This window comes from Neolamprologus brichardi, chromosome 3 (genome assembly GCF_056152115.1).
Source record: "Neolamprologus brichardi isolate AB-2024 chromosome 3, ASM5615211v1, whole genome shotgun sequence".
NCBI classification, from domain to species: Eukaryota; Metazoa; Chordata; class Actinopteri; order Cichliformes; family Cichlidae; genus Neolamprologus; species Neolamprologus brichardi.
Window position 1 is genome coordinate 16187841 of NC_142106.1, and position 144179 is coordinate 16332019.

General features: G+C 39.5%; 1 protein-coding gene across 2 annotated transcripts; it reads left to right on the plus strand.

Annotated features, from left to right (window-relative positions):
• Positions 1-9483: 9483 nt before the first annotated feature.
• Positions 9484-108824, plus strand: npy2rl (neuropeptide Y receptor Y2, like). Of its 2 annotated transcripts, none has more exons than XM_087832666.1 (6): positions 9484-10139; positions 53279-53521; positions 64428-64560; positions 92640-92805; positions 100248-100401; positions 100994-108824. In XM_087832666.1, the coding sequence occupies exons 2-6, from the start codon at positions 53342-53344 to the stop codon at positions 101576-101578; spliced, it is 1218 nt and encodes a 405-aa protein (XP_087688792.1). In that variant the 5' UTR covers positions 9484-10139; positions 53279-53341; the 3' UTR covers positions 101579-108824. The 2 variants fall into 2 exon arrangements, with proteins under 2 accessions (XP_087688792.1, XP_087688793.1); XM_087832667.1 differs by lacking the exon at positions 9484-10139 and adding an exon at positions 51119-51204.
• The last annotated feature ends 35355 nt before the right edge of the window (positions 108825-144179 follow it).

Sequence of the window (144179 nt, forward strand, 5' to 3'; positions counted from 1 at the left end):
TTCTAATCTATCAAGATACACATGGCCACTGATTTTGAGAAGAGTAACCCATGCTTAACTGCCTTAGACTTCATTCCTTGTACTGGCCAATAGGGGGCAACTTGTCTGGTTGCAAATGGCGAGACAGAAACTGAGAACATTATCCTTCTAACCTTTTGACAGTGTTGGGAAGGATACTTTTAAAATGTATTCCACTACAGATTACAGAATACATGCCCCAAGATGTATTCTGTAACGTATTCTGAATACTTTGGATTACTTAATATATTATCATGCTGTTTACAACTACATGAATGTACTATTGCTGTGATTTATTACTATTACTGAAGGTCCGCGGCTCCGAACCATAGTAAAGGGACCTCTGGCTAATACGTCGGTTCTGTGTCGGCTCGTAGCCGAAAACTAGCTTTACTTTGTTGTCTGGGTCAAATTTTAGACAGAGAGAGGCGTTGAAACGGAACTTATTGTTTTTGGAGGAAAACACGAACAAAGCATACAGTCGAGTCTTATTAGCTTACTTACAACTGGGCTCGTCAGGCTCTCTTCTTGGCTGCAGTGGTTATTATTATATTTACATGCTTCCAGCTCCCGTTTTTGCTTGGTGACAGCTCGTACTTTTCCACTCTCCTTTTTCTCCCTCCTCGCGCTCACAGACACATCACGTGTATGGCAGTCCATTCTCCCTGCAGCACGGACTACACTGCCTATGATGCTACATTCTTTAGAGCTATACCGGTAGCATTCTGCCTATTAGCTTAGCACAACAACAACAAAAAGGCCTCTCTCACCCAGGAAACACGCAGAGAGAGAGCGGCACCCTGTAACCATAGCAACCGTAACGCTGCCGCCTGGAACAACAGAACGTAGCTGTCAAACAAAACCCAAACAGGCCTGACCCGCCACAATATGAAACAGGGAAGTACTGCCGTGTAATCCATTTATTTCAACAAAGTAACTGTATTCTAAATACCACCTTTTTAAACGGTAACTGTAACGGAATACAGTTACTCATATTTTGTATTTTAAATACGTAACGGCGGTACATGTATTCCGTTACTCCCCAACCCTGCCTTTTGATATATGAACTCAGTAACACTTCAATAATGAATTTACTGTCTCAGCACTAGTTAAACATCATATTAACTGTAAAATCATATTTTATATTTGCAATGTAATATAATATAGTCTTAATTTCAGCAGAAAGGTGAAAAACATCACATGAGCATGAAATAGCCCTTGGCTTTCCAGTCACTTGCTTCTTATTTTGTGTTTCATGACAACAACAAAAAAAAATTATAAGCTTAAGGCTTCAGAACGTGACTACACCAACCAATGGAAACATCACAGTAGCTATTAGCTTACAGTCTAAAGTGTTTTCCACAGTATAGATTTAATTTGTGTTAGTCACAGTAGCACGCACCTAAGCTTTCTTAAATACATAAATGAAATATACAACTGTTTACATTTTGTTGACAATTAAAGACAGACGCCATAATTGGTCTTCGCTGACTTATTCGTCATGTAGATTCTTGGACTACAAATAGCAGTAGACGAACTAGGCCAGGCACTGCACGCTCTGCTTGGAGTGGCCCTCCAGCTAACCCTCCAGCTCACAGAGCATGTGGCTGGATAAACAAAAAGTCCAAAATACATAGTCCATAAAATGTAACATTGGAGTACATGAAGGTAAACAGATGCTAAAACAAAGACTGGGGTGAAGGACAGGACTATTTATACACAAGGTGATCAGGAAACTCAAAAGAGGACGATAATGGGACATAGCTGAAACAAATCTAGACAGCAACGGAGAAACTGAACGGAAAAAGGAAAAACTAAATGCACGAAACGTGATAATTATCAAAATAAACCAGGAAATTAATGAGAACCACATTTGAAATTAGGAAACCCAGAAACACAAAGGAATTTAATGGTGGGAAAACACAAGAGGATGACAGAAAAAAAAATCAGCAGACTAACTAAACTTCCAAAAAAATGGACAGCAACTAGAATGAATTAATAGCTGACTATCAGAGGGTTTTCGAACCTCCCAGCACACATTTTGCCTTCCAAAGACAGAAAAACTGTTTCTTAAAACAGAGATTTCTATCACAACTTCAGCTAATTCCAATGAAGTGCATTGGTCAAGTAATAAAGCTGTTCTTTATAGCACAATAGATCATATTTTCTTCATTTTGTTAAAAAATCGTTCCAAAATCAAAATTTTTTAACATTACTTAGAGATCGTTGTTTCACTTTCTAACCAAGTAAATGTAGTCTCAAGAATTGATTCTCTTATACGTTTATCAATAAAAAAAACCTCCTGGCCTGCTGTTGTGAGGACCACTTCTTATCCTGCTGAGTTATTGGGTAGTTAAGCAGTCACATGACAGGATTTATGGGTTCAGAATTTACATATAGATGAACATAAATGACTTACAAGCGCTGTTAAACAATCGCGCTCTGTTTATAATACTCATCTGTCTACATGGAGAAGATCTAGTGTGACTATCTCTTGACAACAATTTAGTGACCAAATTAGCTGTCAATCAAATCTCATTGAATAAAAAAGAAAAACACAAGCGAATAACTTCTGTTATACATGTTAACAACATCAACACCCGCATACAGACAAGCTTTGATCCAGAACACAATGCTGCTGATCTACTATGGGTTTCTTTTTTTTTTGTGGGACTAGCAGTGAGGAGATTAGGGTGTTCTTGCAGGTGAATTAAAAATTCAAATATATAAATCACAAACCGAAGGCCAAGTGAGCTCTGTGTGCAGTCTGTCATCTCCTCCTGTGGCATGATGGGGATCTGAAGTCCATAAATGCTGGTCTGTGATAATTTTGCACGCTCAGCTGACTCCATTTTCAGATTTGCTTCTTCAAACTGATAGTGTCACACACACGCTGACGTGCTGACACCGAACTTCACACTTCATTTTGCTTTAGATTTGCACTCTGCCAACACACATCAGAGCCTCACAAGACACACACACACACACACGAGCTTCTTCAGCGTCAATGAACAGCACACTAAAAGCCAGCACGTGATATCCTCCTCACAACACATTTGCAGCACAAGCTCTGACACACACACACTTTGCTACACACACACACACACGACAGCAGCAGATATGAAGCGGGCTTTGTTGCAACACTCACACATGACTGGTTGATGTAAACTGTCGCCCTCAGCAGCTGGTGGACACCAGATTCCCCAAATTTGTGTCGCTTTGACTTTAATCAGCAGGCTGTTGTGACAGTGAGCGAGCTGCACAGAGAACCTCAATCTGACTCATTAATTTACATAAGTGTTCCTGTACAGAGGCTTTTCTTCCTTTTATGGATTATGTATTTAGGCATGTATTATGCATTTGAAGAGTGTTGCTGCATGTTACATTCCCCAGGAGGTCCAGGGGAAAAGAAAGACGGTCAAGAAATACATTTCACCCATTTTCCTGTAAGTAAAACTGTACTTTTGTTCTCGTTTACGTGCCCCACCCTCCCTCCTCTTCTTCACTTCTGTTTAGTACAAGGGGGTCTGGCAGGCCTGGGAGCTGCCGCCAGTCTCCTTTGAGGCCTTCTCCAAACTGCAGCTCAATTCATGTCCAAGCCATTCACCTTTATCAACTAAAATGCTGTCAAACCTCAAATGAGGACGTGGGCCCAGTGAGTGATCTAGAATATAACTAGAGTAAAGACTGAGTCTTTGATATCATAACAGTCAAATTAAAAAGTCCCAAACTTTTGTTCTCATATGTCAGTGAAAAATCCATAAGTGGTTCCACCACATATGTGAAGGTTTCTCATTTATACCATAAAAAATAAGTAATTTTGCCCAGTGGCAGGTTTCATAGCATGTTGTTTTGTGTAATGTTTGATATTTTTCTTTTCCTCTATAACAGTTCTATAGCCAGTGTTGGAAAGGTTACTTTTAAAATGTATTCCATTACAGAATACAGAATACATGCCCCAAAATGTATTCTGTAACGTATTCCGTTACGTTACTCAATGAGAGTAACGTATTCTGAATACTTTGGATTACTTAATATATTATCATGCTGTTTACAACTACATGAATGTACTATTGCTGTGATTTATTACTGTTACTGAAGGTCCGCGGCTCCGAACCGTAGTAAAGGGACCTCTGGCTAATACGGTGGGTTCGTGTCGGGCTCGTAGCTGAAAACTAGCTTTACTTTGTTGTCTGGGTCAACTTTGCTAGCAGAGACAGAGAGAGGCGTTGAAAGGCTGCTCCAACGGAACTTATTGTTTTTGGAGGAAAACAGGAACACGGTGTACAGTCGAGTCTTAATAGCTTACTTACAGCTGGGCTTGTCAGGCACTCTTCTTGGCTGCAGTGGTTATTATTATATTTACATGCTTCCAGCTCCCGTTTTTGCTCGATGACAGCTCGTACTTTTCCTTCTTCTCCCTCCCTCACTCACAGACACATAACGTGTATGGCAGTCCATTCTCCCTGCAGCACGGACTACACTGCCTATGATGCTACATTCTTTAGAGCTATACCTGTAGCATTCTGCCTGTTAGCTTAGCACAACAACAACAGGCGCTCTCTCACCCAGGAAACACGCAGAGAGAGAGTGTCACCCTGTAACCATGGCAACCATAACGCTGCCGCCTGGAACAACAGAACGTAGCTGTCAAACAAAACCCAAACAGTCCTGACCCGCCACAATATGAAACAGGAAAGTACCGCTGTGTAATCCATTTATTTCAACAAAGTAACTGTATTCTAAATACCACCTTTTTAAACGGTAACTGTAACGGAATACAGTTACTCATATTTTGTATTTTAAATACGTAACGGCAGTACATGTATTCCGTTACTCCCCAACACTGTCTTGAATATAACTAGAGTAAAGACTGAGTCTTTGATATCAGATGAAAAACAGTCAAATTAAAAACTCCCAAACTTTTGTTCTCATATGTCAGTGAAAAATCCATAAGTGGTTCCACCACATATGTGAAGGTTTCTCATTTATGCCATAAAAAATAAGTAATTTTGCCCAGTGGCAGGTTTCATAGCATGTTGTTTTGTGTAATGTTTGATATTTTTCTTTTCCTCTATAACAGTTCTATAGCTCTAGTTTCATTTAGTAGTCTCTTTCCCGTGGAAGACTTTCCTTGTCACAGTCCTCCCAAACTGATTATCTTTTCTTTACTCCAGAGTTCCTTTCACTTCATTACAATCCATTCAAACATCTGGAAGATCTGAGCATTTTTTAGTTTTTTCTGGTGTTACATACTGTCAGCGGCCACTTTATTAGGTACATCTGTTCAACTGGCTTTGAATGCAATGATCTAAACAGCCAATCACATGGCACCAACTCACTGCATTTAAGAATGTCAACACAGTCAAGTTCAAACCAAGTATCAGAATGGAGCAGAAAAGCTGATTAAAATGACCTTGACTGTCTAGTTCATTGGTTGCAGGTGCAAAAACATTGCAGTTCCTCTAATGTCCATTGGAGGGTGGCTGACAGATGGATGGCAAGACAGGCAGCGGTAAGTGCCAGCTGTATGCTGAGCTTCATCTCCGTGAATCAGAGCCACTGGACTTGTCTGCTGGACTGTGTGTGTGCTCTTGGTCAGCGGTCCCCAACCTTTTTTGTGCCACGGACCGGTTTATGCCCGACAATATTTTCACGGACCGGCCTTTAAGGTGTCGCGGATAAATACAACAAAATAAAACTAGTACCGGTACCGAAAAAAGAAGATTTATTCATAACACACGTGAAAAGACCAAGGAAAACCGAGTTAACGATAAAAAAACGATAACAAAATAACCCTGAAAACCATACATTTCACACCTGAGCCTCAACTCTCGCGGCCCGGTACCAAACGACTCACAGACCGCTACCGGTCCGAGGCCCGGGGGTTGGGGACCGCTGCTCTTGGTGACTTTTTGAGCTTTTTAATGTAACTATCTAAGGAAAACGTGGCTTGCTGTGTGGGTAATTGTCTGATTAGAGCAGTGGTGTCAAACTCAAATACACACTGGGCCAAAATTCAAAACTGGAACAAGGTCGCGGGCTAACGTTAAAAAATCTTCCTCCAGATTTAAGAATGAATCTCTTCTTATGGACTCAAACAAGTTTTGCTGAAAAACTGAATATGGAACAAGCAAAGCTTAACACTAAACAATATATATATTAGCTGTATAATACCAGCAGGCCAGCTCTAATAGTAATTTGGTATGGCTTCGCGGGCCAAATGTAATTAGGTTGCGGGCCAAATGTGGCCCGCGGGCCAGAGTTTGACACCTATGGATTAGAGTATCCAAGAAGTCTGCACTTCAGTTTTGCTGAGTGAAACTCTAGGAATTTGTTTTTGTTTTATTTAGCACTAATTAATGGGAATCTGTAACTATGCTATGCAGGTATATACTTTATGAATGCAGCAGAAACCAGTGGGTGACATCATAGAGCCCACAATTATTTGCCATAAAGTGTATCTGTGTGCCTGAAATGTTAATTAAGGTCTACTTCAAAACATATGCAGACTATACATGGATATTAGACACACACAAGTAACATAAACATACACTTACTGCCTTGGACAGATGCTAATTTATGGGTATTTATAGATTTGGACTGTAGCTGCAGATATATATAATGCAGATAAAAACAGCCACACAGTTATATAACCTGAACAATAATCAGTTTTTGGTGGACACTGATTATTTTTACTTATTTAAGTTATTATGCTCTGGACCTGGGCCCAGGCTTCTGGATTAAATCTCGTAGAAACCCTGAGATGACAGCCATGACGCCTCTCTCATCCTGTACAAAACAAATTGTTTAACCTCCACTTGGACTCCGTGTTGTTCGTCTTTGACAGATACAGATTCTGAATATAAGATCAATTTGAAATAAGGTTTGGGTTGCAAACAGCACAAGTGGCCTGCAGTCCTTTAGAATAACATGTGGAGAAAAACATTTCCAGCACGATTATTATGACTGACAGCTTGTTCATGAGGTCGATTCAGTCTGTCTGTTTGTAAAAAGACTTTGTCAGCGAGATGGCTTCATCCGTTGTTTTCTGTGGGATTAATTGAGATGTATTACCTCACTGGATGGTCAGCAGTTATTTTACCACTCAGAGGAACCAGTCAGGCTGAAAATCATTTGTTTCAGTGAGCTGAATTAACCGGGCTGCACTGTAATATGATCCTACTGCTGAAGTACACACAGGTACAAGGATTAATGAGGACATCAAGGTTTGTGTGTGTTGTGTGTATGTGTTTGCGCAAATATGTGGCTCCATATTTGTATTCTTGGACTCTGCTAGAATAGCTTTGTATGATTCCCAGTTATCAACTGAAACAAGCTCCTCACCCTTTTAGCAGCGGCATCCTGTCAGGGCAAGTAAGGCAAGCAGTGTTTGCCAAGCAAAATCTAAAAACAGACATCATTAAAATCTACCAAAGTGGAAGCGATCTCTCTCTTTTCATCTTAACTAGCTTTCTGTCATAACATTTTTAATTCATCCTTAAGTTACTGTAATTTTGGAAGCAAGGTTAAAGAAACAATAATATTGTTAACTTCTTTATGATCCAAACAACCTAAAAACTAGAAATACTTTCTCTTTTCACATACTGTAATTTACCGGCAGTGCTGGGATCCCGACAGCAGGAATTTCAGTGCATTTTAATGATAAAAGTGGACTAATTACATATTCAACACCCTTGCAGCCTTTGACTCACAGGGATTACTTGTACAAATACTGATCTCATAATTTTAAACTTTGGCATGTTAAATGTGAACATCTGTCATTGAAATGAGATTTATATATATATATATAACAGGAAACAAGGTTCCTCATTGTTTTGTATTATATTAAATACAACCCACAATTTGTTAGTGGCAGCTCAGCTGTGTTAATGTTAGAGCTATCACCTCACAACTCACAAAAAGGTCCCTGGTTTGAGTCTCTTCATCACCTGTGATCTTCTTGTGTGGACTTTGCGTGTTCTCAGGGACTGGTCGAGTCTAAGCTAAAAAAATCAAACCATACATTTAAGTGTAAAAGCAGGAATTTGGCCTCAAAAAGATAGAAACCTTCCCATCGTGAAGCCACAAACACACACTCACACATATGGTTTTCATCTTTCAACACTTTCGTCACTCACCGATATTATAAATGAGGAGTGAAGAGCAGCCTGAATGCTGATGGGTTAAAATCTGAAATTGGTTCTGGCTCCTCTTTCTGTTCTCTCCTCCCTCCTCCTCCTTGTCTTCTACCCACTTTTCCTCCTCTGCAGCCTTTATCAAAACACATTTCTCCTCCTCTTCCTCTTCTCATTCTCTAATTTTCCTTCCCTGGTGTCCCTCCTTTTCTCTTCCCTCTATCTCCTCCGTTTACCCCTCTTGCCTTTGTCTTCCTTATCCTTTAAATTCCCTTTAAATCTCATTCCCTCCCCTCATCATTCTTCATCCCGTTTCTTTGGTCTTCTTTTGTTTCTGCCTCTCTCACTCCTCTGTCCTCATCAGAGAAACACAATTAAGTCTAAAATAAAAAATAAGATCATTACAACAAATTATAAAGTAAAATAAAAGAATATGAAAAATAAAGATAAGAAAATGAATTAATGAAGAAGTCTATTAATCTAACCCTTTTAAATGATTAACTAAAATGTGAATAATTAAAAAAAAAAAATACATTTAGTTTAAATGATTTAAAATTGCTATAAAAAATTGGCAAAATAAAATTTGTAAAGTATTTCTTCTTGAATCTGAACCCTTTGTGGTCTGATTGTGGAACTGAAACTGAAATGTTATCTCTCTAGTGGGGAGGGAGCCTGAGCTGGTGTGTGAGGTCAACAGTTATGTGGTGGAGATATCACTCAAAAAACGCTAATTGTATTACACATTACTGTTACTTTTCTTTATAGTAATGCAGGTGAAGTTGATCTACATTCCTACACTCACCTGTGGCAGACATGTGCTTGCCCTGAAGGGGGCTCAGCCTTTGCAGTTACAGCAAGGAACTCAGTTATTCTCAGTCATAAGAGCCTCAGAGTGACCACAGGTCCTCATTAATAAAAGAAGATAAGGCAGTTCAGAATGCCACCTGGATACTTTTTTGGCATATGCTGCAGTGAGAAAACCCTTGAGCCCAGGCCACAGTGGAGCAGCTATGATTTGGGATCACCTTTTTCTGTGCCCACGTTTGAACTGGAAGTGGAGGGTGAGGAAAGGGAGATCTAAGCATCTAAGCCGCAGAAATTCAATGGATGGATGAATAAAATGAAAATTAACTCCTCCCTCACATAGCTTCCAGTACCTCCATACGCCCCCCCCCCTCCACACACACGCCCCGTTGTCTCTTCCCCCCTCCCCCAGTCTTCACCACCTTGTCTATCCTCCCTCCCCACGTTCCTCTCTCGCCTCCCCTCTTATAAACGAGAAGCCCTCCTCCCATGACCCTCCAGTCCTTTTTACGCGCCGTGCGTAAAGCTTTTCAGTCCGTGTCCAGAGCGCACAGACCAGCAGAAGAGAGAGCAGGAGGAGAACATATGTGCATGTTTTAAACACCGATGTAGAGTGTGTACGTTTACATTTTGCTCTCCGTGCAGGAGGTGACTCCGTCTTTAAAAGTGTCCTCGGCTCCTTGGAGGCTCGTTTGGGGCCGAACTTACCGGCGGGTTCCGTTGATCCAAAGTGACAGAGGCGCGGATGTCAGCGCTGCCTCAGACAGCAGCCGAGTGATTGTTTCCTAAAATAGGGCAAAGGACAACCGAGACCTAGCTTCCCGCTCCAGGTTGGGTAAATTCAAAAAGACATTGGAGAGAGAAAGAAGCGGGCAGAGGAGAGAGACTTGTAAGCGGGACTTACACACGAGGATCCAGAGGATGGGGATTTAAACTCTCAACCAACGTCAGACACCCGCCCCCTTTCTTCCTTTCTTTTTGTTATTTTTTTCCCTTTTAAATTAGATTTCAAGTTTTTGTTTTATTTATTTATGTTGATGGCAGCCGGGAGCCGCGTGAATCTTCCCGGGGTTTTCCGCTCGGGCTGCCAGGGAAAGAGAGAGGAGAGAGCCGAGATCAGAGAGCGGTACCGGGACCCGAGCTAAGCGCTGAGCGCCTGAGAGGAGAGACTCGGAGCAGGTCAGTGTGTCAGGAACGCACGCGCACCACGCGCTCACACATGCACCTGCTGTGTCAGTACAGGAAGCACGCTTGTACTGTAAGCGAGCACACGTGCACTTATGGACGCACGCGCACGCTGATTTACAGTGAATACAAAATGCTTCAGATGTGGGGCTAATTGAAACTTTTCGCACTTTTATTTTTTTATTAATAGGACGGCCTTATTTTCTTTTCACGGTTCATTTCCGTCAATCCAATTTCACATTGTTATTTAATTTATTTGATTTTCACGTAAAAATAAATACAAGTAATTTAATACTTATTTTTAATATTTTAGTTCATCCTAATTAATTTCATGAATTTAATTTTTATTTTTTTCTAATATTTTTATTTTCCTTTTCCTTTTTTTGATTTTAAATAAATTTATTTTATTTTATTAATTTACATTTTATGTACTTTTTCACTTCATTATACATACATATACATACATATACATATATATACACACATATATATATATATATATATATATATATATATATATATATATATATATATATATATATATATATATATATGTGTGTGTATATATATATATATATATATATATATATATATATATATATATATATATGTGTATATATATGTATTTCATTTAAAATTATCTTGGAATTGTTACGTATACAGTATTGTGTGTGTCTCACTGGTCTCAGTTAGACTCTGGTGATTATAAAGAAGACACCCAAGAGTATGTCTTCTTTGTAACTGTGAATGTACACACCAGAAGTAGGTACTGTGTTCAGAAAGTTTGGGCTCTAAAAGTTCTAGTACAAGCTTTAGTTTTAGTGTTATTTTGGTCTCAATGGTCTCCACGTTGAAAATGTGTCCTTTAAAAGCAAATGTTGGTTTCGCACGCAGCGCTGATATGCTGTTAAATGAGAGAGAAACAACAGCGCCGTGATTGCACATGTTCACTGCTTGTCTTATCCTCGCTGCGATAAGGAGCGCAGCTGTTTAAATATTAAACCATCATTTCCAGCAGAAATCTGTCCTGCACACTTCTCCTCCAACGATTCGCCCACAAACACTCACTTTAATGTGTGCCTCTGAGTGTCAGTGTGGCTTCTGAGACGACAGAAAGGCGCAGGCTTAAGAAAAGTCCTAATGTTGGTTGTTTCTGTCTGAGGTCTTAAAAAGAATCAGAGGCTTAGTGAGGTTTCCTCTCTGAGCTGACAGCTGGTGACTAGGGATGGGTACCGGTATCCGGTGCCATGACATAAACGGTAGTAACCAGACCGAAAAGCAGCGCACATTTCGGTGCTTTATTTCGGTGCTTTCTGAATGATGTCATACACTTTGGATTCCAGCCAATCATTTTACCTTTGCAAGTGTAGTAGGCGGGCCCAGGTACGTACGTTCTTTTAGAGCAGAGCTACAGATTAAAAATGCCCAAGGCGAAGCGGTCAAAGTCTGGCTGTACTTCACAGCAAAAGATGCAAACTCAGCAGCTGCAACAAGTGCTTTAAGCTGATACTGTGATACTGTCAAAGGAGGTAACACCTCAAATCTGATGAAACACCTGGCGACGCATAGGGTTTTTTTAAAAGCCGAGAGATGCACCGTATTTGATAGCTTGCTGCGAGACCTCACACCGAGCACATCTACTGCGGGTGTGATGCCTGTTATTGGACCCGGAGTTTGCAACATCCCCCAAAAACCCGAAGAGGAGAGTCCTGGCCCCTAGCCCTGCCAGTGTAGCAGAAATGATGACAGATGATGATGGCAGCAGCAGTCGTTCTTCTCTGCGTGAGTAGCTTAATGTTGTTCGTGTGTAATTTACATTGAGTAGGCTAATCACATTATTACATTAATGCATGTAAGGTGAACTAGCAAACACAGTCGTAGTTACATGCTGTCTTCTTGTTTGATGGCAGATACTCCCTTCACCCTGGCCAAAAAGGCTAAAATGACCAAAGAAAAAGTGGAAAACAACTAAACATGAGAGGTTTTTGGACAAAGTTTGTGTTTTTTTCCCCCATTGTTTAAGCACTGCTTCCAGCCAAGAGTGATACCATAAATAGCTGCAGAAAAGGCTAACATTGTTATCTTTTTACAAAAAAACAGCTGAACATGAGAGGTTTTTGGACAAATTGTGTGTTCTCCATTCTTTAAGCACCGGTTTGAGCACCGTTTAAGCACCGGCACAGTTTCAAAAGTACCGGTTTGATACTGGTATCGGATAAAACCTAAACGCTACCCATCCCTACTGGTGACCTGCTTCCAATAATTCATCTGCCTGACCACATTTTAATGTGGCCACCTTTTAAATGGTACACACTGTTCCTGGATGTTGAAATTCTAACATAGATGTTGTTCATCAGATGAACAGATAGTAAATCCAGCTTGAGAAAAACAAGCTTTTCATTTCTGTGTACCATCTGATTCAGAAGTCAGCAAATTACTTAATATACTTTAAAGTCCTATGTGACAACATTTAGTCCCATTGACATACAACCTGAGACCAGCTCACAATATCAAAATATCAGCTGTGGGAAATTAATTATTAGCTATCGATGACTAAATTGGTGCTCCGCTCGGCATGTGTGTCCAGCGGCCTTAATCAAACACGCCTACGCTGCCGCTTGGTCCAGAGATGCACACTGGATCCTGAATCATGTGCAGCTCCTTCCTGTTTGCCATTTGTGAGTCTGTAGAGCAGCAACAGCTCTCTGAAAGCTCTTAGTGGAATGGAAGCTGAGCGATCAGGGAGGGTTTGTGCTGCACAGGTGAGTTCACCAGCACCTTGCTGCTCCTGGAGGAGCTCCTGTTGAGCTTTACAGTATCCATGCTACAGGTGCTTGTTGACGCCAATATATCTGGTTAATGTTTACTGTTAGAACGCCTGGGTGTCAAGTATATTCAGGTGCGTATTAATGTTTGGAATGACCGCTGAGTCAATTTTACATTGTGTTTGGTCAGTTTTGTCCTGCTTTCTGATACTAGGAAGGCAACAGTGTGACAGTTTGAATTGAGGCATTAGTGCTTTGAGCACATTGTTTGGAAGCATTGCCAGCAGAGACGCAACTCTTCTGTTCTGTTCATAGAGTTCTTTAGATAAGTGTACTTTTTCAACCCAGTCTCGTGCCAAACAGGAAGGTGTCATTTCCCAAACTTAACCAAGAAGCTTTTTGTGCATAGTGCTACAGTCACGTTAGGGAAAACAGTGGCTGGAACAGCAAAGGTTATTGTGAATATATGCAATGAACTTGCAACCTAGATGCATTTAGAATGGCTTTGATGATGGAGATCTGGGTATAATTGATCTATATGAGTTGCTGTTTCAGAACAACTTTGATGCATCAAGTTGGCAATAAAACAGCAATAGGATAATGATTCTGCAATTGAATGAGGTCAAGTTGGCAATTACATGCAATTGCTATCCATTTTTTTTCTCTTGCTTATCAGGGTTACAGAGCTGGAGTCTATCTCAGCTCCTGCAGGGTGAGATGCAGGGTAAACCCCTGGATAAGTAGCCTATTTATTGCAGAAAGAGTTATAACTATTCATAGTCAATTTAAAACCACCAATTAACCTAGCATACATGCTTTTAGGATGTGGGAGGAGTCCGGTGTACCTGAGAGAACCCACATAGAGATGGGGGGAAATTAGCAAAGTCCACCTAGAAGGGTGCTAGCCAAACAGTAGATTCAAACTGAGGACTTTCTTCCTGTAAGGGGATGGCGCTAACCACCACATCACCATGCCACTCCTACATGATTATCTGTTTGTGATAATACAGCAATTAAGTTAGACGTCCAAGTTAGACTGCATAACAGTGATAGCAGCCAGTCCGAGTTGGGTTTGGAGACAAACTGCCGCCCACAAGAAGACCTATGCAATGACCTTGTGAAGTTGAACGTGCAACACCTTCAACATCTGGGGGACTATTTGGTCTCAACAAGTATTTGCAAAAAAACCCCAACCCAAAATCAAAATTCAATTAGTACAGGTTGTTGTACTGTATTTAGTCCAGTTTTTACTCTCGACTGAGCAATGGACATAAATCAGTAGCTTTCACTACCTCAAGGTTCTTTTCAAGAAGGAAATTCACAAAAAGCTTTTCAATACAGAATAAGATGCATCAATTGAAACAGTATAAAGATATAAAACTGAATACAGGGAAGTCTGCACAAGTGGGTCTTGAGTTAGTTTTTAAAGGTATCAGTAGTATTCACAGTCCTTAGGTCCAGTGGAAAGGAGTTTCTGTCCAGTCTTAAAGACGAGTTTTCAGTGGCTAAACCTAACCAAGTAGCTTTTGAGAAAATGTCCAGAATCACAAATTAATAGATTAAATGATGCAAGTGTTTTAGTGTTTGATGAACTGACAAGAAAATGTGTTCCTTTTGCAACCAGAGTCGCCCCCTGCTGGTCATTTGAGAGAATGGTTTAAAGAACATCTGTATCAGCTTCAACTTTTAGACCAGTGGTTCTTAACCTGGGTTCGATGGAACCCTAGGGGTTCGGTGAGTTGGTCTCAGGGGTTCGGCAGAGCCTCCGCCATGACTTGCATGGTTTATTTTGTGCACCAGTAAAAAACATATCTATGTCTTGAATTTGAAAAAAATCATATTTTATTTTTCACTAAAGAGGGGTTCAGTGAATGCGCATATGAAACTGGTGGGGTTCGGTACCTCCAACAAGGTTAAGAACCACTGTTTTAGACCCATGTTCTTCATACATATGTGGTCTATAGTTGCAGTTCTACACTTTCACGGATACTTTCATGTGCACTGAACTTTATGTTTGGCAGCTTTACGGTGAACTTTGAGCTTTCTGAGTCCAACACAGTCATAACGGGTGTATTCAGAATTTGTTTTGAATGTCATTTTTTTTACTGTGCAGGTATATTAACAAGGAGAGGAAGACTTACTTCACATACACTCACTCCATCTTGACTGCAGTAGCAGATTGTGACTGACAGAGCTGGTTTACAGTCACTCGATGTTCCAGGCTCTTTAATCTCCTCCTCTGTTGGATATGCCACTTTTGATTGATTACAGTGAATCAGACTTTGATGTGTCAGTCTGACCGGTCAATCGATCAGTCACTGTCACTCACCGAGCTTGTTCTGACAGTGGCATCACTCATACTGCTAGTTTCCTCCAGCTGCTTGCGCCTTCTCGGGCTCATTTAATCTCACTGAGTCTTGTCAAGAAGTAACGGTGTCTGCTTGGATTGACCGTTATGAACTGAGACTGATATATGTTTTGAAAGAGTGCTAATGGACATATCAGAAAAATCAAAACATGAATACTGAATAGAAATTGATTCACACCTGAATGATATAGCACTTTAAATATGTCAAACTGCAGCTCTGAGTTGAAGTTTTGTCTGCTTTTGCTTGCAGGGTCTAAATCGCTGTCTGTGAAATACAGTTGTTGGGCTTTCAGATCTGTTGTTCAGGTTATTTAGCTTCGGTGTTAAAGGGAGATTAATGTTGAGATGTCTTCTGAATGGGAGCATATATCGTTCTAAACCTGCATATACGTTTAAGCATTGACGTGCAAGCTGCTGATTCCATATAAGACACTGAAGCACGTCCATACCATCAGTGATGCAGGTATTTGAACTGAACACTGATAAAAAGCCTGGGTGGTCCCTCGCCTCTTTACTCTGGGGACACAGCATCTGTGGTTTCCATGTTACTTCATTCCACTTTAAATGAGCTCTGGTCTAGAGGCGACAGCAGTGTTTCTGGATCATGGCCATTCAGGTTGTCTTTTTTGCATGATAGAGCTTTAACCTGCATTTGTGGATGGCATGTTCCTCCAGTGCTGTAAATTCCAGTGAGTCATTCCTGTTTTTAATGTGCCTGAAGACCACCAGATGAGCATCCAGTACTAATTTTTGTCCTTGTCCCTTGTGCAGAGATATTTCTCTTTCTTGATTTTATTATGTGCAGGAGATGATATTAAAAGTCTTTAGATTTTGACCCCCAGGAACATTATTTTGAATATGCTTCACTTTTTTTTGTGAACCACTGCCTGTCTTTACTTCTGAGAAACTGCCTCTGTAAGATCCCCTTTTTGTACCCAGTCCAGCTGTTTCTTTTTAGCACCAGTTATTTTTCTAGCTTTTTGTTTTGTTTTGTTTCCTCACAACATTTTTGAGCAACACGTTCTCACTCCCAAAGCGTAACATTTTACGCTAGGTGACAAATCGTCAACAAATTATGTTTTGGGCTACCCACCACGTTCCTGAATGACGACCTCGGAAAAATGAGGAAATATGAGAACCGTATGGACTCAATCTACACATGTTCGCTCTTTTTCTTCAAATCGCTTAGAAACACGCTATTTAACATCATTAAAGTCCTGGTTAACCTCAGGAAAAAGGTTATGGTTAGGGCTGGAATACATGGCTGGAACGTCTATTACCGTGGGAGTGTCATTGCACTGGATTTCAGCCATAACCCGCTGCGTACCATAAGAACGCCGAAGGTCTCCTTTCGCGTTCCTCAGGAACGCCGCGGGACGTGACAAAACGTCGGCATGTTACGCCTCGGGAGTGAGAATGGGCTGTTTTGAGATGCATTCGTCCCATCAAACTCAAACTAATAATAGTTTTCTCATGTATTTAATATCTGATATGTTTTCTATTTGCTGTTGTGAATAAAAAAAGGTGTTTATGATATTTTCAGTAACTGCATTCTATTTTTATTTGCATTTTGCACAACATCCCAACTTTTTTTGTCATTGTTGTTGTACTTAATAAAAAAAACGCAGTAGCTAATTCACCTTCGACGCAGTTGCCATGGTGTCAGCACCATCATTTGAGCTGCATATGTGCCACCACAATGCTTAACCTGAATGAAAGGGCCTAATATTGTGGTATCTATCTTTTCTGCAGGGGACTGCATCCATACCATTCAACCAAATATTGGTCCTAATTGACTCTCCTTTATCAGTGTTACCATGGCGCTGGCATCTAATAGGAACCCACCATGTGCCACCACAGTGCACTCGCAAATGTGACCAACAGAAAATGGGAATAATCCCGGCATGTACAACCGGCGCTTCTCTCAGTGTGTCTGTTCACATGGTTACATAATCACAAAAAGCCCCACACTCGCGTGCTCAGGCCTCAGCGCCAATCACCCTGCTGCTCGTGTGTGTTGTCTGAATTCAGGGCACACGCATAACACACACCAGGACTGAGGTTGTCGAGGCGCGATTCCCTCAGTGTGTTTTCCCCATTGTTTCACTGTTTCTCCTGTCTAATGAGCACACCATGGCTACAGATGTTGGGCAATTAAAGTTACAGGAAGCTGTGTGAGAGATTATCAACAGCCACACACACACACACACACACACACACACACACACAGAGGGAGGGTGATCTAATGGCTGCTGGCAGCTGAGCTTCAACACGCAGCTTTGCAGCTTTTCCCCCTGAGGCAGCAGACGTTCTGTTTTAGCCCCGCCCTCCATCTCGCTGTATCACCTTTCAATCATTCTGATGGTCAGCCTCCTATCCTGAAGGTTATAACCCACCATCATCTCCTGAAATATATTTTCTCTCTTGTCTACTAGAGATGGAAGTGACTTCTGTCTTACAAGGTCAAACATCCAAAAAGTTGATTGATGGAAAACTGTAACAGAGTCTCAAGCTGTGGCTCCTAGTGTGAGTGGTGTAATAACTCGCTCCACCACCAACCCCTCCAGCCTCTAGCGTAGGACTTTGAAGAGGAAAGGTCATGATGTTGTGATTTAAAAACAAGAAAATAATGGTGGGAAATCCAACAGCCACTTTATTTGGTATGTCTTGCTAGTACCAGGTCAAGACACCCTTTGACCTTCAGAACTGCTTTAATTCTTCATGGCATCGATTCAACAACGTGCTGGAAACATTTCTTTGAGATTTTTGTCCTTATCTACACAAACAAATCTGCAGCAAATTTGTCAGCGGCATATCCATGATGAGAATCTGCTGTTCCACCACATCTCAGAGGTGCTCTACTGGTTTGAGATCTGCTGACTACTGAGGCCATTGGGATACAGTGAACTCTTTTTCATATTCAACAAACAAGTTTGTGATGATCCAAGTTTTGTGACATGGTGTGTTATTCTGCTGGAAGCAGCCATCAGAAGATGAATACAGATTGGTCACAAAGGGATGCACGTAGTCAGCAACAACACTCAGGTACACCGAGGGCTGTAAATAAAAAGTGTTTCATCCGAGCAGGATGAATCTGTGCTTTCATGCCACGTTCTGACGCTACCATCCAAATGTAGCAGCAGAGATTGAGACTCATCAGACCGGCCAACCTTTGTCTAAGCGTCTGTTGTGCAGTTTTAGTGAGTCAGTGTGAATTGTAGTTTTGGTTTTCTGTTCTTCCTGCCACCTGGTGTGATCTTCTGCTGGTTTTACTTTAGCCCATCTGCTTTAAGGTTTGACGTGTCATGCCTTCAGAGATGCTCTTCTGTATTCCTCGGTTGAGTTGTTATTCGAGTTACTGTTGCCTTTCTATAAGCATGAATCAGTCTGGCCGTGTCCTCTGGGATCAACAAGGCATTTTCACTGGATATTTTCTCTTTATTTGGAACATTCTCAGTAAACCCAAGAGATGGCTGTGTGGGAAGATCCCAGTAAATACTGGCCTGTCTGGTATCAACAACCATGTTGTGTTCAAAGTCAGTTAAATCACCTTTCTCCCCCATTCTGATTCTCAGTTTTAAAATGCAGCATGATGTTGACCACACCTACATGGATGCATGCACAGTGTTAATGCAATGTGACCATATATAACAGGTGTACCTAATAAAGTGTCTGGTGAGTGTCTATAAGTGATCCATTTGTTTTTAAACGGTTAGTAATTGTTGAATTTGCTGCTGTAACATGAACTTTTGGGTTGAATCAAATCTATCTTTTTAATCTGAAAGATAGCTGTGGCCTCTTTTCTAATTTTTAATTTTGCCTTTTGCAAAGTGTTAACCATGAATCGTATCATATCTGTGCACGTAACTCTGTTGTGGGATGAGTTAAATACGATGCTTGATGTGCAGCTCTGATCATTTGCATCTCATTTGCATTATTACAGAACGTTCAATATGATTTGTGCTCTCAGACATTATTTCCTGATGATGTGCTCGTGCCCGTCGGAGCATCTTGTCAGTCTGAATGAGCAGAGAAAACAAAATGAGCCAGACGGGTTAATTAAGAGGTCTCATTTAAAACTGTACATGTCAGCAATCAGATAATCAAAGAGCATGGCTGCACATGGCTTCATTTGTTCATTTCTCTAATATTCTGTCTTCCTCACCCCTTATTGTCTTTTTTTTTTCATTCTTCTGTATGCAACACATAGCTCAAAGTATGTGAACGATATAAAAGAGCAGCAAGCCATTTACATTGGAGGATTTCCAACTCGGAGTTGGAAGTTGGAGTTGATTCAATTATTGTTTTTAGCACACCAGATTGCTTCATTCATTGTTCAGAGTTGTAAAAATGTTTGTGTAGCTGAACAACTTCTCCGAACCACTCTAGCTTGTTTGCCCGCAGTGGCCGCCCTTATCTTGTCCCGTTTCTGATTGATGTTAATCCTCTACCGTGTGCCCGTCTTCATCTTTCTCAGATGAGTTAATTAAACCTGACATTATTACTGAGCTTACAGCTGACTGTGTTTCAGCATTCAACCATAAAACCACGTGTTTATCTCCTTATCAACAGACGATTACCACCCACACTCGCAGGGGCTGTTAGTGTTCCATTAGTCGTACGACCACCGACTTCACTCTTCTAATAAGTCCACATATATTGACTCAGTTTATGTGTGTTTGTTTTTGTGTGCTTATATCTTTATGGCTTGAAAACATGTTGTAAACATGGCTTTGAACTTTACATCTCATTTTTACTACCTTTAAAATCACTCACTGATACCAGAAGGTTTATGACTTCAGCTGACCCATTTCTTTCAGTCTGTCCTTGTATGTTTTCTTTTTCCTGACTGTCTTTTTATGTAAATGGGATTTTGTGCATCTGTGTAGTTCTTGTTTACTGCTTAGCTCCTACCTTAGCAATACAAGCAAAAGGTCGAATGCAAATTAGGCGAATCATAATAACAAACTTTTGTAGCTTTTTTTTTACATTGCAAAACTATCTTACAAAGTGGTTTTTAAAGAATACACAGAAGCAGTGTTGGTCAAGTTACTTGAAAAAAGTAATCAGTAATTAATTACTGATTACTTTCCCAAAAAAGTAATCCCGTTACTTTACTGATTACTTATTTTCAAAAGTAATTAATTACTTAGTTACTTAGTTACTTTTTAAAAACATGATTTACAACCTGAATAGGTGATAAAGCGATAGATCTTTCAGCCCAATTCTACTTTTTCTACATAATCCATCATACAAAATGTAATCAAATGGAAAAGTCTCTTTTTAAAACTTGTTTTGTTAGTTTTAATCTTTTAACTTTATGCATGAAGCAAAATTTTAATTATATGCACCATTCTCTGACTGGAAGAAATTAGTTTAACATTTAAACCTATTTTCTGCACATTCCAGCACATAAAATAAATAAATAAATATATATATATATATATATATATATATATATATATATATATATATATATATATATATATATATATATATATATATATATATTTGTGTTTACACTCACTCTTTCAGATGCAAGTAAAACACAGCAGAAAATAAATAAAGTCAAAGACTAGCGGTCCTTTTGCTCTATTTTCACCTGTAAAGCAGGAGTAGAGTAGGCGGAGGGTTACCCTGGTGCAGGTGTGCCGCAGCGGTCAGTGGAAGGATACCGCAGTTTCTCTGTGAGTTTCTCATTACGTCGTAGCTACTCGGTGCTTGCTTGGAAGTTTAGAGGTTTTTTTCGCTGTAAAAAGAAGTTTTCTTCCCACGCACAACGGACACTAATGTTTTTGTCACTTTTTACGGAATCAAACTCAAAATAAGGTCAGTACTTCCACGCTTTAAACGCTGCACGCTCATACTCTCTCCCGCACTCGATATATGATCCATTGTTGATCTGCACACAGCTGTTGTCGCCAACGTGGCACTCCTTACTTCACTGTCATGAGACATTCTCGCAAGAAAATCACGGTTTTAGTAACGCAGTAACGCAGCGTTCCTACGGGAAAGTAACGGTAATCTAATTACCGTTTTTGCAATAGTAATCCCTTACTTTACTCGTTACTTGAAAAAAGTAATCGGATTACAGTAACGCGTTACAAGTAACGCGTTACTGCCCATCTCTGCACAGAAGGAAAACAAATACAAAATAAAAGTATAATAGAAATGAGAGAAAACACCCCCACATTTGAATGTGTTATTTAATAGGCCATGGGGCAGGCCATGATTTCGGCATGCAGAAAATACAATGGAAATGCAAAATGAGCAGAAAGGGACATAAAGTAACCATAAAGACTGCAAACAATGAATAAAAATTGTCAGAATTAGATTTTTAATGACCAAAAAAGAATGCACAATGCCCACAAATGGATGGAAAATGACAAAAGATCTAAAATGACCAGAATGGCACACAGAAATAAGACACATACTACCAAAACAAGACAATGCCCTCCCAGACCAAACTGAGACCTAAAAAGAGCAAAATGACCATGAAACAATCACACTGACAAACAAAAGAATCAGCATTAAACACAAAACATGCAAAATAAAACACAACTTCCTTAAATAAGAAAGAAAACCCTCACAAATGGCTGCTATAGTAGGGTCTACCTTACAATATAAAAAGGGGCTTCAGGCAGCTGTTGTTGTGATTTAGTGCTTTACAAATAAAACTGAAATGAATTGAAAGGTTAACGCTAAAATGACCAAAATGGTGAAAAGAAGACTGAAAATACTAACCAATATCAATCATAAAATGTGTGCAATAATTACAAAAGCAAGATACAAACCCCCACATTTTACAAATTACAAAACTGAGTTAAAATGGGCAAAAGACATACAAAATAACCAAAATAACATAAAACAATTAATGTTACTGTGAATATTATGCAAAATAACTCAAAAATCACAAAATATTGCTGTAAACTTAGCAAAATACGCAAAAACATATACAATATGGAAAAATTGGAGAATTAGAGAAAATTAATATAAATGGGCAAAATGACAACAAAATCAGACATAAACCTAACAAATTATGAATAACAGATACAAAAGGACATAATTTCCATGAAATAATAAGAAAATGAGACAAAATTAGATGTTAAGGAAGCACAAATCACCAAAATCAGACATGAAACCACCTAAACATAATTTGAAATCCCATATGGCCATAAAGACATTAAAAATTGAGAAATCAAACACGCAGAAAGATGGAAAACAAGACATAAAGAAAATTAGATGAGAAATGATATATAAAATGATATTTTAGCTATCTAGAACTTTGGAGGACTTACTTTGACCAAATGCCAGCAAAATGTGCATGTTTTAACTGAGAATCCAGAAGGAATTATCATGGAAGGCATTATATAGAGAAAGACAGGGGACCAAAGGTAGAGCCTTGAGGAACACCATGAATAAATCTAATATGGGTCTGAGATGTCACCATTCTGGTCTAATGCATTAACTTTGTTTTGTTGTTAGAAGCATTTCCATTTTCTCTAAATAGGAGAAGAGTCTATTGAAAGAGGTGGATGTTAACCTAAAACCCTAACATAGGGTGATTGATGGTGACCTGGATCATGTTAATAGATGAACCATTATTTGAGTTTGTGTCCACTTCCTAAGTTGTCATTGTTTCTAAAATTGAAAGATCTGTATTTTTATCCACTTTATACCTTAATAAACTTCTTGAATTAAACTGTACATTTTTAAAATGCATTTTACATAATGTAATAATTCCTCATACCTTCAATAGAAAAAACCACCCCCACAGTACTGTTTGAGGGTTGTGAATCACTTTTTATTAGACCAACAGATAAGGTCCCACTGGGTACAGAGGAGGATTAAGAACTCCCCAGCAGAAATGGACTTTTCTGCGTAAACAGCAGCTGTGCAGATGTTATAAAAACCATAAATCTTAAACACTTTAGTTTAGCAGAAAATACACAAAGCACCAAAATGGTTGTTAGTGTAAAAGTAAATAGACGTCTTTTCCTTTTTACCTCCCGTCTCAACTGAGTTCGAAAGATTTTTCCCGGTGGATAGAGTTGACATTTACATCCTGCAGCTAGACTTTTCCCTCCCCTCCCTCCTTCCGTCGTTTAATTTCACTTCAGTCCATCTCGGCTTTATTGCTTTGATAAATCCTAGACTGTCAGACAGGTGGCCTGCAGGTGAGGAGCATGTGAGCAGCTGCACAAATCCAGCAGTGTAGCTTCAAATCTGCTCATACACGCCATCTCCAGTCACTTTGTATTATTCACACTTCAGTCCTTTTTTTTGTTTCTCATACTCCTCTCTCTTGTGTTTTGTCTTTACCTTCTTTGTCTCTTTGTTCTTTGATTCCCTCCCATCATTCCTCCTCGCCTTTCTTTCTTGTCATCTTCTGTTAATGTTTGTCTCATTTTTTTCCTTCATTTCTTTCTGCCTGACTTCATCTGCTTCTCCTCTTCCCACATGTATCTCCTGTTTCAAAACCTCTTACCTGATAAGAGGTTTGTGTGGGTGTATGCACACCTTCTGACTGCTACATCTGATATGTCGCAGTTCTGAACCCTCTCCAGATAAATAAATAAATAAATTAATAAATAAATTAAAATTAAAAACAGAAGTAGAAGTAGAATAAGTAAATGCATTTGTCCTATACACCTGTGTAGGTGACATTCACAGCATAATAACAACACAGAGGCACTTTTTAGAACTAGTATTAATAAAATACATAAAATTCATTTTTATCAATAAATAAATAAATACAATTAAATTGAGACTGGTATTGTCTTGAATTCCTCAAAATTCATAAATCAGGAAAAAAATATGGGACTGAGACATTAAATTAAAATCCCAACAATCAGATAACCCCATATGTTGCAATGCTGCTTTCTTGGAGCCAGAAGTGACCATATTTGTAGAATAACGTGACCACACCCCTAACTTTAAGCCTCAATATGATCCAAATGGTTGAATTATACCCACATTTTAAAGTTGCTTTGTCTCACCAGGAAAGATCTTTTTTCCTTTGGTCTTTCATTGGTAAATATGCGTTTTGGGACGTGTAGCTGGAGTCAGGATAATCTTTAACATCACCAATTAGCCCATCCTCATCTATTGTTCCCCAATCATGAGCAGCAGGATAGCAAATAAGGAACAGGAGTTGAACAAGAAGCAGAGGCAGCCAGACTGGAAACAGGGCGGTGTCCCGAAGTGTTGGTGTGCCTAACTATTGCCTGTACGGTTGTTGTGCGCTGAAAATAATAGGGACAGCATTTTTTGTTCCTCGGACCTTCAGTTTGACTCCAATTATTTTTGTCTGCTGTTTATCTGAAGTGTCAAAGAGTCTCCGAGAAAGGCTGTGAAAGTTATACTATACTGTGCATAACTACAACTTTGTCCCAGAAGGTTCGGTCTCTCACTCTGTTTGGATAACAATATACAGTAAATACTGAACAGATAACTGATTCAGACTGATGACTGATATATTAAAATTAGTATTATTTGCAGATGACACAAATATTTTTTGTACTGGGGGGAATCTAAAGGAGCTGCTGGATACAATTACTTCAGAAATGTGCAAAATTAAAAAATGGTTTAACAGGAACAAACTATCGCTAAATCTAAGTAAAACTAAAATAATCTTATTTGGGAATTCCCTTAGAAATGCACAAGTGCAGATTCATATAGATGGTGTGGAAATTGAAAGAGTACTTGAACATAAGTTTCTTGGTGTGATTATAGATGATAAATTAAACTGGAAGTCTCATATAAATCATATACATAACAAAATTTCAAGAAGTGTCTCAATCTTGAGTAAAGTAAAACACATTCTGGACCACAAATCACTCCACATTCTCTACTGTTCCCTGATTGCACCGTATTTGAATTACTGTGCAGAGGTGTGGGGCAATACTTACAAATGTTCGCTATCATCAATCTTTATATTACAAAAAAGGGCCATAAGGATAATCCATAAAACTGGTTACAGAGATCATACAAATCCACTATTCTTAAAATCAAAAATTCTAAAATTCACAGATCTGGTTCATTTTCTCACTGCACAAATTATATATAAAGCAATAAATAACCTGCTTCCTGACAATATTCTAAAAATGTTTTCTAAAAGGGAACGGGGATACAATTTGAGGGGGGAATTAAATTTAAAACATCCTCGTATCCGTGCAACATTAAAAAGTTTTGGCATCTCTGTGTGTGGAGTGAAGCTGTGGAACAGACTAAGTAAAGATATAAAGCAATGTCCGAGCATGGCACAGTTTAAAAAGCAGTTTAAGGAGATGGTTTTTACAGGGTACAGGGAAGAGGTAGAGATTTGATAGGGTGTTCTTGTCTAATATTTTCATGTGTGTGCGGGTGCACGGGTATGTTGGTATGGGTATATATATATCTGTAGGTTGTGTATCCTTTGAGGTGTTAATGGGGTTATTGAAAATGTGTATATGTGCGTATGTGTATATACGTATGTATGGATAGATAGAAACATATATGTATATATATATAAAAAAATGAATAATAAAAAAAAAATACACATGACATATAATGTAATTGCAAGGAGGTATTTCTGTAGTCTATTGATTACTAGATAGTGGAAAAGGGGTGGGATTAAATAAGCTTATGCTTCTTCCTGCTCCTTTTTGAACATGGAGTTATTTGTAGTTGTGGTTGCTCGTTTTCTTTTTGTTTTGCTTTGTTTATTTGTCTCTTTTAATTCTATGTTGTTGTACTTTTTTAACATGTTCAAAATAAAGATTCAATCAATCAATCAATCAGACTGAGGAGATGGCTGCATTTTAAAAGGTTGAGTATTCGTGCAGCTTACATTTAGCCAACATCCCCCCCCCCCCCCCCCCCCCCAAAAAAAAAAAAAAAAAAACAGCCTAAGAGTTGTTCTGTCAGTTCTGCTCAGTGTTGACAAAATCCCCCAAATGTTAAACATCCTTTTGTATTTTCTGCCCTCCACTCGTACATAGATACTCATCCTCTCAGTCTGACGCTCTCTCTGATGCTTTCTCGCTGTCTCCATTTAGCTGCACATCACCATTCCGCTGATTTATTCATCTCTCCTCGTTTTTAATTCTCTGTCACATGCAGCACCTCTATTTTTGTCCTCGTCCCAGAGAGCATGAGCAGAAAAAGCATAAAGTATAAATGTGCATCACTGTACTGAGTGTTTGGCAGTAACAAGCCTTCACATATGTTCAGATGCTTCACTTAGTTCACAATTACTTTAGTGGTCTTTAGTTTCCTGATGAAATTAAGTGTTTTCCCTCAAATTATACATGATTATCATATTCAGCTACATTTTGAATTAGACTTAATCAATTTCAGAGGAAATCAATGCTGAATTTTAACAGTCCATCTTTCTCCAACACTGCACTGGCGTGGCCTGGAGTCAACTTGGTGACCACCCGTCACTAGGTACATACATGCATATTCCCAGACTGGTTAGTGAGTGGTTGTTGAATGTTGCCAGCTGTGGGTAGATGTATTTGCAGGAGTCCACTCTGCAGGTGGGGGAGAGTCATAGGAGAGGTAGAGAATAAACTTAACCTGGGTGTCTACTATCTTGTGTAGTCTGGGAGATGATTGAATGTTAGGGTGGGTACAGTTTCCTCTGCGGTGGGGTTGGGTGGGCTGTCCTGCTGCCGTAGGCCCTGATCTGGATGGGCCTGGGCTCCCTTGCCTTGGTGGGTGCCGAAGGACGGGGGTGCTTACTGGGGTCAGTGGGGGAGCTGGCCCCAGGGAGGGGCATCTTGCTCCTCCCTTCTTTTCCTCCCCATCCCCGGCTGCCTCCCTCTTTCCACTCCAACACACCCACCCGCACAAGTAGGGCCTTGGGGTGCGGGTGTGTCACCAGGGTGCAGGGGAGTTTGTTTGGGGAGTGTGTTTGTGTGTACAGTGTCCATGTATGTCTATCCCTACGTTGGGTGAGTGCTGAGTATTTGTATATGTGTGCATGAGGGTGGGAATGCATGTTTGTGTCTGTGTCTATATGTCAGGTCGGGTCTTACACTCCACCTCTCTGGGAACTCCCCTCACCACACTCCCTGCCGGTGACTGATGCCCTCAGGGGTCGGTGCGTTGGTGGTTCTTGGTGTCCGGGGCTGGGCGCTCAGGTATGTACCAGCTCACTCCCGGTGGCTACTTGGCGGGGCCTGGCGCCTGTTGCTCGGTCAGGCCTCTTCCGGGCCAAAGGGGGCCCTCCGGCCTCTGGGCCTGCGGCTTGGTTCACTCTGGCACAGCTGGCTGTCGGCAGAGCCGGCGATCACGGCACTGCAGCCCCCTCTGGCTTCTGCTCCGTGGCTACTGGGTGACCCCTCATCTGGGGCTCTCCTCAGCTCTCCCCATGAGGGTGGCACGGACGCCCCTCCGGTGGTCCTCCTTGGGCTCTTGCACTCTGGGGCCTCTGGATGTCTGGGGCCTGGATCTCCTCCATGCCTGCTTCATGCCCTGGGGGACGGGGCTGTGGCTCTCTACATCCTCTTGCAGACCATTACATGGGGAAACCATTTGAATACAAGCGTGCTGATCCACACAGGTGTGCACACGGGTGTTCACTGTTCATAGACATAAACTACACCTTTATTGGCTGCTATTTCCAAGCACATTGTGCGCTGTCTGTCCTGTTTGCTACACAACAACAATATGTTGCTCTGGTTTTTTTTGCTTGTTTTCTCTTCTTTTTCTCTCAACAGGTGATCCAGGAGATGTTTTTTTCTTCTTTCTCTTTTTAAGTGCCCTCTCTCACTGTCCCTCTTCCCTTCTGTTTTTCTTTTCCTTCATCTTTCTTTCTCCCTTTCCTATCGCTCAGTCATGTCTGTCCCATCTGTAACAACTGAAAATAAAATAAAATAAATAATAACAACAAAGGTCGATCAAAAAAAAAAAAAAAGAAAGAAAGATGTATTTGGTTTCAAACAGCTATGCAGTGCTGCACTTAAAACCTCCCTGTTACTGCTTTGATCCCAGTAACCCACATTTTTCATGGAAGACGTCACTAGTCTGCAAATGCTCAGCAACACTTAGTGTGATACAAACTACAAATGTTAGTTTCTTGCACCATTTGAAATGTGTTGGAATAGCAGGGCATAACTTTTAGTCTGAAGGCAAAAGGTCTTTTCTTCTGGAGCAATCACAAAGAGGGTTTTGGTGCATTACCCTCTCCAGATCCTCCAGAATCCTGGACAAAATCAAATCAAACCAAGACCCCATTTGTGCAATATGCAGTCTTTGTATTTTCATTGGAAATTCTTTCAGAGGAACCATTTGAAACACTTGATGTGTTATACGTGATGGGTATAAATTTGTAGTTTTTGTGTTGCTCTTGGACATATATTTTGGAAAAACACTGTGGGAGTCTGATACCATTTTCCTACTAGCATTAATCAGGAGAACAAGGCTTGAAAAGGTTTTGCCTTCAACTTCACATAACAACAGAAGCAGGAGGTGCTAATGATAAACAGCTGCTTGAATCTCACTAACCACACAGGGAAGGTATATTTTTAACAGTCAGGCTCATTTTCAACAGTTGATTTTTGCTGAAATGGGTTTTCGTGCTTGGGCGAGAAAGATAGAAGAGGCTCGTGTGTGCCAGAGAGCAGCTTGTCTCTCCATCTGTAATCAACAGTGTGACACTAATCCTCAGACTGTGTGTCGAGCAGGGAATCTCAGTCCCAAAAACTGAAGAGTACGAGCCACAGGCTCTCATTCGGCCCATCCAATCAGGCAGTGATTTATACCTGAATACGATGGGACAACTGCTGAACTGAAGATGTTGTTCAGGCGGTGACTTCTCAGGGTATTAAGCAACATATTGTTTATTTCATTTCTGTTTGTTTGTGTTTTTGTAGCTCAGCTCTCATTTTTGGATTGTCAGTCACATTTCTTATTTATACATTATTCATTGTTTTGTTTCTGTCATATAAGCTGTCACCAATAACAAACAACAACAAAAAACAAATTATGGTACAAAACAGGAAGAAAAATACACAACTAAACTAACTATTGATTTTCATGACTTGATAAATCGTTGGTTTGTTTCCCTCGCAGCTTGTGATTTACCATCCTTGCTACTCTAGAGTTACTAGTGGATTTGTTTGGGTGTTTGTATGTTTGACACTTGTGCAAACAAAATATAACAAGAAGATTAAAATTGGATTTCACATCTGCAAATATTTCTTCTCTCTGTAGAGACCAAAACCATTCACAAATGCTCAGATGTCAGCATCCTGCTAAGCCAAGACAATTTTTATGTTTTTATGCCTTTAAAAAAGTAAATCAATAAAGGCCATGGGCTGGGTTAAAATGACTTGGTTTTGTCAGATTTAAGTTGCAGTTATAAGTTGGGTGAAGAAAGATAGCAGATGAAGCGTGAATGGTGGAGACCAAATCAGATCTTCAAAAATTAGGAAAAAAAAAGAGAAAAAATGTATGCAATGATACACGGAATACCCTCACTTGAATTAAAACCTTTACAATTAAAAAATAAATTAAAATAAATATATAAGGTCTTATTAAAATGAATCATGACCTCTGCAAATACAAATGTATAATTTTTCACTTCCTAATTCCTTTTGTTCTGGAAGACTGCATGCCAAAAACTCTACAATTAAAAACAGGATAATAATAATGGATTGGATTTATATAGCGCTTTTCAAGGCACCCAAAGCGCTTTACAATGCCACTATTCATTCACTCTCCCATTCACACACTGGTGGAGGCAAGCTACAGGCTGCCATATCGCGCCATCGGCCCCTCTGGCCAATACCAGTGGGCGGTAGGGTAAAGTGTCTTGCCCAAGGACACAACGACCAGGACAGAGTCCGGGAATCGAACAGGCGACCTTCCGGTTACAGATACGCTTCCCAACTCCCTGAGCCATGGTCGTTTTACAACATTTGCTAAAATATATCATGCTTATAGTTTTTCTTCTGTGATCTAACATTTAATACATGTTCATAAATGCAAAACTTTGGACACAAGGAAGCTATTTTTAACCATAACCATTCAGGTTTACTAACAGTCTGTTTTCTGTTAACCCACCAAACAACTGGTCTAATAGTTTAAACAGCATATCATAATCTCTAATACTACAAACAGAAAAGTAAATTATGAATAACTTAATAAAAAAAATCAATAAAAATCCAACTATAACTATGGCGACTCCTTTAGTCCTTGATATATAATTCATACCTCCCATGTTTTATTGCAGTTTCCTTTCCTTAATTCATTCCAAACAAATGACTGTTGAAAAAATAAATAAAAATAAAAGCTGACATTCAGTGAACATTACAAATACCAAAAGGGAAAACTGTAAGATCTGTGAAAGAAGGTTATTTATTCATTGGCATGTAAATGTCACAGATAATTTCTTTAATTTCACCTGCGGCTTTATTCTGGCATTTAGACAATGGTGGCATTTGGAATCACTGATACTGAGTGGGTGACTGAAATGTTAATTATATTCAAGCTAAGCTGCTGTTCAGTTTGCGAGGAAAACATTTCAGTTACAAATCAAAATTAGAAGAAACAGTTATTGGTTATTAGCTGCGTAGTGTTTTCCACATCCAAACATTATGTTACTGAGAGACTTCCAGCCACACAGTGCTATTACTCCGCTTCTTAATATTAGACATCAAAGTTTAATGAACTGCTGGGATTTTGTGCAAAAGCTGCCGGCTGCTGTTTCACTTCTCACCAATTTGGGAATATATTTCTTTGTCTTGTTGGTTTAATTCCCCTACTTCGCTTTTTATTTTTGTGTTGCCCATTTCCCCCTATTTTAAATCATTTTTTCAGGTTTCAGGGTCTTTTTAACATAGAAATGACTCAGCAGTTTTAGTAATTGTATACTCACTTCAGGAATTTTTGATTAGCACACACATCACATCACAGTCATGACTTTCTTTGCCCAACTTCAGTTTCTATCAACCATTGAAAGCCTTTCTCTAAAATTCTACTCCATGTTACATGATCAGTCACAACATTGCTGCAGTTAGCAACAGAGATGGGCAGTAACGCGTTACTTGTGACGCCTTACTGTAATCTGATTACTTTTTTAAAGTAACGAGTAAAGTAAGGGATTACTATCGCAAAAACGGTAATTAGATTACCGTTACTTTCCCGTAGGAACGCTGCGTTACTGCGTTACTAAAACCGTGATTTTTTTGCAAGAATGTCTCATGACAGTGACGTAAGCGAGTGTGATGTTCGTGACAACAGCTGTGTGCAGATCAACAGTGGATAATATATCAAGTGCGAGAGAGAGTATGAGCGTGCAGCGTTTAAAGCGTGGAAGTACTGACCTTACTTTAAGTTTGATTCCATAAAAAGTGACAAAAACATTAGTGTCCTTTGTGCGTGGGAAGAAAACTTCTTTTTACAGTGAAAAAAAACCCCTAAACAAGCTCAGAGTGCGCTACGACGTAATGGGAAACTCACAGAGAAACTCGCGGATTCTTCCACTGACCGCTGCGGCACACCTGCACCAGGGTAACCCTCCGCCTACCCTACTCCTGTTTTACAGGTGAAAATAGAGCAACAGGACCGCTGAGTCTTTGATTTTATTTATTTTCTGCTGTGTTTTACTTGCATCTATTTGAAAGACTGAGTGTAAACACAAAAAATATTTTATTTTATGTGCTGAAATGTGCAGAAAATAGGTTTAAATGTTAAACTAATTTCTTCAAGTCAGAGAATGGTGCATATAATTTAATTTTTGCTTGATACATAAAGTTAAAAGATTAAAACTAATAAAACAAGTTTAAAAAAAGAGACTTTTCCATTTGATTACATTTTGTATGATGGATCATGCAGAAAAAGTAGAATTGGGCGGCAAGATCTATCGCTTTATCACCTATTCAGGTTGTAAATCGTGTTTTTAAAAAGTAACTAAGTAATTAATTACTTTTGAAAATAAGTAATCAGTAAAGTAATGGATTACTTTTTTGGGGAAGTAATCAGTAATTAGTTACTGATTACTTTTTTTAAGTAACTTGACCAACACTGGTTAGCAACACATTCATCCTGTCCGTCTCCAAATCTGCCACACCACAGAGATGCTCTGATGAATTCAGGTGCTAACTGGGTGAAGGCCTCTGAAGTACACTAAATGCACGGCCATGTTCAGATTGGCTTTGTGCCATAGTCTATTTTCTTGCTGGAGAAAGCCAAGAAATCTGAGGCCATATGTGGATGTACATCTGAGCAGCAGGAGCAAGACCCAGCTAGATTGTGGCATTCAAAGTGATTACTGATTGCAATTACAAAGTGGCCCTTCAAAACCATCCCCCACACCATTACAGCAGAAGCAGCAAGTCTGCATTATTGATACCAATCAGGTTGGGACCAGATATTGGCTGCTGATTCTGGCCAATAATCTACACCCTCCAGAGATGTGCAGGATTATCAGACTTATCATATTTTTCTTTTAGTCTTTAATGTTTTTGGGTGTTTGTCTTTTATGGACTTTGCAACCTACATCTCTGTTCTCAGCTGACATCAGAGGAACTGAAGTATTTGTGTTGTTGTTAGCCAATCAACTCAACGCACTTGTGGTGTGTTGTGAAGAGTGAAAAATGAGGTGCCACATTGCTGATTGATTGGATGTTGCTTATCAGGTGAATGTCTGTGTCAGGACTCTCCTTCCTCACATTTGAACTCCTGGAATCACATTTAATTGAGACCACCATATTTTCTTTAACCTAACAAACAAAAAGGAATTTCTGAGTACATTTTCTGAGCAAAACCCAAGTAAATCAAAGTGCAAAACACAGAGATTTCAACTGGATTCCAACCACAGTTTCCTAACAAATATCTAACACTGCCATTCCTGGAGCCTTCTGATGAACACTTAGCAGCTGTTTGAAATGCGAGCATTACCTCACAGCTCAGTAAGTGTAAAGATGAAAGCTTGAAAAAGCTGCCAATTGCTAAATTCCCAAGGATTTCCAAGCCATATTCCAAAGGAAAAATATGTATTTGCATTTGATGCGGGTTTCAAAATACTTAACAGTCAAATCTAATGAAGATTTTTTTTTATTAAAGTAAGTGGACACTTGTTAAATCCAGTGTTGGGGAGTAACGGAATACATGTACTGCCGTTACGTATTTAAAATACAAAATATGAGTAACTGTATTCCGTTACAGTTACCGTTTAAAAGGGTGGTATTTAGAATACAGTTACTTTGTTGAAATAAATGGATTACACGGCGGTACTTCCCTGTTTCATATTGTGGCGAGTCAGGACTGTTTGGGTTTTGTTTGACAGCTACGTTCTGTTGTTCCAGGCGGCAGCGTTACAGTTGCCATGGTTACAGGGTGCCGCTCTCTCTCTCTGTGTTTCCTGGGTGAGAGAGCGCCTGTTGTTGTTGTGCTAAGCTAATAGGCAGAATGCTATAGCTCTAAAGAATGTAGCCTCATAGGCAGTGTAGTCCGTGCTGCAGGGAGAATGGACTGCCATACTCGTTATGTGTCTGTGAGCGAGGGAGGGAGAAAAAGGAAAAGTACGAGCTGTCATCGAGCAAAAACGGGAGCTGGAAGCCAAGAAGAGAGCCTGACGAGCCCAGTTGTAAGTAAGCTATTAAGACTCGACTGTACACTGTGTTCGTGTTTTCCTCCAAAAACAATAAGTTCCGTTGGAGCAGCCTTTCAACGCCTCTCTCTGTCTCTGCTAGCAAAGTTGACCCAGACAACAAAGTAAAGCTAGTTTTCGGCTACGAGCCGACACAGAACCCACCGTATTAGCCAGAGGTCCCTTTACTACGGTTCGGAGCCGCGGACCTTCAGTTACAGTAATAAATCACAGCAATAATACATTCACGTAGTTGTAAACAGCATGATAATATATTAAGTAATCCAAAGTATTAAGAATATGTTACTCTCATTGAGTAACGTAACGGAATACGTTACAGAATACATTTTGGGGCATGTATTGGAAATGTAATGGAATACATTTTAAAAGTAACCTTCCCAACACTGGTTAAATCTGATGTGGGTAATCAGTCGATTATCACATTCTGTTTTTTGCTCTTGTTTTTTAAGGTCTATTCTTTATGTGTTAAGGCAAAGAACATTTGTGATTGTTTCTGTTATTTCAGAGCACCTATTTCACTTTTTAAGCAGTGCCAGTTGGAATATTATATCATAAGGACATATAACTCCTAGCATTTTGACTGACAGCTGGTTCATTAGATTAGGTGGCCTCATCGCGGCTTATCATCTCACCAGAGGATGAACTCCGAGCAGTGTTTTAAATATTTTATCTCGTGCATTTTCTTTATTCTCTGATTTGTCTTAATAATTTAAATGCTGAAGGTGTGGGAGCAGCTTTGGAAAGGCTCCCCAGTGGGATGTTTTTAGGTTATGTTCTCCAGTTTGGTTGTTGTGTACCAGTAACATAAAAAAATCACATTAATTTCTGACAGTTTAGTTCATAAGTTTGTTCACAGTTTGTTTTTTTGGCTTGATTCCCCGTCATTAGCACTTCCTGCTCCTGTTATTACAGCTTAAAAGTAATTCATGGTTCTCCCGGCATGCTGTCTTCAGGGTCTCCTTTCTGATTAAATTTACAGGACCTTGTGCTGCTCAGCTCTTTCCCTGATGCACTTCTTATGTAGGTCAGCAAAGATCAATGCAAATTAGAATTTACCAACTTTTAGTACAGAGCGGACGTCGTGTTTAATATTCTACTTTTTGATTTTTGCCATTCTTGAGGGTCAAAGAGATCACCTTCTTCCTCAGGATGACAGTGATGTGATCACATTTTCCTACATGTCACTGCTGATTTGCACAGGATTTACCATTTGTCAGTGCACACCGTAAAACGTTTTTATCATCTATAGAAATCTACAGATTTTAGCCAGATATTTGTCTTTAAAACATTTAAATTTACAGATTTGTCAAAAGGTACGACAATGATGAGGTTAATTTTCTCTTTTTGCTCAAGCATAACTACTAAAAGACTGGGGTTTCTGAAGGTTTTTCTGGTAATAGGAATATTTCATTTACATTAATATGTTGATAAAACAGCGTTTAGCTGAAATGTGTTCCTGATAACTGATTGTTCTCTGAGGATTGATCGTGTTTTTTAGCAACACGTTCTCACTCCCAAAGCGTAACATTTTACGCTAGGTGACAAATCGTCAACATATTACGTTTTCTGCTACCCACCACGTTCCTAAATGACGACCTCGGAAAAATGAGGAAATATGAGAACCGTATGGACTCAATCTACACATGTTCGCTCTTTTTCTTCAAATCGCTTAGAAACACGCTATTTAACATCATTAAAGTCCTGGTTAACCTCAGGAAAAAGGTTATGGTTAGGGCTAGGGATAAGGTTAGGTTTAGGGCTGGAATACAGGGCTGGAACGTCTATTACCGCGGGAGCATCATTGCACTGGATTTCGGCCATAACCCGCCGCGTACCATAAGAACGCCGAAGGTCTCCTTTCGCGTTCCTCGGGAATGCCGCGGGACGTGACAAAACGTCAGCATGTTACGCCTCGGGAGTGAGAACGGGCTGTTTTTAGAGGGGTTCACGGTTTCTTAAAGATTCCTGTTTTGATCAAATAGTAGGACCACATTTTTGAACTGTTGACTTGGTCGACTGACACATACATACACACATAATAATGGATTGCATTTATATAGCGCTTTTCAAGGCACCCAAAGCGCTTTACAATTCCACTATTCATTCACTCTCACATTCACACACACTGGTGGAGCTGCCCAGCTCAGCACAGCTGCCCTGGGGCAGACTGACAGAAGCGAGGCTGCCATATCGCGCCATCGGCCCCTCTGGCCAACACCAGTAGGCAGTAGGTGAAGTGTCTTGCCCAAGGACAACGACCGACACTGTCCGAGCCGGGGCTCGAACCGGCAACCTTCCGGTTACAAGACGAACTGCCAACTCTTGAGCCACGATTGCCCCAGCCTTCATGGTTTTGCAGAAGAAGCACACTAATGACTGTGGTGCTCCAATATGTTTGCATGTATGGAGTGACGGTAAAACAACTGTTGGACTGCCTGTGATGAAATTTGGTTCTGATTTTGTTTCCAGAGGATTAAAACCTTAGTGCTGGTAATGATAGTTGTCTTGATGAATTTTACTGAATTTTGTGCTTCAGTTCCATCAACATTTTGACTTATTTACTTGATGGTCTGGCTCACAGGTGAGTCTAGATATTCATGGTTTCAGGAAGATTGACCATTCTCCATTAGGTTTCCTGTTGTGGCCATCATTTTTGTTTTTATTGAAATAAACTACTACTGAATGGGATCAGACAGTCATTGTACCCAGAGGATTCAATATCACAAGTTTTGTAATTCTTTGACTCCTACAGCTAGATCAAAATTCTGACTGGTCACTTAAAACCACTGGAACAAGTTCATGGTGTCCAGATAAAGCATCTTAATGATACGGGTACTCTGTATGTTTAACCACTCTGAGGCTGGCATGTTGTGCTTAGCCTTACAGTTAAATTTTGTTTCAGTACTCTTTGTCTCCCGTGGTTCTTTTTAACCGACTTTTCAACTGAAACGATACAAATGTAAAGTACAGAGATCCCTTACATGTCCCAGGACATGTATTCTAAAATCACGTTTCGAGGAGTCACTAAGATCTTTGGCCTTTTGTTCTGAAACATGTTGTAAAATAAGCATGAACTATAAGGACTTTGACTATTCTCAAGTGTGGACTTGATCACTTGATGTATTGTAACATAGTCCAGACAGTCATGATTTCTAGACGAACCTCATTGGCGTTTGTTCTCCACTATTTCCTATAGTGGTCGATATTCCTGGTTTTTTTTTCTGAAACATCTACTAGATGGGTGGTAAAATAATGTTTAGATCAGAAATTCATTGTTACCATGAATTCTGATAACCTCTATAACTCTTAGAGTCTCTCTATAGTGCTGCTGTGAGGTCAAAGTTTTGACTCATGTACTTGGGCTCAAAATGTAATCCTCATTCCCCAATGCAGTAAGCAGTAGGGATGCACCGATACCGATACCGGTATCGGGTATCGGCCTCGATACCACATTTTCTAAAGTACTCGTACTCGTTAAAAGTCCCCCGATACCGGGGACCGATACCACGGTCTGAGACCTGTCTATGTTTGAGCGGCATGTAAGGGGTTAATCACAATTTTGTTTTTTATAATTATTTATTCTGTAATATGTTGCATACAACATGCTTTTCATTTTAAATAAATGTTCTTAATTCCAAACCAGTCCCTTGTTTGTTTGTTTTTTGTTAAATTATAGGCCTAAAGCTGTTACCTGCAAATTTAAATCACGTTTTTATTAAGTACTCGGTATCGGCGAGTACTGAAATGCAAGTACTCGTACTCGTACTCGTTTCCAAAAAAGTGGTATCGGTGCATCCCTAGTAAGCAGTGTTTATTTTGGGGTCCTAATTTGTGTTTGCTTTTGGTGAGACTCAAACACTGATGTTAGTGGACGCATTTATGGAAGGCATTCCTCAAATCATTACAAAAGAGATACAAAAGGTGTACTGGTAACCTGTCCACATCTCTTTGGTGATTTTTGTATCCGAGTGGTTAACATTTTGTTTAAATAGGATTTCTTACTTAAAAGTACTTCACACTTTTTTATGTTTTAGTCCAACATTAAAGAAAAGAGTCTGTGTTTCTAGTCTTAGATCTTTAATCTCTTTCATCTCTGTCGTCAGACTGCTTTGCTGGACTGATGTGGATTGAAGTGGACATCTGGCCTTATGTCCAGCGGCACGATTGTGATTTCACAGTGATGCGATCCCATCAAATCCTCCCTAATGAGCAGCACTCTAAAGGCTCAGTGATTGATTCTCATTTGAAACTGGGGTCGGGGGAAAAAGGGAATTAGAAACACTCCCTTGTGCTCTGTTTCTGAACGCTCCTTGCTGTCTTTTTCTTTGACCTTAGCTGTGACTCAGACCGTGTCATTTCCTGCTCGGCAGCAAAAAGAAATGGTGTGACTTCCTGTGTTAAAGTGCCACAGCCTGCCGGGTGACTGTTGTTTCCTTTGTCTAAATCTTTTCTCTTTGCATTTGATGGGAGTTGTGAGCTTGTTGTGACTCTTGTAACTTTTGTTTTTATTGCATTTTTAAAGCTATGTCACGTTAGAAAGGGATCCTTTTGAAGAAAAAAATGAAAAGCAGAAACACCCACAAGCAACATTCTTGACTTTTAACAAGTGTTTCAACTTAGTATGTTTGTCCCAAAAAACCTGGCACTTGTTGGAGTTCTTGAAAGGTGGTGACGACTTCTGCCTCTGTATGGACTATTTTGCATTTAAAACCTTTTTTGGTGGAGGAGTATCCATGCTGGCCCCTGAGGGCCAGCTTCAACAAATTGTTTTCAAATATGTACAAGTTTGCTGAAGTAATTCTCCCCATGAATTTTCAAATTTTGGAAGATGCACAAACTGTCCATCAGAAAGGTCAGAGGGCCCGGTGGCGCCAGTGTCCGGCAGCCTCGCCTCTGTCAGTGCGCCCCAGGGCAGCTGTGGCTACAATGTAGCTTGGCATCACCAGTGTGTGAATGTGTGGATGACTGAATGTAGTGTAAAGCGCTTTGGGGTCCTTAGGGACTAAGTAAAGTGCTAAACAAATACAGGCCATTTACCGTCATATAAGCACTTAACCCTTTAACTTATTTACAGTCCTTTTTTTGCAGGTAGACTTGATTAGACAGTGGTCTAGGCTATGAACTGGTTTCAGGAGAGTCCAACATTTAGCCATATTTTCCACATGTTTTGCCCTGTCTGCTGTTGAGGCTACTTGCAATACCTTTTACGGTAACGAAAGGAGCATATAATATCAAGTTAGATGAAAGTAGGGGTGCTGAGAGTGCCGCAGCACCCCATCACAACAAATAGATAACACAGCACCTCCTGCCAAATGGAAAACATAGATAAAGGTGTTAAAACATTTTATATGCTATTCACGTTATCAGTTATCACAGAAGTGTGTAACGTTTTAATTTATCTTCAAATCAAGCCTAGCATCATGGTCAAATGACACAGGCTATCATAATAGCAAGGAAATTAAATATAGGTCAAACATCTGGTTAAATCTCCTCTGCAATGAGAAATTAATGAAGCCACTGAATCAGAAGAGCTTCCGTTTCATATGAACAGGATTTTAATATTTTTGATGCTCTGCTGGTGTGTAGTGGTGCATGTTTTATTTCATAATAATTAGTCCTTATGAGGTATCTGGCAAGTCTCCTGCCCACTGTTGTAAATTGGCTTATTATTAACTCCCCTGGTTGAACAATGCTGAAACGACTGAGTCATAACCAGCTCAAATGCAGTCAATTAAAACGATCTTCTCTAGATATCAATAGAAACTTTTTTTCTCTTTTGCTTTACCACATTTAGTCATCAGCATTTAAATCACTGATATGATCTGTGCTTGTTTGATCTGAATATGTTGAGGCCTAAAGCTTAGTCATTTGGCTTTATACCTCATTTTTTACCACTGACACGAGGGCTGTGTGTAGGCTTAATGAGCCAGTCATTTAGGGGCTTGATTAATGACTGAATGTGAAGTTCAGTCACCCAACTAATTTGTCATTACACCAAAGTTTATCTGGAACTGTCCTGCCATTTAGGCACAGCGGTTTACTAATGGTGAAATATATTTCCCCGGAGGGAACTGTGGGCTAGTTAAACAGAGAGGCATCAGGTAAAAGTGACAGAAAGTTTGTTACTGCAGTTTGGCTCATTGATTTGTCCCCATTACCAAAAGGCCAGAAGTTCAGACAACAGCAGCAAAGACAAGGTTAAAAAAAAGTTTTTTGCATTAAAAAAGAAAAAGAAAACAAAATAAAACATCAGTTCTCAAATTTACAGCTTATTCACAGGTAACAATACAGATAAATGTTATTTTATATTCACTGTTACCTCTGGGAGATATCACATCGCAGAAAACCCTCCCCAATTTGGAGCGAATATTCCACCCTTTTCTGACTGACAACCATGGCCTCATATGTGGCAGTGGTTGTTCCCATACTAGTTATAACCATGTGTAACTGTCGGACAATCTGAAGCCTGCAAATAATAACAGAGCACACAGTCTGATGCCAAAAACAGAGCTAAAGCCACACACCTTTGAGATTGTGAGACCAAATCTTGGTCTTACTTGTCCACATATAAATCCAGGAACACATTTTTTCAAAAGCTCAATGCCATTTACATGTATACGGAGCCCCGCAGGGGACATGGGACAAAAAAAAATTAAGACGGACTTTTGCGAGATCTCGCAAAAGTTTTAGCCGCATTCTTTGGAGGCCGCCAGCTCGAAGCCGACCGGGAGGTCGAGGCACGATGTGCCGGGAGAGCGGTGTTCCTCCCAGCTGTAGTAGGTCTCGACCTCCCGTTAGCTTCGAGCTAGTGGGTGTCAGATCTCCGAAAACATCTGAGCACTTTTGCAAAAATGTGATGTCTTGTAAACCGAGCAGATATCTGACGTTTACACAACTACATTCACACCTCAAAATATCTTAAAAGTGTATTTTGTGACCCAGAAAGAGTAATATTACAACTAAGTAGCTGCCGCCATTGTTGGAATTCAACTTTTGCGAGATCTCGCAAAAGTTTTGCGAGATCCTGAGTTAGTTTTGCGAGATCTCGCAAAAGTCCGTCTTAATTTTTTTTTCTACTATGTCCTCTGCAGGGCTCCGTACATGTAGACGAGAGGGCAAAATGCACAAAAAAGCCCGGAGAATAGAGGCATCCCGATCCCATGACATGATAAAGACTTACAACACCAAGCCTCGAGCTCCAAAATATAGTGATATCCTTCATCTATCCAGAGGTCTCCATTAGGCCAGGTTGCATCCTTTGGCCAGCTGCGTCTGGCTCCTGAACTTTAAATTTGACATCTCTGATATGTAAGAACTTTAGAAGGTACTTGCAGGGATGAATGGATAATCATGCAATTTTTAAATAATGCCAATGTTACTCAGAGTACAAAAGGATTTACTCTTATCACCTTCACGCTCAGCTCCACGCGGCTGTTTTGCTCTGAAAAACCTTCAACCAGCAGTACTGCCCGATCTTAGGAAGCCAGGCTGTGTGTAGGTTCTCAGACAGACAGAGAAGTCAGCAGAGCTTTATTAACCCTCGTTTCTCTTTGGATCACTGAGTTTTATGTAAACTCCCCCAAGAACCCCTGTATGATTAAACTGGTTGGTTTACAGCACCGTGCTGGCTTCTGGAACAGATGCATCCTCTTGATGTTTTCCTTCTCTTTGATTTGACTCAGCTTGTACAAATAAATGAGGGGCAGTCATCCGCAGAGAGATGCACCAAGATCTGAGGCATCTGTTGAATGTCAAGGAAGCAGTTTGACAAAAATGAAATAAAATCAAAGTGTTTGACTCCGTGCAGCCAATATGTAATGATAGAGACAGAGAGCGTGTTAAATTGAGAGTTTAGTCAGGAGTGATAGATTTACAATGTAAACAGTTGTTTAAGGTGTAAGGAGAAGATTAGCAGGAGAAACACATGAAGGGGATTTGCTCTGTTTCTGTCAGAGCTTGCAAGAAAACAAAGGACAAATAACAGTGAGAAGAGGCGTGCAGCCGTCACACTATTTAGATTATATTAAACGCACCTGCTTAGTGAAAACATGGACACTGGCAATCAAGTGTTTGAAGGAGTGCATTTTCAGCCCATCATTTAAAATAAAAGGAGCCTGTTCTTAAGCCATAAACACTCTTTGAGACATTTCTTTCCAAGATGCTGTGTTTTCAACTCAAATGGCAACAGAAGCTCAGACACCATTGGTTTATTCGGGATTTGAAATACAGTTCATTTAGTTTTACAAACCAGTTTTTCCAGTTGGCCTACGTTCTAACAGAGTTAAGCTTAATTGCAATTTGTAGCCAGAGTGGGTGTTAATAATTCTAAAGTTAGACATTTTGTTTTTATTGGAAATGTATTTGCTAAATATATTTAGAACAAAAACTTTAGTTTTGAAAATGTAGCAGTATTGAGAGGTTGGATACTATTTATGAAAGTTAATACATTATGAAATACAATTATTTTAATCAAGCTTACGAGAAAATCGTAATGGCAGCATTATCGTAGGGCTATTTCACACAGGCCTTAGAGACCAGTCAGCTTCAGGTGATAAGGGAAATGTGTATATATGGACATGGCTGGCTCACTTAGTGAAATCAGTTGCAAAGAGGCTGCTACACCAAAAAAACCCTGCTTTTAATTGCTTTAGTTGTGAGCACTTTGCCTCCACTGCCCATAGTTTGCACTGACTAAAATAGTGGATGAACGTCAGTGAAACTCATTAACTATGAGTCAGACCAACAATGGAGAAAGTTTGCCTGGTAAAAGCTGTGCCTTACTGCTGCACCCATTACTCTTTAAAGGTGTGGAATTCTCATGATTTAAAACCACATTAGCATTAAAACATCCCGCTTTTACAGGGGTAGAGGATGAGGAGTAAATGTATCCACACCACCTCCTCTTGTACTGATTCCCTGAGGCCCTTCACATTCTTATAGCCTCACAGGAAAGTTGAGGTCTGGTTGTATGAAGCAGTGCCTCTGGCGCATGGAGCTCTGAAATAGCTTGTGGTGAACTTTGAATGAACAAAAAGATTTTTTTATATATCAGTCGAGAATAGGGGCAACTTCTTCTGCATATCATGCCAGCTGCTTATCTGTCTGGGGTCTTGTTTGAAATTCTTTGCACATTATTGGTTCTGCAATGTTGTAGCTGTCTAATGTAATATCAGCATTGTTGTTGCAGCATGCTGGAACTGTTCTGGAAATCCCAGCCCGCTAATTTGAGCTTGTGCTTCACTTTTATATGTGCAGCAGGGGTGGTTTAAAAGAGTTTGAGTCCAGCCTACTCCATTAATTTCTGTAACTCCATTAATTTCTGTAACACCATTCTGATAAAAGAAAAATGGATAAATTGTATCATTCATCATTCATCCATGCATGCACGGTCTCTATTAGTTACTAGCCTATTTAATGACCAGCCTTAGATCATTGATCTTAGATGATTGAAAATGATTATTCAGAACTAAGTAATGTGATTTTTAGGTGTGTGATATACAAAAATAGTACAAGGAAAGTATTTGTAACATCACTATCAAGTCTGCGATGTCCCCAAAGCATACAAACAATGTCATTAGAAAATGAAAAATAAAGATACTTCCCAAATCTGGGAAATTATTTTGTTATAGCAGCTGAAATGATTATAAAATAATAACAATGATGGTAATAATATCTGCCAGATGCTTCTCTGCCAGACAGATGTATTACAGAGCATGTGGGCAGCTTAGCTGATTCAGACTGTTAGAGACAGTGCATCAGAAATGGATGACCCCATTTGTAGCCAACCACAAAGCCACCTACCCGATCAGTTCACTCAGTCTCACCTACTCCGATGCTGCTCCCACAGCAAAAAATCTCTATCATGTTGTTGCATAGATTGCAGTTTTTAAAAATGATTTATTATTATTCAGTTCAGTTTTATTTGTAGACTGCCAAATAACAATAACAGAAGCCTCAAGAAGTTATAGTTCTCCACCCATAACCACTGCAGAACTGTTAGAAGTATTTCTGTAGGTCCTATGAACTGTATGATCTGTCTGAGAGACAGCCTTTGTGAAATCATGCCCTGTGATGATTGTACTGAAAGTCTGCACTGTGCGACATCAGCTGGTATATTCATAACATTTCTCTTACTCGTAAGCTTTCAGTGCAGCTTTTATATATAAAAGCTAATTGTGAATCAACATTAGTGGTTCCCTCAAGAATTGAAAATTATGTGGCAAAAAAAGTGATTATTAGAACCTGGATATCCGAAAACACACAAAGACATTTATTGTTTCTTTATTTTTGATGTGATATTCTTAAAGTGCACAATGAAAGCCATTATTTCTTAATTTCTGCTCTTCAGGTTTCAAGTCAGCCTCAGTTTCCTGTGACTCAAGATCAGGCTCCTGGATCATGATCCTGTAGAACTAGCTAACATTATTACTTTGCTTTGGCATCCCCAAAGAATGTAATTTCTTTTTTGTGATCAACATTTTATTGATTCAAAACGGGGTTGGGGGTACAGACATATACAGCACAACTGTAAACTGCAGTAGCAAAGCAAACATTAGTCACAAGGCATAGGGACAGCAAAGAAAAAACACAAAAACACAAAGTTAAAACCAATTATTGCCTCTTCCAGGAGATAACACTGGACGAGAAGATTTTCCACGCTTCAACAGTCGTGGGTCGAGCTTTATTTAATTTTGCTGTGGTATGTTCAAAACCAATAACACGGGTAAGACATCGTCTCCAGAATGATTCCATACAAATGTCAGGACTGAACCATTGCTTCGTAATAGTCTTCTTTGCGGATGTGAAAAGAATGTAATTTCTAAGAAAAAAACATCCCTCTGCTTCTTAGAAATACTCTTTAAAATCACCAATATTCAAAAATATGCCACACTTTACTATTCCACTCTTGGAAAGCCTTCAAACAACCTTAAAAGACGTTTAAGGATTCTGGGAATCGGGAAAACATGGCTGGTTTATCACAACAGTAAAGAACTTTAAAGTTGACACTGAGATCAAAACGTATCATTTATGAAATCATCCCCTGGTGCAGATGCAAGATTTATGTCCGCAGTCACAGAGAAAAGACAGAAACAGATACTGTAACGTGGCTCCAGAGGTTAAGAGTCTTAACTGAAACAATTTAGTTTCTTGCTTCTGGAGGCAAATCTCAGCAAGCATGCGATGCATAGGGAAGGCATCTCTTCTGTCTGTGTTCAGTAACAAACAAAGTATTTTAGGACTATATGTGGCTTTGAGAGAGGGATTAATTGAAGCAGTCATTTAAACTTTGGTCACCAGGCATGAGACTTTAAATATATTTTTGGAAGTGAATGCATCACATTTACAGAGAGAAGCCAGAGGTCTGGCATCAGTTTGAAGCTACACTTCACTTATTAGTTCTTCTAAGCCTGTGCTTTGATCCATTTTTTTCTACATCAGCTCTTTTTAATTTTGAACCTTACACAGGAGGTTTGGCACCAGAAAGCTTTAATTTACATTTTAAAGACTGACCTTTATGTTGTGCTGTTGAAGTTCTGTGTTACAACCGAAATTAGCTGTGATGTGACGAAATTAGAACAAAGCTATTAAATGACTAGAAACTAACGGGTTTGGCCTCTGCTCTTCTTCTTTTACTTAGTGGACGTGATATTATTGAATCGGTGGTTGACGTCAGATATGAGTTTATTAAATTCAGTTTCATTTTAGGATATCTTTCCAACAGTTTTCAATTTCAGGGTTCATGGATAGTTTCCTTAAAGGCTTTCAGTGCTTCTTCTTGAAATTTTGACACAACACAAAAGCTGGCCAAAGAATCCCAGCTATTCCAAAATTACAAGCCAAGCAATGGTTCAGTCAAGAACGACAATTTGTATAACCGTCTAATATTATTATCTAGTGGTGGACCTTGATTTTTTTCTACTATTCTATTATTACTCTTCTACTATATGTAGATGATATCCTGGTGGCTCTTTTGACTGGCTCCCGGAAAGCATCTGGGCATTTTCCGATGCTAAGCTCCGCATTAGCTTGTGCTGCCGTACTGGCCCACCTATCCCCTTGTGCTGGAATAGCACGTGTCTAGCAACCACTTGCCTTTTTCAGCCATACTCTACGGGACAAGGAGCATAAATACAGCATTTTTGACCAGAAGTTGCTGGCTCTCCACCTGGCAATGCGTCATTTTGGGTTTTTCCTCAAAGGTCATAATTTACCACAAACCTTTGACGTTTGCGATGTCCAAAGTATCTGACCCATGGAGTGCACGCCAGCAGTGCTATTTGGTGGTTATTTCTGAGTTTACGATGGACATTCAGCACGTGGTTGGTAAGTCCAACCATGTGGCTGACTGTTTGTCCCATGCACTAGCTTCTCCTATTTATGTTGGCATAGACTATTACGCCATTACTTCTGACCAGAGTGGTAACTTGGACATCCTTGCCCTTAAGTCTGCTCAGACAGGCCTCATCCTGGAGGACAGACCGGTGCAGGATGGCGGTCCTCCCCTGGTCTGTGATGTTTCCACCAGTCGCCCATGCCCGGTGGTTCCCGTTTCATGGTGTCGTCACATTTTTGACTCATGCATGCTCTATCACATCCAGGGGTCTGGGCCTCTGTTAAACTGGTCAGCTCCAAGTTTTTTTGGCCAGGCCTTCACAAAACTGTGAAGGAATGGGCCCTAGCCCTGATACCTTTGTCCCAAAGACTTTAGAAACTTATAAGTTTATTTTGTCAGGCGATGCTCATAGTACACCACTGCGTCTGGTGTATGACAGCCCGTTTAGAGTCCTCAAATCAGGCCAGAAACATTTTGTTTTGGACTTTGGAGGTCCTAGGGAGACTCTGTGTGTTGATAGACTTAAACCTGCAGATGTTCAAGTAGCGTCAGCCCAGGCCCCCCACCACGGCCGCCTGTCTTCCACGGGGTTAACTGACTCTGGTTTTCCCCCTAGGAGCACCCCTCAACCGACGGAGTTTTAGTTTTCTTCAGTCTTTACTTTTTCTGCCCACACCACCTAATTCTCAGGATAGAGCTTCCTCTATCAGTTTTCTCCCTCCCAGGTTCAGCCTTTCCGACCGTTTGCTTAAGCCCAGGGTCCTGGACTAATAGGAGACACTACTGCGCGTTCGAGGAAGGGGGGACCACCAGGAGGCTCCAGTCACACTAGATGCGAATGGGTTAGCTTTTGGTGCTTTGAATGCTCAGTTCTGTGAAGCGGAGATTAAAGTTGCAGTAAAATATTATATTATTATAATATTAGGATCTCTCGTGTTGTCTTTACATACTTCCACAGTCTGTTAGTTATCTTATCCTCGCCGCTTGCGAAAGCTGTAAATACTAGTCCTTATATACCGTCCAATGTAAGGTTTATACCACAGCAGCCCAAAGTAACAATATTGGCAATTACCAGAATCATTTTTGATGTTTCTGTAATGGTTAATCCACCAGTAGTCAATTTAGTTCAGTTCAATTCTTTTCAGTTTTATTTATATAGCGCCAATCCCAACAGTCGCCTCGATGCATTTCATATTGTAAGGTAAAGAGAAAGCCATGATTGTTGGCTAGCTGTTGTTAGCATAATAACTTTGAACTCCTCCCTCTCATCCAAGAATGGTCCCTTCTGGCTAAAAAAAAAAACCCAAACCACTAACCTTGAGGCTTTGAAATGCCAAAGTTCATGGCTGATATCTACATCTACTTTTTAAAAATAGATTCTTTGGTTATAACTACTTATTAATTATTTCCTTTATTTCAAAAAAGTAACCATTCAGTATTTTTTAAGCTATGAATCAAACAGGCATACCCTCAGATTAAGTGCATGACAATGACTTGGACTGCAGTCTGGATGTTTTGCTCCTAGTACAAGGAGCAGGGGGCCTTTCACATGTCTGTGCCCAGAGGCCAGTTAATGCATAACAGATGAATATTAACCTTTTCAGCTAACTCTGGCAGTTCTTTGCAATTCTTTCAGTCCTCCGATGACCAATGAATGTGACTGACTAAACTAACACAAACACACAGCCCTCACCTGTCTCTTTTTTGTATACATATAAACATGGAAAAGATGCTTGTTGAGTCCTTTTGTGAGTTTAGTTTGCTGAGCTCTGTCTCGCAGTGTTGTGTTTCTTGTGGCGAGTACGATTCGGCACAGTCACTGATCCTGTCAGCCGAGAGAAAGAGCAGGAGGGAGCTGAATTCCCTCTAGCAACTTGCTCAGTGAATTAGCTCGATGGGGTGCGTGTGTGTTTGTGTGTGAATGTGTTTCTTTGTATGTGCTTATTCCCACATGGATTTGTGTGAGTACATGTGCAAGTGCGTTTAGATTCACATTGGTGTGTGTTTGTATTACCATTCTTGTGTTTTTGTGTGTGTGTGTCTGTCTGTCTGATGAAATGTCCTTTGAGGCTTCTTTAACTGACCTACATATCAGAGCTGTGAAATGGAGAGGTCACAGTTGCATGTGCATGGTAGTGTTCAGAAACTATGACACAGCTGGTGTGACATCTTCCCACCTGTGAACCACACAGTCTGACTTTGTGCACCATTATGCACAAACTAGAAACTTTCTTCCGAGATGGCACCTATCCATTTCAATTTAGGTTCTTGCAGTAGGTGGATATTTGGAACTAAAAATACAACAAAATAACAATAAAAAATGACTATTTTGTATAGTGCAGAATTGCGAAGCTCTGTAAAGCGCTATACAAATACAGGCCATTTACCATTCTGGTATTTACACATTGTCAAGATTGTAACTGAACTAAGAGAAGCTGTTGCTGGTTTTGCTTTCACTGTCTAACACACTAGGTCCCATCAAAACTAGACAGTACAATCAGATTAAGATGTACCAGTTTTTCCACTATTACGTACTTCGTTCGACTTGACTTAAGTCAGATTTTAGGATTTTCCATTACGTGATAGTATCTGCTCGGTTGGGGTTGAAAATGTGACATCAAGGAGACTACATCCCACAAAACGGCCAATGAGAGCGACTCCTTCACAAAAACCAATCCAAGCACATTGAGGTGGTATTATAATTGAATACCACCTCAATGTGCTTGGGGTGATTAGAGCATGGAAAATGAATAAAACTGAGTAGAGTAGAATAGAGTCGAGTCGAGCCAATCCAAGTAGGTACTATAGGAAAAGAGGCTATAGTGTCTACTCAGCTTGTTCAGCTCCAGCCTTTGTTAATGGGACATAAGCATGCTGATATAAACTACTGATGCTATCAATAGCATCTAGGGGCGATCGTGGCTCAAGAGTTGGGAGTTCGTCTTGTAATCGGAAGGTTGCCGGTTCGAGCCCTGGCTTGGACAGTCTCGGTCGTTGTGTCCTTGGGCAAGACACCTCACCCGCTGCCTACTGGTGGTGGTCAGAGGGCCCGGTGGCGCCAGTGTCCGGCAGCCTCACCTCTGTCAGTGCGCCCCAGGGTGGCTGTAGCTACAATGTAACTTACCATCACCAGTGTGTGAATGGGTGGATGACTGGTTGTGTAAAGTGCTTTGGGGTCCTTAGGGACTAGTAAAGCACTATACATTTACCATCAATCCGGAGTCATACAGAATTCGATAGGCTTGAAGGATCAGTAGACAACTATGACCATAAAGAGGCAGTAATTTATAGATGGCAAACAGGCCAGCAGCTTTGTGACAAATGAGATCACTTTCACTTTACAAGGTTTTAATTGATTTTTATGTCTAGGTTTCATTGGGCCCAGTTTTTGAAATTAGATATAAAGATATATCTACATAATAAAGATATAAAAAGTGAAACATCTGACATTGTGGAATGTCAGATGTAACCGTTTTTGATAACTTAAATATAAGTTATCAAAAACAGCATCCTCACAGTCAATAAAATCAGTACTTTGCATTTGTGTGTGTATAGTAACTGCTAAAGTTTTTGCATCTGAAACTAAGTTGCTTTTTTTCCTGGTCTTATCAAATCCTGGTGATAAGAAATACAAAATCCAGTACTAGTTTTTAATGCCCAAGCTTTGTAGGCTCTCAGACTTTTACTTTGTCCACATGGGCTAAATGAGCAGCAATATTAACAGCCTGAAGGTGAAACTTCACTGAGAGCTGCCCAGTATTGCGCCAATCTGCTGCTCTACCAACCAGGCCAGATGTTTCTGCCAGCTGCAGGGCACCTCGACACTTAGGATTCAGTCTTTTGATGAAATTTTGATGCAAAAATTTTGATACTCAAAACGAGACAAAGTAACAATATTTTTTTTTAATCAAAACCAGATATGTAAAAGTGCACACTTTTTAAACTGCTGCTGTTTTAACTGGATATTATTGTTGGTAATGCAAGCAGCATGAGGTCAGTTACTGTTTCACCAGTTTGATTCAGTATTGTTAGTTTTATTTATCTCAAATTCAAAATAAATACTTTGTCAGAGTTTCACAGGAATGTTTAACACTTTTCAACTTTGTTTATTTATCGTTATTATTAACATTGTTGTTGTTTTTGGTGGAATTATTCATGAATTGTTATATATGTAAGCATTTGGTGTGTTTGACTGTTCTGCAGATTATCCGAGGCTCTACTTTTGGGAGTAATCTGATCTCATTTATATTCTATGCTGCTTTCCAGGAACAGGGATTAAGGATAACATTGTGACACAGGTTGATTTGACAGTGACCTGATTACTTTTAGGTGTGTGTGAAAATGGGTAACGTGATTTTCATAGAAATGAAGGCATTGTAGTTGTTGAGTAAAAAAGTATTTTTCACAAACTTCAGCTTCACATTTTCAGAACAACAATGTTTAGGGTTCAGCAGTGTTGGGGAGTAACGGAATACATGTACCGCCGTTACGTATTTAAAATACAAAATATGAGTAACTGTATTCCGTTACAGTTACCGTTTAAAAAGGTGGTATTTAGAATACAGTTACTTTGTTGAAATAAATCGATTACACGGCGGTACTTCCCTGTTTCATTTTGTGGCAGGTCAGGCCTGTTTGGGTTTTGTTTGACAGCTACGTTCTGTTGTTCCAGGTGGCAGCGTTGCGGTTGCCATGGTTACAGGGTGACGCTCTCTCTGCGTGTTTCCTGGGTGAGAGAGGCCTTTTTGTTGTTGTTGTGCTAAGCTAATAGGCAGAATGCTACCGGTATAGCTCTAAAGAATGTAGCATCATAGGCAGTGTAGTCCGTGCTGCAGGGAGAATGGACTGCCATACACGTTATGTGTTTGTGAGCGAGGGAGGGAGAAAAAGGAAAAGTACGAGCTGTCATCGAGCAAAAACGGGAGCTGGAAGCATGTAAATATAATAATAACCACTGCAGCCAAGAAGAGTGCCTGACGAGCCCAGTTGTAAGTAAGCTATTAAGACTCGACTGTACACCGTGTTCGTGTTTTCCTCCAAAAACAATAAGTTCCTTTGGAGCAGCCGTTCAACGCCTCTCTCTGTCTCTCGCAAGCAAAGTTGACCCAGACAACAAAGTAAAGCTAGTTTTCGGCTACGAGCCCAACACGGAACCAGAGTCAGAGGTCCCTTTACTACGGTTTGGCGCCGCGGACCTTCAGTAACAGTAATAAATCACAGCAATAGTACATTCACGTAGTTGTAAACAGCATGATAATATATTAAGTAATCCAAAGTATTCAGAATACGTTACTCTCATTGAGTAACGTAACGGAATACGTTACAGAATACATTTTGGGGCATGTATTCTGTATTCTGTAATGGAATACATTTTAAAAGTAACCTTCCCAACACTGGGGTTCAGTTGAATGTAATTTTACTTATATGGCACCAAATAAAATAAAGAAACATTCCCCTCAAGGTGCTTTATGATATAAGGTAAAGACCCTACAATAACATTTTATATTGTTGCAGGATGAAGTGTTCCTGATTTAATCCTGTGTTTAGTGGGGCATTGTAGTAATCTGCCTGTGTTTACAGCAGATTGGATAGTTATTATGGGAAAACACCAATGGCTGACTTAAACTGGGGTTTTAGAGTAATCAGCATCAAATAACATGGTTTTCCTGCTTTAACCTGATTGCTTGCTGTAATCTGTTGAGTATGACGTGAATTAAAACAAAGTTTATTGATATGGCTTGCAGATTTAATTATCTCATTACTTGCCATTGTAGTGTCAAACACAGTATATACTAAATTTTCTCTATCAAACGTTCTTTCACTTGTCAGAAGAGCTCCCCCTTCAAAAATCCTTTCATCACGTGTGAAAAACGTTGAACTTATTTTAGTCTTTTGATTCGTTTTTAAACTATTGTAACATCACTTATATTGTCTGTGAAGGTTCTCAGTCATCCAGGTCATCGTAGTCAAAGGAGCTTGCAAAGAAAAGCGTCTGGACTTCTTTAAGTTGCTTGAAGACGTTTCACCTCTCATCCGAGAAGCTTCTTCAGTTCTAAGGTCAAATGGTGGAGAGTCCCAGATTTAAACCTAGTGGGAGTTTCCCCCCACAGAGGGACAAAAGGGCCCCCTGATGATCCTCTAATCTCCTGAGCCAAGGTGTGAAACTGGGTGTGGGTCCCAATCAGCCAGAGTTTCGGGTGAGCTCATTGTGAAACCTGGCCCCACCTTATCATGCGAATTCCTGAGGTCAGATGGCCCAGGATGTGAGTGGGCGTTAAGGCGTCTGGGGAGGGAACTCAAAACTGGATTATAGATGGCAGACAGTTGGTGTCGTAAACCACCGCCTCTGTTCAAAGATGGTCGCTCACAGTGGACATAGATGCTTCTTTCACTCCTCTTTCAAAGCATCTGTCCTCTCTGTCCAAAATGTGAACATTGGCATCCTCGAAAGAGTGACCTTATATTGTTAAAAACGTTACAGTTGGAGGTGGTTGAATTCAGGACACAGAAGTTTCAGTTATGTAACTGCAGCTATAGTATAGCCTTTTTAAAACATTCATTCTTGAATAATCAGGCCCCATCTTATCTTAAAGACATTAAATTCAAATATTAATTTTTACAAAATTTTCCTTTCTGTTTGTTAACTGCTTGTACTGTTACTTGGGTTAACATTTTAAATCTTTAAGACTTTTAGTTAAATATTCATTATGTTTTTAGCTGACCTTGTTTTTAATTAGCCACATATTTAGCCTTCTTTGCTTTGTTCCTCCATGAAATCTGTTTGGGAATCATTAAAGGTCACAGTTAGTGACTAGCTAGTTAAAGGAATAAAAGAGTCAGATCTTTATCTGAGCGTTTGAGTGAAGATATAAAATAAGATTAAATATTTGATTCAGGTAGTAGAATGGTTATGCTGCTCAATAATATGACATAGCTTTATCAATCAGTCGGTGTAACTTATGTAAGATGTACTTCAGTCCAAAAAAGCTCCATATACTCTTCTCTTTCTTTAAGCATGTTAATTTAACATTTGTCCATTGGTATATTTCTGTTTTCCCACAGGTCCTGTGAGTATAACTGTGTGACTGTAAAATGGCACTGCCAGCTAAGCACATATGATCTGACATGGAGGCCATCATTGCAGTCAACTCCACACAGGACGAGCTCCCACCCGACGATGACCCCCTTAACAATGCTTTCCTCGAATACGACCCTAACACTGGTGTCGCTCCCTCAGCTCTTCCTACACTGGCATTTGAAGGAGTGAATTTCTTAGAGGACCCCATCAGCCTACCAAGTGTACAGGTATTGGTCTCACTTCCATTAATTTTTCCATTATGAGGAAACACATGAATAATTTATCCACTTCTAGTGCCTCAAATCTGCCTGGCAGGCCAACAGTGTAATAACTCACTGGAAATGATGGGCTATCACAATAAAAAAATATAGCATTTATTCACATATACTTTATGAATTTGCCTAAATGATTTTTCCACCTTGCTATACATAACTATAGAATAGAATTCAACTTTATCGTCATTGCACATGTCACAAGTACAGGCAACGAAATGCAGTTTGCATCCATCCAGAAGTGCTTTAGCAATAATATATATATATATATATATATATATATATATATATATATATATATATATGTATGAAAACTATACAGAAATATGAATTATGCAAGTCATAAACAGTTGTAGAATTAAAATTATTGTATTGTACAGAATGATTATTTACACAGAACTATACAGTAGTGCAGTTAAGATAAGTGAAATATGTGGATAATTTCTATAGAGGCTATATAAAGTGCTAGTGGTTGTGAGTGGTGGTTCAGCCATGTTATTGTTGTGTGTATGAGGGTACAGTTGTCCATTATGTGTGTGTAGGTGGTTGTTGGTTTGTGTATGTTCAGTCCATGTGTTAACGTGGGTCAGATGTCAGGAGGCAGAGTTCAGGAGTCTGACAGCTGTGGGGAAGAAGCTGTTCTGGTACCTGGTGGTCTTAGTCCGGAGGCTCCTGTAGTGCCTCCCAGAGGGCAGGAGGGTGAAGAGTCCATGTGATGGGTGACTGGGGTCTTTGATGATTTTCCCAGCCCTTTTCAGACACCGCTTCCTGTAGATGTCATTTATATGGCAGGAAGTGGTGCTCTGGCGATGCGCTGGGCAGTTTTCACGACCCTCTGCAACGCCTTCCGGTCCGAGGCAGAGCAGTTTCCATACCAGACTGTTATACAGTTGGTCAGTATGCTCTCGATGGTGCAGCAATAGAAGTTTACCAGGATATCTGAGGACAGGTGGTTCTTCCTCAGAGTCCTCAGGAAGAAGAGGCCTTCTTGACCAGCTTGGAGCAGTTGGTCGTCCAGATGACTATAGTACTTCATCAACAATCTAACAGCCTTAGCTGCGTGCTAAAATGTAAACCCAAAATGGACATTTTTATTTTGCTTTATCTTAACAAGTTAATAATGAGACACTTTCAAAATTTAATATATAAATATATAACATATATTTTTAAACTACAATAAAATGATTTAAAATGTTGATTTTTAATGGAGTTTAACAGATATTAACTTGTTATTAGGACCTACCTCAGAGTTCTGATTTGCTTTACTAATAAAACTATGACTAATTTATATTAATAAAAAATTAATATAACATACACAATATACGGCTACATAAGAAGAAGCCCTGCACCTGGGGCAGTGCAAATAACATTTTATTTTCAATTAATTAAATTCATGAATCTAAGGCTACGTCCACATGTATCCGGGTATTTTTGAAAATGCAGATTTTTCTATGCGTTTGCACCTTCCATTCACACGTAAACGGCGTTTTCGGTCACTGAAAACTGAGATTGTTTTTTTTTTTTGTGTGTCCCGTTTGGATCTTTAGCTATCAGAATTGTTGTCTTAAGGCCAAGAAAGATGCCAAGCGGATTTATTTTACCAAGTGGATCATCATGGCCTTGCCATATTGGTCCATTTGATTGACCTTTATTATAATTATGTATTTATTTTATTTTTGGATGCTACAAACGGGACAGACATGACTGGGGGATAGGACAGGGAGAAAGAATGAAAGAAAGAGAGGGAGAGAAAGAAAACCAGAGGGGAGAAGAGACGGTGAGAAAAGGGGGAAGAAAAAGAAAGAAAAACAAACAAAACACCTGGATCACCTGTATGGAGATAATAAAAAAAAACAGAAGAGAAAGCAAACAAAAAAAGAGCAACATAATAAATACAGCACCATCACAATAAACTAGCTAGCAGTAGATAACAGTAGATACTAAATATTAAACGATATTGTGCAGCACGCAAGATAGACAGCGCACAATGTGCTTTGAGGCAGCAGCCAAGAAAGGTGTAATCCGCGTCTGTGAACACCCGTGTGTACACCTGTGTGGATCAGCATGCTTGTATTCCAAAGGTTTCTCCATGTAACGATCTGCTAGGGAGTGTGGGGAGCCATAGCCCCGTCCCCCAGGGCATGAAGCAGGTATGGAGGAGATCCAGGCCCCAGACATCCAGAGGCTCCAGAGTACGAGGACCTGAGGAGGACCACCAAAAGGGGGGGAACCGTGCCACCCTCCTGAGAAGAGCTGAGTAGAGCCCCAAACGAGAGGTCACCCAGCAGCTACGGAGCAGAGGCCAGAGGGGGTTGCAGTGGCGTGCCCGCGGGCTCTGCCGGCAGCCATATGTGCCAGAGAGGACCGAGCTTCAGGTCCAGAGGCCAGAGGCCTGAGGGTGCCCTCAGGCCCCGCCAATCGGCCACCAGGAGTGAGCCGGTACATGCATGAGCGCCCAGCCCCAGTCGACAGGGACCACCAACACACCGACGTCTGAGTGCATCAGCCACCGGCAGGGAGTGTGGTGAGGGGAGATAGGCCTCTGTACTTTGGAGGGCCTGAGATGTACCCAGAGAGGTTGAGTCTAAGACCCAACCTGACATATAGACACAGATGAACAGGCGCACGCGGACACAAACGTGCATTCCCACCCCATATACACAACCAAATACTCGGCACTCACCCAACGTGTAGACAGACACAAATAGACACTTCACAGACAGTCACACTCCCCAAACATACTCTATATCCCAGGTCCAGGTACCCCCGCCCTCAGAGGGGCAAGCCGCACCTAGACCCAGGAGATGTAACCCTTCTCTCTGGGGTGGAGGCAAGCGGACCACCTCCTTATTTGCAGTAGCATCCCAGACCCCAATCTGACAGTCAGCACCTCCTCCCAGCCCCCCAGCCCTGACTGCTAACAGAACCGGGGTGAGTGAGCTTCTTCCCGCAGGCGATACAGTCTCTCAATCACACCACCACACAGTACTGACCCACACATATAGTTCTTACACACACTGGACACTCTAGACATTGTTTTCACTTCATCACTTTAAGCATATTTGCACTGCACAAGACACTATATAATGTGGATTGCACAACACTGGACATTATATTCCTCATTTCCAGTTAATATTTGTACAGCTGCTGTTATTGTGTGTATATATATTTATATTTCTCATACATTCTTATATATGTCTATACTGTGTATTTTGTTGTACAGTTATCTTATTTTCAACTTTAATTTATATATTTTATCTTATTCTTTCCCAGTTAAATTTACCCTTCATTCTAATTTGTGTTGTACAGTTATCTCATTCTTAACTTAATTTTTTATATTTTATTTTATTTTATTCCTTCCTGGTTAAATTTACCCTTTTTTATTTTCATATTTATTTATTTCCTAACTTATTCATAGCCTTTTCTTTTTTTCTTTAAGTCACGAGCAGTTGTCCAAGCATTTCACTGCATATCATGCTGTATATGACTGTGTATGTGACAAATAAAAAATTTGAATTTGAATTTGAAGACCCCAAACCTCCCTTCGCCCGCTCATATGTAGTGTTGCTGTGTGCTGTTCTAAAGTGCATTTAAAACACAGGAGAGCATGGTTCCTGCTTCCTCTCAGAGAGCAGCACGGCTCCTCCTGAAAACCCTTAGTGTCTATGTGCATTTAAAATTGAGGGTAGGGCACCAGCGCCAGAGGTGGGTTGGAATACACCGACCATCCTCTGGATGCTGTAAAACGTGCCCACCCCCAAGGCCCTATATGTATGTGTTATGTGAGAGTGTGAGTAATGTGGATGTCTAGGTTGCAGAATAAAATTGAAGCACAGGCGGCCAGAAGGGGACAGAGGGGGAGTGCCTCCCTTGCACCCTGGTGACATACCTGTACCCCAAGCCCTGCGTGTGTGGGTAGGTGTGGTAGAGCGGGAATAGGGAGGCAGCTGAGGATGGGGTCAGCTCCCCCGCTGACCCCAGTAGGCACCCCGACACTCTGGAACCCACCAGGGCAAGGGGGCCCAGGCCCATCCGGACCAGGGCCTACATCTCCCAAACTACACAAGACAATAGACACCCAAGTTGAGTTCATTCTCTACCTCTCCTATATCTCTCCCCGACCTGCAGAGTGAGCTCCTGTAGAGAGGAGACCACCTGCAAAGATATAACAACCTCCCCACCAGTTGAAGAGCCCCCTAGTTGGGCCGATGCACCAGAGGTCCCCCGCACTGGGGCTGAGCCCCTCTGCACCCACCCGCCCACAGCTCCGGCGACACAACAGCCAGGACCCAAGCCCCCAAGGCCAGCCAGCACCCCAGACCGGGGGCGGAGCACCCCCAGACCCCCAAGCCTCCACGCCCGTCCCGGACCCACCCAGGGGCAGCCAGGCTACCAGGCTAGTAACCAACGTCCGCCAGCACAGACCCTCCCCCATCTCCGCTGTACGCAGCCACAAGGAAAACACCATCTAAGAGCCACCAGAGCCCCTAACCAGGTCATGCCCACATCCCCCGGGTTAGGCCCTCCAGGGAAAACGTCCCTAGGGACTCCCCAGACGCCCTAAGGCCGTCCCTACCCCCATATCCACCACAATAGCGAAGGGAGGACCAAACCATGACCCCCCACCCCCACTAGGTGATGAAGCCAATCAAAGGAGCCCAAAGGGATTGATCAAATGTGATGGCAGAGGCTGTTTCAAGACTAATGTGATCTATTAGATGGTTTTTATATTGGTTAGCATTAAGATTATTTTTATTTTTCCAGTTGATGAGGACCATTTTCTTGGCAATGCATAGGGCCGTAAAAACAACGTGGGCTGTGTTTATTTCTGCAGTGACCTCATCCAAGTTGCCCAGCAAGCATACTAAAGGGGAGGCTGGAATGTTACATTTCAGACACTTTGATAAGTCTTCACATATCTCACGCCAAAATTTCTGAACTGGTGGACAGAACCAAAGAGCGTGGATGTAATTGTCCGGTGTATTTGCTGTGCAGTGTGAGCAGTTGTTGGAAGGCGTATAGCCCATCTTGAACATCCTATGACCAGTATAGTGCACTCTGTGTAATATTTTGTATTGTATTAATTGCAAACTGGAATTTCTGATCCATCGAAAGGTTTTTAAGCATATCTGAGACCAAAGGTTATGGTCTAAGCTGATCGATAAATCTGCTTCCCATTTTGCAATAGGAAGGGATATTGATTCATCTATTTTAGAAAGTGTTCTGTATATTTTAGACAATAATTTGGGGGGCTTTAGACTAAAAAATTGTACCACACTTGGTGGTGTTTGCAATTCAGCTTCATTGGGATTACATTTCTTTTTTACTATGGATTTAATTTGTTGATATTCTAATAATCTTTTCTTGTTGATCCCATATTGTGTAACTAGTCTGTCAAACAAAATAAAGTCTGTTCCTTCCAATATATGTTCCAAGTATTTAATTCCTTTGCAACTCCAATCTGGAAAGTTTATCATATTATTGTTTTGTAATATGTCCGGATTGTTCCAGATAGGTGTACGTTTGCATGGGATTAAGGAAGACTTAAGGATAGAAACTCCCACCATGCTGTCAGAGAAGAGCTGATATTGATGCTTTTAAAGCATTCGTGTCATTTAATGTTTGAGCTGATAAATGGTAGGTCTGAAATTTCTAGGTTATTACATAGTGCCTGTTCTACATCTATCCAAGGTTCATCTAAGAGGGTGTGTTTAAACCATCTAGAGATGAACTGAAGCCTGTTGGCTAAAAAATAGTGATTAAAGTTAGTCAGATCTAATCCTCCTTTATCCTTGGTCTTTTGTAGTGTTTTTAAGCTGATACGTGGGGGTTTATCTTTCCAAAGGAATTTAGAAATATACGAGTCTAGAGATCTGAACCAAACTTGTGATGGCTTATTTAGGATCATTGAAAATAAATAGTTTATTTTTGGCAAGACCATCATTTTTATAGCGGCGACCTGAAAAAATTGAGATTTTTAAAAACTCCTGCCAGGGTGGAGATTTTTGAAGACTCTGTTTTTGCATTTACGTGTGGACGAGGAAAACAGAGAAAACGCAGCGTCAAAGGTGTGCACCTTTTTTGATGTCACACTGTGCGCATTTTAACAGTTTGGAAACACTACATATGTCATTTATATATAATATGAATAATTTAGGGCCCAGCACAGAGCCCTGAGGAACACCACAAGTTACCTTCAGCTGCTTAGATTTTACATTATTGATTTCAACATATTGACATCTGTCATCCAGGTAACTTTTCATCCACTTGTATGCCACCCCTCTTATGCCATATCTCTCTAGTTTATTCATTAATATAGAATGATCAATTGTATCAAAGTCTATAAAAACACCAAAAGTTTATTCCTTATTATCTATTGCATTAGATATCCCTTCTACAAGTTCCATCACTGCCATCAAAGTGGACCTTTTTGCTCTGAAGCCATATTGGTTATCATTTAGGAGATTATGCTTCTCAATATATTTATCAAGTCTATTAACAAATAACTTTTCTAAAATTTTTGAGAACTGTGGGAGTAGTGATAGTGGCCTGTAATTGGTAAACTGACATCTCTCTCCGTTTTTATGGATTGGAATAACTTTTGCTATTTTCATTTGTGAGGGAAATACACCAGTTTGAAAGGACAGATTACAAATGTATGCGAAAGGTTGCACTATATATTCTATAATACTTTTAACTAATATCATGTCAATACCAAAACAGTCAGTGGACTTTTTATTTTTAAATGTCTTCACAATGTTAATTATTTCTCTATGAGTTACAGCACCAATAAACATGGAGGACACATTCTGAGTAATACGTTTATTTAGGTCGTTATTATTTCTTGACTCTGGAATTTCTTTTGCTAAATTGAAGCCAACATTTACAAAGAAATCATTAAATTAATTTGCAATGTCTTTAGTTTTATCAAGGATAATATCTTTATCTTTTTTAAAATAGTCTGGATAGTTCTTATTTTTTGAGCCCTTTTTGATTATACTATTTAATATCCTCCATGTTTCTTGTGTGTTACTTCTACTTTGCTCCAATAATTTGTGGTAAAATTCTTGTTTACTTGTTCTTATAATATTTACTAATCTATTTTTGTATAACTTGTAATTTATTTCAGCATCTTTTGTCCTCTTTTTTATGAATCTCTTATATAGATTATTTTTCTTTTTACATGCATCTTCTATCCCCTTTGTGATCCATGGCTTATTTGATCTGTGATGCTTTCTAGTGATTTTCATTAAAGGACAATGTTTTTCATGTAGTGAAATTACAGTTGATAGGAATGCATCATATGCACTATTTGAATCTTCATTTGCAAAAACCTCATTCCTATTCTGTTCCTTTAAGTCCACCTGGAGGGCAGCAATGGCTCTTGTTGTTCTATGTCGTATCATATCAAATGTTTGATTCTTTTGTTTAGTTTTAATCCCAAAATAATTTTGAAAAATTGCAAAAACAGGAAGATGATCGCTTATATCAGTTATAAGAAGTCCACCTACTATTTCATAGTCAATTTTATTTGTGAATATATTATCTATCAATGTAGCTGTATCAATTGTTAATCTACTTGGTTTTATAATTACAGGGAAAAGGGAGTTACTATACATTGTATTGATGAAATCTGTTGTTTTCTGATGTCCATTTGGGTTTAGCAAATCTATATTAAAATCACCACAAATTTTTATCATTTATAGCAGCAAGTTTTTCATTGAATGTCTCAAGGCATGATCCTGGTGTCTTATAGATGCAACTTATAATTATATTGCTAGCTTTTTCAACACGGATTTCAATAGTAACACATTCCAACACGTTATCTATGTTCTTGACATACATTCAATCAGACTACATTTCAAAACTTTATCTACATATAAAGCAACACCGCCTCCTTTTTTTATTCACCCTGTTCATTGTAAATAATTCGTATCCTTCCAGTCCCATTTCACTAACTTTCTCATTATCGAGCCATCTTTCTGATTTTGCAATTTTATTAAACTTTTTTAACTTACTTAAACAATCTGTAATTTTAGAAAAACTATACTATTGAAATGTATGACCAACAATGCATTTGCCATTTTAATATTCATATTGAATTGGTCGTCTGTATAGTACTCACAAGTGTTATTGTTTTTATTGTAGAAGTGGTTATCTGGGTCAATGTTACTTTCAGGGTCATGCATGTTGTGCTCTGCATAGTTAAATGTTTTAAAGTTCGTTTTCTCAGCATGTGGCAAAATAACCTCCTTGACAGTCCTTTTCATAATCAAAGTCTCCCTCTTCAACATCTCTGAATGGAAACCTATAATCTATGTCCAAACTTGTCATTTATGTGTTATTTGTTTTTGTTGTTGTTTTTCCTATTGTTTTTTGAGCTGTAAGGCCAGAAACACTTTCCATTCCTGATTATTTATATTGCTCTAAATCTTTGAGTTCTCTTATCATCACAACTTTTGCTTCTTTGGGAGTGCCATTTAGTCTTATCATTACTTTGCAGTTCCTCGTCCATGTCGCTTATATCTTATTTTGTTTTTTCTGGCTGCATGCCTATCTTGCAATTTCAGCAGTCTTTTTTGTTAAATGTTCATTTAAATACACCCTTTTAGCTTCTTTCCCTGTTTCAGTAACTCAATCTTTGTTTTGTGACTCACAAACCGAAGAATAATTGCTGGCTTTGTTTTACTGTCTTTTCTGGGGAGTGTGTGGCATGCTGCGATATGATGGCTCTGAATACTTACATTCTTCGTTTGAAGGAATTTTATCACTTGCTGTTCAAGCGTTTGCAGCTCCTCTACTGGGGCATCTTCACCGTCTTTACCTCCGCCAGCTGTTACTCTGGCATAGGTTTGGTGTTGCGTCTCCAGTCCACTTATGACTAAATCATCCATTCTTGTGTATTGTTCAAGGTCCTCGATTCGCAGTTCCAAGTCGTCTATTTTCTTGTCCTTCTCCTTTATCATGTTTTTTAGTTGTTTTATTTCATCCATTAGGTCATGTAGCATACCTTGTTGTTTAGCCACTTTGCTCAGTTCATCAGACATGAAATTAAGCGATTTCCTCATCTCCTCCAACTCCTCTTCAACTCCTGGGTTTGCTTTTTTAGGCGGCATTTTGAAAATGGTGAGATTGGTATTACCTTGTGAGGGCCCTTTGAAGTCACTGTCGATTTACTTGTTGGTGCCTTGCTAGAGGAGCCTGGGCCCAGTGGCTGCTGGAGGATCCTGGGCCTGGTGGAGCAGGAGGGTCCTGGGCCTGGTGGAGCAGGAGGGTCCTGGGCCTAGTGGCTGCTGGAAGAGCCTGGGCCTAGTGGCTGCTGCAGGATCCTGGGACTACTGGCTGCTGGAAGAGCCTGGGCCTAGTGGTTGTTGGAGGATCCTGGGCCTAGTGGCTGCAGGAGGGTCCTGGGCCTGGTGGCTGCTGGAAGAGCCTGGGCCTAGTGGCTGCTGGAAGATCCTGGGCCTGGTGACAGCAGGAGATTCCTGGGCCTATTGGTTGTTGGAGGATCCTGGGCCCAGTGGCTGTTGAAGGATCCTGGGCCTAGTGGCTGCAGGAGGATCCTGGGCCTGGTGGCTGCTGGAAGATCCTGGGCCTGGTGACAGCAAGAGATTCCTGGGCCTATTGGTTGTTGGAGGATCCTGGGCCCAGTGGCTGTTGAAGGATCCTGGGCCCAGTGGCTGCAGGAGGATCCTGGGCCTAGTGGCTGTTGGAGGATCCTGGGCCTAGTGGCTGTTGGAGGATCCTGGGCCTGGTGGCAGCAGGAGGGTCCCGGGCCTGGTGGCTGCTGGAAGAGCCTGGGCCTAGTGGCTGCTGGAAGATCCTGGGCCTAGTGACAGCAGGAGATTCCTGGGCCTATTGGTTGTTGGAGGATCCTGGGCCCAGTGGCTGTTGAAGGATCCTGGGCCTAGTGGCTGCAGGAGGATCCTGGGCCTGGTGGCTGCTGGAAGATCCTGGGCCTGGTGACAGCAAGAGATTCCTGGGCCTATTGGTTGTTGGAGGATCCTGGGCCCAGTGGCTGTTGAAGGATCCTGGGCCCAGTGGCTGCAGGAGGATCCTGGGCCTAGTGGCTGTTGGAGGATCCTGGGCCTAGTGGCTGTTGGAGGATCCTGGGCCTGGTGGAGCAGGAGGATCCTGGGCCTAGTGGCTGCTGGAGGATCTCTGTCAATCTCACCTGGGCCCACAACACCAACATGCTGGTAAAGAAGGCCTAGCAGCAACTGCATTTCTTCCTTGTCCTTTTAGGAGACATTTTAGAGCTTCTAGTGGTCCTCACATATTGCGTGTCTTTCCAGGAATCATTGACAGCACAGTTTTTGAGCGGAGGCAGGTTGTTGTGGTACAAACGATGGTCCTATTTGCTGCTATGCTCCTTCCTGGTTGAACTGAATGTTCTTAGCAGCGTCTTCCTTCATTTTTGGCTTTTATGTGGAATTTTTTTTAAAAACGAAAACAGAAAATCTCAGTTTTCAAAAATACCCGTGTACGTGTGGACGTAGCCTAAAGTGATTGCAATTTTTCCCATTATTCCCATTTACCCTTACATCAGTCTACAATACAGCCAGTTGACAAGTGACTGTAGGTTCAGACGCCCCAAATGTGTCTTATGTTTCAGTTTGTTTTTTATATTATAACACACTGTTTTGCTTTCTGTGTAAACAAAACACATTATAATTAAATAAATTTGGTAAAAGTAGGAAATAAAACATAAAAATATCTAAAATAAGAGTATCATATAATCTCGATTCATTCTTCAGTTGAGGGATACAGAAGTTCCACTTCACATCACCTCTGTTTTTTCTAAATTAGTTTCTTCTGCTGCAACAATTTACCTCTGAGAGATGTTTGTTTTGTTTTACAGGTGGTGTTGATCCTGGCCTACAGTACCATTATTGTGCTGGGAGTTCTGGGTAATTCTCTTGTCATCTATGTCATCTACCGCTTCAAGACGCTCCGCACTGTCACCAACTTCTTCATTGCTAATTTGGCTGTTGGTAAGTTTATACATACAGACACACGGCAGCAGCTTTTTGTTGGTGTTTGTGTGTTTTTGTCTCCGAGTGCATGTCTTCTTAAGATTGCAGGGAACTTAATCTGTTTGGGAACATGAGCCCATGACATAAATCACTCAAATTTAAGATTTAAAGATAAGAGTAAGGTTAAAAGTTTGGATTTGGTTGAGTTTATGGTAAAGTTAGGTTTGTGGTATTGTTAAAACAAGGACAGTGTGCCGTTATGGGTGCATGTCTGATGCAGGGGCGTTAACACCTTTCTTATATCACCACTCTGAAGACCGATGAACGTTGTCAACAGGTTTACTGACATTCAGAAGGGTAAAACTAAAAACAAGACAAAAAATACAGTCATGACATACATATGTGCAGCATAATATGCATTTATATACCACCCTGCTACTACATAGCATATGTCTAATTATGTAAACTTTTTAAACTACTACTGATGCTATCCCAGACGACCTCCAAAATCACAGGTAACTAGCTTAACAAAAGGACTAGCTTTACAGCCAAATACTGCATTAGCGGGCAACATATTGTACAAAAAACAAAGTTGCAACTTATACTTTAAGTACATACCGGCAATACAACCATAAACAGAAGATATGGACAGTATTTCTTCCAACAGAACACCATAAACTGTGTGCCAATATGTTTCCCTTCTTCTTGCTCACTTGCTTTGCTTGACTGAGCGGACTTCCTGTTCAATAAGGTTTTTTCCAAAATAAAGCCGTTTCTAAAGCGCATTAGTTGGAGCAGCCACAGAGGGCGCTGTAAACACATAATAAATAACAACTGACTGAGAATGATATTTTAGTGATACAACATTTTACAACTTTTAGTGATAACAGAACAGACAGCTTCATGTTAAGGATTCCTCAGGATGACAAGTCTTCAAGAATTGTGCATTTATACAATTTATGCAATTGCAATTTATACAAGCACAGAGATAAGTCCATTTTTTAGAGCCCTAAGAAGATGATTACCCTTTCCTAACCTTCATTAGGTGCTTATTTACAATATTATTAGGAAGCACTGAATTCATTTTCATTGCTTTCTTCGATTGATTTTTATTGATTAGCATTCAAATATCTCAGTGAAGACAGAACAAAGATCTACCACAAAGCAAGAAAGCATGAGACAAGGCTAATCAAAAGGTATTGGCTGAAGCATTTGCTTATTACGCCAACCCTTTTAACAAAAGATCTTTTAGCATGCAGCTCCTGTACACAGGGCTCGAAGCAAATAATAAAACAAAGCAAAAACAAAACAAACAAACAAACAAACAAGAAAAAAAAAAAAAAAAAAAAAACTTTCCACCTTAGTAAGTAACTACATCAAAGCAAAAGAATCAAGAGGTTTTTTTGTTTTTTGTTTTTGTTTTTCTTTGCTCTTTTCATTCTTGATATATATATTTTTCTAATACTCTATTTTTAAACATATTTTTAAACAAGGAAAATGAACTACACCTTTTTAAATCACTGTCATAACTATTCCACAGGTTAACTCCTCTAACAGAAACACATCTCTGCTTTATATTTGTCCTTATCTTGTTTTTTTTAAAGAAATCTGTTCCCCTTAAGTCATATTGACTCTCTCTGACTTTGAACAGCTTCTGAGTACTGGGGCAAAGCAAGTTATTTTGTGCTTTATACATTATCTGTGCCATTTTATATTCAACTAAATCATAAAATTTCAGGGTATTCAGATTAATAAACAAAATGTTAGTTGGTTCTATATAGTTTGATTGGTTTATAATTCTTATAGCTCTTTTTTGCAACTTGAAAATAGGAAGAGTGTTCGTTTTATATGCATTACCCCATATCTCCAGACAGTAAGTCATATATGGAAGCAACAGAGTACAATAGAGTGTGTATAATGATTTTTTGTTCAGGACATGCTTTGTTTTATAGAGAATAGCAATGGTTTTTGACATTTTTGTTTTCACATGGTTTATATGAGACTTCCAACTCAGCTTATCATCAATTATCACTCCAAGAAATTTATTTTCGTACACTCTTTCAATTTCAATTCCATTAACCCTATTATCTTGCTATGCAGATAATACCCAGTTCGATTTATTGATGAATGTAGATGATACAAATTATGTTCTTAAAATATAGGTATGTCTTCAAGTCTTCAAGTTCCTACTTCTAAATTTAGACAAAACTGAGGTTTTGGCACTCAGTTCTAAAAGTCTGAGAAACATGGTGTCTAAGCAGATAGTTACTTACTGGGTAACATCAACTTGGAGTCATCTTTAACAGGATTTGTCCTTCAGTGTTCACATTAAGCAAATATGTAGGACTGCGTTCATTCATTTGCTTAATATTGCTAAAGTCTCAGAACAGCCTTCAGTTGATCCAGAATATTTCAGCAAGAGAGCAAAATGAGATTGAAAAAGGAGACTTTTCTCTAAAATTGGCTTCTCTTGATTGGCTTTGTGTTAAATTCAGAATTGAATTTAAAATCCTTCTCCTCACATATAAGGTATTGAATAATCAGGCTCTGCCATATCTTAAAGACCTTATATCAGCCCATTATACTAACAGAGCACTTTACTCTCAGACTGCATGTTGTGGTTTTGAATAGTGGAGAACTGGAGATCAAGCATTCAGCCATCTCTAATAAAGAACCGTCTCCCAGTTTGAATTTGAGAGACTGTCACTGTCTCTACTCTTGACACTAGGTTTAAAACTTTCTTTTTCTTGAAGGTTGCAGTTGGCAAACTTTATCCTTGCTAAATCATTAGCAGTTATTATACTCTGGTTCTTGCTCCCATAGTGACTCTTTTGTCCTGTGTCTCTCTGCTTTCTTCTCCTTCCAGTCAGTACCAAGGAGTTGAGGCAGATGGCTGCCCCTCCCTGAGCCTGGTTCTGCTGGAGGTTTAAAATTAATTTTAAAAGTATGATAGAACCAGGTTTGGCCCCTTGTAGAAAAAATAGAAAGCCAATACATATCCTGAAATGGAGATGTGTGGTATCAAGGCTTTCCAATCTTAATGCTTCCCACAGGAGGGATTTATGTGATTTTGATTTTTGAAACTATTTCCGAATGTTTTCTGCCATTTTCATTGCTTGCTCTGTTCTTTCTCCATTGTAAGTTTTACTCATCCAGATGCTCCTTCCGGTGTTAAAAGGTTGTGCCACAGACATTATGAGCCATTTCACCTGAAAATCCCTCTTTGGATTGTTTTGTCACGTTAATAATGTTAGCGTTACCCATCTGGTGATCTGAATGATAAAAGTTAACTTAATGGAGACTGCCCTTGGTAATATTCCTTTTAATCCCTGGTGGTTTTGTGGATTTTCATCTTTAGATAGTGATCAATGTTTACATGCCACAAGCTCACATATTTGAAGCCTGATAGCAAGAGAAATGGCAGAGTGAGAGTGTGGTAGAAAGAGGTAAAAAGTTCCCAAGATGTTTCCCTGGAGAGGTTTATTCCCTTCTGTTGCACTATCCAGTCATTCTACACTAGTGCCAACACTGAGTTCATCATTATTAGATCAATGAAATTGCATTATAAGGGCTAGATTTATGGGAATTGGTTAAATGAGTCCCAAAATGAAATTCAACCATTGAGAATGGTATGTCAACTTGATGTCAAGCGTAACAGGTAAACAGAGGTGGTCTTCTAATGTCGAAGTTGTAATCTTGCAACGGGTTTAATAGACTTCTTTGCATGTAAATGGAAAATGCAACTTAACCTTTTAAAGCCAAGTGTATCATATTTGATATGTGATTTATGGTGAGTTTGTGAGATTTCTACATGATCAGTAAAGACTACCGCCCTCTTGTTTTTTTTTTTTATTATTTCATTGTGAGGTTCACTATACACTCCAACTTTTCCAAATGTTTGAATTTTCTGTAATTATTTCAGGCTTCATGCTTTAAAGGCACAAAGAGCCAAAGCATCTGTTGCAAATCAGTACAAATAAGATAATTTTCCCCAGAAAGCTCCAGAGAGACTAGACTTTTTTAAATCTCCAAACAATAAGACATCACCAATTACAGGGGTAACCAAAAAAAAAAAAAAAAAAAATCCAAAAAATCATGACAGTCAACACAACTTGTACAACAAATACCAGAAAGGGACTGAAAATCTAATTCCTGGCTTGTTCTGTGCACATATGTTTATAAAAAGCACCCCGGCCTAGATGTGATTCATATCATCATACTCATCATCATAGTCACTCATGCCCTGTTGATGGTGGTAGCGTCATCCTGGTAGAGACCACTCCCATTACCATATAAATCTCTCATCATAAGATTAAGGTGATCTCACTGAATAGATTTCTGGGGCGAGTGAAATCAAACAACAGCAGCAACAGCTGCCTGCAGCATAACACAGTCACCGTTTCTTCAACGTAGGGGTCAAAAGTTCAGCTTATTCCTTTAATTTCTAACCCGTCTGTATATGTGTATGTGTAAGCTGTCAGCAAGGATGACTCAAACATCTGCCGCTGTGTGCTAGGTCTTAGTGCATGAAATTTGTTGGCTTGTTCGAGTGGGAGAGGCCAGCGGATGCAGAGGTGAACTCAGACATTTGTTGTTTTTGTGACACGCAGAAATTTTAAATGGAGTTTTCTTTACAATATGTGAAGAGTGTCTGTGTGAGCACATAAATAAGGATTTTATACAGAGGACAGAAAAGTGACATCGAAAGAGTTTTTATTTCATCTATGATGACCCAATTCATAATAATAATTCTTTATTTAAAAGGAACAGTACAGATTAACATTGTCCAAGTATAAAACATAAAATTGATGTACTGCACATAAGTTTATAGGTATTGCTAGTTTCCAATCATTGTCACTTGTTGGGCTTACATTCACAATACACGGAGTTAAAACATACATTTTCATGAAACCAAAATAAACCATGAATACAGCTACAATTAATAGACAATGTAAAAAGAAAAAGAAAGATTACTTAAAATGACTACAGCTCTAATTTCCCTTTAACCAACCTTTAACCTTCAATGTAAATGAACTAATATCTGTAATCAGATATTAGATATGATTATTATAGTAACTTGATTTTAAAATCATCAGATAAACTATATTTTCTAATAGAAAAACACATAGAAATTGTTTTCTTTATAAATTCAATACAAGATGATCATGTTTCAGACATAGTTGGACATTCAAATGTGACGTTAAAGTTTCTGCTGTCTCACCAGGTGACTTAGCTGGTACATGTATAACTGCATCATCTGCATAAAGCTGACGGCTAGCTTTTGGACAACTGGCAGGCAGGTCATTAATAAACAAACTAAACAGCAATGGGCCAAGGACAGATCCTTGGGGGATACCCATTTTATTTTCCAATATGGATGACTTTTTTTTGTCAACCCTCACACACTGCTCTCTTGTGTAAAGATAAGACTAAACTGCTTGTTTTGAAAGATCTAATTTAAAATGATCTATGATCTATTTTTTTATGAGCACAGTATATTTTTAATGTTAGAGAAGGAGACTTTGGGTATACAAAAGGCAAAGCTCAAAAGGAAGTTAAACGTGATGTGCTTTAGAATGAAATTAATCAGACGTATTTTAAAAATAAAGTCAAAACTTTAATGTTTCATTACAAGATACCTTTTTTTATTGGTCATAATGACTGTATTATCATGCATTATCATTTTGGTTTTCTTAATTGTTAATTGTATTTAGATGTATTATGTGTTTCAGAGGTGAATGTAGGCAGTTTGGCTAGGATCACTCAAATCTGATTATAAAGAATAATTAGTTGACCCCAATAAGCACAGTGGGAATAAACATTTACCACTGAGATATTTTTATTAAAAAGATATTCAAATATTTGCATTACAGTGGTCCCTCGCTATAACACGGTTCACCTTTCGTGGATTTTTTGTGCAATTTGCCTCGTCTTCTTTCTTTCTTTTTTTTGTACAGCGCATTGTGTTCTGCTTCCTGATCAGCTGTAGACCATTATCAATCAATCTCTTGCCGCATCTCCTGTACAGTACAGAATACGTTCAGCTTGTCAGATTTATATAAATCTTCACTAGCAGTGTGACTCAGAAGTGCTGTACTGTATGTTTGTAAGTTTTCTCCCCAACAATACCGGCAAAATGTTTGGTACCATCAAAGGCACCTGCGTTTTTTAAAACTATAAAAAATGGACAGGTGACCAACTTTGGGGAAATTTTTCAGCCCACCTAATTTTTTAAAAAAGACAGGAAAGGAGTACATTGATATTTATTTCAAAAACAAGCATGTTAGATTACACTGTGCACAAAACAGGAGATGCATTTTCTAATGGAAATAATAATGAATCCATCACACAGTGGGGCATTCAGTGTCACCGGCTATGAGTTCCATTTCAAATGTGCAGATGTTTTCATATTAAAATTACCTGCAAAAGCTCAAGAATCCCCCAATATCTAACTTGCACAGACCCAAATGCTCCATAGTCCTTCAGCACCAAACTACTGTTAACAAAATCACTAACATGGGCTTAGTTATTACGACAGTAACTTATGTATGTGGGTTCTTTCCCAAATTGTATGACTTAACTGTAAAACTATGTCAGCTGAGAAAGCGCACTTCGAGGGTCTGTCCATAATTATGATGCTACATTACATGTATAAATATTCCTAAGTAAGTCTTTAACGTCATCTCTGTACCTGAATATTTGAAAAAGAGGCAGAGCAGAAGTAAAATTATTGCACAGTTTCAACACTAATAATAGGTCAAAAATGACTAATTCAGGAATGATTCTGCATATAAAGCATGAGGAATTCTGGCTTTTGATTAATGAAATTAATGAAATTAAAATATTTTAATTGACCACCCTCCAGGTAGTCATTTCTCAAGCGCAGTTCTTCTTAAGTGAGAATTCAAGATTTTTCCCATTGTTGTCAGTAAAATAATTTGATGTGCACAAAATAAATAATTTAAATTACTTCCCCAGAAAAATGTATACAATAATTTAGACATCAGGGAAGAATATTTCATCTATGAAGGAATGGGTGAGAGAGTCAAACATCTAAAGGAAATGTTGTCAGTCATCTGCATTTGTTAACGAGATGTAAATCTAGAATATTTATTTAAATTTTAGAAATATTAAGATGCATTTTCTTAGAACATTTGATGGTGCTGATAGCACACGATGAATCAAATGCAGTCTTTCAGTATTCATAGAGTGGGAGTCAAAACAAAGATGGAGCAGTAATGAGTGTAGCAACAGAAGACTGGCATCACGTGACTGAAGTTTTGTTTTCTGGCTGTAAAGGACTAAACTGCCTTTGTGCCAGTTTTACTTTTTTAATGAGTTGGAGACTCTGTTGGTGTCAACATGAAGCATGAAACAGGACTGAACAGCAAGAGAAGCCAAGACCAATTCTTAATCACCTGCTTTGATTCGTGGTAGGCAGTTTCACCTCAGTTTTATTTCCGTCTAATGAGACTAGTGTAAACAGTTTCACATGTCCCCCGGCTGTGATGCTTACTTGTGAAACTTCACTCGGCTGCATGATTACTTTGTTTTAGCGCAACTATTCATGTTCAAACTGAAAGATGGGTTTAAAAAGTTTTTTTAGGTTATTCTCAGAAATGCCAACACAACTGAGAGAGTTTTGCCATAAATTAGTGTGAACAAGACATAAATGATAGCAATTAATTAAAACATACAAAACATCCTGATAAATCTTAGAGAATGTAGTCTTCTAAATGCATGACTTCACATGAAACGACTAACCAAACAGGTGAATTTATAAGCGCCACATCAGCACACATGCTAATGAATTTTAACTGTGAGAGGTAATGGAGTGTGACGTGGGAGGGAAATTGCCTTAGCTGTCAGAACTCGTCAGGCCTGAAGAAGCACAATAATATATTTTATTCAGAGCATACACTTCAGGGAGCATTGATGTAGCAGTAAACAAGACAACAAACATTGATGGACAGGTAAAATGTTCCTTCATATAGAGAGAAGTATCAGTACTACAAGGCGTGATAAGATGAGAGTGCACAGACAAAGAATCTCTGCAAAGAGACTGTTTGTTATTATCAGTAAAGCTAATAAAGACACACAAATGCCTCCTCCTGTTTTTGCTGTTGCTTAAAAAGCTGAACTATCATAGATCTCTGTTTTACAGACTTCTACTTTTGTCTAAAAATTCCACGCTGTGTGAGTCAATCTTCCTTTAGTAGTACATTGTGTTTGGGAAATGTTAAGATTTAACTTCGAGGGTATAATAATGTGTACTTTATTAATCCCCATGGAGAAATTCTCTGCATTTAACTTGTTTACTCAGTGAAGCAGTGAGCAGCGTACCTTGCTCAGGGGTACCTCAGGGTAGACATGCAGTGGATTCGAACACCTGACCTTCCGATCATGGGGCCACCACTCTACCTACTGTGCTGTCCCTGCCGTATCATGTAGACTAAACAGTTTAGATCCTTTAGTTAGAAATAACATTTGTTTTATTGTTGTTGTTTTTAAATAACTGAATGAAATTAAGTGCTTGATGATTTATATTTGGTGGCAGTTTTTCTCAGGCGGAGGCAGAGACCAAAACTAGAGAACCACACAAACCACAACCATAAAAGATGCCAGCAACTGAAAACCAACAAAAACCACCAAAATCAATAATCAGCACACAAAGAGGAACCCCTCGAAATCAAACTCACCACAATAATCAACAGTAAACACACAGACTACAATCCAAAAACTAAAAAAGAACAAAATCCACAACAGAAACTTTTACCAACCAAAGAAAACAACAGAGAGCCCAACAACAACAACAACAACAATCTTTATTTATAGAGCACATTTAAAAACCAGCGGTATACCAAAGTGCTTAACATAAGAGACAGAGAAGTAACACGAGTATTATAAGGCCTTAGCAAAGTATCAAGTATACTCACAGGTCAATGCCACTAATACACAGGGGTAATATAAAATGCATATCAAAATAAAAACATAATAAAAGCACAAGCCATAAAAAAATATGTATAAGAAAAAATAGAGTAAGTCTAAAAGTCAGGTGCGAGCATTAACAAGCAGGAAAGGCAAGATTAAACAAATAGGTTTTTAACCGTGATTTAAAAGATTGGATGGAATCAGACGCCCGGATCACAATCGGAAGGTTATTCCACAACTCTGGGCAAACGCCCAGTCACCTCTAGACTTCAGCCGAGATCTAGGCTGCACCAAGAGTAACTGAGTAGATGATCTTAATGCTCTGGCAGGAACATACGATTTAAGGAGTTCCTTAAGGTAGCTCGGTGCTGTGTTGTTGGTAATTTTAAACGTAAGCAGCAGTATTACCAGTAGTACCAACGACCAACAATGTAGAAAAAAAACCATTATCTCCTAACAAAAAACAATAATTGAATAATATTTAAATTAACAACCAAAGCTAACACCAGAATCTACCAAAACAAAAATGATCTCAACACATAATAAACAACCAACAGAATTCAAAAACAAAAAACCCAACCACAACAGCAGCTATTCACAATCACCAACAGCAAAAGGTCCCAAGGACTGACAATCCACAAAAATAGCAATTATCATCCAACATAAACCAAAAACAAAACCAAACAAAACAGAAAAACCTTACCACCGCTACAGGACGTATTTTAAAAATTTACCAATGAAGAATAAAAACCCAAACATCACCATAACAGCCAATAAAAAAGCCCCACAAGCCAACAAAATAAGCCAAAAAAAGTACTAGAAATGACAAACATCGCAACACCAACAATCTCACATGGAGAGGCTGAACTCCATCCTGACTTGATTTTAATGTTTGAAGTAAACACAAATTATATAGCAGAAAGAAAAGTAGCTTACTTACTTCTAAAAAATAATGAATGTGATTAATTTTACGGTTAATATTGCGATGCATCTTTAAAATATCCATTCATATCAGGATGATTCACAACAACTTTATGCCCATAACTCTCTCACATGTTGTCTTTGAAGCAATCATTTGCAAATCTGTTCAGTTGTGTCGAAGCATTTAATAGAAAGGGATGCAATTGTGACAAGTGATGCTAAGTCAAAACCAGTTTAATCGATTTTAGGACTATACTGGATTTTCCTTGGTCCCAAAAATCTGAGAACCCCTTGGCCTAGTTCAGTAACATCTCGCTATCATGCAGTTATGAGTGTCGAATTTCCTTACACCCGTCTAATACCGACAAAATAAGGTGGTAAATAAATAATTGCAGTTTTATTATTTATAATAAATGATAAACAAGATGGCTTTACATGCAGTCACAGCTCATTGTAAAACTACTGTACATTTAGGCTAAGATCCTTTAAATTCACAACCACTTCACTGTTTTTAAATGAAGCATATGACTATTTCATAAAGCAGCAAGATGAAGACAGAAACAACCGCGTGTTGTATTGTGAAAATCTCTTTAACCGTGACTCGATGACCTACATGCCTTCTGGTTTAAGCTTTTTGAGGTGCTGCAATCAGCTTTGTGAGGTCCCTGGCATCCCCTCTCCATCTGTCACAAAGTACAAAATGAGCTAATGAAGAAAAAGAAAAAAATAATTAGATCAAACGCCATTTGCTTACTCGTGTGTGTGTGTGCCTAACGCTACGTGTGTGTGTCGTGTGCAGAAGCATCTTTATATAGCCCCGAGACTCGCTTGTTCTGAGAGGAGTAGAGAAAATTGGATGCAAAATAAAATCCACCATTGGCCATCATTAATAAATGCTCACACACACTTACTGTTCATGTCCTGGAAAAACACTATTAACTTATTTTTGCCTTTTGCAAGTTTTGCTAATTAAATCCTCAGTTAAATCTCAGTGTAATGTTTTTCATTACTACTTCCTTGCTCTTCTTCATTAATGCACTGTGGTCACTGCACATCTAGCAAGGCTTACATCAGTGGCGGTCCTAGCCCATTTGGCGCCCCGGGCGAACACTCCCTCTGGCGCCCCCCCCCCCCCCCCCCCTCCACACACACACACACACACACACATAAAACATTTTAAGGATTATACATTAACATAAAACTGTTGTCGGAACCATACTGAATTTCACCAGAGAAACACACACACACACATATGAAGAGAGAGAGTATTCATAGTATGCAAACAGCTACCAAACAGCCATCATAATACGTCATACAATGAGAAAAGGACAAATCAACAATTGACAATGACTAATTAATATTAAAATCTGTAACATAATGTATTGTTTTGAGTTTAGTCTGTTACTGTTGCTATTTTTACAATTTCTTCTTGGAGCAACTGTAATCTACATTATTTCCTTAGGGATTAATAAAGTATTCTGATTCTGATTGTTTCAGGATGACCTGCCATTATCCAATCACACATCTGCTTACCTGCATCTTTTGCTCGTTTCTCCTCCTCTTCTTTTCTATTTTTTCTAAACTGAGCACCTGATGGCTTTGAACTTTTCTTGTCCATCTTACATTGGTTTTAATTTTGCACTCCAGTATGAACACCCATCCCTCAACCCAAGGATCACCACAACATGATCTAATAGACCTACACCTTAGTTCACAGATTCACTTTGTCTAAGGTTTATTTCAGGGATTTCGCACAACCCAGGATTCAAATCATGAATACATAATGGGCTTGGATTTACATCATTATGAATGAAATCTGCTCTATCTGGAAGCAGCCGGCCCCCCCTCCCCTTTCGACGATTTGTGTGTGAGACTTTAAATCATCAAACTGTAAATTATAAATTTTAAATTGTTATTGATCCCTTTACCCCGAGTCCTAAAGTGTACATTTATTTTCTTACTCTTCTTATATATATTGTTTGTTTACTTGCACTGCTGTAACTGGAGCCTCGTCATCTCGTCTCTCTATATACTGGACTGTATGTAGCAGAGATGACAATAAAGTTTACTTTGACTTCAGCAGCGAGCAGGCGCACCGAGGGCTCTCGCGCTCACTTTTCGCGTATAGAATTTCGAAAAAACATCGGTGCAAATTATAAGTCTGTATTATAATGTCTGGTATTTTCGTGTTTGTTGTTTTGTTTTTATTTTGTTTTTATTTTGCGAGTTGGTTATTAGATGCTGCTCCAGCCAGCCAGAGAATCCCCCGCCGCCCCGCCCTCTCCTCCCTGCGCTGCAAGCAGCAGGCGCACCTCGCAAACGAAGGGCGCCCTTACTCCCAGCAAATGGGCGATAGAAAACCGATCGGTGCCTGTGACATTCCCAATATGCGCCGGCTGATGTCGGGGCAGCATGAGTACCAGCATTTTTTTTTTTGCCGATGCCCGTGATGCCGCCCCCCACCACGATGCCGCCCCGGGCAACCGCCCGTGTTGCCCGTATCTAAAACCGCTACTGGCTTATATATAATATCAGTGGCATTATATATGTTGGCTCAGTTTTATTAATTTAGATCCAGTTCACAATAAGGTGTTTTATATTGTAGGATAAATGCCATACAGTACTAGACTGAACATCACAGTAGTCAGATAATCCCTTATGATTAGCACTGGGTAAAAGCTGAAAGGCTACCTCAAAGCTTACCTGGTTCGATGTAACATGGATATATGTGTAGGATATTGGCAGTGATTTGATAAACGCGGGTTGTAGCGGATATTCTATCAATATATGTGCATGCTCTAGTTTGCACATATAAAAGCTGAGGCTGTCCCAAGCCAGCTAAGAGACATAATTTTCCCAGACCCTGGGGTCTGGCCAGGCTCTCCTTCTGGTAAGACATGCATAAAACACCTCTCCAAGGAAGGGTCCCGAGGTTCTATCCTCCTTTCAGTGTAGAGGAGTAGCGGCTCTACTCTGAGCTAGTCACTGTAGTCACTAGGGATGGGTATCGTTTAGGTTTTATCCGATACCAGTACCAAACCGGTACTTTTGAAACGGTGCCGGTGCTCAAACCGGTGCTTAAAGAATGGAGAACACAAAATTGGTCCAAAAACCTCTCATGTTTAGCTGTTCTTTTGTAAAAAGATAACAATGTTAGCCTTTTCTGCAGCTATGGGGCATATATGGTATCACTCTTGGCTGGAAGCAGTGCTTAAACAATGGAAAAAACACAAACTTTGTCCAAAAACCTCTCATGTTCAGCTGTTTTCCACTTTTTCTTTGGTCATTTTAGCCTTTTTGGCCAGGGTGAAGGGAGTATCTGCCATCAAACAAGAAGACAGCCGCATGTAGCTATGATGATGTTTGCTAGTTCACCTTACATGCATTAATGTAATAACGTGGTTAGTCTACTCAACGTAAATTACGCACGAACAACATTAAGCTACTCACCCAGAGAAGAACGGCTGCTGCTGCCATCATCATCCGTCATCATTTCTGCTACACTGGCAGGGCTAGGGGCCAGGACTCTCCTCTTCGGGTTTTTGGGGGATGTTGCTAATTCCGGGTCGATAACAGGCACCACACCCGCAGTAGATGTGCTCGGTGTGAGGTCTCGCAGCAAGCTATCAAATACAGCGCATTTCTCGGCTTTTAAAAAAAACGTTATGCGTCGCCAGGTGTTTCATCGGATTCGAGGTGTTACCTCCTTTGCACAGCATCACCTTAAAGCACTTGTTGCAAGCTGCAAGGCTTGCAACAAGCCTTGCAGCTTCCAACAAGTGTTGCAACAAGTGTTTGCATATTTTGCTGTGAAGTACAGCCAGACTCTTACCACTTCGCCTTGGGCATTTTCAATCTGTAGCTCTGCTCTAAAAGAACGTACGTACCTGGGCCCGCCTACTACGCTTGCAAAGGTAAAATGATTGGCTGGAATCCAAAGTGTGTGACATCTCAGGGAAAAAAAGCACAGAAATAAAGCACCAAAATGTGCGCTGCTTTTCGGTCTGGTTACTACCATTTATGTCAGTACCGGTGCCATCATGGCACCGGATACCGGTACCCATCCCTAGTAGTTACTACAGAGGCAGCTCATTTCTACTACATGTATCTGAGCTCTTAGCCATAGGTGAGGGGGTACTGCAGATGGACTAGTAACATGACAGCATTTCCTGTACTCTTAGCTCTCTCTCACCACAGTAGACCTGTATTGCATGCTACAGATGGTTCACCAGTTGAGCTGATGTAATAACTTTAGAGATAAATTGCTCATATAGTGTAAAATGCATATGGTGAGCTTTTGATTTCTTTTGTGGCACGCTGAGACTGAGAGCAGTATATTCTGCTCTGATCCAGGCAAATAGTCCAGAGTTTCAGGGATGCGTGTACTACAGTGAGCACATAAAGATGTTACATAAAACATGACACAAGCAGACATGACAGTCTGCATAAACAGTCATGCTCAGTTTATCTCTCAGTACCCCATCCGTCTGGCAGGACACAAGCACAGCTTTCATGCCTTTGAAATCTTTTTCTGGCATCTTCACCGTTTGCTTATAACATCCGAAGAAGTTAGATGCTTGTGTTTTCCAGCTGAACACACCTTCACTGATGGAGAGGAGAAGTGATAGATGTCAGTTTCTTTCTTTTTCAGCGCATTACATCATAACGAATAAGAATGTGACCAAATGAAAGTGAGTATAAGAAATGATAATCTGAATGAAAGTGCTGCTGAGAGTCTTGCCAGAGGCTGCTTTTTGTAAAAACGCTCTAAAACTGTGTACCCAAACTGAGCAACGTTGGACTCAGTAGATAAAATTGTGAAAATATTAGGAATGCACCGATACCGATACTGGTATCGGGTATCGGGGCTGATACTGTAAAATGTGTGTGTACTCATACTCGTAAAAGTTAACCGATACCATGAACCGATACCAACTTATTTCATTAATCAGAGGGTGGCTGGTCATTTCTGTTGTAGTTTTTTAGATTGGCCACTAGGGGGACATCCCGCGCTAAACAGGCACAGGGTTAGGCGAGTGAGACTGGCGGCTCCAGATAAAAAAGAGAAACTGGAGGCTGCTGTAGCTAGGCTAAACAAAATGTCAGCAGTGTGGAACAGCCAACTTTAACTCAGGTTTTGGAAAAGCGATGAAAAATGTCAAGAGAAAATCCATGGGCAGTTTAAATAACAGAGGCTCTGACTCATTTTATCGCTCTGGATGACCAGCCAATGCCGGTCGTGGAAAACATAGGATTGCACCGTCTTCTCAGCATACTCGAGCTGCGATATGAAATATAATAAATGAACAGAAGTGTTTATTAATTATTCTGAAAACTCGAGACAGTGCCAATAGTTCAGTGATATTTTGTTAAATTACAATGTGGAGACTCCGCAATAATTTAACAGAAGTGCTTATTTTTCACTTGAAATTTTTTTGTGGTCATTTTTATTAAGATTTTATTTTTTATCGGCAGGGAATATAATAAAACCTGTCTTCCAATTCATTGCATTTGTGTGTGTGTGTGTGTGGTAGAAGTATCGGTTTTTGTACTCTGTATCGGCAAGTACTCAGATCCAAGTATCGGTATCGTATCGGTTTGAAAAAATTGGTATCGTTGCATCCCTAGAAAATATAGTATAGCATGTTAAAATATAGCATGTTGCTGTCTCCAGCAGGTCAGGGTGAGATTTGAAAGCAAAAAAGTAATGAAACAGTCACAGTAGTCCTAAACAGCCTTTCCATTTTAGCCTTTTCACTGGGTAACATTTTAAAACCTGAGCTGTTAATTAGAATTGGGTCTGCTCATGAGGAGAGGTTTAAAGGTTAAAAACACCGCTGCAGTGTCTTAGAAAAGACCTGCGGCTGAAAATGAAAAGCATTTGAGACCAAGCATTTACTTTCATTTAGTCATGAGAGAAATATTTTACTGAGAGAGAAAATGGAAGAGGAAAAAATTAAGGCTCCTAGAGGGCCAACATTTAAAGGAAGTTGAAACAAAGCTCAGAAAAGAGAAGCTGAACTAAAAGTGACTGATGGTAAAATGTACTGACTTTAAATAAAACATAAACTGTTGCACTGCTTTATTACAAAATAGAAATTTAATAAGTAAGGTTACTATTATACAGGACATCGAAAGACATTAAAAAATGTTTTTCCATAGTGTATAACAATGGAGAGTAAATATATTATGGGATAGGAACTACTTTTTCCACGTTACAGCTCACTCAGTTGATGACAGTAAGCGGAGTCTCGTGTGGTTTTAGTTCAGCTCCAGAAACAGACGGTTTGTGACACATGGGGCAAGGCCACAAACCTTGTCAAACATGAACAAAAGCAAATGATATAAATTATTAAGTCATACTAATTTAAATGATAAATTATGTATCTCTGCTGTGGCATAACCAACCATTACTTAAATCTATGGTACTTCCCCAGTAAAATCTACAAATTCACTGGTTGGCTATAGTTGGTTATTATCTCTGGGAGCTACTTTGACCATGAGCGAATGGAATCTAAATTTCTGTCATTTTCATGGTCATCTCTTGTTGACACTGGAATAAAGAACCAATCTTGGATGTAAAACTACAACTGTTAGAGACACCACTATATTAAACTTTTTTTTTTTAGCATTTTACTTATTTTGAAACTGCAGTTCTTATCAAAACATGGACAACCATAATGGCTAGTGCTCTTATAGAATATGGCTTTAGATTAAGAGCAACTTTAGATTAATGCACTGACTTGACTTCTTGAATCCATGAACCTTTACTGAAAGGATCTGAGGCTTTAAGAGGATCGTAGGGTAAAAACCATGGCATTAGAGCAATGACAGAAAGGGTTCCTAACATCTGACCTATGATGCTCGCTGGTTTCCTATAATAATGGTTGAATTTGTGACATCATTTTAAACCTTCTTTGGTATTGGTCAATGTTTTAGTCAGATAACTTATAATCTATCTTTTATCAGTTCTTTTTTTGTTAGATTGGTTTCTAATCTTCACGAATGTTTATTAAACCCCCTGACATTTGGTTCTGTTGAGGATTAATGTTATTCCTCCTCCAAGCTGAAGATCAGGTGGTGTTATGTAATAAACAAATATATGCATATGAATCTGCAGGCAGGGGACAAGTTTGTTGGTACTGAACGCTTGCTGTTTTCTGTTTGTTGCTTGAGGTTAAACGATCAACCACATTTGACCAGTTTGGTTTCATGGAAATAGATGGTCCATGTAGAGGCAAAAGCGGGAAGATATCCTTAAATTCACTGGTTATTAAAATCTTGGTCCAGATATTGGCTGCATCACAAGACACTAAGTCAACAGACAGTCCAGTGGTTTTGCAAAGTGGGAGATTTGTCTTTCAAGACATTTACACAAAATTAGCCCACCAAATTTTATTCGCTTGCCAGAGAGGTGGAACCTCTGCAAAGAACAGACCGACTAAAATGTGGATGAGGGTTCAGTCCACTCTTTAACCCTTTAAAGCCGGTCAGAGCGGGCACGCTCCGTTTTGCGCAACTATTTTTAAATCCCGGTAGCACTGCAACCATGTAAGCTAGCGCAATAATTTTTTTTGCATGTGAAACTGGAGGAGTTGTACTTACATCTTATGCCATCAGCTTGTCCTAGGTCACGGTTTCCTTCCACATATAGCTTTGCAAAAGTTGCATAAAAAGCGCTTGCAGCAACAAAAACATAATATTCCAGAAACACGCTTTGCCGATCTGATCAGCTGTTTGTAACACTTCCTATGTTGGAAAAGACGTCAGCGTGAACTATCGCATGTCCGCCATTACCTGCTCGAAACCGGAAGTGACGTCATTTTGCGGAAATGTAGTTTTTTACCATCAGGGCCTCATGAGCCTATACTGGTGTTTTTAAAAGTTATGTTTGACTTTATGACTTTCTGTGTCGTTTCTGGGATGCTTAGGACTCATATTGCACTGCTGGAAATAGCTTATTTTGATGCATATGCTGTTTTTTTGCAAATTTGCACTATAATATTTATTTTTGTTTTTCCTGCAGTATATAAAAATTGGTGTATTTCAAAATTAAAACTATGAAGACACTCAAAATAAATTTCCTGTGGTGGGAAACTATTTTGTGCAACTTTTTTGTATTTACAGTTTTGAGGGATAAGCCTCTTAAATTTCTCTAACTAGAAATATATGTTAAAAAAACAAAAACGATTTTCAATTTTTTTGTAGTTTATTGCACTTTTTTGCACTTTATGTAATTACTATGCACTTAATGCATATATATTATTAAAAATTGGACTATAATGGTTGTATTGATGTATATCAACTTGAAATGCTCCCAAAAATGGCACTACAGCATGTAAAAATATAATATAAGCTCTGGCAGACTTGGTTCTATGGTAGGTCTTAAAGGGTTAAACTGCAAAACAGAACATTACCACTGATGGAAGATGTGGTTTTTAAGTGCTTCTCTGTTACAGTGCACTCAGAAGCATGTTTTCACATCAGGATTTGTCATGATTTATAGTCGCTTACCAGAGATCTATTCTATGATGTTCAGCTTCATATTTTTCTACTTGGACTCCACATTTCCTTTGCCCAATTCACAATTCAAAATAGTCCTTATTCACTTATACACTGCAGTGGTGCAGCCCCTAAATTTGTCCTTTGACTGTAACAAGATGCTGTCTGTCTGTCAAGGAATGTATGGAGAAATTAATAGTTACGTTGCTACGTGTTGCAATTTAATTTGCAACAGGACGAAAAGGTTTTGCTAGAGGCATATTATTCAAAAAAGAACCAGAGAAGTTTGCTTATACAAATGTAGGGTGCGCTGGAACATTTAATGGGCACATTCCTTTCATATTTGAGCCTCTTTCAGTTTTTTGACATCTGAAAAAGCCCCTTTTGAATTAAAAAACAGGGCTGCTGTGAAAGAAAAATCAAACGCAGAAGGAAACAGAGAGCGAGCGATGTGACCGATGTACTGTGAAATGTGCAGGAAGGTAGAAAGATAGCAGCTAGAAAGTTGTCGGTTCAATTCCCCTGCATGAAAACAGGAGCAGTCAGGCAGTGTGTGATAAACAAAGCAAGCCCTGCACTTCCTCGCCCACAGGCTCATCTGCTGCCTCTCGTTCATTAATTCTCTCAGGCTCTCTGCTCAGAGTTTCGTCTGGTTGTCTTGATGGGAGCAGCGGCTGTCGTCTCATTATTGGACATCGGATGACTTTGAGCGGACTAACTAGCTTCTGAAGTGTGATTGTTACCCCGACACATCAGAACAGAAAAGTACAAACTGTGTCTGATTTTGGTGCAGCTACGCCTCCAGCATTAACACAATGAGAAAAACATTCACTGACCCTTGCAGCTAATATGAATGAAATTTGAGTTTTCATCTACTATTACTTTAGTTCTTAACTGTGATGGAGCAGACACGTTTTGTGGCTGGCACAAAGAGATGATCTAGTGTGGCTGCCTCCTTCATATCCTTTAATATGCGTAATCACCAGGCCGCTCTCATTCCAGGGCATTAAAAAAGTAGTTTTGACATCCCAACTCCATCAGTTTGTCCATTTTCTAATCCACTGATGCAATTCAGGGTCACAAGGGTTTGGCACTTATCGAAAGATGTCACTGGGTGACAGGCATTTGACACCCTAAAAGGATGCTAGTCTAAATATATGCTGGTTGTACTTAATTGGCCATACGTGTAAAACCTACCCGAGTAAGATAAGATAAGATAAGATAAGATAAAACTTTATTAATCCCTCGGGTGGGTTCCTCTGGGAAATTTGGTTTCCAAAAAAGCACAGCACCGACAGAAGTTACAGAGTTACAGAACATTATATATATATATACAGTGGGGCAAAAAAGTATTTAGTCAGCCACCGATTGTGCAAGTTCCCCCACTTGAAATGATGACAGAGGTCAGTAATTTGCACCAGAGGTACACTTCAACTGTGAGAGACAGAATGTGAAAAAAAAAATCCATGAATTCACATGGTAGGATTTGTAAAGAATTTATTCGTAAATCAGGGTGGAAAATAAGTATTTGGTCAATAACAAAAATACAACTCAATACTTTGTAACATAACCTTTGTTGGCAATAACAGAGGTCAAACGTTTACTATAGGTCTTTACCAGGTTTGCACACACAGTAGCTGGTATTTTGGCCCATTCCTCCATGCAGATCTTCTCAAGAGCAGTGATGTTTTGGGGCTGTCGCCGAGCAACACGGACTTTCAACTCCCGCCACAGATTTTCTATGGGGTTGAGGTCTGGAGACTGGCTAGGCCACTCCAGGACTTTCAAATGCTTCTTACGGAGCCACTCCTTTGTTGCCCGGGCGGTGTGTTTTGGATCATTGTCATGTTGGAAGACCCAGCCTCGTTTCATCTTCAAAGTTCTCACTGATGGAAGGAGGTTTTGGCTCAAAATCTCACGATACTTGGCCCCATTCATTCTGTCCTTAACACGGATCAGTCGTCCTGTCCCCTTGGCAGAAAAACAGCCCCATAGCATGATGTTTCCACCCCCATGCTTCACAGTAGGTATGGTGTTCTTGGGATGCAACTCAGTATTCTTCTTCCTCCAAACACGACGAGTTGAGTTTATACCAAAAAGTTCTACTTTGGTTTCATCTGACCACATGACATTCTCCCAATCCTCTGCTGTATCATCCATGTGCTCTCTGGCAAACTTCAGACGGGCCTGGACATGCACTGGCTTCAGCAGCGGAACACGTCTGGCACTGCGGGATTTGATTCCCTGCCGTTGTAGTGTGTTACTGATGGTGACCTTTGTTACTTTGGTCCCAGCTCTCTGCAGGTCATTCACCAGGTCCCCCCGTGTGGTTCTGGGATCTTTGCTCACCGTTCTCATGATCATTTTGACCCCACGGGATGAGATCTTGCGTGGAGCCCCAGATCGAGGGAGATTATCAGTGGTCTTGTATGTCTTCCATTTTCTGATGATTGCTCCCACAGTTGATTTTTTCACACCAAGCTGCTTGCCTATTGTAGATTCACTCTTCCCAGTCTGGTGCAGGTCTACAATTCTTTTCCTGGTGTCCTTCGAAAGCTCTTTGGTCTTGGCCATGGCGGAGTTTGGAGTCTGACTGGTTGAGGCTGTGGACAGGTGTCTTTTATACAGATGATGAGGTCAAACAGGTGCCATTCATACAGGTAACGAGTGGGGGACAGAAAAGCTTCTTACAGAAGACGTTACAGGTCTGTGAGAGCCAGGGATTTTCCTTGTTTGAGGTGACCAAATACTTATTTTCCACCCTGATTTACGAATAAATTCTTTACAAATCCTACCATGTGAATTCATGGATTTTTTTTCACATTCTGTCTCTCACAGTTGAAGTGCACCTCTGGTGCAAATTACTGACCTCTGTCATCATTTTAAGTGGGGGAACTTGCACAATCGGTGGCTGACTAAATACTTTTTTGCCCCACTGTATATATATACGTGATGTCCTTCAGCCTGACGTACTGTGGCCTGTCGGTGAGGTAGTCGGAGATCCAAGCGACCAGGCAGGGGTCCACCTCCATCCTGTTCAGTTTTTCCTGAAGCAGACAGGGCCGGATGGTATTAAAGGCACTGGAAAAGTCAAGAAACAGGATCCTGACCGTGCCTTTTCCCCCATCGAGGTGTGAGTGGGGTCTATGCAGGAGGTACAGGATGGCATCCTCCACTCCGACACCCGCCTTGTAGGCGAACTGTAGTGGGTCCTGGGCATGTTGTACCTGTGGTCAGAGGAGGTTGAGGAAGAGCCGCTCTAGAGTCTTCATAAGATGTGACGTCAGTGCCACCGGTCGGAAGTCATTCAGCTCATTGGCCCGGTTCCTTTTGGGGACCGGGACGATGCAGGATGTCTTCCATAGGGCGAGTACTCCTTCATACTGAAAACTAACCAAGTAATTCTTAGTACCTAAAACTGTGCTGTCTTTAGTACCTGAACCCAACCAAGTAGCTCTTATTGCCTAAAAATAACTATTTATTGAGTAGTTCTTACTGCCTAAACCAAATGAACAAGTTAAAGTAAAAGCAAATGCAAATTGAACAAATCAGTTACTGCAATAAAAAATAAAACAAAGCACAAAACAGGACATAAACTAGGGTCTTGTCACCCTTTCATCTTTGTAATGTGCCAATTGCAGGTACACAAATAAACAATTTCATTGTATTTTACAAGGTTATTATAAATATTGATGGTATTCTGTCTTCCTTGTATGACTGCTCCTTTTCATTCAAAATTCTCTTAAAATTATTTGATGTCTTACTTATTTCATGTTTCACTGTGTCTGGCTGTCTTTTTTCTTTCCGTCTCTCTTCATTTCTTTCTGTCTTTGCCCTGAAGCATCACAGGAAGCAGCAGGCCAAAATTTACAAAACCGAAGGAAAGCATTGCACAAACATCAGAATCAGCTCAACCCCAAATGGCTTTTTTGTCCTAACATAATCTGGCACAATGCCCTTATCACAAATTTAATCATCAAAAACTGACATGGTTCAGAGATTTACAGAATAGCCTTGGCCCCCTTCTGGGGACAGTCCCTGCGGGGGCTTCGTGTACCAGAAAAAACAGTCACATCTAATTAGATGTCGAATACAGGGTTCGATTGAAACAGCTGCAGCTGTTGTTTATGCTATCTCTAACACCGGTAGAGAATCAATCAGGAGAGCAGGTGGTCCAGTTGGAACAAGAATAACAGTGCAGAGTCGATTATCTGTTAGTCCTTCAGGTGAGGAATTAAAAAACACACAGACTTTTGCAGAATTTAGCCTTTAGTCAGATGGAAGCATTCAGGCAGCATTTGATTGTTTGGATTACAGCAGGATTTATTGAATTCAAAGAAACCTTATTTCTGGAGGGGATCGCAAACCTTTTGGAGTCGGATTTACTCTAGTGTAGTGCACATTGGCAGCAGTACTGCAGTGTCAAACACAAGCACCAACCCATGGCTGTAACATAAAAGCCAATGTGGATGTGCTGAAAGCTGCACTTTCTCAAATGTTAACTTGAGACAGGCTGAAACAAATGAGTTAATCCCCATAGGCTCCCATTTTTAAATGTCCAGCTTTATTGCAGAAATAAGCATATTTACAGCTAGGTACAAAAAGTAATTACTGTAGCTGATTTCCTCTTTCATAAAAACTCTCTATATTTTTTCTGGATACTGGAGTTATGGGGAAATCTGATTTCATTGAGAATATCCTGATGCAGGTGTCTGTATCTGCTAGCTGTCTATTAGGCTTCACCTTTGGGTGGCTGTAGCTCAGGTTGTAGAGCAGGTCAACTACAAATCGGAAGGTTGGTGGTTCTGCTGGAGTCTGCATGCCAAATATCCTGGGGCAAGATACCAAGTTGCTCTCTCGTGTATCCATTGGAGTATGAATGTGTGTGGATGTTAGATGAAGTACTTACATAGAAGGAGTGTAGAAAATAGTGCTTGTGTTAATGGGTGAATGAGGCAAGTTGTGAAAAGTGCCTTGAGTGCTCAGAGTAGAAAAGCGCTATATAAGAACCAATCCATTTACAATTTACCTAAACTGGACCTGTGGACCATATTTATGTTGTTTTCTTTATGTGTTTTTCCATTGCACACATATAGTTTTTGGATGTAATTTGCCAGCATCACCATCTGGTCAAAGTGTGGTCAGTAATATCTAGACTTGTAGTCAAGACCGCCTAAACCAAGACCAAGACAATACCAAGACCGGAAGGTATCGAGACCATGACAAGACCAAGACCAAGAGCAAGACCGGAAGGTATCGAGACCATGACAAGACCAAGACCAAGACCGGAAGGTATCGAGACCATGACAAGACCAAGACCAAGACCGGAAGGTATCGAGACCATGACAAGACCAAGACCAAGACAAAGTCGTTAAACTGCTGCCAGATGCCGCTTCGTTTACGGGTGTCAAGCATATTTATGTGTTTTGCTTTTGCACAGCCCTCCTCACCGCTGTCTACTGTCTCACTCACTTACTGTGAGGACAGATGCACGCTCCACTCTAGCTGAGCCACAGTGTGAGAACTGAGCAGCGAAAGGAAATTAAATGAGAAGGGATTATTTTACACATGGATTAGTAAAGTAATCTTTCAGTTTGTTGCTTTTTTTTAAATTCTTTGCATGGTTTCATTTGCATTGCCATTAAAATTGAGGCATGTGCAGAACATCAGTGTCTGATAGACATGTATCTACAGATGTTGACTGGCCCTCGGCACCAGCTGCTGCCCCTGCTGATGCTCACACATAGAGAACTGAATCTGATTGTACTGATCATGTGACAATCTGTCCGTCTGCAGCTCTCCGGGCAGATGGCGTCTCTCCATGTCTGATGTTTCAGGGACAGCGGCTCAGATGCTCACAAGTCGCTTTGTCTCTGCGTGTATCCTCACATGACTCAACGAATCCTGAAAAGCTCAGTGCTCCCACAGCCTTATCTGCTCTCATTGATGACATGTAAAAATTCAATTATAAAGGAACATCGAGGATAAAGGAGGAAAAAAGACGATTATATTGCAAAGTGGTTATATAACGACAGTAGGCAAGAAAAACACAAGATCGGACAGGAATTAGCAGCAGAGTTTTTACTGCGGCTGCCTTTTTCCCTTTAATTAGTCTCAAAAAACTTGAACGTTGTTTAATAGATATGACCTGCTTTTGGTGCCATCAGTGCAGAAAAAATGTGGTAGATTTGAACCGTAAAGAGAGACCCAGAGGGAGAAATAAGAGGCAAAGATACGTCAGGTAAAACACATGAAAATGTTTTTAAAAGTAAACTTTAGCATCAAATTAAAACACACAGGCTTCATACATTTATCATACTTCTACAGTTTAATTAGCTGCAGAATAAATATTCACAAACCTGTTTAGAAACCAAAGGAAATAATCAAACCAGTATGTTTGGAGCATAGGACCTCTACACATGGGGTTTGGAAAAGCAGAGTAAATATAGGGACCAATTTTCCATATTTGCAGGTGAATTTACCAGGAGAAACTCTTTTCGGAGATTTTCATTTTGACATTTGAATCCACACACCAGCACTGATATGGAGTCACAGGCAGGCAGCAGGTGTCAGAAAGTTGCTGAGCTGAAAAGAGATACAAGCTCAGCAACAGTAGACCTACAGCTACAGCACAATATGATTTTTTTGAGTCAAAACTCAAAGTGATGGAGGTGTAAAGTAAACTACACAATCAAAGTTCCTTACTTTTTTCTTTCTTTCTTTCTTTGTCTTTATTTCTTTCTTTCTTTGTCTTTCTTTGTCTTCCTTTCTTTCTTTCTTTGTCTTTCTTTCTTTCTTTCTTTGTCTTTCTTTGTCTTTCTTTCTTTCTCTTTCTTTCTTTCTTTCTTTCTTTCTTTGTCTTCCTTTGTCTTCCTTTCTTTCTTTCTTTCTTTGTCTTTCTTTCTTTCTTTGTCTTTCTTTGTCTTCCTTCTTTGTCTTTCTTTCTTTCTTTCTTTGTCTTTCTTTGTCTTTCTTTCTTTCTTTGTCTTTCTTTGTCTTGCTTTCTTTCTTTCTTTCTTTGTCTTTCTTTCTTTCTTTCTTTCTTTGTCTTTCTTTGTCTTTCTTTGTCTTCCTTCCTTCCTTTCTTTCTTTGTCTTTCTTTGTCTTCCTTCCTTTCTTTCTTTCTTTGTCTTTCTTTGTCTTTCTTTCTTTCTTTGTCTTTCTTTGTCTTCCTTCCTTTCTTTCTTTCTTTCTTTCTTTCTTTCTTTGTCTTTCTTTGTCTTTCTTTCTTTCTTTCTTTGTCTTTCTTTCTTTCTTTCTTTTTCTTTCTTTCTTGACACTTTGGACCCAGTTATGTAATTGTTCCACCTGCTAGTCATTTTTAAGCTTGTGGAACCATTCGTCTGAGTTGGGTGTAGTCTGAAGTCAATATTTTGGCTAAATGTTACATCAAGAGGGCTTTATGAGTAACAAACTGGATGTTATCATAAGCATCATAAGCAACAGTTGGGCTCACATCAACCGTAACACTGAAAAATTGTGGCATCTTTAATGGAATGAGCCGATGTTTTAAATTTCCTGCCTGCATTGTGTTTGAGTGAAAAAAGAAAAAGAAAAGAAAGCTGATCTCAGTGTTACACAAGTATTGCGTATAGTCAGGATCACAAATAAAACCACTGCATTAAACAACAACTCTTCAATTTTTTTTCTGTATTTGGGATAATGACTACATTTTGAGAACTTGGACAAGGACACGACAGATGAAACACTCGGAAAAAGCTGAAGCCAACATATCCTAGGTGTTCATGTGGGGGTTTTGTTGTTGTTGTTGTTTTGTAAAACAGTAAATTTAAAAAATCTTTTGAAAACAATAATAATTAATAAGCATTTTTTGTCTTAATACTTCAGTTTGTCTAGCTCTAGTGACAGTTTCAACTTTCCAAACATTGTCACTCCTGTGTAATAAGACTTGAATCATCACAAAAAGGAATAAAGGGCCATTTTATTAAAAAATAGTATTTTATGTCTTCACTGCACCTCTTAGACTTTGTAAAGCCATGGGCAGACTTTGACCCTTTGACATGCCAATTCAGTCTAGACTCTTCAGTTAATATTCCCATAGCAGTAAAATAACTTTTACTTTTACTCTTTTAAATTCTTTAAAAGAAGATTTTATTAATTGAAGTATTTTCATTGGTATTCATGGGGTTTTTCTAGTAAATTGCTAATGAGAAGAAAGCAGGCATGAAATACAAAACCTTGACCTGAACCTTTTTCGAAATGTGGTAGGTCAAAGACTGTGCACTTTCGGAGCGGGAGTCGCAATTCGATTCGATTCCCGCCTGGGGCATCTGTATCCAGTAAGGGTCCTAAAGGCTAGATCCCCCATGCTAAGCAAGCCTACCGCAGACATGAGCGAGAGAGATAAATATGAAGCCTTGATCAACAAGGCATCTGTGGGCAAGAGACGAAAACAGGGCGTTGTTGGAATGCTACTATGCAAATAACAGAAGGTGTTACATGAATAGGATGAGGGACCTATGGAATCTTCAAGAGCCAACATCCACATTGATGGCGAAACAATTATTAGCTCAGTGTTCAAACATTCAGAAGAAGGGACTGCTCACAGCTAGAGATTGACAAGGTACAACACACATGCTATGGCAAGGGCGAGTCAGGACAACAGCTCATAGAAGAAAACACCTGTAGTGATAGATGTAGCGGTTCCAAATGACAGCAACATCAGGAAGAAGGAACATGAAAAGCTTGAGAAATACCGAGGGCTCAGAGAAGAGCTCGAGAAGATGTAGAGGTTGATGGTAACAGTGGTCCCAGTGGTAGTCAGAGCACTAGGTGCGGTGACTCCCAAGCTAGGCGAGTGGCTCCAGCAGATCCCAGGAACAACATTGGAGGTCTCTGTCCAGAAGAGCGCAGTCCTAGGAACAGCTAAGATACTGCGCAGGACCCTCAAGCTCCCAGGCCTCTGGTAGAGGACCCGAGCTTGAAGGATAGACCATCTGCAGGGGCGAGAGGGGAATTTTCTTTTATGTATCATCGTGGGTGCAATGCATGCTCATGTATTTTTTCCCTTTTCTTTTCATCTATCCTTTGCCCTCTTGTGTCTTCTTTAAACAACACAAAAAAACCTCAAAAAAACAGCTGAGACAGTCAAGGCTGGATGCCCGGTTAATTATCTATGATGGTGGAGCAGATACAAAGGGAGATAGTTTAGTGGGTGGTGTAGAATTTCTGCAGCAATTTCAGAGAAAATTAACCTCAGAAATAGAACGAGTTTAATGTGTTTGTGATGAGAAGCAGACAAAAGAGGAAAGCAATGTTCTTCTTCATATACATAAAAACACAAACATAAAATGGCAAAGATAGTAAGGGAAGTAATCATACTATATTTGTGCCTTTATGAGTTAAATGGTAACACTGCATTCAATTTTTAGGGTGAGTATTCGGTCAACAGAGACGTTTTTACCTGTATAGCAATGCCCTGCAATAGCGATAATGAAAAAAAGACTCCATGTGCCCAACAGACAATGCTCAATGAAATTCCACAACTTAAGACACTGAATGCTGCTAAACATGCTAAAAGCATGCTAAACTATCCAACTTTATCAAGAGTAAGTCCAAGGAAGGCAAAATGCACACACTTGCTTAACTTTTGCCTCCAGTGCGTCCTGGCACACGGACAGCAACATAAGTTGCATTTGTATAACTTAGTTTAGTGGAAGTTATCTGTTATGTATTCATGAGAACGTTTACAGCCAAACATGTTTCTTCTTGTCTATCTCCAGCCGACCTGTTGGTCAACACTCTGTGCCTCCCCTTCACCCTCGTCTACACCCTGCAGGGTGAGTGGAAATTCGGTAGCACCCTTTGCTTCCTGCTGCCCTACGCCCAGGGGCTCACCGTGCATGTCTCCACTGTGACGCTCAACGTCATCGCACTGGACCGCCACAGGTGGGTGACACTTAAAGAACATGTAATCTGTGTTCGCGATCTTCCTGGTGAGCTATGTTTCACCTGCTTCATAACCAGAGACGGGCACATTGGATTCTAATTGTGTTTTTATCACTATTATCTGTGGTTTGGGTATCTGTGGACAATTGATGACAGTGCATAATGTTGGAAACAGGCAAGTCCATCAAACAAAAGGAAGAAGTCAAAGAGAGGTTTTTTTCTACTTTGTATGGTCTGACATGACAGTAAACAGATTTTCAATCTATACTTACATGCTTCATTTGACTTTATGGATACCTACTGTACTGTAGGTATCCATAAAGTCCATAGGTATTCATAGTACTGGTACTGGTTAGTCCAGGGGTCGGCAACCTGCGGCTCCGCGTGGTTTGGGAAAATAAAAATAAATATATTTTTAAGTAATTAGCTGAAGTGTATTTTATTTATGTTAGCTCTTTTTTTTAACTTGTAGTTCTAAATTGGAAGATTATTGTCATATTGAAATGTAAAAATAAAATTATATTCTATTATTTTTTTAATCGTTCAAAATAAGCGTCACACTTGCGGAAGCCGATATACCCGCCGAAACGCCGTGCATTTATCGAGACTTTCAACCCCAGGTAAGCGAATTATGGATCTTCGGATCCACATTATGTCAGCAGCTCCACCGTGAACTATGTTAAAAACAAACACCGCTCACGCCTCACAGATGACAGCTTACAGTCCTGCGTAAAGTTGAAAGTGACTTCGTACAGCCCCGATTTGCAGACGCTGTGCGCAGAGGTTCAGGAGCAGAAGTCCCATTGTAAACATATCACGGCAGACCCGACGATGTTTGCATGATGCTCAGGTGCGTCCGCCTCCCCTGCAGCAGCGCTGCATACCACGCCCCGCCACACACATTAACCAGGTAAAATACATATTTAGGCTGAATTTTGCAAATATCTATTTTTCATTTTTTTTTAGCAGCATAGTGCTTTTTTTCCAATTATTTTTTTTAAAAGTCAGGTCAAGGCTCCAAAAGCCCAAAGGCGATATAAGGGTGGCGGCTCACAACAGTGTTGTTTGCTACATCATTTTAGTTCAGCTGGGTGTCTTTCCTTTCGTTATATATCTTTAAGAGTTCAAAATGTGTTAATTACATAAGTAAAATGTAATTTTCTCTGTAGCACTTCATGGATTTAAGCAACACGCCTTAGTTGTTCACACAAAGCATAAAGGTAAAAAAAAAAACAATATATGCAGTGTTATCTTCATTTTAGATGTCAAAAAGTATTCGCGGCTCCCAGTGTTTTCTTTGCGTGGAAATCGCGTCCAAATGGCTCTTTGGGTGTTAACCTCCACACAAGTAGGTTTGATGCCTCATTTAAGCTATTTTTTTTCATGTGTTAGAATGGCACCGTGTTCAAGTTTTTCCCATTGTCCAGATTACTTCCTTATCTTGGAGATTCAGTTTTCTTCAGCTGCTTCGCATGTTCAGATGAACTCCAACTCCACCGTCCTGGACTGCAGCTGCGAAGGCGGTCTTTGTTCTCTTGCAGAGTTCATCTTCTGTGAACTGGAGGGCCACTCCAACAAGACCCTGAACAATGAGAACTGGTTCATGTAATCCTACGCAGAACTCACCAAGGCTGCAGCACAGAACAAAGAGTTGGAGTTCATCCACAGCTCGGCAAAAGCAGCTCTTCTGTTGCTTTGTTATGTTTGTCAAAAGGTTCTTTTCAATACTTGCAGAGAAGAAATTTGGAATCTTTTGCAAACAAATGTTTTCAAGGACAAAAAGAATTTAAATCCTTATAAAATACTGCAAACAGAAATAAAACCTGTCAAACTTAACAAAGAACATCAATGTACTTTATGACTAAGTATCCTCAAAATTAATAACATTCTTTGCACTTTGCACTTTGGGTTTACTGCCAATTAGAAAATCTTAGGCTGTTGTTTTTAATCACTCTGAAATACATTTCAAATGGTTGAAACAGAGTGCAGTATAACCTCAGTGAATGAAAAGTTCATTAACATCCACAGCGAGATACACCTCATTTGGAGGTAACGTTCAGAAGTGAATGGGGTGGAAATGAAATAACCCCACCAATACTCTATATATACAGACGTATGTAGCTGGAGATTATTATTATTGCACGCTGACTGTCCCTTATTCTCAGGGAAAGGATACAGCTAGATTACCATGCTCTGATGGCCATCGTAATCAATTAACTTCACATTTCCTGTTTTCTACATGACGTTTCTCAGATCTTTTGTGAAAATGAAATCAGTTTGTGCTCCCCTGCAGATTTTCACCTTCTCGCTGTGAGCTGACGTCATATTAATGACAAATCTAAAATCCATTTCCACCTTAATACACCTGGCCCTGAGAAAAGAGGATTACAGTGACGATTCTCTGACTCTGTCATGCCGTCACTGCACCGCTGGCGGCACAATTAGACTTTGGTTGCCTGCTGTTTTGGCAGTTGGAGTGTAGGTGTTAAGTGCAGTGATGCAGTGACTTTAGAATGAACAACGGATTATTCATTTTTACCTCTGTGAGCCTGCAGACTGGCTTTTAACTCTTTAAAGCCTGAACCATGAAATCATTGGCTGTAAAGAGTTAAGCACTGAAATGTTGCTTGCATGGACTGGTGGATAAACCATTACAGATATCTAAAAACTATAATATAGATTTATTTATTTTTGGTAATGGCCAACACTTGTTAATTAAGAGCAACTGTGGCACCAATCTTGCTATACATGGTGGTGTATATGTATACACATGTTAGGATGTTCCTGTGGCTGTCGTCAGTATCTACAGGCTACAGGCCATTATGCTTATTTTCTCTCCACCACCTGTCCAAAGATTGCAAACAGACGAACGAATCTGTCTTCTGCATGTAAAGCAGACTTTCCTTTGCTTATTTGTTTTTGGGCAGATGGTTCCTGACAAACAAATTTACAAAAGATTACTTTTCAAGATCCAAGCATCTGTGCTCTTTGTTTTTTTTGTTGTTGTTTTTTTTTTTTTGAGAAAACATCAAGAGAGTCAAATCAACCTCATTTAGTCGGTCTACAGACTTGTTTGATGCACTTTATCTAAATCTCTTCTGATTTGAATATGATATTGCTTTAAAACTTTGCTCTACTGCTACAGCCCTATGGTCCTGTTAGCAAAGATTCAAGCTGCAAGAGTAGCTTTCCATGATTTATCAAACACTTGGCCTGGCAGCTCTTAGCAGCTCCTCAGTTCATCTTCTGTACGAAACAGGACTAGTTTGCTTAAAGCCAGATTACCTGTTATTGGCTGCCCCCTTGTGCGCTTAAGATGACCATATAAGGGAGTACTTGTACATACTCTGACCTCATTATTTCAAACTTTGACTATGAGCCTCCACCCCAGTAACAATATGTATACATATGTCAGGAAATAGCTACCATAACCCTTTAAAACCGGTCGGAGCGGGTACGCTCAGTTTTGCGTAACTATTTTTAAATCCCTGTAGATCCGGAACCACGTAAGCTAGCACAATAATTCTTTTGCACATGAAACCGGAGGAGTTGTACTTACATTTTATGCCATCAGCTTGTCCTAGGTCACAGTTTCCTTCCACATAAAGCTTTGCAAAAACAGCATAAAAAGCATTTGCAGCAACAAAAACATAATATTCCAGAAACACGCTTTGCCGATCCGATCAGCTGTTCATAACACTTCCTATGTTGGAATAGACGTCAGCGCAAACTATAGCATGTCCACCATTACCGAAACCGGAAGTGATGTCATTTTTGGGTTTTTTTACCTTCGGGACCTTATAAGCCTGTACTGGTGTTTCATGCTTGACTTCATGCTTGTCTGAATAGTTTCTGGGATGCTTAGAACTCAAATTGCACTGCTGGAAATAGTTTATTGTGATGCAAATGCTGGGGGTTTTTTTGTTTTTTTTTGCAAATTTTCATTATAATATTTATTTTCGTTTTTCCTGCAGTATATAAAAATTAGTGAATCTCAAAAATAAAACTATGAAGACACTCAAAATAAATTTCCTGTTGTTAGAAACTATTTTGTATTTACAGTTTTGAGGGACAAACCTCTTTAATTTCTTTAACTACAAATATATGTAAAAAAAAAAAAAAAAACAACAAAAAAAAACAATTTTCAATTTTTTGTAGTTTATTGCAGTTTGTTGCAATTTATGTAGTTATTATGGACTTAATACATACATATTATTAAAGTTTGGGCTATAATGGTTGTATTGATGTATACTTGGGAGCAACTTGAAATGCTCCCAAAAATGGCACTACAGCATGTAAAAATATAAAGATAACTCTGGCAGACTTGGTTCTATGGTAGGTCTTAAAGGGTTAAAGAAAACGTTTCCTCTACATGGTGGATGATGACCAACTAGACCAACTTTATTTAAAGGCTGTATGAATAATGGTGTTAAATTTGCTAAAAGTACAAATGTGTCTGGCGTCCTTCTTTAGTTAAAACTAACTCACCATGTAAATTAATGTAATATTGTTCAAAGAGAAATTTCTGAGTTCATGCGCTGTGCTTCAGCAGTATTTAATTAAACTTAATTAAATGTGATGTGCCCACAGAGTTCTTTCTTCTACCTACACAAATTAAAGCTGTGGCTTTAATGTAACTTTCATTATGTTTCATGCTGAATGTGCCAAAGCACAAAGCCCAAACAAAACCTCAGCTGTAAACTTCATCCATAATGATTTCATGTTACACCCTGTTTTAGTTTTCTCTATCAGCGGGGATTGTAAAAGCTAAAGTAAGTTTTACCAGATTTTTTTTTTAAATTTAATCTGGGCAGCAATAAACAGATGGCTGCCAAAATCACCACAGAGACCCACTAGACTTGTGCTGAGTATGTGAAACCACTGTGCTCACTGCAGGCTTGATCAAGAAACTTGAGAGTCAGAGTAATGAGTTTCATTTTTTTATCCTCAAGTTTTTTCTTAAGTGTTAAGAGTTTCTTCTCCATATTCAGCAGATTAGAAAAGAGCCTCAGTTGTAACCAGCAAAACAAACACAGTTGGATATATGAGTTTTTTGCAATGCGGCTTACATTAATTGGTGAGTGGCCTTCACTGCTGGCTTGTTGGGTGTTTTTTATGCTCATGAGTGTTGCTGATTTAACCACAAACTGAAAGATTTGCAGCATTGATTCTGGCTGTAAAGAAGGACTTGATCTTGGCCTACAAAAAAACGGCACAAACAATGCACCCAGTTTAGGGCTGGTGTTGCGTGTTTTAGCTACTTGCTAGATGAGCCTGCTGAGAATTTCTTTTTGTCATCTTTGTTTACGCAGATTGTACATTACAGTCAGCATGACTTCGAAACTCACATATATGCTCACTTTTGTGGGGTTTCATTTTAAGTGTCCTCTAATATCAGCAGTCCCCAACCTCTGTTGCGCCACGGACCGGTTTATGTCTGACAATATTTTCACGGACCGGTCTTTAAGGTATCGCGGATAAATACAACAAAATAGAACCGGTACCAAAAAATATATATATTTTTTTTAACACATGGGAAAAGACCCAGGGAAACCGAGTTAACGATAAAAACGATCAAAAACATAACGATAAAAACCCTGAAAACCATAAATTTCACACCCGAGTCTCGACTCTCGTGGCCCGGTACCAAATGACTCAAGGACCGGTACCTGTCCTGGCCCGGAGGTTGGGGACCGCTGCTCTAAGGTAGTGTCAACCACACAAAAAGTGTTTATTGCTATACGATGATGTCGTTCTATCTGAGCAGTGTCACTGCATAATTTTCTATCTTGGGTCTTGCACTTTGGCCAGCTTCAAAATGAGACTTTACTGACTAATCGGTGACATTATGGTGAGATTAAATCCATCTTTTATATTTCTAATCAATTTATTGTGGCCTCTTTTCATGGTCATTCAATCCATGAAAGGTTTGTGTAAATGCACTGATTAATTCAGAAATGGGGAAAATCCACCAAAGACCTGCCAAAAGGCCTGAGAGATCCATTTGGCCTTTCAGCTGATCCATCTACTGTTCGTTTATTGTGAGGAAGGGAAAAAGGGAAAGAACAAAGCTGAGGTATGCCAAATTACATAAAAAAATGACTGAAAATTACTGGCAACAGGTCTCATGGAGTGATGATTCTGAATTTGAAGCTTTTGGTCCATAAACTGTCCTCTTTAATTAAATGTTTAGCTTCCATTGAACAGTGGCTTGGTGACAACTACTTACAGTTGAACTCTGAGAAGTCAGAAACATTATTTATTTCCCCCGACAACCAGATATCTCTAATCAAACAGCATCTTGGTTCTCTTGGCTCATCTGTTCACCTGAGCCTCAGGTACCTTGGTGTGATGTTTGATTCTGCCATGTCCCTAGAACAACACTCTCGCCAGTTAATTAGGAACTGCCTTTTTCAGCTAAGAAACATCTCCAAACTGCGAACTTTGCTGTCTAAGTCTGAGTTAGAAATGGTTATTCATGATTTTATTTCTTCTCGCTTAGATTATTGTAACAGCCTTTTTCTTTGTTTGAGCAAAAGGAACCTTGACCGTCTCCAGTTAGTCCAGAATGCTGCTGCAAGGCTTTTAACTAAGACACGAAAAAGAGAGCACATTACACCAGTGTTACGCTCATTACACTGGCTTCTAGTACATTTTAGAATTCATTTCAAAATCTTGGTACTGACTTTTAAAGCTTTGAATTGTGATGCCCCTGCTTACATTTCTGATCTTTTAGAACCCCACGCTCCCTCTCGCAGCCTGAGATCATCTAATCAAAGGCTGTTGGTAGTCCCACGAACTCGTTTTAAGACCAGAGGTGATAGATCTTTTAGAGCGGTGGCCCCCAGGTTGTGGAATGCTCTCCCTACATCATTACGTTGCCTTGATTGTATTTATTCTTTTAAAAAGCAACTTAAGACTCATTTATTTAGATTGGCTTTTAATTAGATTTGTGCTGTGTGTTTTATTATTAATGTATTTTATGTATTTCTGTTTTATATTACTGTGAAGCACTTTGTGGTTTTTATCCTGTGAATAGTGCTATATAAATAAATTGATTTGATTTGATTTGATTTGGTTCAAATCATCTTTATAAAACAGAGGAGGTCAGGAGCAGCAGTCAGTGTCTACAGCCATCTCTAAAACACAGTGGAGACTCTGTCGTCGTTTGGGGCTGCTGTGTTGGGGATATTGTGAGAATTGATCAACTTTTAAATGCAGAAGGTTATAGCTACAAATGTTCCCCCTGAAAATTAAGGTTTTCTGAATAAAGTGTGACAAAACTTCCTGGTAATAACTAATGCAATCTAAAAATCAGGAAACTGATATAATATCAGTGGTTTTCTGTGTCCTGACCTGTTAAAAACGAAACTATAAATTGCGCCTTATGTGAACACTTCAAGTTTATATAAATATTTGGTATGCACCAATTTGCATTTCAGGTGTATCGTGTACCACCTGGAGACCAGGATGCGTAAGGACGTGTGTTTTACAGTGATAGCATTGACATGGGTGCTGAGTGCCATCCTGGCTAGCCCTCTTGCCATCTTCAGAGAGTACGGCTCTTTCACACTGGAGCCCGGACATACCATACAGGTATATGCAGTCACACACCTACAACACCATGTTTCTGAATCAAATATTTGTACAGATCGGTCCCCTCACTTCCTTCCTCATTCTTTCCCTTTGATCTTCCTGGTGCTGCTCACATCCCTCACGTTGCCTCCTCTTTCATCTCATCCTTCTTTCCTTCTTTCCTTACATCCGTTCCTCTCCAAACTCTTGTTTCCCTCCTTATTCCTGTTGTTCATAATCCCAGCCTCTCCAGTCACTGCAATCAAATGTAAACTATGTCAAAATTCTGATCTAGTCGCCAAAAGAATCCAATGGAAAAATCCTTTTTTTTAGTAACTTTTCTAAAGCTTTTGATCATATATCGCATAATCTTGATTACCTTTGGATTGGAGCAAACATTGACTTGCCATTTTGTATGGACTTCTCATCTATTGGGAATACCCAAAGGGAAAAGAAAAAAAAAACGTGGCGCAGAAAAACTGTAATGGCAAAATGAGACTTCATCTTTAGTGTAACATCTTCTAGTTTCTGGAGATTTGCCTTTTTAACCATGTGGCTAAAATGTAACACAGACTAAACTCAACCAAACATCCCATTCTGTCCTCTGTCATAGGCGTGTATGGAGAAATGGCCCGGGACAAACACAGATGGCACCATCTACAGCATCTCCATGCTTATCCTGCAGTATTTCCTCCCCCTGTCCATCATCTCCTTTGCCTACGCCCGCATCTGGTCCAAATTGCGTGGTCATGTCAGTCCAGCAGAGAGTGGTGTCAACAGCAGCGTCGCCTCCGAACGCCACCGCCGGCGCCGCAAAACCACCAAGATGCTAGTGACCATGGTGGTGGTGTTTGCCGTGAGCTGGCTTCCCTTCCACGCCTTCCAGCTGGCCACCGATATTGACAGCGCGGTGCTGGACATGCGGGACTTCCGCCTGCTCTACACCGTCTTCCACGTGATTGCCATGTGCTCCACCTTTGCAAACCCGCTACTTTACGGCTGGATGAACCGCAACTACCGCGCTGCCTTTCTCGCTGTCTTTAAATGTCGCAGCGGCGGCGAGAGGGAAAGGGGCGGCCGACTGGACAGCATTCACCCCGCTGGGGGAGGGGGAGGAGGGGGAGGCAGAAGGGCGAAGAAGATAGTCCTTGAAACGCAGGATGTGGTGTCTACACGCCTCAACGCCACTGATGTGTGAGATGCCGAGGAGGGAGGGAGGAGAGGAAGACATGGAAGAGAAAGGAAGGAAAAGAATATTCTTTTGTCTCCCAGAGGACAAACGATTGCGCATGGAGACAGAAGAAAAGAAGACCTAGAGATGTGTGAGAAAATAGAAATGGCACGAGTGAGAGGGAGCCGATGGGGGGATTAAAGAGACCAAATATAGAGGAGAAGGCGGGGATGATTGGGGATTAGAAGAGGAAGAATGACAGGAGAAACGATGAAGAGCTGCTGAATGACTCAAAGTCTTCTTAAACAACTGAAACTGCATCTTTCTGAGGACATGACCTTGCTGTGATGGAAAATTCCCACACTGTAAAGACGTGCTTTGAGGGTGAAATTGTGTTTGAAGGATCTGTGACACTTAAAAAAAGCGGGCAGGCCTGTATGGAGACGAGATTAAGTAGGCACATTTTTATGGACAAAATAAAAAATGACCAAAAGAAATGGACTTTAAAATCTAGTCAGCACAGGGCTTTTTCTCCATCTTCAATCCACAGATGAAACATGTAACTCAAAAATGTAATTTACAGTGGCTTACAAATGTGCTCTCTTACAGAAAGCTTGTGAATTTTTAGGCCACTGTTAAATCGATTAAAAGAAAACCTGGGGGGGGGATACAATTTGGATGCATGATGCAAGCTTGAGAAATTTCAGACACTGTTGTGAAAATGTGCATTTGCTGTGGATTTCTGGAAATAAGCCAGATTGGAGGAGTGCAAAACAGAAAACACGGAGGTGCGCAAGAAGTAGATGTGGTCAAATTATTCATATTAGAAGTGAGATGCTTTGTTGTTCTTTTTTTTTTTAATTGGCGGAGAATAGAGAGCAAGGGAATCGAGGGCCGAACTGTGATAAAGGGATCAGTAGGAGAAAAAGACAAGAGTTAAATGTGGGATAATGAGGCAACGTAAAAAACAAAGGTATTTCAAATGAACTGTATCCAATTTAGAAAGAAACATCAGAGAAAGGATCCCTACTTTCAAGCTAACACACGAATGTTTGAATAAAATGAAAACTTGAGTGATTTACTTCCTTTTCTTTGATCACTTTAGCACCTTACTGAAGTCGTAAATTTATCACATTGCAAGTTTTCCAGTTACACAGACACAAAGACCAGGTCGTTATTTTACGCTTCTAATATTAATCTTATTTTATTCATCTTTGCTCAGTCTACCAAGTCTTTTTATTGAAACTCAATTACAGATGGAAGAAATATCATTAAAGTATGATTAGCTACATTAAAGCAAAACTCATTAGGTAGATATGCCATTTTTCAATAACTTTAATGGATGCTTTGAATTCCAAATAACTTCCACAAGTGAATAGTTTATTCATAGACTTTTACATGGATTTAGGGCACTACGTTTGCCCTCCACCAAGAATTTCTTTTTTTAAAAGAAGCTTATCTTGTCACTTATACTCTTAAAATATGATCTTGATTCCTGAGTTCATAGCGCCACTGAATGTTTTGTGAGAAATCTTGTCAACCCTTCCAAACACAGTCTTACGGCAGTTTGTGAACTAGTCATGACTAGAAGTCTATTAATTCACATTTCTGTGCACAAATCAGCTAACTGAACCCTCCCTGTCTTTCTGTTCTCACAAAGTCCTCATTTGCAGATTGTAGCTATACCTCGCCTATGAAGTCATGCCATCTGGGATGAGTTCCAGTCCACAGACATTAAAAAAGATGGAAGCTTCTGGAAATGAAAATTGAAATCATTTACCAAATTTACCCTGTATCTACTTAGATTTTGTAGCTTTGGATTCCAACCAAACAAAACTACCAAACTTCAAACAGATGGTGGTTTAGGCTGAATGTAATGCTGTGTTCGCCATAAAGTCACATGAAACCTCACCAAGAGGTACCACATCTGTGCATTTAAAAAAGTTTTCAAATTAAATCCAAATTAGAAATTTGAAAGCCTTACAGCTGAGATTGCGTCATAGACTCTGGATTAGCCTGATGAAGGACAAACCAGAGCTAAATGATTCAACTTCTCTTTTATATGAAGACAAAACATAAAATGGGCTTTAAGTGAGCAAAGTCATAGACCCTCCTGATATCTTACTTACTGATGTTACAGTAACTTCTTTCTAGCACTCCATTACACTCTAGCTTTTGTTTGTGAGGTCACAATTCACCTTGAGTTTGGTGTTACCGCACCACTGGGAATAGGGCTACATCATTCCAAGAGGCAGAGGCTGGCCAACCCAATCCTGCATCAACTCCCTAGATATACATTATGTCTCTTCGCTATCAACAAGCACCTGACTTGTCCTTGCGATTCATCATAGAGCCAAAATATCCAGAGCTGTCAGCAGACTGAGTTCACTGTAATTCTAAAGGCTCCAACAACATTAACCTTTGTTCAGGCTTTCCTAAATAGGGTTAAACTCAAGAATTCCCAAATCTTAGGAACAACTAATCCACATCTTTTTACATTGAACATTTCAAGCATTGGTTTTCAGTCTGACTAGAAGTAAACACTGATCTCAGCCACCTGGAAATTGTGGGAAAATGGAGACCCACTGCTTGGTCTGCTGGAGGTGGTCTTTAATATTCCATGTTTAAAATGAGCATCTTGAGAAGACTGTGGTTCCACTGGTGGAATATAAATAAAATTTCACTTAAGTGAACCTAGTAAAGCTGCAATAGATTGCTTTTAATGAACATCTGTTCAAACAAACACATGGAAAATCATGACAAAAAAGGTCATCATGATTTCAAAGACTGTCCAACACAATTGTCATTGCTGGAGTCAAAATGAGCTAAAAAGAATCGCAGCTGATTAAAACCAAGGGCAGAAGCATACACAATAAAGTCAGAAAATGAATGGACTGCAATGATAATGTCCTTTCATCCAAATGCCAGTGAACTGCTTGCAATGCTTTGTCCCACTCGACTTCCTTTGACCCACCAAACTGCCAAACAAATTGTTTACTGCAGTCGGCCCTGTTTCCTCTCTCTGCTCCTTATGTACTGGCATCCATTCAGGTCACACAAGTTCCCTAAAACTCAACTGTTGTTGTTCAAAAGTTCCACAGAATCTGGTAACCATCCATCCATTTCTAACATATTCATCTTCTATCCAGGTAGAAAGTAGCAGGGTGTTTTTTTCCAAAACAATTGAAATATAATTAAACATGATTAAAATAATATACTTTAACGGTTAAAAATCTTCTCTTCATTCAGTCAACTGCTTCAGTGCCTTCCTTCGAAGACCTATGCCATAGGAATAGAAAGGAAGTTCCTCCAGCAAGATGAAACAGTTGGGAAGAGCAGGTAGTTAAAAATATCTTTGGGCCTCAATCAGACAGTCCTTTGGATGAACCCCCCTTGGGGTCACATGGGAAAAATTTGTGTTCCCTGATGTATGTATTTGGTGTTCCATCAAAAAAACTTATTTGGCATTGGTTCCTAGCAAATTACAATGGTTATCTGTGGTTTGCACAGAAGATGCTAGCTTGTCTGTGTACACTCAGCACTTCCCAAGTAGTAAGGAAAGTGTGAAAAGCAGGACTTGAAGCACAGTTTCTATGGGAATGTAGACCGCACACCTTTACCATAAAGGTTGCACCTTTTGAAACAAGTTAAAACCTTTAAACTTCTTGGTAAGTTTAGTAAAAAATTAACAATTAACTTATGGAGTTAAAAACTTTAACTTAGTACGGTTTCAAAAGAACTCGTGATGTGACCCCAATCCAAACCAACTACCAACTACTACCAAGTTTAAGTTTAAAAAAAAACATCCCGTAACCATGCATGCTTTGTATTCTCAATGGGACATCAACTACTGGCAATATATATGACAACTTATAATGGCCACCTGTTATATTGACAACATTCAAATCAGGTGGTCTGCTTCTGTTGACCTAATATGGTGGGCTTAGTGTTAGTAAGATATGTCTAAATAATGAGCATAAGCATAAATAAGCATAATGAGCACATCCCTCATGCTGATCCAGTCTTGCACTATCCTTTTTCTCTTGTCCTTAGATATCCCACTATTTGCCTTGAGAGCTTGTTGTAGAAAAGAATCAATGTGTTTCTGGTCTGGGTTAAGTAACATAAATAAAAGGCTACACTTACTATTTTTGGAAGGTAGGAATATTTCCCACAAGTAATATCAACATTTCGTATGTTTCCACACATAATGTTTGCTCTTAATTTTCTGTTAATTATGAACTAATTAGTTCCTTTGTTCAAATTGTTATTACCCAAGGTTGTTTCTTTAAGAGTCTAAAATTTAATTGCCCAATTGTAATTCCAACTCTCAGTAATTCCCCTGGCAGGAGCTTCATCAACATACCAATTTGGTGCAGCTGGCTGATTGAAAAACGACCTGCACAAGGTGAATACATATCAGAGATAGAGATGTGAAAGAAAACTAATCAAAAGTAGACACTATTTCATTCTGTTTCAAAAACTGCAGATAAGCTCCTTTTTTGGGGGGGGGGGGGGTGGCTGGCTGAGCCTTGGTGTTCCTGACATCTATGCCTCTTTAAATCCTTCGATTAGAGGATCCTTTCTCTCTGAGCTGCATCACTGCTTCACCCAACCAGCAATCCCACAATCCCTCTGTTCCATCCCACTGAACCAGTTTCTCTCTGTCCTCGTTTCAGCTCCTCGTCTGTCTCTTTTCCTCCTACGAATGCATGCATTAAGCAGCTAGAAATGGACAAAAAGTATATGAAAAATGTCAGTTTTATTTTAATAAGTCTAAGTGCTTAGACACAAAAACAAAAAAATTATGCCTGCAAAATTATGTGTCAGAACTAACAGTTTAGAAATGACAGATTTAATTTTTAAAAAATGACCTGAATTATTTAATTATTTTTGTAAACAGTAGCAATTTTTAACCATAATGTGCTTTATTTAAATGACAGACGTCTGACTTAAAGTCATTGGGATGAATTTTCATTGCTATTATACTTACGCGGACATATAAAGCGCTTCAGAAGGGTAGGTTGAAGATACATAGTTTGCTCAGACTCCCCAGATCCCCAAACTAGCTATGTGTAAACATCAACATCCACTCTTGTCCACAGAGTGCTACCCCGAAACATCTTTGTTTTGGTGAACTGCTCCCTCATCTCACTGGGTGTTTTTCAAGGAGGTATTTGGTTAGATGCCTGGAATAAGTTTCAGTTATGTCCACTTAGTTTTGTTTTTCAACAACATATGTAAGAACATTGGCCATGCCCTAAAAAAGTGCTAACAATTGGCTAAATGCAACTAGATCCAAAGTAATGCTCAATTACAGTTTTCCCAACAAAAGAAATTATCCTCAGAGCAATCCACTGGGAAACTGTACTGGGTAAGCCGGGGTTATGAACAGAGAATTTGCATTTATTATTATCAGAATACTTTTAGGGTTGCACTGATATGTAAGGCAGAGGAAACGCAAAAAGAAGAAAAGCAGCCATAAATCACATCAATTTTTACAACTCACTGATTGTATTCATTTTTTTTTTTGTAACTTTCAAGTTGACACATTATTCAAATTTTCAACCAACCTTTACCCCTCCTTTGGAGGCATTTTAAAAGGTTGGGTTTAAACAACACCCTCACAATGTTAAATATATTGAACAGCTAAGAAACTCCCACTGATTCCAATATATTACACAGCATGTTTAAAATTTTAAACAAATGGCTAACCAGTATATTCCATTATGAAATAAGCATCATTTTCTGAAGATTTTACATGGACTTTACATGCATCCTCCCAATATAAATCTTCCAATTATAGCTAGACATTTTTTAAATTCCACAAATGTAGCTATATCTCATCCATCTAGCCATCTCTGTCTTATTCAGTTCAGACCTTAGAATCTTGGAAAATGAAGGCAATTGGACTTCTTTAAGTTGCATTCTTTATTTAAGCTCATAAGATTAGCATTACTTGGATGATCGAGAACCTAAACACACATTTCCAGGTCAGTGTCATGGTCTAGCTTGGGCCTATTCTGATACCTTAGTAAAACAGGGGCATCTGTCTTTATTTCCCAGTAAACAACATTAAAAGATGAACTGAAGAATAATAAAACTTGCCCCTACTTCATTACCCAATGAAATCAGCTGTTTCATTCAGTCCCATTGCTCACATATGTATAAAAGCAAGCACCTAGCCATGCAGTCTGCCTTTAAAAACATTCGTCAGTTGTTCTGAAGGGTTCACAGAACTTGAGCGTGATAATTTAGCAGGATATCACTGTTGCAACAACTTCATGAAATTTCTTAAAACTCTTAGTTATTCCACAACAGCGTCTAGACCAATAAAGTTACATGTCCACTGAGAACTCTTCTGCTACAGCATTGGACTCCTGATTTATCTTCCTCAAATGACCAACTAAGACCAAACAGAGTATCTTAATAAAGGTAATCCTGGATGTTATTAACGTTGCTAGAAAGATACAAAAGGAGATGGGCCAATTGTTTCCAATTGTTTCCATTTTCTCCAGAGTTCTCAATTCATGTGATGTATGTCTTTTGACTCATATGAATTCTAAACGCTGTCTATTAGTTTTTCAAATGGTCAAAAGTCTCCACAACTGTTTCTATGAAAAAATACAATAAAACCGTCAATGGAAAAAACTGTAGATGTGGCAAATACCATGGTACCATAGCTTAAAAATTCCTTTGAAATGAATCCAAAAATAAGATATGAATAGATTTAACATGCCAATAGGGAGTTTTCTGTCTTCAAACAAAATTCACCACGGGAGTCATGGTTTACTTCTTCAATGTGTTTTTGGTTTTTTTGCCAACATTATTGTTCCATTAACTGTTATTTTGGGGAAAAATATTTTTCTTTTGTACTGCTTTTAAAAAAAAAATAATTATATGACTTTTCCCTTTCACTGAGTTTCAAAGGTTAAATTTAAACAAATTAAAAATGAATTACTTTCATAAACCTCTGCTTTAAATGCTTCTGGTGATTAAATGGGCTGTCTTTTCTGTTTGTTTGTTTGCTTGTCTTATAAGAAAAGAGTTGAACAGATATTTAGCTCCTTACAGGTTATATTGTGCCAGTTTGTGACAGAAGGCCACAGATGCTGCTCGACCTTTATCAAATATGAATGTAAACTGCTTTGTAACATGGCTGTAATGTTGTATATTCTATAACTCTGTGTAAATATTGACTGTGTGAACGACTGTAACCAAGCACAAACTGTTGGCCTTTAACAGTTTCCAACAACAGATGTACTATTCTCAAGCACAAACGTGCCTCTGGACTCCTTCTGTGTGTCTGTGTCCTTTTATAACTAAAAACTGGAACTTACATACATCAAAAGTAGAATTTTTTATATCTCCAAGGTTATCTTGCAACCTCCAACAAACGAGTACCAAAAATTGTTCATAAACTGCATTTATTTTCTGAGATAATCCAAGCCCCTTCTTCTTTACCAGAGATGTAATCCGATTACTTTTTTCAAGTAACGAGTAAAGTAAGGGATTACTATTGCAAAAACGGTAATTAGATTACCGTTACTTTCCCGTAGGAACGCTGCATTACTAAAACCGTGATTTTTTTGCGAGAATGTCTCATGACAGTGACGTAAGGAAGTGCGACGTTCGTGACAACAGCTGTGTGCAGATCAACAATGGATAATATATCGAGTGCGGGAGAGAGTATGAGCGTTCAGCGTTTAAAGCATGGAAGTACTGACCTTATTTTGAGTTTGATTCCATAAAAAGTGACAAAAACATTAGCGTCCGTTGTGCGTGGGAAGAAAACTTCTTTTTACAGCGAAAAAAACCCCCTAAACTTCCAAGCAAGCACCGAGTAGCTACGACATAATGGGAAATTCACCGAGAAACTCGCGGATTCTTCCACTGACCGCTGCGGCACACCTGCACCAGGGTAAACCTCCGCCTACCCAACCCCTGCTTTACAGGTGAAAATAGAGCAACAGGACCGCTAGTCTTTGACTTTATTTATTTTCTGCTGTGTTTTACTTGCATCTATTTGAAAGAGTGGGTGTAAACACACAAAAAAATATTTTATGTGCTGGAATGTGCAGAAAATAGGTTTAAATATTAAACAAATTTCTTCCAGTCAGAGAATGTTGCATATAATTATTGATGCATAAAGTTAAAAGATTAAAACTAATAAAACAAGTTTTAAAAAGAGACTTTTCCATTTGATTACATTTTGTATGATGGATTATGCAGAAAAAGTAGAATTGGGCTGAAAGATCTATTGCTTTATCACCTATTCAGGTTGTAAATCGTGTTTTTAAAAAGTAACTAAGTAACTAAGTAATTAATTACTTTTGAAAATAATTAATCAGTAAAGTAACGGGATTACTTTTTGGGGGAAGTAATCAGTAATTAGTTACTGATTACTTTTTTCAAGTAACTTGACCAACACTGTTCTTTACATTTCATAAAGGCTCACCAAAGTTAGACAATAGAAGACAATGGAGGAAGAAAAAGAAACATGCCTGGACTAATTAGTTTCAATTTCAGCTGCAACAGTCATGGCAGCGTCAAAATTTGGCACTAACAATATGAAAGCATGGATCCATCCAGATTTGTATCAACGTGGGTGGTGGTGTAATGGTGTGTGGAATATTTTCTTAGCACACTTTGGGCCTTTACTAGTAATTTTGCATTTATCACAGTCTATCTGAGTATTGTCCATCCTTTTATGACCACAATGTGCCCGTTTCCTTATGGCTTTTTCCAGCAGGATAAGCTCAACATGTCATAACGCTCAGATCATCTCAAATGGGTTGCTTGAGCATGACAATGTATTTACTGGTACTCAAATGGCCCCAACAGTCGCCAGATCTCAATTTAGTGTAGCAACTTTAGGAATGTGTTGGAACAGGAGATTCACATCATTGATGTGCAGCTACAGTGTGATGCTATTGTGAAAAAAAATGAGGAATGTTTCTAGCCCTTTGTAAAAATCTGTTTAATTGAATTCAGTTATGTTCCATTTATACAGTGGAAGAACCAGGAGAGCATCCATCTGCCATGACCGGTGATCTGTGCCACAAAGAAAAGGGAATACAACCTGGTACTAGCAAGGGTACCCAATAAAAGCCATCGAAAATTGTTACTAATGCTAATCATACTTGTTCAAGGTTCAGCACCATTTTTGTAACTCCAATATAGAGGAAAGTCCAGCACTTAGAAAAAGCTCTGCATTACTATTTTAGGACTTCCTTAACAATAAGGCGAAATTGTGTGTATCTATTTATGGCTGACTGAAGCTGAAATGGAGTAAACCCATTTGCCAATAAATGATGGATGCGCTCTTGATACATCTATGAATAGATCTGATAGTAGTATCAATGCCAGGGATGCTGATTATTTCCATTTTCTGTCACAGAACACTGATGGTTTCCCAAAGCTTTCAGGGTTGTTTTTTCTTTCTTTTTAAATTATTTTTTTCAGCCTTTTAGACACTTCAGCAACCTCAAGTGTAATTCCTCATGGAAATACACTCATCACAGATTGGAAGGGTAGAAGGAGCAGATTGAAATTGGACCCTCAAGCTTCCCAAATGATGAATTCAGAGTAATGGCATTTGCCTATCAGACTGGCACAAACGTTTTCCTCCATTTACATGCAAAAGCTGAATTTTGTCTTTAATTTTTAAGGGAGGAGATGAAACCATAATGATAAATGCTCTGGACTGGATTAAAATAACTGCATTATTAAAAGCAATAAATCCCATCCAAATATAGTGGTTCAAATAAAGTTGTCTTTTTTTTTAAATCCCAAAAAACAACTTTATAGATATTCTCTGATGGTGTATTACTATTACAGCTTCAGTAATAAAATATGAAACAATATTTTGTTAATTTCCTTTAAGTGCACAAATACAGGGTTATCAGTGATTTTTATATACATTATGTTGACAAATGACTGATATTTAACTGCGGTTATTGAAACCAACAAAGCAACAAAGCTGAAATTTAAATTTTAATACAGAAAAATATCCTTGACTGAATAAAAAAAAACACATGTTACATTCGACATGTTTTAGCAATGCAAAAGAAAAAAAACATTAAAGAAATTTCCCTTCTCACCTCTGCGGGCGGTTTATCCTTCAAGTTCAGGTCCTCTACCAGAAGCTTGGGATCTGCTGGAGCTACTCACCTAGCTTGGGGGGTTACTGCACCGAGTGCTCTGATTACCACTGGGACCACTGTTACCATCACCCTCCACATCTTCTGGAGTTCTTGTCTCAGCCCTTGGTATTTCTCCACCTTGTCATGTTCCTTCTTTCTGATGTTGATATTATTCAGTATAGCTACATCTACAAGTAACCTGGCCTAAAACATACTCTCTTGCCACCTTTATCACACTTTTTGTCACGGCTGGGGCAGCAGTCGTGTAGTGGAATGAAAAGGACCCAAAATGCAGGCAACTGACTGATGAAGAGCGTGACGTTTATTTACAAGGTGGGATAGTGGCAAGCAAGCAGTGAGGCATGACAAATAACTGAAGAAACCTAAACTGGGAGAACTAAATAACAAACCTGAGCGCATACCAAAGGGGTGTGGGGCAGAGCGACGCAGAGACAGGAACGAAGCACCATAGAACGCAGACGAGCCGACAACGAACACAGACCGACACCTATATATACACACACGGTAATCGGGTAATCACACACAGGAGGGAAGAACTGATTAGAATACACATGATGGCTGTATCCCAATTCAGGGTCTGCATCCTTAAAGGCCGCATTTTAAGGCCGATTACGTCGCCGCAAAGCGACGAAGGCTGTCCCAATTCGAAGGCTGCTCGAAATGCGGCCTTCAAATGCGTCCTTCATTTCCCTGAATTTTAAGGACGTGGCGGTGTAGACTTCGTGGCCCAACATATCCCAGAATGCATAGCGCGGCGGTGGGTGTGGATAATTTTGCCGGAAAAAAACGGCGGATGAGGGGCGCCCGAAGAGTAAACTTTAAGTAAGTACTGAATATCATGTCACTTATTTATGTGCAAATGTTTAATAACGAAGAACATGAAAACATTACTGTTGGCCACATGTCGGCAAAGTTAAGTGACATTAGTGACGTTTGTACTAACTTGGTTTTAAAGCCTTTACTTTAAAATATACGCCGTTCAATAGCTGACCTTAATCTTACAGAGAATGATCAAAGCTCATGTAGAAACAAACAAACAAATGAACAAAAGGTTTTCTCCTTCATTTCTGTCAAACAAAGCTGTATGAAACGTTTCCAGCTGTTAGTATCATGGTTGCTAGGCAACCTGGGCAGCACAACGGAGGCTACACCGTCCCATTTCACAAGCCTCGCACTTCCGGCCTTAGCGGTCTTTGAGTACACGGCCCTTGAGGATCGTTGAGGCTGCGTACTTTAAGGCTGCAGACCCTGAATTGGGATACAGCCGATGACTGGAGGACACAAGCTGAACACAATGACAACAGACAGAGACCTTCAGAATAAAACAGGAAATCTAGAACACGAACAGGACACAAGGGGGGAGGATACAGAATACCAAAATCAGAATAACTAGAACAGAGGACAATAATCATAAAACACAAAATGCTGGGTCAACGACCCAGCACCATGACACTTTTTGATTAATGAGACCATCATTTACAAAATTAGCATCATTCTGTATTCATAAAGACTGAAAACTAACAGTTAAAATAATTAACTCTTTAGCAAAATGTTTACTGAGGTCATAGATCAAGTGAGCACAAGGTTGTTTTACCACAGACACCTAAAAGATTTGACTTATTTTTGCAACCACATAGGCTGTGCTCTGCTGGATACTGAAAATAATGCTGCTTTGAGGCACTTCCACTTTTCAGGTCTGTATGCAGTCTACCTTTCAAACATCTTTTTTTAAAGACAATAAAAGCTCAGCATCCATCACCACATCATCACCATTTAATAGCAGCAGAAGACATTATTAATGGCTTGTACATTTGTAGTAGCACTCTAAAACCCGCCAGCCTCATTTTTTTTTCTGGTAGAGATCTTACAGGAAATTGTAACAAGGGTCCTCCAACACGATTCTCACAGTAAGGTTGCCTTGTACTGTGACCAACTGTGCACCGCAACCACTTCTCCCATTGTCAGCACACTGAGCTTAAAATTTCAGATCTGAGTGGCCTTCACTTTTTCTCTTCGATCCCTCTCCATTAGCACAAGCTGAGATGGAGTATCTGAACTCCTCTCTCAATCTCTGTTATACTGTCACACTCACTCACCCATTTCGTCTGGATATGAGTGCACAACAAAAGCACTCCCACAGAGCACATTTACTCTGCGGCATTTTGTTGTTGTTGTTTTTTACACAACTTATCGAATATTTCATGTAACAATATTCAGTCTTGCTGTTTGATAGTTGCTGATGTTGAGAAAGTATTAGTTTCTTCTGCAAAGTTTATAGAGAGGTGCTTTGGAGGGTGTCCAGAGCTAATGGGCCCCGTTGTAGCCAAAGTTTAAAAATCTAAGTCCACTGGGTAAAAGTTTTGACATGTTTTCAATGAAAGGGGGAGAGGCAGTAGATACGATTCCATTTTAAGATCTTCTCACCAAAATAGTTGTGGCCAATTTAAGGGAAGTTGGATTACTATAAAATGAACATACTCTCCATAGACTGGCTGTGGGCGCAATTAGTGATTACACCATATGGTCAACAATGCGCGTAGTTGATGTCCTTGTGTTGGCAATGTATCATATACGCCATGTTAATATTAATCTAAGATCGCCATGCCATAGCTTTGCAAGTTTGTGGGGGTACTGAAGTGCAGCTCTTCCTATAGTCGAGTAAGTGTGGCTAAAGATGAAACACAGGACTTTAACCTGTGAAAATGGGGTTTGTGTGCTGTGTGAACTCAAAATTAAAGACATGGCGGATTTATTTTTAATTAGCTGTTGACAAGAAAAAAAAGTGGCTTTTGTTCAGATAAACTTTTTCACCATGTATCGTTAAGTTTTTCCAAACTCATCTCATTTACCATCTTTTTACCCATAAAGCAAAATGACAACTGTTAAAACATAATTTGCCCATTCCAGCAAGATTCCTACAGATCCTACACCAAATTTTTAAACACATTTACTTCATCTAAAATTTGACCTTCAATCTTTCTGAAGGTTTTGTTTTGTTTGTTTATATTTTTGTAAATTATAATATTTTAGTCTTGGCAGTTATGGCAAGTTTACAGTTGTGTGTGACAAAGAGGGCTTTCTGAGTTGCAGTTCTATATCTACTCTGACCTATTTACTCTAAGCAGATACTAATTAGTTCTAAGTGGAGATACATGGGTCTCTATGGTTCTAATTGTGAAGAACTTTCATTCGTCTTCCAGCTTGAACATGAGATAAATAAAGAGGCAGCAGCTTGTTTTAACATGAAGGAAATGTTTTCCCGTTATAATATTAATCTAATTGCAAACTACAGTCAACAAAGCAAACAAAAACAAGGTTTAAGAACACTTATGTCAAAACATTTAAAACTGAAAAATTAAATACCTTCTCAGATAACTGAAAAGTAAAAGACAATCATGCTGCATTTTTCAAAGTATGTTTAACAGGCAGGTTCGAGGTTACAAGAGCATGTAGTGCAGTGAAGAAATGTGGTGGTAGAACAACGTGAGATTAAGTTGTACCAAATTAATGTTGAAAAGCTACGTTCCCCAAGAAGAGCACATTTGTTTGCATCTAATGTCTGAGATGGCAAGCTGATTCACACCCACACCCTTTGCATTATGGCAACATGTGGACATAATTATCCGGTTCTCAAGCGATCACGTTTAATTACATTTATGTTCTAACTTGTCACGGCCAGGCAAATCAGCTGCACGCTGATCAGCACTCTCTCTGGCTGTATCCCAATTCAGGGTCTGCAGCCTTAAAGTACGCAGCCTCAACGATCCTCAAGGGCCGCGTACTTAAAGACCGCTGAGGCCGGAAGTGCGAGGCTTGTGAAATGGGACGGTCTAGCCGCCGTTGCGCTGCCCAGGTTGCCTAGCAACCATGATACTAACAGCTGGAAACGTTTCATACAGCTTTGTTTGACAGAAATGAAGGAGAAAATCTTTTGTTCATTTGTTTGTTTGTTTCTACATGAGCTTTGATCATTCTCTGTAAGATTAAGGTCAGCTATTGAACGGCGTATATTTTAAAGTAAAGGCTTTAAAACCAAGTTAGTACAAACGTCACTAATGTCACATAACTTTGCCGACATGTGGCCAACAGTAATGTTTTATTGTTCTTCGTTATTAATCATTTGCACATAAATAAGTGACATAATATTCAGTACTTATTACTCTTCGGGCGCCCCTCATCCGCCGTTTTTTTTTCGGCAAAATTATCCACACCCACCACCGCGCTATGCATTCTGGGATATGTTGGGCCACGTCCTTAAAATTCAGGGAAATTAAGGACGCATTTGGGGGCCGCATTTCGAGCAGCCTTCGAATTGGGACAGCCTTCGTCGCGTCGCGGTGACGTAATCGGCCTTAAAATGCGGCCTTTAAGGCTGCAGACCCTGAATTGGGATACAACCTCTGTTTCTCTCTCTTCCTCTTCTCTCTCGCTGGGGCGGAACTCACTGTGGGTTCACGCCCTCGGCCCACGCCCTCGGGAGACGAGACACCTGGGTCTCATTAAGGGGAGCAGCATTTAAGCCAGGAGGTGACTGCTGTTCGTCACTGGATCGTTGTCTGCCACGCGTTAGTGAAGTCAAGCTACAGCAAATTTAGTTAAGAGTGTTTCCCTTTGTGCGTCGTACTTAACCCTGTCTCCCTGTCTACAGAGTTTCCTGGATTTTCCCCCGTGTGATTCCCGTGTGGCAGTGTCGGAGTGTGAGCCTGTGATCGTGTGAGTGGATAATCTGAAGAACGCGTGCTTTCCCCTGGACTTCCCTGGAGACCCTTTCTCCCCCCACTCAGCTGTATATAGCACCGCACCCCCCCCCCCCCCGCACATTCTTGTATATACACCTGGTGAATTCAATTCAATTCAATTCAATTTTATTTATATAGCGCCAAATCACAACAAAAGTAGCCTCAAGGCGCTTCATAGATACAGAGAAAAACCCAACAATCATATGACCCCCTATAAGCAAGCACTTTGGCGACAGTGGGAAGGAAAAACTCCCTTTTAACAGGAAGAAACCTCCGGCAGAACCAGGCTCAGGGAGGGGCGGGGCCATCTGCTGCGACCGGTTGGGGTGAGAGAAGGAAGACAGGATAAAGACATGCTGTGGAAGAGAGACAGAGATTAATAACAGATACGATTCAATACAGAGAGGTCTATTAACACATAGTGAGTGAGAAAGGTGACTGGAAAGGAAAAACTCAATGCATCATGGGAATCCCCCGGCAGCCTACATCTATTGCAGCATAACTAAGGGAGGATTCAGGGTCACCTGGTCCAGCCCTAACTATATGCTTTAGCAAAAAGGAAAGTTTTAAGCCTAATCTTAAAAGTAGAGATAGTGTCTGTCTCCCGAATCCAAACTGGAAGCTGGTTCCACAGAAGAGGGGCCTGAAAACTGAAGGCTCTCCCTCCCATTCTACTTTTAAATACTCTAGGAACAACAAGTAGGCCTGCAGAGCGAGAGCGAAGTGCTCTAATAGGGTGATATGGTACTACAAGGTCATTAAGATAAGATGGGGCCTGATTATTTAAGACCTTGTATGTGAGGAGCAGGATTTTGAATTCAATTCTGGATTTGACAGGAAGCCAATGAAGGGAAGCCAAAACAGGAGAAATATGCTCTCTCTTTCTAGTCCCTGTCAGTACTCTTGCTGCAGCATTTTGGATTAGCTGAAGGCTTTTCAGTGAGTTTTTAGGACATCCTGATAATAATGAATTGCAGTAGTCCAGCCTGGAAGTAATAAATGCATGAACTAGTTTTTCAGCGTCACTCTGAGACAGGATATTTCTAATTTTAGAGATGTTGCGCAAATGGAAGAACGCAGTCTTACATATTTGTTTAATATGTGCGTTGAAGGACATATCCTGGTCAAAAATGACTCCAAGGTTCCTCACAGTGTTACTGGAGGCCAAGGTAATGCCATCCAGAGTAAGAATCTGGTTAGATACCATATTTCTAAGCTTTTCAGCGCCGAGTACAAGTAAATAAACCCTTCTTGTGAGCATCAGAACCAGAGTCCTGCGCTTGAGTCCTCCTCCAAACCGTAACACTAACTGGTGAAAGGATTATTCAAGAAACGACAGTAAAATTGCAAACAAACTTTCCCTTGTTAGAAACTCCAAGAAGGACATCTGAAAGATGGAAAATTTAAAAATCCGACATCGCCCTAGCTTATTCTTAGTTGAAGTAGAATTTCTGGACACTATATGTATTTATTATTTAAAATAAATATCTCACCTGCAAAACACTGCTCTCCATACCTTGGATTATTTTGGTTATGAGAAATCAGATGTTTCTGGAAGACATAAAATAGCTTTTTACAATGGACAAAAGAAAATTGTAGATTTTGTAAAATTGTTCAAATGACATAGAAGAAGAACCGCTTTTGAGGACAAGAACCTTCCAACAACATTTAGCTTAGAAAACGTAGACCATGGGTCCCCATGTTGACTCAGGATCAGGGGCAGATGTTGTAACAGCAGATACAATTCTGCAATGTGTTACTAAAAATATCATCTAGATCTATTTTTTAATGGAAGCCAATGGGGCAAGAAGTCAAAAGAAAAAACAAAAAAAGAGCATTTGGTCCTTTTTGTTGTTGTTGTTTTTTAATTTATTGTTTAATAATATATTGTGCAATTTATTCAGGTTTGTCCTCCCACTGATGCTGTAGAAGTCTAAAACTCACAAAAACGATGCATCACATATTAAAAGAAGGTGTCAGTACATTTAATCCCTAGAAGACAAAACTGTATCGTGACTTCATCAAAACTAAAATTTACTTTGGTCATAGTTTATTCTCTAATAAACTTTAACTGATGTTTTTACAGAACGCTATTTCCCTTGTTTACACTTTAGAGTGTTTTTTCCCTTCTCTGGCTTCAATAATCACTTTAAATTCACACCAGCTGCTGACATCAAACTTAATATTCAACTAAACTCTGAATCCCATTTGACAACTCCAGCTGACTATCATAAATATCAGTGACACTGATGTTCAGTCACATTTATCTGATCTGAATGTTCCTCATAGGATATTTATACAAAAAGAAAAACAGCAGTTTCAAAAAGAAGAAGTAGGGAGCTCAAACACAGTCATAGATGCCAATTAGAAGAAATTTAAGCTAAATATGGAATATGGAATGAAAATACGGAATATGTAAATCACAAGGGAGATGAGGCGAGACATACACAGAGGACAAGATAGACCTACACAGAAAACAGGGAATGACACATAAACAGGGAACCATGGATGATGGGAAAAACGAAAACCTAACTAAGACATACTAAAAGTAAACACTAGAACTTAACATTTCTCTAATACAGCAAAAAAACAAATAAAAAAAGGAAAAAACACTCAAAATGCCGGGCCACTGACCCAGCACCCTGACAGGATCTGGTCAACAGTGCCTGGTGTATTCCTGAGGTTGAAGCACGTATCCCCAATTCTAAGGCACCAGAGATCTGTGGACAGTCACTGTCCTTAAAAACATTACAAAGATAAGAACATTCATGACAAGCCAAAACAACATCAAAGCACACCAACAGTTGTAATGTCCTCTGTTCATTAGAGCAAAGTTGCTTTGTAGCACATTTAGATAATAGCTCATTTCCATCTGCAGTTCCTGGGCAGATATAAACACCACATAGCTCTGACGCTGGACACACACGTTAAATCGTTGGTTCGCTCTTGTTTTTACCATTTAAGAAATATCGCTAAGCTGAGTCCCATTGTGTCACGTTCCAAATTGGAAATGATTATTCATGCTTTTGTTTCATCTCGCTTAGACTATTGTAATTCCTTGTATACTTGCTTAAGTAATGCCTTCCTGGAACGACTGCAGGGTGTTCAGAATGCTGCTGCTAGGCTTCTGACAAAGCATCACAAATACTCCCATGCCACTCCCCTGCTAATTCAACTGCATTGGCTCCCTGTCAAGTTCAGGGTCCAATTTAAGATCATAATCATGACTTATAGGGCCCTGCACGGTGTAGCTCCAACTTACTTAAGGGATCAGTCATCCAGTCTCGAGTGTTGGGCCCGCTGAGCCTTGTCCACAAACTTGTAAACCTCTTCTAAGATTGGAGAGGGTAGAAGGGTTTCCAGTTCCTGCAGAGTCTGGCTGATCTTGATCTGGAGGGCATCTATAGCGAAATGGACCTGTCTTATCCTTTCACTTAAAAGGTGATTTTGTGCTCTCTGTAGAATCAAGTCTGCTCTGTATCCCCTGACAGTGGATCCAAGGCGCAGGCTCTTAGGAACAACTCTGGTTTGTCTGCATCTTAGGTTGAAACGGAGATGGTTCCTATAATCCGCTAGATTCCTTGATTCCCTTTCATACTCCCGCACCAGTTGAAGGGTGTTCCTCCCAAAATGTATGGCAATATGTCTGTGAAGGTTCTCAGTCAAGAGAACCTTCACAGACTTACTTAAGGGATCTTCTTCTTTCCTATCACCCCAGCAGGTCCCTGAGGTCTTGTGACCAGGGGTTGCTGGCTGTCCCGCGTACAAGGTTAAAAACAAAAGGTGACAGAGCGTTTGTATCAGTGGCTCCCAGACTCTGGAACTCACTCCATTTGAGTTTGAGATCTGTGGACTCAGTCATGTCTTTTAAAAAGCAGTTAAAAACCTATCCGTTTAAACTCGCTTTTGGTTGATTTTGTTTTGTTTTAGATTTTAATGTCTGTTTTCTGCCTCTGTAAAGCACTTTGTGATTTTATCTTGAAAGGTGCTATATAAATAAACTTGTATTTATTTATTATTTACAGTGTTGGGGAGTAACGGAATACATGTACCGCCGTTACGTATTTAAAATACAAAATATGAGTAACTGTATTCCGTTACAGTTACCGTTTAAAAAGGTGGTATTTAGAATACAGTTACTTTGTTGAAATAAATGGATTACACGGCGGTACTTCCCTGTTTCATATTGTGGCGGGTCAGGACTGTTTGGGTTTTGTTTGACAGCTACGTTCTGTTGTTCCAGGTGGCAGCGTTGCGGTTGCCATGGTTACAGGGTGACGCTCTCTCTCTGCGTGTTTCCTGGGTGAGAGAGCGCCTGTTGTTGTTGTTGTGCTAAGCTAATAGGCAGAATGCTACAGGTATAGCTCTAAAGAATATAGCATCATGGGCAGTGTAGTCCGTGCTGCAGGGAGAATGGACTGCCATACCCGTTATGTGTCTGTGAGCGAGGGAGGGAGAAAAAGGAAAAATACGAGCTGTCATCGAGCAGAAACGGGAGCTGGAAGCATGTAAATATAATAATAACCACTGCAGCCAAGAAGAGTGCCTGACAATAGCAATAGTACATTCATGTAGTTGTAAACAGCATGATAATATATTAAGTAATCCAAAGTATTCAGAATACGTTACTCTCATTGAGTAACGTAACGGAATACGTTACAGAATACATTTTGGGGCATGTATTCTGTATTCTGTAATGGAATACATTTTAAAAGTAACCTTCCCAACACTGGTTATTTATAAGCTACAGATACTTTCATGTACCTTGGACACCACAGAACACAAACATCTTAATATGTCTCTATATTATTGAATGTATGAAGAGACAAATGTAGTTTGTTCTGTAATGTGTTTTCAGTGGATTAAGACTATAAAGGCGCTTTAACCTTTGTCTTCTAGCCATGGTGTTTACTCTTAGGCATGTCAGCATCCAGTCTTTTTCTTTATTATTTGGCAGAACAACCTGGATATGTTTTCTCTTCTGTTTTGAGCTTTGTGTTACAATGTCCAACAATTAGAAAATCCTAAAGGAGTGAAATTTTACCTACAAGCTCGCTCCGTGTGGTTATTGACAGAGAGATGTGAGCAGAATAGGTAAGGAAAGTAAAGTGAGAGGAAAATACAGACAGAGGAAGAGGTATTGATTGAAAACTGTGGGGAGCAGAGAGGAGGAGGAGATGGAGAATGACTGACAAGAAAATATTGGAGAGTGGATGGAGAGAGATCGGTGTCTCTGCACAGGGGAGACGGAGAGTAATAGCTTATTTCATCCCATATGTCCTCTATTGTCTTAGGTTGATGGGATAATTGTTGACCCTTAATGACTGAGGCTAGCGGATGGATGGAAGAGAATTATAGGCTGCTGACGTGGATTGATATGGCGTATTAAGGTCTACATTATGATAATGCAAATGATTTTTCATAAGTGCTTCTCTAACCGAACAGTGAAGGATGATAAAGAACGATGTGGCGATTCACAGAAATGGTCATTAGAGTGTGGAGAACAAAAATCTCATTAAATCCTTTATCTGTTCACAGAGCATGTCTGGTCTGATGTCAGCTACTGACAAGAAACAAAGAGCATCTCACTATGAATCTGTCTTCATCTCAAATTACAAATGAGCAAATTTATCTCAGAAATGTTGAGTCCATTGAACGTCACAAAAATCAGCCATGTGTCATGTTAAATTGAACTAATGAGGAAAAGAAAATCAAGCCTTCAGGCACCAATATAGAGCTAACCAGAACATTTCTGTTCCATGTGCACAGCACAGTTCAAACCCGGTCAGTTCATCAGTCATATCTAAATCATGATTGTAACTCCTGGGTTAAAGAGAAGCCAGCGCAAAAGTGCCCTAAATCTGTATTTTTTCCATTGGCCAGCAGGGGTTAACCTCTTTGGAAGTCGGAAAAAGGAACTTTATTCTCAATTGATCGATGTCTGCAGTAAACACTTACTTACAATCTCAGTTACTAGTGTCAGGTGATATTTAATACAACATGATGTTTGTTTTGCACATTATAGTTCAAAGTAAAGTCAAAAAGCACAACAACCTAAGGTATGAACCATCCAGTGCTCTGGTTCCAAATGTCTCAGTGGCTACATCCACGACCTATATATCAATTGTACTTTTCCCTAGTTAAGTAATAAACTAACCATACTGTTTCTGTGTCCACATGTTAGCTGGGTTCAGTTTTAACAAAGATATTGTTGAATGATATCTATACTGTTAACCAAACTTTCAGGTTAAGGTAAGCAAGGTAAGCATTACAAAAAAAACAACAACAATCAAACTATAAATAATTAAATAAATAAATAAATAAAAACCCCAAAAGAAAATCTCAAAACGTCCTATTATAGTCAATTTAACATATTGTTTTGACCCTAGTGGATTTCTAGTCCTTAAGAATGTAGATTTAGCAATGAAGCAGTCAATGTTACTCCTTATTTAGAAGCAGAAATTTATGAAAATTTTGTTTGGTAGTGGCAATAATATAAATTCCACACTATAAACCCAAAAGCTCAAAGTGAGTAAATAAATTAAGTAATGCAAATGTAATTTTTGAAAACAGTCAAACTTATTATTTTGATCAACTTAAGCTATTTTGCATATTAAGTACTTGCTACTTGAAAAACAATTTTATTTATTTTACTTATTTATTTAAATTATACAGCATCATTAAATAATCTTTGGAATATTTGGATTCCCAGACATAAAAGGTGTTAGTTTTTAGTGTTTAGTTTTTTTTGTGTGTAGGTTTTTTGGTGGCTTTTATTTCTTTTTGAAACATTTTATGACATAAAAAAAAAACAATTTATAACTTAAATTCATTGGAGTAAATTATTTTTATTTCAGAATTTAAAAAATATGCGTCAACTGAATTATTTTAAAACAGTCAACTTACCTTTTTATTTAATTTCCTTTTTAAAAAAAAAAAAAAAAAAAAAAAAAAAAAAAGTATTTTCTTTAAATAAAGACTCCACTAGTGAGGTCAAATACGGAGGTCTGCCGACTTGTCAGTCAGCAGTTGTTTGATTATGAAATTTGAGCGGGCAGGATTGAACACTCATTGAAAGGCAGAACCATCAGCCGTAAAGTCCCTCTGCATTCATCACTGTTGACCATTGCCAGCAGTGTTTGCATCACACTAACTTTTCTAAAATTCTTTAGATTTTAAGCCATTTTAGTGAAATCTCAGCAAAGCAATTCTCATTCGGTTGCACTGTTATATAACAATTAATAGACTAATAGCTAATAACTTATTGAAGCCACTGCAGAGACAGACTAAGTTTTTAAACTGTAGACAGTGTGTTATAATCAGGGGTGCACGTAAGTGGTTCGCAGGTTCGCGTGCGCTTTCAAAATAAAAGACGCGCACCAGATAAGAGGTTGCAACGCGCGTTTGCGTACATAAGATTTTCTGGAGGAGGACAGACATTTGTTTATAACTCTTAAATCCCACTCTAGTGGACAAAAACAGTGCCTTTTAAGGTTTCCTGAGAATACGCGCTTCTTTTGCGGTTTGGACTCCTTCGGACATTTCTTTGGAGGTGGAGGAACACCAAAGTAATTGCTTAAAGGAGCTTCTTCAACATCTTTAAGAGATCTAAACAAATGTCTGTCTTCCTCCAGAAAATCTTATGTACGCAAACGCGCGTTGCAACTTCTAATATGGTGCATGTCTTTCATTTTGAAAGCGCATGCGCACCTGTGGACCACTCTGGTTATAATGAAGGTTTTTTTTTTTGTTTGTTTTTTTTTTATTCAGCTATTATGATGAAGTGCAATGTTTCAAATTTAAGGAGATGGAATTAATGAAGAATTCAGAATTAATAAAAAGAAAAGGCCAGGAATAATTGTTAGGTAAATGGCATGAACTGGTAAAAGCGCAGAGAAAACTTAATCTTTAGTGATATGACCATGTAGAGAAATGGCCGAACTTTTTGGGAGAAACATGTTGCTGCAGGTCAGCCTTTCGAAAGTCAGAATTGTTATTTGAGCCTCTCGAACACCTTTTCTGTTCATCGGGACGTAGCATTTTCATTGGGAGAAACATTTCGTCCAAGTCACTGAATTTTTTAGAGTTCTGCTAACTTCTTTTAAATTTACAGTGCAAGATTACACCTGAGAAAATAGAAACTCTGGTTTTCAAAATCCTTAAACAACCTCTTGAAATGTATGTCATGGTATGGGTGACTAATGGCCCACTCATGGATGTGTCCGTCCACATCCACTAGAGACTGAATATATACTTTCGCAGATGTCCAAAATAGTCCAACAAAAGTAAAAATCAAAACATTGCAAGCCTGAGTATAAGTCCAAGACACCAAATATTTGAACACTTCAGAAAAGAATCACTCACCAACAATCCAGTGAGGACATAAAGCTCAGAGATCAGGACTTTTTTCTAGTGAGTGAACCAAATTACAAGGTAACACCTTAATAATTAACCTGCTGTTGTGTATGGATCGTCTCACATGTTCCCTTGGTAGCTCATTTTTGGCATTTCTTCCTGCCATTAGATTGCATTTGTCTCTGCACATAAAAGAGTCTCAACTTTGACTGAGAACAATTTGACCCTCATACAGAGTTTTCCCTGTGCTGATTTGTTTAGATCAGCCCTAGCTCTGTAGCTTGCCACAAGAAAGCACATCTTTATCTATCAACTAACCCAACTCCATTCACCCTCTAAATGGGGTTGGCATTTAGTACTCCATATTTAGTTTCCAGAGGTATTTCAGTCTTTCTTTCTTTAGATAGAAAGTGAAATGGAATCTTGGTAACCCTTGGGAAAACAACCACACTATTCATATTCTTGGCACTGAAAGAGTTGGGAGTATTTTTAACTCTCAGTGGAGCCTCAGTGTTTGCTTTTGGGGCCTGAAGGGATATTTGGATCAGGAAATGAAAAATAATGTCAGGTTTAACAAACAGATTGCAGTTTTATAACCAATGATCCAACCAACCTACTTATCATAATGCAGGAGGCAGGTAGATTGCATAGTTCGTGGTGAATTATGTTTTGAATGTTCAATAGAAAGCTCCAATATAAATACCCCTTCTTTTATTGTTTTGCTCTCAAACTGGATTCAGAAATTTATCTAATAAATTTTAGATTTTCGTTAGAAAATGTATTAAAATATTACTCCAACACATTGTCTCTGTTTATATCAGTCTCTCTCTTTCTCTCGCTATACACTAAAGCTTGGACACACCTTCACATGTATTGGTTTTTCTTTATTTTCATGACATTATAGATTCTCACAGAATGCACCAAAACTATGAATAAACGAGCCCGTTCTCACTCACGGCGTAACATGCCGACGTTTTGTCATGTCCCAGGGCGTTCCTGAGGAACACAAAAGGAGACCTTCGGCGTTCTTATGGTACGCGGCGGCCGAAATCCAGTGCAATGACGCTCCCGCGGTAATAGACGTTCCAGCCCTGTATTCCAGCCCTAAACCTAACCTTATCCCTAGCCCTAACCATAACCTTTTTCCTGAGGTTAACCAGGACTTTAATGATGTTAAATAGCGTGTTTCTAAGTGATTTGAAGAAAAAGAGCGAACATGTGTAGATTGAGTCCATATGGTTCTCATTTTTCCTCATTTTTCCAAGGCCGTCATTTAGGAACGTGGTGGGTAGCCGAAAACGTAATATGTTGACGATTTGTCACCTAGCGTAAAATGTTACGCTTTGGGAGTGAGAACGTGTTGCTATAGAATTCTGTAGTAAACAAAAAATGTGTGAAATAACTCAAAACAAAACATATTTTTGATTCTTCAAAATAACCACCCTTTGCTTCGTTTACTTCTTGACTTGTAGAAAGTAGTAAAATAGCAAAAATAAAGAAAAAACATTAAATGAGAAGCTTCAAACTTTCGACTGGTAGTGTATACTGAGGTTTCAGACTCTTTTGAAGATATTTGAGGGTGCATGCATGTGTTTTTTATACTTGTAGAAGGCATTCGAATGTGTCCCTCTGAGTACTCTGCAGGAGGTGCTTCGGGAGTATGGGGCGTCTGGCCCATTGCTATGAGCCATTCAGTCCTTATAGAACCGTTGCAAGAGCTTGGTCTGCATATCCAGCAATAAGTTGGACTCATTCCTGGTGGGTGTTGGACTCTGCCAGGGCTGCCCTTTGTTGCCGATTCTGTTTATGATATTTATGTACAGAATTTTGCTTCATCAGGTGACGGTCTCCGGCTCGCACTGGAGCTGTTCACAGCTGAGTGTGAAGCTGAGTGAATGAGAATCAGCCTCTCCAAATCTGAGGTAATGGTTCTCAGCCAGAAAAGGACGCCCACTTTAGATCAAGGATGAGTTCCTGCCTCAAGTGAAGTTTAAGAATCATGTGGTCTTGTTCATGAGTGAGGAGAATGGGAGAGCGATGGATGGATTATTGCTGCACCGGTCTGTCGTGGTGAAGAGAGAACCTTAGCGTAAAAGCAAATATTTCAATTTACCGGTCGATCTACGTCCCAACCCTCACCTATGGTCACGAGCTTTGGGTAGTTACCGAAAGAACAAGATCGCAAATAAGCAACAAAAATGAGCTTGACTGGCTGGCCCTTAGAGATAGGGTGAGGAGTTTAGCCATTTGGGAGGGGCTCAGAGTAGAGCAGCTGCTCCTCCACATCGAAAGGAGCCAGTTGAGGTGGTTCGTGCATTTGACAAGGATGCCTCCTTGTATTCTTTTTAATGAGGTGTCCCAAATATGTCCCACTGGGAGGATGCCCCAGAAAAGAGCAGCAACACAAATTATATCGCTCAGTTGGTCTTTAGACGCCTTGGCGTTCCCCTGGAGGACATGAGCTGCTGCCCCCACAACCCCCTGCTCTCGATAAGCAGAAAAAAAATGGATGGCAGGATAAATTGATGAATGTCATGCTTGATTCATTTCTGACTTCTCAGACAACTCCAGTGTGCAATGTTAAATTTGGATATAAAATCAGGAATTCAGTTTCTTATTTGCCTGATTAAAATGATGTAAAATTATAATTATCCATTTTAAATTTGTACTCAGGCTACAATCATAAATAAGCCAACAATGCATGCTGATGTATGAATTTTGTTATGTACTGAATTAAAAAGAAAATCTAGTAATTAAACAGCTACCAGTGTTTTAATGGCATATTTGTTTGTCTGCAATAACAGGATGCAGATTGGAAGCAATCCCCTTCAAAGGAGAGTAACAACAAAAGAATTAACAAGGGGTTTATGTGAAAATATGACAGGTTGGATGAGAGATATTTTTCCCCTGCTTGTCTTTGTTTAGTTCTCTCTGATCTTTCCCCATGAATAAAACAAATAAAAGACACCAGTTTGATTTTTCAAAAGTTTATTAGTCAAAAATACAGGCACGGTTTTCATTAATGTTTCAATTAATTTAATAAACAAAAGCAAAACATAACAAAAAATGACACATCAGCTCCATCACAATTCAGAAATAAAGTTTGTTTTTCTTTGGCCATCGATTGGCTGTACTGCACAAACTTATAAGACATTAAATATATACCCTAGGAGAAGTAGTAATTATTGGGGACTGTGGGAGGATGAATCTCATCCATCAGTGACTGAAGTGACTGTTTTGAAGATTCCACTTGCTTTTGCCGTCACTGTTTTGAAACCAGCCATGGTGAGCCTGACAGAAAAAACATTTGTTAATTAACCATAAACTGGATAATCCAGCTTTCTAACATTTGATCAACATTTTGAACAATACACAAGACACAATACAAGTTAAAATAACCATCTATTTAGGTGAGTGATGGCTTGGGCATGCTCTTTGTGCGTTTCATAAACATCCTGTTCAGCCTTGTTCAGTCAGACCATAAAGCAGAGATCAGCCGTCTGTGCCAGCCCACATAATTTGAGTTTGCTCCCTTTAATCCTCTGAAGTCTAGGTCTTTATGACCTTCATATCGCCATGTGAGTCACACATAAGTACACCTCTTTTTTCTAATGATTCTAGTTCAAGTATTCAGACCACTTGAGAGCATCTGTCATATTAACAGCATTACTTTTTTGCCTGCTGGGAAGAACTATGAAAAACCCATATGAACTGCTCAAAGTAGCTCTCACTTGGTTCAAATGACTTGTCAGATATCCCCGTTTATGTGAGCACACTCAAAGCCAGAAGCCAAAGGCACTGTTTAACAGATAAAGCTGAATACCATTGTGATATCTGTTATCTGTGATTAGAATTCAAGGTTTTGTCACCGCTTTCGCGGTATATGTAGCCGCTAAACTGGTGGTCCTAAATCTTCACCACCACGTCTGTATACATACAAGCGGAAAGGGGAGTGAGTGGGTCAGCGCAGAGCACAGAAGCTAAGCCGGCTTCAAACACACCATTTATTTTCATAAGAAAACACAGCCAGAATCACAGATACAAACTAACATCCCCGCTATACAATAAAAACAGTGTTTTCAACCCGCTAAAAACCCTGCCGGCAGAAATAACTATACACAAAAAAAACAAAGCTAAATGAATGTTTTTCATATGCTTAAAAACTTCCCCCTCAGAGTCCTATATTCCCACCGTCCAGCCACACACATGCGGGCAAATGTTCCTTAGCTGGAAGAGACAGGAGAGGAACCCCTCTCCCGGGATGGGGGATCTTGCCAGCAGAAGACCAAGGAGGAGGCCCCTATCTTCGCCTGACAGTGCGCGGCCGTGCAGTCCAGCCACTTTCCACACCTGCACACGTTTCCCTCGTAGCGCCGCCAGATGCAGGCAGAGGCGTCCCCCTGCCCTGCTGTGGATTTCACGCATCGCCTCCCACGGTCGCTATTCTGTCCGTCGGGACTGCATCGCCGGGTTATGCTGGCCGATCGCCGAATGTCTCGTGGCGCCCCACAGTCAGGCCGGAGGTCCTTCTTTTCATATGCTGGCTTGCACACGTTTTGTTTCCAGCTCTTCACTTTTCGTGTGTCTCTCCTCCTGTCTTTGCGTTCACTATCTCCCTTAAGTCAGTTTGGCGGCTGATAGGCCACCTCGGGGAACGCCCCCACCTCACAGGTGCCTACAATTGTCCGCTTAATCCACAGTGGAATAAAAAGAATATTGTACAATCAACACTAAACACACACTATAAATATGAGGATAAAATCATGCAAATAAAATCAACACTATGTACCAACACACAGTCTGATACAAAACAAAATATAAAAACACAATTTTCCACTGTGTGACATATACCCCTCGGGTGACATCATAATTGTTGTTGTCCCTGTCAGTCCTTAAGACAGTTACTCTAGTGACCAAGAAAATGAATAAAATGTGAAGAAATTTTGCCATCAAGACATTTTAATGATGAACTAATTTATACCAATTTATAATTACAATGCAGAGTTTATTTTATTCTAATCTAGAATCATTTCCTAACCCTCCTAACCTTTAATACCCATAGTCTCTAAATCTAACAGTCAGTGAAGGAAAGAAAAAAAAAAGTATCTAAAAAGTAAATCAACACAATCATAAGACAATAGTCTGACACAGGACTGTATTCATTTCAAATGAAATGAAAACAACTTCCAAACTACTGATGAAACTGAAATGGCTTAGATATAAAACAGCTACAGAGATATGATGCGTTTGGCTACAATTATTGGTCTTTTAAGGTTAGTAGACTTTTGTTATCATGGCTGAGGCAAACATACTTTGAGATTTTTCAATGACTGTGGTCATCTTAAAAAAATACTAACTTTTCTTTTCTTTCTTTTTTGAAGTCCAAGAACATTATCTTGAGCCATCCACCCACCCCGTCATCCTTCCTTTGGAGGATCTTAAGACCTGTCGATGTGTCGTAATTTGCTGCTATAATCATGTAAAACTTTCTCAGAGTTCAGAAATATAAATATGGTGCTGAAAATGTACAGAAATCTTTTGGAACAACCGATTCTCCTTGAGAGGACAGGCTCAGGAAATCAAACGCATTTATTAAGGCATTGAATTTTTTATTCTTTACTCTGTGAATGCAGCTTGTTAAAAATCCTTGCACTTAAATGCTGACCTCAGCTACAGAACAGTTGACTTGGAAATACATTTAAGGACACTTAAACCCTTACCCTGATTATAAAGACTGAATATTTTAATTTATGATAAAAAATGTTCCAATGGCTTTGCAAAGGTAATTAACTGCGAACATTTCCAGCAATTTTCACTCATCGTTAGCATCAACAAGGTCTTATTGACAGATCACCTTCAGTGTCTCTGTGTGCAGCTGCCATTCATCAACTCAATTTTGTCTTTCAGCGAGAAAGAAAATACAGTCTGCCAAAAAAGCAATGTGTTGGCCCATCTGTAATTACAGTGATGGGATCTGGAATCATGCCTGCTGCCACTGATACACATACTCATGCCAAATCTGTGAAAAATGTGTGGTTTTGCAAGTAGAAAGTGATAAAAATGCTAAATTGCATTAACAGTTTGCAGCAAGAACTAAATTGCTCAAATTTCCCAAAATGCCACAATTTCTGAAGGAAATGTTTTACTTTTCACAGTTGAAAACTACTTCCTTAACATATCACACTTTCCCTCACTTATTAAAAAATGGTTTAATATCCCAAAATGCTGAGAATTCATCAAAGACACTTTTCACAAATGCCCACTCTTACCAAGCTGTCAGGATCTGGAGGTTTGACTGGAAAGTTCCATCAGGCACCTGAGTTCCTTGGTCTACACCCCTGGGCTTCCTTCCTTCCTTCCTTCCTGTGCTACAGTTTTCCAGGACCTTCTTTGCCACTGCATTCAACCTCAGCTCTCCTCAGATTATCCTCGCATTCTGGAGCAATGCATAGGACCTCACCTGCCTGCCCTTCCAGCCACCACTCACCACCTCCGACACAGCAGAACTCAGGTCAGCCACCATTTGCTACTACTCACCTGGATCCTCACCGCCTCTCCCTCAAAGCCAAGTTCACCCTGACTATCCACGCACCCGCTCCGTCCCCGTCGCTACCTGCCAATTCCCCGTTCACCCCACTGACCCACGGCCACACCATTAGCAACACTTTGCCACGAATTCACCTGTTGACCTAATAAACAAACACTCTAAAACGTACGAGCCGTCTCTGTTTTGGTTATCTGCGTTTGAGTTGTGTTAATTTTCCAATGCCCCAGCTTTACAAAAATATTAGGAAATGTTCTTTCTTCAATTTATACATCTGTCCTTAGTTTACAATTGTCCATGTGTTTGATCTTAAAGCTGTAATTTATCCATAATGTCCCCCTTTTTCATAACGCCCATGAGTAACTTTCCAAATGATTTTAACCCTGTAAGACCCAACCCATCAATTAATAGCCAAAAATTTCAGATTTTTTTGGGGAGCTGAGATGCTTATTAACCCTATAACAAAATTCACAACTTTTTTTTTGAGATATATCTTGTTGTATATGATATAGTTGATATATTGGGCGTTTGGGGCCATTTTTGTTTAAGTTCATTTTAGACCAAAAAAAGAGTTTTGTCCATAACATTTTGAAATTATGGCAAGTATTGATGTTGATGAGATTGAGATCTCAGAAACTCATGTATCAAATATGATACAATATTTGATACATTATTAACCTTCCACATTTTCCCTGTTTTCTTTTAAATTGCCAAACGTCTACCCAAAATGTTAAAATTTTACAACAACAAGTTTTCATTTTTCTATAATATGATTCTTCCCAAATCTGTTCAGTCAGAGTTGTCCTTACTAAAGATGTCTAATTTTTGTCCAACTCAAAAATATCACAATATTCCTTACAGAGGAATACACATAAAACCCCAAATAATTGGTCTCACTTTGGCTGAACAGCTTGCATGACTGAACGATGACACTGTGTTAGCTGAGAGCAAACAGAAAAACGACATCCGCCGGCTGACTGACACATCGGCGAGTACAAACGCAGAGGGAGTAGAATAAACAGAAAGAGTGGCAACAAAACAGCTGGAGACACTAAAATCAATAAGACAATGAATAGAAATAAGGGGGTGAAGCTCATTCCCTGTGAATTATACACCTGGTTAAGATGCTCAGCTTGCTGCCATTGCAAACAGAAAACATGTCACTGCGTCCGTTTATCTGCTCGCCTCAGCTCACCCAGTGGGACGTCTGATTGCTGATGCAATCTTTGCATCTCTTCTCTCAGTGGGAAACCTCTAATTACTCTGTTAAACTGTGAGGAAAGCCTCTCCTCACTGCTTTAGTCTTGCACTTACTGTAACGTGTGCATTTTTTTTTTTTATTGTGTTGAACATTGTAAGATTGTAGTTGTGACATTTAAGTTTGAATGCAAAGCCACTCTGTTTATTGATTGCTGTAAAACATGTTAGCAGCTATAACAGCTCCAGCTCTTCCGGGAAGGCTTTCCATAAGGTTTAGGAGTGTCTTTATGGGAATTTTTGACCATTTTTCCAGAAGGTATTTGTGAGCTTGGACTGGACGAGAAGGACTGGCTTGCAGTCTACGCTCTACTTCATCCCAAAAGTGGTCTACTGGCTGAGGTCAGAACTCATTCCTTCAGAGAACATATCTCCGCTGCTCCAGGGTCACCACTGCATTCAAGACTTTAAATTGCACTGCTCGGCCATGGGAACCCATTCCACTAAGCTCTCTGCACACTGTTCTAGGGCTCATCTGAAGGCCACATGAAGTTTCGAGATCTGTAGCTATTTACTCTGCAGAAAGCTGGTGACCTCTGCCTACCATGTGCCTCGTCTGCTGACCTTGGTCTCTGTAGAGCGTTAGGAATAGCTGTACGGGGCGTGTGTTTTTCTAATTTATGAGACATTGTTACATGAATAGTTCTAAGATTGGTAACGAAGTCAATTAATTACCAACTAAACTGCCTAACTTATTTGGTATTTAGGCCAAGTAGAAGGTAATTTCCAATTTGTTCTCATTAACTTTCATGTGCATCAATTTGTTAATATCAGGGTTATTACTTAAAATGTTTTGGACAAAATGAAGGTTAATGACACTAAAAAACAGCTGTGCTTAAATAATTAATGCCACCTATTCTTATAGATCACATACGTCCATTATGCTGAAATTACTCTCTGACTGGAAATATTTCAAAATTAAAGCCTGGATTGTGTTTATAGATTACAAATTTGAGAACATTTACTGAATACATGTTAATTTCTACTGACATCTCCACTGCAATCTCTTTTTTAAAATTAATTTTATGAATGCAGTGTGCCTCATTAGGACAGAAACTTGACTCATAATGTCACTACTTATGTTTCATGTGTAAATATGGATCATTTTGCTAACAAGCTTCCATGTGACTCAGTATTCATAGCTTGTTTCTACAAAAGAAAAACAAGCATTTTCTGTTTGGAGCCTTTAGTAGTCCTCTGTTGACTCCCTCTGCTGGAATGAGTTATAAATACGCATAATTCATACTGGCTAAAGAGAAATTGACTTCTGTTAATGACACATCAACATGTAGGTCAGCCATTCGCTGCCCCTGACTTTTAGCTGTCCTTCCACCATGGCACAGATTCAGTAGAAATCCACAATAACCTGTCCCCTTCAGCAATTCAGGACTTTGCATTATTTTTGCCATCAGCTGTCATCTGTCTGTTTCCTGCTATCCATCAGCACGCTGGAACACGTGACTCGTGTCTCCCACGGCTACACACGCATCGATTCTGCTGCAGTCAAATGTGTGATTTTGTGCTCTGACCTTCACATCTCTGCAGCCTCATTTCACTTGCAACATAATGACCATGGAAAAAATATCACACCCAAAGACACATTTGACAAAGTACTACTAAAATGTTATGTCCTAAGAACTTGCTACATGAAAAGCCCAGCGTGATTAGACTCTGTTTGCTCTGTTAGGTGGGGCGGTGTTTGTTTTTTATTTGTCAGTGTTTTCTTACACTTGCTGTACTTTCACTTTCACCCACGGATTAAAATCAAAGGTTTAGGAAAGATTTAAATCCACACATTTAAACGAGTAACTCTCTGAGTGACTCACTGTCAGAGGTGTCATAACCAAGCATGGTAGAGAATGAAATATTAACGCTTAAATATATCAATAGCTATTAGATGGATTACCATTAAATCATGTGCGTTTGAGAAGCTTCACTGGGCAAGCGATGTAGATTCACAAAGTTTAGCTTTTTTGTATGCTTGTAGCTTTGAAACAGTTAAAAAAAAAAAAGATATCACAAAGACTTATGTAAATTAAGTAATAAGTGGTAAAAACTCCATTACACTTCTGCTTAATTACCACAAGGACAGGCATTGTGATGACTTAATTAAAACTCTTAAATCAACAAAAGAAATGACTTTACTGTCAGATGGAGATTAAGATGCAGATTAATGAGTCTCAGAGGACTTTCAGGAATGAGCCGACCTTGAGATTCAAAATCATTTTTTTTTTTAATTTTTTCTTCTGAGCTTTGAAAATAATCAAAAGTTTGGTAGGTTTGTTTTTGTACTTTGATCGTTTTGCAATAGAAGTCAACACAAAGTGAGACAAATGACACAACATGGACAAAAACAATAGGAGCTACTCTCAGAGTAGCAGAAAATATTTCAATTGAATTTGGAGCTTATAATTAATATGCATGATATCTTTTCCCAGTAGGCACAAAACACACATTTGCTGAGCTACCACACTAGTATTTAATGTTATGTATGTAACGTTTTTATTATGTGAGAGTTGCCTTTCTATCTGCCTTTCATATGATACATGTCTGTGTCTCAGTTTAGATGGCAGAGATTTTTAATTTCTCCTTTGTCATCATCATCATCATCAGCAAGGATGGCAATCAGCAATGGCCATAACACTACAGCTGTTTTCTCTTGCTTTATGTCTCCCATATATCTTCAGGAGGATAACAAATCTTATTTTTTTAAACAGCAGCTTTCATATTTAATATATATTCAGATCAAAATGACTCTCAAGTGGCTCTCCTTAAAAGTTAACATAACATTCTCAAATAAAGTTTCACACACTGCGTATCTTTTTCATCTTATTACTGTTATTTGTGATTAGTGCTTTTGAAGACAGAACTCGTCTGTTCTGACCCTAATCGTTCATTTATCCAAGAAGAAAGAATGCTAACAGCTGTACTTTCTATCTGTTAATCCATTTAAACATTATATTCATATATATTATATATTCATTATATTCAAGTTCACCGAATCACATAGTCTTGTACAATAATTAACTGATTATGTGTAACAGAAAATATGTCTTAAATGATTGTGGATTTCCAAAATGTTCTGCTCTTCAGGCTTCAGTTTTCCCAGTAACTGTTTAACCTGCAGCAGAGATTAACTTCCATCTAGCTTCCATCTTGTTGCTCATCCCAAAGGTTGATTACATTGAGGCTCTTTACTCTCTGCTAGGGAAAACTAAAAGGAAAGAATGTGGCCTGGTATATCCTTAAACATATCATGGCAGGTATTTAAACCTTCTAGCAGCTCACACTTAAATAGCTCAATTTCTGAGTCTTAAGAGGTCAGCCACTAATCAGAAGGTCGGTGGTTCAATCCCAGGCTGCCTCCTGGCTGCATGCCAAATGTCCTTGGGCAAGATACTAACCCCATGTTTGCGTACTGGTGGTGTTTTCCATTGGTATCTACTGACAATGAGTGAGTGTGCCTGATCTCGCCTGAAAGGAAGTAGGAGGTTGAGACGGGCATTTGATCGTAGCTGTCAACATTTTCAACCAATTTAGCAAAGTGCAGAAAATTATGCAAATCACTCAGAAAATGATCACACTGATCGGTCAAATGACTGGTTGTCGCCTGTAATTACGTTGATTCATTTCCTGAGAGAGAAACCAATTGAAGTGTCGTTGGCAGCTATACACACTGTGAGTTGTTGCTGGTTATAATCCTTGATCGAGCTGAAAATAGACATGACATCCAGCTTTTATTTTAAGGCAGACAGCAATCATTTTGGCTCATTTATTTCCATGAACAATCTGCACTTTGATTTCTAAGAAGTTGTTGACATTCGACACTTCAGTATCACTTTCAAATGCAGAGTGATTGTGAGTACCAGACTGTGAAGGACCACGGCAGACCTGATGCCATGAACATGCTTTGCAGCATAATTTATTAGCACACACACGGTTGCTGTAACAGCACGCTCAATGGCTGCAGCTCTCCCGCTGCCAGCAATATATATCACCACCAACAACAACAAACACAGAACTCGGTACAATATTTAAGTCAGCGGGGCATGATTGCGGAAGCCGTGCAGGTGCGTCCGCCTTCCCTGCACGGCATCTGCAGGCCACGCCCTGCCACACAGACATGCTGCTTTTCATATTTGAGAAACTGCTCATGTAAAGGGATTTTCCCCACACAACTCTTTCTATGTTTTACAGAAAATTATTACAAAAAGAAAGATTAAATTATGAATAAAATATAAACATCCAATGAGCAGCAGTTCTCCAGGTGAAAACGCCTGGTTGTTTTCAGAGGTCAGGGGAGACTGGTCATACTCCTTTGAGCCGAAAGGCAGGCAGAAGAAACTCAAATAACTACTAATTACAATTAAGATCCGAAGGAGAACATCTCTGAAATGAACACATGGACCCATCGTGCCCTCTGGAAGCCTGTTTCCGCCACAAAAAAAAAAAAAAAAAACCCTCAAAATTTTGAGAAAAGTAACTCGAAATTTTGAGTTAGCTCTGCCAAACAGTAATCTACATGAATGATGTCATTTCCTTGTTACCAGGAAGCTGAAGCCCTTAGCTACAAATGCTACAGCTAAGCTACCAGTATTACAGCTACCAACTACCAGTCATGAATGCGCAAATTGCTGAGTATTTTCAGCGTGGCTTCACAAATGATGAAATCCTTGTGTTATTAGCTGAATCACATGGCGTTACTATCAGCAAAAGTACTCTTGAAAGCACCAATTTGTGGCGATCTGGTTTTGAGTGCACATTTCTCTGCGTCATATCCTTCCGGGTAACAAGAAAATGACCTCATTCATGTAGATTACTGATTGGCAGAGCTAACTCAAAATTTTGACTTATAAACATGAAATTTTGAGAAAACTCACTTGAAATTTCGAGTTTTTGTTTTGGGGGTTTTTGTGGTGGAAACGGGCTTCCATATTGCCTTGTAGCAAGCTTATGGTGGTAATATAATGTTGTGGAGAATACTTTCTTTGAACACTTGGCCCACTTGGTACTAAGGTACACCTGGTACAATGTTCAGATGCCAAAGCTTTCATCACTGACCATGTATACCCTTTCATCCCTTCATAACAAAACTTTACCCATTTTTTATGGGTATTTCCTCAAAATATTGGACCAAAGTTTTTGAGGAATGTTTCCAGGGCCGTGTTGTATCTATCCCATGAAGGCAGTTCTGAATGCAAACGGAGGTCCAACCTGCTACTAGCAAAGTGTACTAAATAAAGTGAGGCCGAGTATATTTCCCAAACCATGTCCAAGCCTTTCAGACACCTCTTGGATAGTCTTCTACTAGCAATTTATTAAAGAGTTTAGTTAAGTTAGTTAACATCATTTTTCAGATGTCTGTACAAATGATTAATTTTTCGATGCAGGATACATTTGATTAAGAGTACCTTCTACTTTGCACGTCATGTGAGATACATTCATATCACAAACCACTGCTTCCCCTGAAAGTCTTTTTTGAAAACCCCTGGAGGTCATTTGACAATTCTTCCTTGCCACAAGTTTGTATTATGAAAAATAGTTGCAGCACGGGAAATAGTTTTAGTTATTTAATGATTAACTGAAAGGATTTTTTTTTTCCTTCAGATGATGAAAGAAGTTTCTGGGGACTGTAGAAATGTCATTAAAACAACCTTGTTAGTTTTTTAAAACCGCATTAAATTTAAACTTACATCAACTCTCTGACACCCATGAACAATAAAGGGCTCAAGTAGGGGGTAATTTTTGGATTAACTGTGGATTGAATTTGCATTTGAGAAAAATCTGTAAAATACTGTAGTCGTCTGTAGCCTCTTAGGATTGTTTCTGATTCAAGTATCTCAAGCAGGGGGGACAAATTGAGTTCCACTTATAGTGAAATGAAAGTCGCATCAACAGCCATAGATTTAAGTAGGGATGGGTACCGGTATCCGGTGCCATGATGGCACTGGTTCTGACATAAACGGTAGTAACCAGACCGAAAAGCAGCGCACATTTCGGTGCTTTATTTCGGTGCTTTTTTTTCCTGAGCTCTGATACACTTTAGATTCTAGCCAATCATTTTACGTTTCCGGGGATAGTAGGCGGGTCCAGGTACGTACGTTCTTTTAGAGCAGAGCTACAGATTAAAAATGCCCAAGGTGAAGTGGTCAAAAGTCTGGCTGTACTTCACAGCAAAAGATGCAAACTCAGCAGCTTGCAACAAGTGCTTTAAGGTGATACTGTCAAAGGAGGTAACACCTCAAATCTGATGAAACACCTGGCGACGCATAGCAGTTTTTTTAAAAGCCGTGAAATGCGCCGTATTTGATAACTTGCTGCTCACACCGTGCACATCTACTGCGGGTGTGGTGCCTGTTATCGGACCTGGAGTTTGCAACATCCCCCAAGAACCCGAAGAGGAGAGTCCTGGCCCCTAGCCCTGCCAGTGTAGCAGAAATGATGAGGATGATGATGGCAGCAGCAGTCGTTCTTCTCTGCGTGAGTAGCTTAATGTTGTTTGTGTGTAATTTATGTTGAGTAGGCTAACCACGTTATTACATTAATGCATGTAAGGTGAACTAGCAAACACTGTCTTAGTTACATGCAGCTGTCTTCTTGTTTGATGGCAGATACTCCCTTCACCCTGGCCAAAAAGGCTAAAATGACCAAAGAAAAAGAGGAAAACAGTTAAACATGAGAGGTTTTTGGACAAAGTTTGTGTTTTTTCCATTGTTTAAGCACTGCTTCCAGCCAAGAGTGATGCCATAAACCCCCTATAGCTGCAGAAAAGGCTAACACTGTTATCTTTTTACAAAAAAACAGCTGAACATGAGAGGTTTTTGGACCAAGTTTGTGTTCTCCATTCTTTAAGCACCGGTTTGAGCACCGTTTAAGCACCGGCACCGTTTCAAAAGTACCGGTTTGGTACCGGTATCGGATAAAACCTAAACGATACCCATTCCTAGATTTAAGGCAGAATGACATTCATTAATTTAAGCTACTTATGACTAATATAGCTTTGGTCCTCCTAAAGCCCTGAACTAGTCCAGAAAAACTTTAATATCACACCAGAAACCAGTAGATTATGATTGAGCTCCTTTAATGAGGCTCCGACAGCAATGTCACAATCACAAGTTTAACAATCCTGATTTTGGCAAATACACTGAATCTTTAATTTTGCTTAATTGTCAGTTAGTCCACCAGTCATACTTAGATCAGGATGAACATGATAACATAATAGCTGATTAGCAAATTTCCACAACCCTGCGAGTCTAAATCATGCAACCCTAACACTAAGTTTTAGAAGAATCAAAACTTGCAAAAATTGCATATTCTGATGGTTGGGGTAATCACCATCAATCACTCCACCAGGCTGAACTTAAGTAAATGATCATGTAGAAACATGCCATGCTGTAACTACATTTCCCTTTTCATTTCCTATCTTTTCTGATGTGTTTTGTTCTTCATCACAGAAATTATCTCATGGAAAATGAAGAAACAGCGATAAAAATCTGAATCATCGGTCGGATTCCTGCGTTTTTTCAACAAATTACTCAGATTATGCAGCTAATTATTTTTATTACTATTTTAAAAGTAAAGGAAAAATAAATTTCTGACTCACATTTTCACCTTACTGTGTTATACCAGCTGAAAATGAAGCATGTACATTTTATTTTTGTTTTTATTTTGAGGCACAGAAGAGTATCTGTCTGCAACAGATGCTCTTTCTTGGAGAGCTGAGCATTGCACTGGGCCTCGCTTGTATGTTGTTGCCTCATGTGTTTGAGTCACAGAGGAAACAAAGTAGAAAAGTCCATCGTCCTCAGTTAAAACGACCGGAACTGGAGGTGTTTTGTTTGTCGCTCTAACAAAAGGAGACAGCGGCCCGGTGTTGTTGGTTTAAGGCTTCTTCTCTCTCTCTGAGCTCTGCCAAGTCCTGCACCATCCTGAGCCTCAGTCCCCTGCTGTTCCGCTGATTGCTTAATTAGAGGATTTGTTGGCCGTCACTTCGTTTTGGGACGTTTCCCCAGCTAGGCCCAGACAACATTTGGCACTGGCGCTCCTTGGATTCGTTTTTAACCTCCTTCACTGTGAGTGCCGTCAACACAATGATCCATTCTCATCTCTGAGGCTTTCAGAGGTACATTAAGGCTTCACTTTTACCCCTTCACAGTTTCCTTTCTGTTAAATGAAGTTGGAACAATTTAAATTGGACTTTTTAAACTTTTTTTTTTAATAGATGTTTTCAGAAACTAGTCACTAGTTAAACTTTATGATAAAAGGCCGGGTTGTGTAAGCTTTTTAAAACATTGAGAACAAATCAGCTATAGACAAATTTGATGAAGATCCAGCTGAAAACAGGATGCTGGCACAGGACTCGTAGTGACAGTTCAGTGGTGGGTGTTTTGGATTAGAACAACAACAACAACAAAAAGGCTCAATGTTCACTGTGGAGCAGCCCACTGCGAAGGCTTTGTTCATCAGCTTGAGCTGCCAGGAACTCGGTTTTAAAAATAAACCACAGACGCAGGGATGTAACCTCAGCAAATGCTTCTACACATGCTACATTTATCACTTGTGTCACTTGCGGATTGTTAGAAAAATCGTGTAGAAGAAATGAGGTCCAGAGGGATGTCGGTGATGGCGAATGGTGGGAGGGTCAATTTTTTTTGCACCCACATGAAAATAGCTGCCGATTGGATTAATTGCTTTGAATTGAGACACATTTATGTTTACCTTAGAGTGCAAATTCACAAAGTCTCCAATATCAACTTAAAGATCAATGATCCTAGATGAACTAGTGAATTTTCGACTACTTCCCCTTAATAACTCACTGAATTTGTTCCAGCCACAGCAGTCTGGTTTTAGCTCAGGCTCATCTGTAAATGCAGTCAGGATATGCTATGCTTTTTTTTTTATTTGAGTGTTAAAACCCTGAACATAAGTAAACATGAGTCATATTGCACATATACCTGACAGTCATTCAATTCAATTCAATTCAATTTTATTTATATAGCGCCAAATCACAACAAAAGTCGCCTCAAGGCGCTTCATAAGTCATGCCAGTCATGCCTTACTATAAATCTAAAAGCAGATTTCTTATGCAGAAAAACTTAATGACAAATAAGATAAGAATAAGAGGACATCAGTTTATGTGAAACACTGGTGAAAATTTCAGTTTGTCCTCATTACATTGTCTACTCTGAGTATATTATAGCCTATGCTTTTGTGTCAGACTCTTCATTGACGTCTTGAAAATTTAAACTACATTCATAGCTTCTATTCTTTTTGTTTCCCTGCTGCACAATTTCACAGTGAGATTTATCCTGCAGCTTTATATCAAAACATGACATTTAGTTTGAAACAGCCTGCTGTGATATTTGGTGGCATTTTGGATATTACAACATTTGTAAAACGCTTTTCTTTTAATGCCACTGAAATGAACGGGATGTTGTCTTCAAAATAACAGCCTACTTTGGATCCCTAGCTCTTGGGAATAATTTATCAAAGTAAGGCCATCTGACCCCTAAATAGGTCACAAAGCTCTGGCCTTTTGATGACCGAATCACTGCTTTGGTATCGTCTATATATTTTTTCACTATAACAGTTTAAGATTTTATATAAAAAAAAACACCTTCACAAAATGTAAAAGGATTTTGCCATTGTTCCATGCCAGGACCTTTCCTTCCTCATCTAAGATTCATATTTAATGTCTGGCTCAAAAATTTAAACTCAAATGAAGCTTCTTGTACAGAATTACTGTTTTTTTCCTTCCAACTGGCTGTCCTTGACTATGAAATGTTCTGCCTCTTTAACACGTCTTCAGTGTTCTGTATACCACGATTCTTAATGCGTCATAAATATTTCAGATTTTCTACTCATTGTTGTTTTTTGTTATGAAAAAGTTAGAAGGGCTTTCTTACAGTCAAGAAGAAACAAACATCCAGTCTCATTCATTTATAAATGTATGCTGTTAAATTTTCCACACTACCTCAGATAGCTCCTTTCATTTGCTTTAACAACTACAATTCAAAATCTAATAAATCCTCCACCTTAGATGTTGTCACAGCACCTTTGACAGAGCTGGGCATCAGGTCAGTAACATTACGGAGTAGTGATGGGATTTCCGGCTCTTTTTAGAGATCCGGCTCTTTCGGCTCCGAACCGGCTCTTCACGTTGTTTTGTTGCTTTAATTATTTAATCATTAACAATAATATAAAATTATGCAGAAAAGGAATTACTAATGTAAAAAAAGTGGTTTTATTTATATATGTTTATATATAAATATATGTGGTGGCCCGTAGACACAAAACACGTACCAACTCCAGAACACATTTCTAGCGTTAACTGAACTTCCAAATCAGAGCTACCCAGATCACTTAAATTACACAATTGAAAGCATATGTGTATGGTTTGTGTATTTATAGACAAGCACTCATATTTATTCAAATAATTAAAAAAAAAACAAAACTTCATTTACTTGTTACTACCACACACCAAATCCGGTTGTTGGTACTTCCTGGCTTGTGTAGCCACGAGGTAACAAAAGCTCAACACTGCGCCCAGCATCCTGGAGCACTTCTGTTGTATTTTATACGTGATTCTGAGTTTTTACGTGTTTTGGAGTTTGTACGTGCTTTGTCTCTAAGGGCCACCATAAATATACTTTATTTATTCACTCCACATAAAATGTAATAAATAAATCATATAATACATAAAAAAACTATTTACATTTTAAACTTTTAACTATTTAAATTTTCAGCTTTTTCCTTTTAAACAAATTTAACGTGAAACAACACAAAACACTGCAAACCACAACACAATTAAATATAAATTAAAATATTAAAACAAAAAGAAGATGCACATTCTCTGTCATATGGGCCTGCATGATTTCTGAATCCTTTATCATCTGCAACTGAAAATAGCGGATGATTACTATACCTTTCTAATGTGACGTTGTCCCTCACTCTCTTTCTCTCTGGCTCTGTTCCTGTGCTACTGCGAGTGTAACTAACGCCCCTCCCCCCTCTGCCCAGCGCAAAGTCCAGGCCGCGCGTGCGGAGTTTAGCAGAAAAAAGGGCGAGAGAGAGGGTGAGAGAAAGAAAAAAAACTCACGGCTCCCAATAAGGAGCCGGCTCGCTTCGTTCACTTCAAAGAGTCGGCTCTAAGAGCCATTTCGTTCGCGAACGACCCATCACTATTACTGAGTATATAGACGATCTAAGAGAGGCAGTCTTTCTCAAATGTAAAGATGAGCAGACATTCACTAGTCACGAAAAATCCTACAACTTGTAGAATAATTTAAGAATAATGAGCTTCAATGTAAAAATTGCAAAGACCTTCAATATCTTATCATGTACAGCAGCGGTCCCCAACCTTTTTTACGCCATGGACCGGTTTATGCTCGACAATATTTTCACGGACCGGCCTTTAACCCTTTAAGACCTACCATAGAACCAAGTCCGCCAGAGCTTATATTATATTTTTACATGTTGTGGAGCCATTTTTGGGAGCATTTCAAGTTGCTATACATCAATACAACCATTATAGCCCAGATTTTAATAATATGTATGCATTAAGTGCA

Coding starts and splice junctions, on each gene's coding strand:
- npy2rl (XM_087832666.1), top strand. CDS start 53,342: ATGGAGGCCATCATTGCAGTCAACTCCACACAGGACGAGCTCCCACCC. Junction 53,522..64,427: donor TCAGCCTACCAAGTGTACAG/GTATTGGTCTCA, acceptor TTTGTTTTACAG/GTGGTGTTGATCCTGGCCTA. Junction 92,806..100,247: donor ATCGCACTGGACCGCCACAG/GTGGGTGACACT, acceptor TTTGCATTTCAG/GTGTATCGTGTACCACCTGG.